We start from the raw sequence: 117,654 nt of genomic DNA on the forward strand, positions 1-117,654 counted from the left end.
GGTTCCCTGACTTCCTGACTTTGATATTTTAAAGCTTGACCATAAACAGCTATTGTTCTCAGGTATGACATCAAGTCGTAACAGAGGAGACAAGACAAAGTGAAGCAACAGAACAGGGATCTGGCAGATGATGACAAGGAGCTTCCTGATACTAAAACCTCATAGAGTTTAAAAGATAAGTTTTTCAGCCTCTGCTCAAATTTTGCAACTGAATTGTGCAGACTATTTTTCCAGAGCCAGTGAATATCCTGACTTTTAGAGTTTTCAGATAGAAGATGAGGCCAAACTTAGCACTGGGAAGCAAAGGTTGAATCTGAATTTTTTTCATTAATAGCCAATTTGATACAGCAGGACAGGGCAGGGGTGTGGGGTGGAGATAGGGGTAGGGGCAAAGCACGATACCCATCATACAGGACAAACTTTGCGGTCCTGTAGGCCTGGTTCAGATTCCAACTCTGCCATTAGGAGCTGTGTTACCTTGGACAAGCTGCCTATATCCCTAAACCTCAGATTCCTTATCAGGAAAGTCAGATAATAATATCAAGCTCACAGGGTTGAGGGAGATTTAAGAGCTGATGTGTAGAGGGCACTTAGTATACAGACTTTGCATGTATAAGTGACCCAAGCTAAAAGCTATTACTACTTTTAGTTGAGGCACAAATAATAATCCATGCTGCTCCAGACACCTAGGTGTTAGTTTGCAACCTTCTTGGGAGCTTCTGAAACTGGCCCCATAGGTGAAGGGCAGGGAGAGACTGAAGAAAGAGGCAAACCACTGCAGATTGGTAGGTGGCAGGTTTAAGAAGCAAGAGAACCTACTTACCAAGCTTGTCTTGGGTGGCTGCAAGATGAACAGATCTCCACACCCGCCTGCCAGAATCCTGAAGTTTATACAGAGGACTGAACTGGGCTCCATCACGTACAACGTCCAGATGGTCTCAGCACCACATGACTATCTCAAAGCTGTGTCCTTGGGCAGCTTCTAGCGTGAGGAAGACAAGCAGAGCACACATTCCAAGGATGGGGAGGTGGTGAGGGGCCTCCAGTTGCCGGGGTCCAGCTCGTGGGTCACATGCTCTCTATGACCTCCTCCAACACTAGGAGATCCTCAAAACCAGCACTTCCACTGACTACGATAATAAACAGGATTTGGTATAGTCCAATTGTCAAGACACATTTATGCATGTGTTTGAAGCTTTTCTCAAGTATAGAACTTTTATTTCAAGTATGGAACTTTCACTACATGATTAGATTAAAACACCAAATCCATTACACTGATAGGGAACACAGAAGCCCAGCCTGCCCCGCCCTGGTGTGAGTCGGTACATAGCAAGCCTGGGTCCTAGTCTGTACTATTTTCCTTCTGCAGCAACAGAGGAAATTCATCCTGTTTAGTGCCCACCATCTATTCCCCCTTTCCAGTTAACAGTAGTCAGAATTCCCACTCAGAACTGTACTCTTCACCCCCATCACCTATTTTCAGCTATGTGGCTTGGGATTTGATCCCATCCCCAACCCAGGTATAGACCCTGAATTGTTTAAGCCAAATAACATTTCCCATCCCACTGGCCACACGAATTGGTTCAGGGTTGGGTGCATGACACGCTGGTCTGATCAGAGGAACTAAGAAAAGTACCGATAAAGGTGCGTCTTGGCCCTTCTCTTCTCTACCAGGCTTGGTGGGATGAGGCTGCAGGGGTGAGAGGGACATCACTCCTTTGCTGGTATTAATAGTCTCTCCCACCTTTGTAAGTATTCCTCTGTGTTGTGGTGAAACATGTGTCCTCTGCACCTTCCTGGGGCTGACGAGCAGGTCTTACAGAAGTACTCCACTCTAACATTCCAATCTCATGTTCCCTGACTTTGTCTGTATAAATTGGGGAAATCATGCAGTGTTTTTGGTGACTAGCACACCTCTTCCTGCTTTACACTTCACCTTTAGGGACATGCTGGGACTTGAGTCTAATTGTAGGTCTAGAAGCAAAGGGAGGGGTGGGAGTGGGTCCTGAGGAGAAACAGCACTGTCTTGCAAAGCAGCTGCTTTGGGGAGGCCATTACAGTTTCCAATGCAGGGTTAATCCCCTCAGATGCCAGTGGAAAGTCTGCTTCTACTGCTCGAAAAGTCTCACCAGAATTGAGGGACTCAACATCCCCATCTCTCTCAGGGTCTTCCCACTTGTCCTCATTCCAACTTTCAGTATCCCATCTCTTCGCAATCAGTGCCCTCACTTTAACAGTAGATACCATTGAGACTGGGAATTCAATTTGCATTATAATTCAGCCACTCACAGAGTGAGATATGGGGTTTGTTTTTCGGCCAGCTTTTGGGTCATTTTATGAGGATTTTGAGCTGGGAATTTAAAGCCTTGAGCTTATCCTTCTCTTTTCCCAATTTGTCCAGCACAGTTAGGAACCACCAGCCAATCTCATTATACTATTTAGTTTGACTAAAATGTTCGAAGGTCACCCAGGAAATTTCCCTGGTGGTCCAGTGGTTAGGACTCAGCGCATTCACTGCTGAGGGCCTAGGTTCAATCCCTAGTCGGGGAACTAAGATCCCACAAATCTCGTGGCATTGCCAAAAAAAAAAAAAAGTTCAAAGGTCATCCAAACCCTTGCCTGGAGTATCCAATGGCAATATTTTTCATATCTCTAATATCATCACTCCATGGACTACCAGTACCCTCTTTACCACTTGAAATAGAGTCATTTGTGCCTTTAAATCTAATCAGACTACAGAAACAGTTCCAGCAAATCCAGGACCTATTCAGGAAACTTATCCTTAAGATTCTCTTCCTCTAGAACCACCTCCAGGACCAAAATCTGTCAGTCAGAGAAAGAGAATCAGTAGGAGACCTATATTAAGAAGATTTATTGCAAGGAATTGGCTTATGCATTTGTGGGGCTGGCTAGGTAAGTCCGAAATCTGCAGGGTAGGTCACTGGGAAGGGCAGGCTGCAACTTTTGGGCAGGAGCTGAAGCTGCAGTCCACAGTGGGAGTTTCTTCTTATTCAGGAAAGCCTTAGCTCTGCTCTGAAGGCCTTTCAACTGATTACAACAGGTCCATACAGATTATTATTAGAATAATCCCCCTTACCTAAAATCAAGTGATTATGGACTTTCATGCATCTATAAAATACCTTCACAGCAACACTTAGTGTTTGACTGAATAACTGGGAACTCTAGCCTACACAAACTGACACAAAAAACTGACCATCACACCCTAAATAATTCAGTGTTTGTAACTGTTTGAATTTTAGATCAATGGGATAATTCTTTATGTAACTCACTGATGATTTGCTTTTTCCCCCAATGTTCTGATAATGGTATTCACCATATTGTTCTCTGTAGCTGCAGTTTCTTTCATTGCTATACGGTATTCCCCTGGGTGAATATACTGAAGCTTATTTACTTACCCTTCTACTGTTGTTTATCAGCTAGGTTACCTCCAGGGGGTTACAAGATTTTTCTTTTTTATTCATAACAAAGAAAAATAAACTGCTATAGGAATAAAGACGCAGACCTCCTAGAGAACGGACTTGAGGTTATGGGGAGGGGGAAGGGTGAGCTGTGACAGGGCGAGAGAGAGTCATGGACATATACACACTAACAAACGTAGTAAGGTAGATAGCTAGTGGGAAGCAGCCGCATGGCACAGGGATATTGGCTTGGTGCTTTATGACAGCCTGGAGGGGTGGGATAGGGAGGGTGGGAGGGAGGGAGACGCAAGAGGGAAGAGATATGGGAACATATGTTTATGTATGACTGATTCACTTTGTTATAAAGCAGAAACTAACACACCATTGTAAAGCAATTATACCCCAATAAAGATGTTAAAAAAAATAAAATAAAATAAACTGCTATAAACATTAGTATTCAAGAGTTCTCTGAAGTACATACCTAGAAATGGAATTCCTGAGTCATAGGGTATGCATAGTTTTTTATTTTATTTTTTAAAAAATTTCTCAGTTTTAATTTCTAATATGGTAAATAGCTACAGCTCACATAAACAAAAGCTCTTTGGGGTCCTCAATAAATTTTTAATGGGATCTTGATACTAAAATGTTTAATATAAGCTGGGTGAGGGAATAAATGCCCATTCAAAAAGAGAAAGTCAAATCCCATTATCAAGAGAATAAGAAGGATGTATTTAAAATTAAAATGAAGAAATCAATGCTGTAGTTAAAGGAAGAAAGAATTCAGAAATAAACAAAGATATTTTCAGTAAGATTAAGAAAAAAGATGTTTTAGGCAAAAGATCCATATGGGTATGCACACTTTTACCTTCAGATAAGGCCAACTGTTTTCCAAAGGTTGCTACCAGCTAGCAGATAGTGTAGTGCCCCCGTTTCATATGCTCACTTATACTTGGTATTGTCTGACGTTTTGATTTTGTGACTCTCATAGGTATTAACATGCATTTCCTTGATTACTAATATGGTTAAACACCTTTCCTTTTTCTTTTTTGGCTGCGCCTCGAGGCATGCAGGATCTTAGTTCCCCGACCAGGGATCGAACCTGTGCCCCCTGCAGTGGAAGCCCAGAGTCCTAACCACTGGACTGCCTGGGAATTCCCGAACACCTTTTCAAAAATTTGTGAAATGTTTCTTCTGTGGAATTCCTTTTGAACCACTGGCTGTCTATCTTCTTCTTACTCCGTATAGGAATTCTTTATATAGTCTTTATATTTATTGCATGACAAATATCCTTTTCTAGTTTGTGGCTTGTATCCTTAACTCATTTCTATTCCTAATATTGGTTACTTGTGCCTTCTTTTTGTTTCTTGATCATTGTCACCAGAATTTTGTCAATTTTATGAATATTTTAAAAAAAATCAACTTCTGGCTTTGTTCATCTTCTTTTAAAAACTTTTTCTTATCTATAGTTTTTTTTCTTCCTTTTACTTTTTGGGGTGTTATTTTGATTGGACATTTAGGTCATTAATTTTGAGACTTTAACTTTTGAGCTTTTCTATGAGAAATATTTAAGGTTATATATCTCTCTAAATACTATATTAACTGCATCCCACAGGTTTTGTTATGTAATATTTTCATCAGCTCTTGTTTCTAAATATTTTCTAATTCCATTGTAATTTCTTCCTTGACTAATGCTTTATGGCTGAAGCAGTTGATTTTTTGATTAAGACTTTATTTTTTGGACTTCCCTGGTGGTGCAGTGGTTAAGAATCCACCTGCCAATGCAGGGGATATGGGTTCGATCCTTGGTCCGGGAAGATCCCACATGCCACGGAGCAACTAAGTCTGTGTTCCACAACTACTGAGCCCACGTGCTGCAACTACCAGAGCCCGTGCTCTGCAACAAGAGAAGCCATTGCAATGAGAAGCCCGTGCACCGCGATGAAGAGTAGCCCCGGCTCAACTAGAGAAAGCCTGCGCACAGCAACGAAGACTCTACACAGCCATAAATTAAAAAAAAAAAAAAAATTAATTAAAAAAAAAGACTTTATTTTTTTTACAGCAGTTTTAGGTTCACTGCAAAATTGAGAAGAAGGTATAGAAGTTTCCCACATACACTCAACCCCTACACATGCATAGCCTCTCCCATTATCAATATCCCCTGCCAGAGCGGTACAGTTGTTACAACTGATGAACCTACATCTACACATCACTGTCACCCAAAGTCTACCGTTTCCATTACTGTTTACTCTTGGTGTTGTACATTATATGGGTTTGGACAAATGTTTAATGACATGTATCCACCATTATAGTATTATACAGAGTATTTTCACTGCCCTAAAAAACTTCTGTGCTCTGCCTATTCATGCCCTCACCCCCAGCATTTAATTTTTAATGGTCCAGTTTTGTAGATATTCCACGGATGCTTGAAAATACCATATATTGGATAGCTATTGGATATGGAGTTCTATAGATGCTCATTAGATCATGCTTGTTAATTGTGTTCCTCAAATCTTTTATGTCCTTTATGATTATCTACTGCTTATTCACAGAAAATCACAGAAATGTGTGTTGAAATAGCTCATGAGATAGTGGTCTTGACTAATTTTCCATGTAATTTTGTCATTTCAGCTCATTTTTGAAGCTATATCATTATTTTTTTTAAATTGTTATACCGTATTAGAAAATTGAATATTTTATCATTATACAGTTATCTTTTTATCTCCAATAAGTTTTTTCCCTTAAAATATTTTGTCTCCTATAGCTATATGACCTTTCTTTTATTTAGTATTTACCTAGTACATCATTTTCCACCCTTTTACTTTCAAACTTTCTGTGCACTTATACTTTCATATGTCTCTTGTAAAGAACAAATAGCTGGATTTTGTTTACCCAGTCTGACAATGTTTGTCTTTAAAATGCAGTTTTATTTCAAAATATTTAAATTTAGTGCAATTATTGATATATTTATTTCTTCCATCTTATACTGTGTTTTCTTTTTTCATGCCTTCCTATCTTTTGTTTCTCTCTCCTTTCTTGCCTTCTTTTGGATTGGTTTTTATTTTCTTCATTCCTTTTTCTCGAACACTTTGGAAGTTATACTCGATTTCTATTATGTTATAAAATGCAGTACCTTATTTAATGTTTTAATATTTAGTATAGTATGTGCTATGGTTTTACTATGATGATTCTGAGTGTGCATTTTTCTTTAATCATAGTCGGAATTTCTTTGGCTCCTTGACTCTGTGGATTAGGGTCCTTTGTCATCTATAGAAAGCAAAATCCTCCATTATATTTTCAAATATTGCCTCTTCCCTCATCTTTACTCTCTCTCTAGAATTATGACTGAATGTATGATACATCTTCTTGGTCTATCTTCCATGTCTTTTAAACTTCTATTTTATATTTTCCATCTCTCTGCCTCTCCTCTGTTCTATCTTCCACGTCCCTAATCATCCTTTCAGCTGTATCTAATCAGCTGTTAAACTTATCTATTGAATTTTAAATTTCGATTTTTCATTTCTAGGAGTTGTTTGACTTTTTTCTACATCTGCTTCCTCTTTTGTCATACTTTCAAGGCTCCCTCTTTTTTTTTTTTTTTTTTGGCTGTACGTGGGCCTCTCACTGTTGTGGCCTCTCCCGTTGCGGAGCACAGGCTCCGGACACACAGGCTCAGCGGCCATGGCTCACGGGCCTAGCCGCTCTGTGGCATGTGGGATCTTCCCGGACCGGGGCACGAACCTGTGTCCCCTGCATCAGCAGGCGGACTCTCAACCACTGCGCCACCAGGGAAGCCCGAGGCTCTCTTTTATTTACTATATTATATTAAGGGTATTTATTTGATATGCTAGATCTGATAATTCCAACATCTAAAGTTTTTCTAGGGTCCAAATTCTCAGGGAAACTGCCTTTCTTGGATTCTGATGCTAATTGAATTGGGGTAGGGCAATCTCCCCTGAGAGTCTGTATCCATGAGCCTACCCTCATATAGGTTTTCAGCATGAATTCACATGATTAGGCACTACCTCCCCCAAAAGAAAAAAATCCCTGGAGCCAATAATGCGATTAAAAATGATCCCACACTTAACAATGCACATACAATTATATATATATATTAGGTTGGCACAAGAAATAGCCATGTTCTATACTACCCAAAGCAATCCACAGATTTAATGTGATCCCTAACAAAATACCCATGACATTTTTCACAGAACCAGAACAAATAATCCTAAAATTTATATGGAAGCACAAAAGACTCAGAATTGCCACAGCAATCCTGAGGAGAAAGAACAAAACTGGAGGCATAACCCTCCAAGACTTCAGAGAATACTACAAAGTTGCAATAGTGAACACAGCATGGTATCGGCACAAAAACAGACATATGGATCAATGGAACAGAATAGAGCCCAGAAGTAAACCCAACACCTGTGGTTAATTAACCATCAAAAAAGGAGGCAAGAATATACAATGGAGAAAAGACAGTCTCTTCAGCAAGTGGTGTTGGGAAAGTTGGGACAGCCTCATGTAAGTCAATGAAGTTAGAACAAACCCTCACACCATACACAAAAATAAACTCAAACTGGCTTAAAGACTTGGGACTTCCCTGGTGGTCCAGTGGTAAAGAATCCGCCTTCCAGTGCAGGGGAGCTGGGGCTATGGGCTGCCTCCTTTGAGGCACACAGACATCCAGAGGAGAGGGCTTACCCTAACAACATCAGGTTCTGTTAGCAAGGAGGAAGCGAGACAGAGCATCAGCTGTGTAGCTGCGTCATGTGTGTGGCTGCCATGATGCCAGGCTCTGATTGATGGCTTTCCTCCTTCTTCTCTAACCATTTCTTCTTAGGCACCTCTTCCTCTGTCCACTCCTGAAATGTCAGTGCTCCCTTCTCATCAACCACACTCTTTGGGTCATCTTATTTATTCTCATGGTTTCAATTTCCTTTTGACAACATCATAAATTGTTTCTTTTCTGAGCTTCAGATTTACTGATAATAATAATGAATATAAACAATAATAGAATTGCCATTTTTAGATACCTATTGCGTCCCAGGCACAGTACATTATCTCATTTTACTCTCATCGCAACCCTATAATTCTATTCTTATCCCTATCTTATAGATGAAAGAATAGGTTTAGAGAGATCAAGTTTTTTGCTCAAGGTAACTGAATGAGTAGGCTAATGAACGTAGGAGTTGGACCCCGTCTGTTTGACTCCAGAACCCTGATCTACTTCCTGTTGGGCTTCTGCACCTCCCTCTAGCACGGGGCAGCCGAAAAGAACGCATCATTTCCCCATGACCCAGCCCTACTCCCATGTTCTCTGCAGCAGTGAGGGAACTAGTTTATCCAGTTATTCAGTTCAGAGACCCAGGGGTCATCTGCCATCTTCACGCCTTTTTAAAAATTTTTTAAATTTATTTAATTAATTAATTTATTTTGCCTTCATTGGGTCTTCGTTGCTGCATGCGGGCTTTCTCTAGTTGCAGCGAGCGGGGGCTACTCTTCATTGCGGTGTGCAGGCTTCTCATTACAGTGGCTTCTCTTGTTGCGGAGCACAGGCTCTAGGCGTGCGGGCTTCAGTAGTTGTGGCGCACAGGCTTAGTTGCTCCGCAGCATGTGGGATCTTCCCGGACCAGGGCTCCAACCCGTGTCCCCTGTATTGGCAGGTGGATTCTTAACCACTGCGCCACCAGGGAAGCCCCATCTTCACACCTTTTATGTGACACTAACTTTGCTTCCTAATCATCCTTTGAGTCCAGCACTTGTTCATCCTTCACTGTCACTACCTAAGTCCAGGTCCACTGTGACCGGGGTACATGTTGCCTGAGATTCCTCAGCCATAGGGGTGGCTGTGCAGGGATTTTAGATGGCTGGAGCCCCTGGGTTGGTTGCTTCTAGCTGCAAGCAGCCCTCTCCTTTATTACCCCAGTGTGTCATACAAAAGGAATCATTTTCTGTGTGTGCATAATGAGAAAAACATCCAGAAGCAAGATCTAGAGTACATGGCAGTCACCTCTCTGCTTTCCCTCCCCCTGACCTGCACCCACCCTCCTAACCGCAGCCAGAGAGAGAGTGCATTTCTTTCCTGTATAAAACCTCGGGGTGGGGGGTCAGCCACTCACCACCCTCAGGACCAAGTCCACATTCCTGACTGTGACTTCCATGGCTCTCTCCAAGGCCCCCAGCATCCTCTCCAGCCTCCACTCTCACCCCTTTGTGTACAGAGCTTGGTGCTCCAGAAACATTATGTTTTCCTGTAGTCCCCTCCTCTATTCTTTGCTCACACTACTTCCTTTGTGGGATATGCTTATAATATGGAGGTTAAGACAAGCTTTGGCATCGAGTAGACCCGGTTTCAAATCCTTGCTCTGTCATGGTGAAAGAGCACTTAATCTCTCAACTCCAATGTATAATTTCTCTGTAAAATGAGTATAACCTACTTCAGGGCTGTTGTGAAGATGGATTAAACAAACTGCCTGGACCCCCAAGAAGCTCTCCCTGACCCCATTTTGGCAGCACCCTGTGCCAGGCCTTGCACTGGGCTGTGCACCGACCACGGGTACCGTCTGATTGCTTCTCTGTACTGTCTGAGGACCCCCAGTTCTGGGAGCCATTCGTATCCATCTCAGCGCCTTGAGCCCACCTGCATGGGACCACTGTGGGGCTAGGGTCAAGGACAGAGTCGGGGATCCCTGGAGGAGGTGGCAACGTAGCGGGGCATTGAGCTTAACAAGTGTGGGAGCTCTTCAGAAGGAGACCCCCGCTGCTCAACCAGCGTCTGGCTCCCCAGGCTAAGGCCACGCTGGAGGAGTGGTCCCGCTGGGTGTTCTAGGGGGGTGGAGCCAACAGCATGGGGCAGGGCAACTACTCACCTAAACCCAATCAGTATGCAAGCCTGCTCATTTATGCCTATAAGCTCACTGAGCTGCCCAGCGGGGATCCAAATCCTGCAGATCCCACATCCTCCGGTGTCTGCAAGGACGAGGGAACGAGAGGCTTTGGCGTAAAGGGATAGCGCCCAGGGCTGTGGAGATTCGACTGTGGAGCAGGGGAGGGGTTGACGATAACCACAGACAGGGGCATCCAGCGCGCGCGCGCACGCGCGCTCGTATGCGGGAGATGTCAGAGCTCAGGCAGCAGGGAGAGACCATCTCAGTGGCAGGGGTAGAGAGAAGCAGAAACCACTACGCCGGGCGCGGGTTGGGGTGGGTGGGAAGGAAGGTGGGGAAGAGATCACTGTCAGTGGAGCGACAGGACGGGAAGGTTGGGCAGAGACACTTGTCTTTCTCGCTGAGTCAGAGGGCCAGGGCTGGCTCTTGGTGCCCACATTTCTCTGCCGCCCACTGTGTGCGTAGCATCGTGTCCTGGAGACACAACTGTGAATGAGCATGGTCCAAGGAACGTCTTTACCTTCAAACTTAAACTTCTTCCTGACAAAACTGCAGGGTCGTTGCTTTATGGGAAAGGGCGGCGGGCCCAAGGTTCAGTCCCTTTTCTGGATCCAGTCAGTATTCGGTGCAGGTTTTAAAGACTGCATGGGAGGAAGTGCTGGAGAAGGGGGCCCCTGCGCAGCAGCCAAAGGCGTCTTCTCTGGCTCAAAACGCGCCAGGACCATGTCCCTCAAGGGCAAAGTCTTGTTCCAAACTCCGGGGTCCATCCCAGGGGCAGAGAGTGAGAGTGGCTTCCCTGAGTCCATTTTCCTGTTTGGTGTTGCATTTCATCCTCACCTCGACCCAGAGCGCGGCAGTAAACCCTGCAGGGCGCCCCATCGTGGAAGCATTGCTATGTGTGTCCCTGGTGCCTCCTTCTCTGGCTGCCCAAACGGGCCCATGTTTATCCTTTGATTAACAGAGAATGTAACACACGGCATTAAACATACATAAGGGAGAGTGGAAGAGGGTAAGGTATTTCCACTAACTAGCATACATCATTTAACCATCTGTGACCTCGAGGTTCCCACATGGAAAATGGGAACTCGGCTCTGTAGCAGGGAGTTTCCAGGTGTTAATGATTTCGACAGTGGTTCCCAGTTTCCCGAGGTGAAGGCGTCGGGGGAGAAGGTACGGTGGGGGATGTCCTCCTTAAGGAAAACTGTCCTCGTCATATCGTGCATCCCACGCAAAGGCTGGGACAGCCACCAACCAGAGCGCCACAGGGTCGCCTGGAGCAGCCTTGGTGACAGGGCTTTGGCTCTTGTCTGTGCCCCCATGTGACTCCTGGTCAGGGAGGCCATCCTCTCACCTTTCGAGAGGACAGGCCTGGCCCAAAGGGCACCCCATGAGACCGGAAGTGGCGATTCTTCTCCGGTACATGCGGACCTGTGCTCACAGGTTTCGGGCTCAGCACTTTGCAGCGTCTTTTGGCTTCATCTTCACAGGGACCCTGGGAGGTAGCATTATATTCCCATTTTATAGACGGGGAAAGTGAGGCTCAGTAAAGTTACGGAACCACCCAACAGCACGGTAGTAGGAGAGGATTCAAGTCTAGGTCTCTGTCTGGGTCCAAAGCTAGCGCTCGAAAGTGGAGGATACCCACAGCCTCCCTTCCCCTTCCCAAGAAAACTGCGAGCTTCCTGTCTCCCCTAGATTGGGGCCGGTCAGTGCTCAGAGCCGGCGGATCCCGGTTTGAGGAAAGTTGCCCCCGAAAATGTGGAGGCCAAAGGTCCCTTGCTTGCCTCCTGAGTCTAGCTTCTGCTGGTCTCTGGGCAGCTAGCAAAGGTAAGAATGGAAACAATCGCCTTCCTCCCTGACCTTCCCTCCTTCCCCCTTGACCCCCATCAACTCTTCCCGAGCTGCTTGGGCGACTCACCGAGCGCTGCTCCGAGCTGCACCTGACCCGCTGGCGGCTTCCGGCCCCGCTAGAGCGCGCACAGGGGGTAGGTCCAGAGCCGCCCGACCAAAGCGCTGGAGCCGGGTGGCTTGTCCTCAGCGCGGCCGCCTCTGTCCGGTCTAGGGAATTAGGCAAGCCACGCAGTGCGCCAGGAGGGGCGGAGGTGTGGAGGAGAGGGCTGGAGACCAGCGCACCGGCGGGCGGGGCCACCCAAGGCGTCCCTCGCGGTTCCAGCGAGGTGGGGGGAAGATGGAGGGTCCCCGGTGGCCCTTGGGCCGTGGCACGCCGGGCAGCGGCTGGTCTCTCCCCTCCCCCACTTCCAGCCCTTCCCCCTAGCAGCCCCCTCCTTGGCGAGCCACGCCTGGTGAGCCGACTTTTTAGCACGCGGGGCAATTAAGCAGAACATTTCTAGGCCATACTTCTTTGTCATTCAAAAGGAAAATTTCTGAGTTCTCTGTGGGTGGGGCTTGCTACGGCTTAGATGACCTGCTCTGTTGGTGGAGCAGGTCAGGGAGGACAGGCTCTGCGGGCCTGGTTTGGCAAGCCGCGCCGAAGACACAGGGTCGGTTTCACCCGGACGCAGCTCCTTCTCTGCAGCCGCCGCCGCCGCCGCAGCGCACTGCACCCTGGAAAGAGTGCAGCGGCGGGCGCCGCTTCCCCCCTCTGCATTCCACAAGTGGGGGACAGGTCACTAGCCCAGGGTTGCCCGACAGCCGGGACCGGAGGAGGTCACTGTGTGCCCGGGAGCCCAGGGTCCCTTCCCCGACGCGAGGCCCGCCGAGCCCGCCGCTCCTGGTCCCTCCGTGGAGTGACCGACCCCCCACTCGCGGGCTCCATGACGGAGCTCGGTGCGCCACTGGGGGGCTCGTAGCCTCCCGGGTCCCTCTGGGGTCCCTCTGGCTCCCCGGGGCTGTGGACGGATTGTGGTGGCCGGCGACTACTGCCCCCTAGCGCCGGAGTGTTTCACTAAGCCTGCCAGGGGAGGCTGACTTGGCCTAGAGGAGAGACTCCTGCCCTCTGTGCCCAAAAGTTTTTTGGAAGGTTTTAAGCAGAGTCCCTTCACCTGTATTCCCTTTCATGCTGCACAGCAGCCCTCACATTAAAAAACAACAAAACAGCCCCTACCTACTTTATTGAGATATTATGTACATACAGTAAATACCAGATGTTTGAAGTACTGAATAAAGTATAGACAAGGGCTCATTTCCCCCACTCTGGCCCAGCTGGAAGGTGCTGTCTGCCCCTCCCTTGGGTCCCCTGCCCCCTGGGGATCTTCATCTCTCTACTTGCCAGGGCCGGGCTTTGTCACCCTTCAGTTTCCTTGTGTCTAACTGAAGTCTTTCCTGCTTGAGCCTACGTTTTTAATCAAAGTGATACATGGGCGCAGCTAAAAGAGTTCAGACGGATATACAAAGCTTACATGAGAAGCAGCAGCCTGGTATGAGAGCCCTTCCTAAGCCTGAAGGTGTAACCACGTAACCCCGAGGCCTTCTTTTCTCTGGTCAGGGTCCCCTTCTTCAAGTCCTCCAGTCCCCCCTGCTCTTCCTTTGTCCCCCCTCCTCGTTCATCTTCCTCCTCCTTGTCAACATCTGAAATCAGGACTAGACTCTAGGTAACTGAAAGACGGCTGCAGAGCCTGTGCTGGAACTGTCTTCAGTTCCTCCAATCTCTGCCCTGGGCCCACATGGAGCGGGACAAAATTCTCAGATGGTGCAGGCTCCAGAACAGCTGAGGTCCTGGCTCAGGTCCTCCTGTGGTTTTTCTAGCTCACAAGTCATAGGTCAGTTGTAGCAACACTGTTTCCCGTCTCATCCGGGGTCTAGAAGGAGCTGGGATGGGGAGTCAGCACCTGGGTAATGACCTGGCTCTGCCACCAACTAGACAGATGTGTGACCCTGGGCAGGCTGATTCCTTTGTCTGTGCTCCAGCTTCTCCATCTGTAAAATGACACTGTCGTCTCTAGAAAACCGCAAAGCTCTTGGAGGTAAGTCACTTGAAATAGTCCTGGCCCTCTGCGGCCAGGATGGCTCTGACCAGTATCCCATGGCTTGGCCATTGTGATGCCCTCCCGATTCGCTGTGCCCAACCAGCTCAGGAGCCTTGGGGGGGGGGGGGCATCCTGCCTGCTTTACCGTTTCCTCAGCCTGCCTAACAAAGCAGCTTCTTCTCTTGGCCCCCAGGCAAAGGATGGGAGGAAGCAGCCATGGTATCATGGGAGGGAGTATTTGGCCATTTGATTTAAAAGACACTTTTTACCCCAAAGGAAGATTTGAATTAAAACACTTAATCCAAGTTACACAAATCCTGATTAATTTTTGGACAGAATTTTCCAGAGTGAACTTCACTAAGCTGACAATTACTTCATCAATTTTTTTTTTTTAGTGGTGATTTTTCTTTCTTTTTTTAAAAATTAATTTTATTGATTTATTTATTATTTTTGGCTGCATTGGGTCTTCGTTGCTGTGCACAGGCTTTCTCTAGTTGCGGTAAGCGGGGGCTACTCTTCGTTGCATGCACGGGCTTCTCATTGCGGTAGCTTCCCTTGTTGTGGAGCACAGGCTCTAGGTGCGTGGGCTTCAGTAGTTGTGGCATGCAGGCTCAGTAGCTGTGGCTCGCAGGCTTAGTAGTTGTGGCTCGTGGGCTCTAGAGCACAGGCTCAGTAGTTGTGGCTTACGGGCTTAGTTGCTCCGTGGCATGTGGGATCTTCCCAGAGCAGGGCTCGAACCCATGTCTCCTGCATTGGCAGGTGGATTCTTAACCACTGTGCCACCAGGGAAGTCCCAATTTAAAAAAAATTATACAGTTTCTAAAATTTTAATAAACTTTTTAATATCATTTTTAAAAACTATTGATTTAATGGCCTACCTTAACGGTTCTACTAACATCTTCTGCTCCTGTATGACACGAAGTGCTCAGACATCAGGTGTGTGCACCGGGATCAGCTTGGCCTGGGACCTCTGCGAGTTTCAATTTCCAGCGTGGAAGCCTCATCTTCTCCCTAAAACGGGAAGGGAAACCACAGAATGTGAAGAGTGTGACCTAGGTCTGCCTCCCTCAGCTGTGTGATCCTGCATCACTTGCTTAAATCCCCTGAGCCTCATTTTTCTCACCTATAAAACGGGGATAGTAATATCTACTGCCTACCTCAGAAGAGCTGTTTGTAGTATATAAAAATAAGTAATTATTACCCTAAACCACAATAGCATTAAATAATCACTTGTGTAAAGCTCTAACCCCCAGCACGTAGTGGGAACTCCCACCTGTTATTTCAGATAACAGAAATGTTATTCTGTTATCATCACCATCATGATTAATGAAACAAGCGCCATTTGCTTGCTCTGACCACTGGGTGGCACCACAGATTTGGTTCTGTGACTATTTTGGTCTCAAAGGCAGCATTTGTGTTTGAACAATGTAACAGAGCTGTTTTTTGAAGGTCAAAACTAGCTGATTGTTGACAGTTTCATATGGTTCCGCCTGTGCTGCCTGACTTGGGCTGTTTCCTTTTGGCTCTGTCTCAGCAAAGCAGGAACTCTCCAGTTGAAGCCTTTAGGAAGCCTGGGCTGTATCTATGACGTGGACGGTCTAGGCTGCTTGACTCGCCGCCAGAGACTCAGGGACAAGGGCCCATCCAAGCTGGGAAGAGAGCTAGGAGGACAGCATCAGAGTTAAGGACAGAGCCAGAGATACAGAGAAGCAGTAGGCTGGTGATCACAGGGATTTGCTCTGTAGAAGTGAAGGTCTCTCATTTTCCATGAGTTCAAATTTCCTTGCTGAGCCCAGAAAGCCATTTCCTGAGAAACTCAAAGGACACACCATGCCCAGATGACGCTGACCTTTGTTCCTTGCTTCCCGTTCCCTCACTCCCTCATGAGGGGTGCTGGCCTTCGGCCCCCAGCATAGTGAAAGAAGTTGAGAAACAGATCCCAAATCATTAATAGAATTGACTGGTGACCCTAAGAGGTGGGAGTGACTCACCTGAAGGCTAGATGGGGCTCCGGGCCTCATAGCTCCCTGGGCCCAGGGATGGTCCTCAGGCAAAGAGCCCCCCTTGTCTGACCTAAAGCTAAGCAAAGCTTCATATTTGTAGTGGCGGGGAGGGTTTTACTTTGGGCCATTTTCTGTGCCTCTCTAGCCATAGGGAACCGGGTTTTTCATATATAAATCAACTTGGGTCTTTTAAAGGAACAGGAGCACTTGATGAGTAGCTTCTTTGTATTTTGCACATTTAATTTTTTTTTCAGAGACAAGGGTTCAAATAAGAAAGTTTCTTTGTGTGTGAAGAATTCAAGTAATTAAAAAAATAGCTATCTTCCAGAAATATGAGAATCATTTAATATTAGGAAATCCATCAATATAATTTACCATATTAATAGATCAAAGGAGAATCATATGATTACCTCTATAAAGGCTGAAAAATTCAACAACTGAATCTTGGTAAACACTCTTAATAAAATAGGAGTAGGTGTATACTTCCTTAACATGATAAAATATATTTATCTCAATATTAAAGGCAGCACTGTGCTTAGTAGAGAGAAGCTCTCCCAACTCAAAGTCAGGAACAAGAGAGATTTGTCCACTTTTACAGCTGTCATTTTACAGCTACATCCATTGTTCTGTATGTAGTAGCCAATGTGATTTGACAAGAGTAGAACATAGAAGTATAGAACTCAGAAAGGAAGAGGAAAAATTACTGTTTCCAGATAGCATAATTTTATACCTGGAAAACCCAAATGATTTGACTCAAAATGTATTAAACACCAAATGCTGGTGAGGATGTGGCACAACAGGAACTCTCATTCGTTGCTCATGGGAAGGCAAAAGGGTACAGCTACTCTGGAAGACAGTTTGGTGGTTCCTTACAAAACTAAACATATTATTATCATACAATCCAGCATTGTGCTCCCTGGTATTTACATAAATGAGTTGAAAACCTATGTCCACGTGAAAAACTGCACACACGTTTATAGCAGCTTGATTCGTGATTGCCAAAACTCTGTAGCAACCAAGATGTCCTTCAGTAGATGAATGGATAAATAAACTGTGGTAGAGGCAGGCAATGGAATATTATTCAGTGCTAAAAAGAAGTGAGCCATCAAACCATGAAAAGACATGGAGGAAGCTTAAGTGCAAACTGCTAAGTGAAAGAAGCCAATCTAAACAGGCTACATACTGTAGCCAACTGTATACTGATCTCAACTGCATAATATTCTGGAAAAGGCAAAACTATAGAAGTAGTATAAACATCAGTGGTTGCCAGAGGTTCACGACAGGGGAAGAATGAATAGATGGAGTACAGAATTTTTAGGCCAGAGCAACTATTCTGTATGATACTATAATGATAGATACATGTCATTATGCACTTGTTAAAACCCATAGAATGTGCAACACAGAGAGTGAACTCTAATGTAAACTATGGATTTTGGTTGGTAATATGTCAATGTTGGTTCATCATTTGTAATAAATGTACCACTCTGATGTAGGATATTGATGGTGAGGGAGCTTGTGTATGTGGCAGGGGAAGGGCAGGAGCTGGGGGTATATGGGGACTCTTTATATTTTCCATTCAATTTTGCTGTGAACATAAAACTGCTTTTTTTTAAAAAAAAATTATTAAAAAGAAAATATTACAAATAGCAAAATAATGCAGTAAGATGTCTGGTTTAAAATTAATATTCAGAAACTATAGATTTCACATTTACAAACAACAGCTAGTTAGAAAAACTAATGGAAGAAAATAATCTATTTAAGAATCTGTAATAAAAAAAAAACTCCCTACAAACAAAAGTCCAGGACCAGATGGCTTCACAGGCGAATTCTACCAAACATAAGAAGAAGAACTTAAACTGATCCTTCTCAAACTCTTCCAAAAGATTGAAGAGGAGGGAACACTCCCAAAGACATTCTATGAAGCCACCATCACCCTGATACCAAAACCAGACAAAGACACGGCAAAAAAGAAAATTACAAGTCAATATCTTTGATGAATATAAATGCAAAAATTCTCAACAAACCATTAGCAAACCATAAACCAACACTTAAAAAGATCATACACCACGACCAACTTGGACCCAGCCCAGGGTTGCAAGGATGGTTCAACATATGCAAATCAATCAATGCGATACACCACATCAACAAAAGACAAGACAAAAATCAAATGATCATCTCAATAGATGTAGAAAAAGCATTTGATAAAATTCAACATCCATTTATGATAAAAACTATTACCAAAGTGGGCATAGAAGGAACATATTTCAACATAATAAAAGCTATCTATGACAAACCCACAGCCAATATAATGCTCAATGGTGAAAAGTTGAAAGCCTTCCTACTAAAATCTGGAACAAGACAAGGACGACCATTCTCACCACTTCTATTCAACATAGTATTGGAAGTCCTAGCCACAGCAATTAGACATGAAAAAGAGATAAAATGTATCCAAATTGGAAGGGAAGAGTTAAAATTGTCATTATATGCAGATGACATGATACTATATATAGAAAACCATAAACACTCCACACAAAAACTACTAGAACTGATAAACAAATTCAGCAAAGTAGCAGGATACAAGATTAACATACAGAAGTTGGTTGCATTTCTTTACACTAACAATGAAATATCAGAAAAGAACTGAAAACAAACAATCCCTTTTAAAATTGCAGCAAACAAATAAAATACTTAGGAATAAATCTCACCAAGGATGAGAAGACTTATATACTGAGAACTATAAAACATTAATAAAGGAAAGTGAAGGTGATTCAAAGAAATAGAAAGATAACCCATACTCTTGGATTGGAGGAATCAATATTGTCAAAATGGCCATACTACACAAAGCAATCTACAGATTTAATGTGATCCCTATCAGATTACTCATGGCATTTTTCATAGAACTAAAACAAATACTCCTAAAATTTATATGGAACCAAAAAAGACCCAGAATTGCCAAAGCAATCGTAAGAAAAAAGAACAAAGCAGGAGGCATAACCCTCCCAGACTTCAGACAATACTACAAACCTACAGTAATCAAAACAGCATGGTATTGGCACAAAACCAGAAATATGGATCAATGGAACAGAATAGAGAGCCCAGAAATAAACCCACACACCTATGAATAATTACTCTTCAACAAAGGAGACAAGAACATACACTGGGGAAAAGACAGTCTCTTCAGTGAGCGGTGTTGGCAAAGTTGGACAGCCACATGTAAATCAATGAAGTTAGAACACCAGACACAAAAATAAACTCAAAATGGCTTAAAGACTTAAATATAAGACCTGACACCATAAAACTCCTAGAAGGGAATATAGGTGAAACATTCTCTGCATAAATCATACCAATGTTTTCTTAGGTCAGTCTCCCAAGGCAATAGAAATAAAACAAAGATAAACAAATGGGACCTAATCAAACCTACAAGCTTCCATACAGCAAAGGAAACCATAAACAAAATGAAAAGACAACCCTCAGAATGGGAGAAAATATTTGCAAATGATGTGACTGACAAGGGCTTAATTTCCAAAATATACAAACAGCTCATACAACTCAACAACAACAACAAAAAAACTCAATCGAAAAATGGGCAGAAGACCTAAATAGACATTTCTCCAAAGAAGACATACGGATGGCCAACAGGTATGTGAAAAGATGTTCAACATTGCTAATTATTAGGGAAATGCGAATCAAAACTACAATAAGGTACCACCTCACACCGGTCAGAATGGCCATCATTAAAAGGTCTACACATAATAAATGCTGGAGAGGTTGTGGAGAAAAGGGAACCCTCCTACACTGTTGGTGGGAATGTAAATTGATACAGCCACTATGGAGAACAGTAAGGAGGTTCCTCAAAACACTAAAAATAGAATTGCCATATGATCAAGCAATCCCACTCCTGGAAAAATATTTGAACAAGTCTATAATTTGAAAAGACACATGCACCCCTCTGTTCACAGCAGCACTATTCACAATAGCCAGGACATGGAGGCAACCTGAATGTCCATCGACAGAAGAATGGATAAAGAAGATGTGGTACATATATACAATGGAATAATACTCAGCCATAAAAAGAATGAAGTAATGCCATTTGCAGCAACATGGATGAACCTAGAAATTGTACTAAGTAGAGTAAGTCAGAAAGAGAAAAACAAATACAATGTGCTATTACTTATATGTAGAATCTAAAACATGACACAAATGAACATATCTAGACTTACAGACATAAAGAAGAGACTTGTGGGGCTTCCTCGTGGCACAGTGGTTAAGAATCTGCCTGCCAATGCAGGGGACATGGGTTCGATCCTTGGTCCGGGAAGATCCCACATGCCACAGAGCAACTAAGCCCATGCACCACAGCTACTGAGCCTGTGCTCTAGAGCCCGTTAGCCACAACTACTAAAGCCTGCGCACCTAGAACCCATGCTCTGCAAAAAGAGAAGCCACTGCAATGAGAGGCCTGCACACTGCAACGAAGAGTAGCCCCGCTTGCTGCAACTAGAGAAAGCCTGCATGCAGCAACGAAGACCCAGTGCAGCCAAAATAAATAAAATAAATACATTAAAAAAAAAAAAAAAAGACTTGTGGTTGCCAAGGGTGAGGGGTTGGGGGGGGAATGGGTTGGGAGTTTGGGGTTAGCAAATGCAAACTATTGTATATAGAATGGATAAACAGCAAGGTCCTACTGTATAGCACAGGGAACTATATTCAATATCCTGTGATAAACCGCAATGGAAAAGAATATAAAAAAGAATATATATATGTGTGTGTATGTATGTATAACTGAATCACTTTGCTGTACAGCAGAAATTAACACATTGTAAATCAACTATACTTCAATAAAAAAATTTAATAAAAGAAAATCTATTTACAATTACAAAACAACACAAAATGAAAAAATTAGGAATAAACTTAATGAGATTTATGGAATATATTTATTAATAAAACTTAAAAATTCTACTAAGGGATACTAAAAATGATTTGAACAAACAGAAAAAAATTCCACATTTTTAGAAAGTCCATTACTCTAGGTTGTATAAATTTAACAAGAGTCCAGTAAAAATACCAACAGGTTAAATATTATAAATCAATGTTACCTCAATTAAAAAAAATACCAGCAGGATATATTTTTTTAAGGAAACAAGTAGAAATATCCAGGACAAATGAGAGGGAACCAGACTTATCAGCAATTAAAATGTCTTATCTTATCATGCCTATTATAATTAAACTAGTGTAGTACAGGCACAGGGCGAGATGGATCAATGGAACAGAATAGAAAGTACAGGAAAAGACTGAAATACAAGGGAATTTAGGGTATGATAAAGTCACAATTCCAAATCAGCAGAGGAAAACTATTCAATATAAAACTGCTAGGCAAACAGGGTAGTCATCTGAAAAAAAAATAAGTGTTTTATCAATACCATATACTTCACAGCAAGATAATTCTGAGATGGACCAAATATGTAAACATTAAAAAACTGAAACCACAAAATGAAGAAGCAATGGAAGAGTTAAAAAATAATTTTGCAGATGAGAAAGCACTTCGAAGTATGGCACAATACCCAGGAGACTTAAAAGAAAAGGAGAGGGCTTCTCTGGTGGTACAGTGGATAAGAATCCACCTGCCAATGCAGGGGACACGGGTTTGAGCCCTGGTCCAGGAAGATCCCACATGCTGCGGAGCAACTAAGCCCGTGTGCCACAACTACTGAGATCACGTACCAAACTATTGAAGCCCACACGCCTAGAGCCCGTGCTTCGCAACAACCCCGTGCTTCGCAACAAGCCACCGCAATGAGAAGCCTCTGCACCGCGAAGAACTGTAGCCCCCGCTCGCCGCAATTAGAGAAAGCCTGCACACAGTGACGAAGACCCAATGCAGCCAAAAAAAAAACCCCCCCAAAACAGTAATTCTTTTAAAAAAAAGAGAGAGAAAATGGTACTACATAAATTAAACAAATTCTCTGTGGCAAAAGACACTATAATCACAGGCAAAGGCAAAAAATTAGGAAAGAATAACTATACCATGTCAACAGATTCATGGTAAAAGAAATGTAAATTAAAACTCACTGAGATAACATTTTTACCTATTTGTTTAGTAAAAATCATAAAGTCTGGTAATAGGTTATCAGAGAGTTGGAGAAATGGGTATTTTCTTATGTTGCTGGTGGCTATGTAAACTGGCACAACCTCTGAGGTTGATAAAATCTATAAAAATTACCATTATTATTTTTAAAGACAATGGTTGTTTGGTTTATATAATATTATTTCCATTTACTTACTCAGCACACCCTCTTTCATCTTAAATCTTAGACTGCTCTTGTGAAGTCATTTTTTCCCCTATAGTGCAGGTTTCTTGATGGTAAACTCTCAATTTTTATCACCCTCAATCTTGGAAGATAGTTTTATGGGTTCATAACTCTAGGTTGATAGTTATTTTCTATCAACATTTGCAAGATTATATTCACTATCTTCTGACTTCTGTGTTGCTGCTGAGGAGTCCACTGTCTTTCTAATTGTGGGTTCTTCGTGGGCCACCTCTCCTTTCTCTCTAGCTGTCTTTAAGATCTTACCTTTGTCTTTTGTGTCTTCAGTTTTACTGAGCTGTGTCTAGGTATGGATTTATTTTTATTTATCCTGCTAAGTATGCATTTTTGTTCCTAAACCTCTAATATGTTTTTCACTAGTTCTAAAAATTTCACAGCCATTATCCCTTTAAATATTTTCTTTCCTTCATTCTCTCTATTCTCCATTTTTGAGGATCTGATTATATTCATTTGCTTATAATAGAGCTTTTTAGTCTAACCTTCCTATCTCTTAATTAGTGCTTCCTTTATGTTTTCTCTCTACTTATCTCTCAGTGTTGCACCTTTGGAGTTTATTAACTCCCACTTCTCTTTATCTGTGCCTAACATATTTTAAGAATTGTATTTTTCCTTTCAAAAATATTAATCTGTTCATTCCTGGTATTCTCTTGTTGCTTTATTATTTCTCATCTCTGTGATTGCTTTATTATTTCTTTAAGCTTTTCATATATAGCTGTATTTTTTAAACTTCTATTTAAGAATAATTTTAGATTGCAGAAGAATTGTAAAGATCATGTAGCATGGCTTCCCTTCATGTTAACATTTTATATAACCATGGCATATCACCAAAACTAAGAAATTAACATTCCACTAATGCCTTTTCTGTTCCAGGATCCATTAGGTTACTGTGATGCACTTCCGTCATCATTACTCCCTAGATAAGGGATAAGCTACAATTGTATCTGTCTTTCCTTGTTTTTCATGACCTTAACTTTTGAAGAATGCTGGTCAGTAATTTCATAGAATATCTCTCAATTTGGGTTTGTCTGATATCGTCTCATGATTAGTCTGGGGTTATGGATCTTGGGGGGAGAATCCCAGAGAGATGAAGTGCTCTCCTCATCAAATCATACAGGATTGATAACAACGTGATTTATTATTGGTAACATTAGTCTTGTTCATGTGGTCAAGGTGGTGTCTGTCAGACTTCTCCACTGTAAAGTTACTATTTTTCCCTTTCCAGATTCTATTCATGAGAAGCCAGTCACTAAGTCCAGCCCATCTCAAGGGGAGAGGAGTTAAACTCCTTTTCCCTGAGGGAAGAGTATCAAAGAAAACTGTTAAAACTAGTGTAGCAATTAACAATATTTTGGAGGAAATACTTTGAGTCTATGCAAATATCCTGCTTCCTCTGAGGGTTTTGCTCCCTGATTTTTGCATTTACTTGCGGGTCTTACCTGCAGGAATCACTGTGCAGTATTCTAATGTTGATTTTCTATTTCACTCATTCCTTCTCCATTTATCATTTGAAATTCTTCTGTAAGGGAGATTTGTCCCTCTCCTCCAATTTGTTTATTCAATCATTCACAGGTGTGTATTTTACATGGTTATAAAAAAAACACTTTCAAGCCAGAAGAAAATTGGACTATTTAATTGAAGGCAGGAAAGTAAAAAGTAACAATAAGATGTATAGTAAATAGAATATATAAAATAAGGTAGAAATAAGTCCTAATATAATAGTATTAATAATAATTATAAATAAAGTATCACTAATTATAATTATATAAAGGCTGTATATATCTAGACAGAGCTCTTAGTGTTGATACCTTGACTGTAAGGAATACACTTAAAACAAAATGATAGAGAAAGATTGAAAAGAAACAGAGAAAAAGGTGTATCAGGTGAATATGCACCAAAGAATGCCAGAGGAGCAACATTAATAACTAACAAAATATAATTCAAGACTAAAAAGCATCATATCGTCAAAGAGTGATATAACATATGGTAAAGTGGCCACAAACATGTGCGTCAAACAATAGTCTTAAAATACATAAAGCAGCCACTGACAGAACTGCAGGAAAAAACAGCTCACCAATTGTGGTTGAAGATTTTAATGAAGCCATTTCCTCAGGAAGAGATAGTTTAGGGAAAAAAACAAAAAAAAAAAAAACAAAAAAAGCAAAGATACAGATGATTTGTTTGACTCAGTTAAAAATCTTAAGAGTGAAGGTGTATCAGGAGATGGCGGCACCTGGTTGACCATCTCCCAAAGGTGACAGCCAGGATGAAATCCTCTGTGAATTAGAAATACATCATGGGATCTGGACTGGTTTGTAAAACATCACATTAAGTGAAAGATAAAGTGAGAAGGAGAATGAGATTTATTAGCACAGGACCACGTATATTAGTTCAAGACACATACCCATGAAAACACACATGCTTTACACAAATGCAAGGAAGCACATCAAACACAGTGGAATGGATGCCCCTGGTAGCGTCAAGGAGGAATGGGGGCAAGAACTGGGCCCAGGGATAAAAGGGGATAATAAATAAATACAACAGGAGATGGGCCTTGTGGGTTGGTAATAATGATAAACTCTGAACTGAGGCAGATGATAAACTCACCACCTTCTGGATACAAACCTGATTGTAATCTTTCCTATCAGCAGAAAGGTCTCAGCATGTGCTAAGTGACCCTAGTGGTCATGGGGCCTGTGGATAGCAAATTTTCCCCAGAAAATCTCAAGGAGCCCAAAGGCAGCTTTGGAGGTGGGCACTGCCCATTCCCAGCACCAGGCACTGGGTCAGCTGCCCTCCCAGCCCAGGTAAAACCCCCTCAAAACTGGCATCTCTTGGGGGAGGCATGCATTCTGAGCTGAGCCATCCGGAAACTGACTCCAGCTCAACTCAAGCTTCTGGATTTCTCAAGGTCTGAACTCCTGAGAGCAAAGTCCTCCAGGCCAGGTTCCAAGCTGGCCGAGACTTCTCTTCATGGCTCCCTCACCTCCTGTTCCCACAGGAATGTCTGGGTGGCAGCAGATCTAGCCCCAGGATGGGCTGCAAGAAATCTCAGATAGAAATGGTCCCAATAACAACCTTCAGAGCATTAAGAATAGGAGTTTTAAAAAAATCTTACGTTGTCTAAGGACTTGAATAGACATTTCTCCAAAGAAGGTATACTAATGGCCAATAAGCACAGAAAAGATGCTCGACATCACTAATCATTAGGGAAATGCAAACCAAAACCACAATGGGAAACCTCTGCACACCCAGTTAGGATGGATAGTACAAAAAAGAAAAATAAAATAACAAGTGCTGAAGAGGATATGGAGAAATTGGAACCTTTGTTCATTGTTGGTGGGAATGTAAAATGGTGCAGCCTCTGTGGAAAACAGCATGGCAGTTCCTTAAAAAATTAAAGACCAAGTTACCATATGATCCAGCAATTCCATTTCTGGGTATATACACAAAACAGTCGAAAGCAGGAACTTGAAAAGTTACTTGTACACTCATGTACATAGCAGCATTAAAAAGGAGGAAGCAACAGTGTCCATCGACAGATGAATATATAAACAAAATGTGATAGAGACATACAATGGAATATTATTTAGCCTTAAGAAGGAATGAAATTCTGACACACATGACATGGTTGAAGATATCATGCTATGGGAAATATGAAATAAGCCAGGCACAAAAGGATAAATGATTCCTCTTGTATGAGGTCCCTAGAGTAGTCAAACTCATAGGGACAGAAAGTAGGATGGCTGTTGCCAGGGGCTGGGGAGGAATGGGAGGTTAGCATTTAATGTATACAGAGTTTCAGCTGGGGAAGAGGAAAAAGTTCTGGAGATGCATGGTGGTGATGGTTACAGAGCAGTGTACATGTACTTATTGCCACAGAACTGTACACTTAAAAATTATTAAGGGGCTTCCCTGGTGGCGCAGTGGTTGAGAGTCCGCCTACCGATGCAGGGGACATGGGTTCGTGCCCCGGTCCGGGAAGATCACACATGCCGCGGAGCGGCTGGGCCCGTGAGCCATGGCCGCTGAGCCTGCGCATCCGGAGCCTGTGCTCCGCAACGGGAGAGGCCACAACAGTGAGAGGCCTGCGTACCGCAAAAAAAAAAAAAAAAAAAAAAAAAAAATATATATATATATATATATATATATATAAATGCTAAGTTTTTTTGTCACGTATATTTTACCACAATAAAAAAAATATAAAGCTGCCTAAGATGAGATTCTGCAAAGCAGATGCATTTCTATTAAAGCAACCTCCACCTCACCACTTGTAGGTCTCAGAGGAAACCTAAGGTTGGGAGAGGAAGGAAGCCTGACTTTTAAAAAGTTCTTTAGCCTCTGATGGAAATGGAAATGGGAAGAAGAGTAAGGGCTTTAAAAACTTGGAGTCCTAAGACACCTCTGGGGGAGGGCATTTCCTGTCATCCTCTCTTGAGCAGGAGCCAGCAACCCTGTCCTTTTTGCAGGAGGAAAGGTCTAGAAATGGGTGTACATGCTTACGCGTGTGTACACACATCCATCATGTACATGTGGGTACATGCACATACACTGACACAGGCTGGTGTCTCTTACTGAAAGAAATAAGTTAATCAAACCACCCTCGAGCTTAGTAGCTGGGGCAGGTGGCCCTTGTCAGCCTGCATGTCCCTCCTCCCTAGTCATACCCATTCTTTGCTGTAGGTCTCTGGTCCAGGAGGGCTGATGGCACAGACCTGCAGGCAGAAACTGCTCTCAGCTCTTGGTAGCCCCTCAAAAGGAGGGACTTCATGCCCTGACGCTCAGCTGAGCAGCCAATGGCTAACAAACTTTGATGCAAAATTCTGTCCTTTCAGAGATAAACTTAGTCCCCAACCCATCTCTAACCTGGGCGGGGCCTGCACTTCTGTTATCAGTGAGGAGCCCACACTCCCACAAACGCTTACCCAGGCTTCCTGGCTTGGGTCAGGGGCCCCCCTGACCAGGGCCCTGAGATGATTGGGTAGATCTGAGCACAGGAGATAAGGGCAATTGCACCTGGACTTTGGCTGGGGTGTCCTGGAGGCTGCAGGCAGGCAGTCCTGCCCTCGCTGTGGCAGGTGTGCCGACGCTGACTTGCCACCACTGTGCTCTGCTGGCTGTGCCTGGGTTCAAATCCCAGGAAGTCCCATGATTCTCATAGCCTCACTTGCCTGTCCTGTAAAATGGCAGTGGCAGGAGGGAGAGATGAGGTAACGATGAACGTTGGTAATTGATGGTACAAAATGCAACATCCTTGGAAAATGCCACACTGCCCATTTGCTTCCTTTCCAGCCCATGATGGGTGAAGCCAGTTTTGATACCCTAGGGCAGCTGGAGCTGAGAGGGAAAAAAGAAAGTGGAGGAGAGAAAGGAAGGAGGGTGGGGGAACTGGGGCTGGGGCATGAGCACACTCCAGAGCAACTGGCACTGGGAGAGCCAGCTGCTTCTCTCTCCCAGATGTGTCAAAGCTGTGGAGAGAACTCTGAGCCAGGCTCTGTCTATCTGCACGTCAGACCTGTCTGAACCTGCTCCTTTGCCTCTTTGCTGAGGGAAGGTAAGTGGAGGGTCAGAGCACATCTTGGGGCTGGGGGATCCCACCCAGACATCATTCATCTCGATAGCTCAGCATTGGTAGGGGTAGGACAGAGACACTGTGAGGCATTCTCTGCCCGACCCTGACCAACAGAATATGAGCAAACTGTCATGGGTTGAACAGTGTCCTCCCAAATTCCCATGTTGAAGTCCTAACCCCCAGTACCTCAGAATGTGACCTTATTTGAACATAGGGTTGCTGTAGATGGAATTAGTTAAGATGAGGTCATTAAGATGGGCCTGAATCCATTATGACTGATATCCTTATGAAAAGGGGAGATTTGGATATAGAGACACAGGCACACAGGGAGAATGGCATGTGAAGATACAGGCAGAGATTGGGGTGATCTACAAGCCAAGGAACCAACCTACTGACATCTTGATCTTGGACTTCTAGCCTCCAAAACTGAGACAATACATTTCTGTTGTTTAAGCCACCCAGCAAACTATATACACATCCTGGGAAAGAGGTCAGCCTCAGGACCAGGAAGAGACACTGGCCAGCCCTGATGTAAACAGTAACCCTTTCTTTAGCAGCTCCATAGTCCGGGAGTTGCCGGGGAGAACGAGGTCGCTAAGTGCTCTGGGAACTCCCACTGGAGCAGTCCACTTCCAGAATGCGAAACTACCATCTTCTCTCTCTCTCCCATTCTTTCTTTCTCTCTCCCATTCTCTCTCTTCCTTCCTTTCTTTCTCTCTCTCTCCCTTTCTTTCTCCCTTTCTCTCTCTCTCCCTTTCATTCCTTCCCCTCTTCCTTCTTTCCTTCCTTCCCCTCTTCCTTCTTTCCTTCCTTCCTCTTCCTTTCTTTCTTTCCTTCCTTCTCTCTTTCTCTCTCCCTTTCTCTCTTCCTTTTTCTCTCTTTCTCTCTCTCCCTTTCTCTTCCTTCCTCCCTCCTTTCTTTCTCTTTCTCTCTCTCTTTCTTTCTCTTTCCTTCCTTCCTTCCTTCCTTTCCTTCCTTCCTTCCTTCTTTCCTTTAATCTCTCTCTCTCTCTCTTTCAGCAAACACCTTATTAGGTCCTAGCTATGTTCCATATGGAGCTTGGCCCTGGGAATGCAGTGGACAGAGGGCGGGATCAGTCTCTGCCCTTGAAGAACTGGGGCGGGGGGAGGAGGACCTTTCCCAAACACAAATTGTTAATTGAGGAGGGGAGAGAAGAGCCTGGGGAGAGCACGGCAAGAGGACCTCTGGTCTGTTCCTCCCTGTCAGCCTTCCCTGTATAGCTGCCAGGCTTCGGGGCACACGGATCTGGGTTCCCAGGACAGCCCGTCAGCTCCACCCCACCCCCAAGGAGGCTCCACCCCACCCCCAAGGAGGAAACACACTATTTCCAAGGAATGTGGGGTTGCTGGCTGTCAAAGATCAACTTCTATTGGGGCTGATGATGCTGCAGAACACAACTAGCACTCGTGGTCTGCAACGTGGTTTGTATTATAATTGTTTCTCGCCAGCAGCCCTCTCAAAGGGACCTCTGGAGCAAGGCAAGGATGATAATGGGGATGACCCCCATTTACAGCTCTGTAAATTGAGCTTCCTGGAGTCCGAGGACCAGGGCTCTGCAGCAATTGTGGGGCCAAACCTTGCGTCACCTGGTTGGCACCGGTACCAGCGGCCCTGCGCAGACTTGAGCTGTGAGCAGGAGGGAGGTGTGGACTCCTCCAGCCAGACTTAGAGCAGGGAGCCTGCAGGTCAACGCAGACCCTGGGTGGGCTCAGCCTCCTCAGCCACCTGTCAGTCTGCAGACCAGTGGGCAACTCACAGAGGTCAAGTTCACCATGCTCTCCTCTTACTCCAAAAAACATTCAAAAAATGCACGTAATCCACAAGCTACTGAACAAGGGTCCAATTTGTCAGTAAAGTATGGCCTTATTATGTAGTGGCTCTGGGCTCAAATCCTAGCTAATAATTGAGTGACCTTGGGGAAGTTACTTATTATCACCAAGCCTCAGGCTCTTCAACTGTAAAATGTGGCTGTAATACTATATACCTGCTTTTGAGGGTTGCTTTGAGAGGTAAGCCATATAATTTACAGATAGTGTCTGGTACAATGCCCAGCACAGTAAGCACACCCTTTAAGGATTAGACATTCATGTGAGTATTGAGATTAAGATGTGGGCTTTGCGTGCTCTTGGGTTGGAAGAATTAATATTGTAAAAATGGCCATACTACCCAAAGCAATCTACAGATTTAATGCGATCCCTATCAAATTACACATGACAATTTTCACAGAACTAGAACAAATAATCCTAAAATTTATAAGGAATCATAAAAGACCCAGAACTGCCAAAGCAACCCTGAGGAAAAAGAACAAAGCAGGAGGCACAACCCTCCCAGACTTCAGATTATACTAAAAAGCTACACTAATCAAAACAGCTTGGTACTGGTACAAAAGCAGACATATGGATCAATGGAACACAATAGAGAGCCCAGAAATAAACCCACACACCTATGGATAATTACTCTTCAACAAAGGAGGCAAGAATATACAATGGGGAAAAGACAGTCTCTTCAGCAAGTAGTGTTGGGAAAGTTGGACAGCCACATGTAAATCAGTGAAGTTAGAACACACAAAAATAAGCTCAAAGTGGTTTAAAGACTTAAATTTAAACTTAAGTTTAAAGACACGACACCATAAAACTTTTAGAAGAGAACGTAGGCAAAACATTCTCTGACATAAGTCATACCAATGTTTTTCTTAGGTCAGTCTTCCAAGGCAATAGAAATAAAAGCAAAAATAAACAAATGGCACCTAATCAAACTTATAAGCTTCTGTACAGCAAAGGAAACCATAAACTAAATGAAAAGAGAACCTATGGACTGGGAGAAAATATTTGCAAATGATGCAGCCAACAAGGATTAATCTCTAAAATATACAAACAGCTCATACAACTCAGCAAGAAAAAAACAAACAACCCAATAGAAAAATGGGCAGACATTTCTCCAAAGACGACATACAGATGGTCAATAGGCATATGAAAAGATGCTCATAATCACTGATTATCAGAGAAATGCAAATCAAGACTACAGTGTGGTACCACCTCACACCAATCAGAATGGCCATCATTAAAAAGTCTACAAACAATAAATGCTGGAGAGAATGTGGAGAAAAGGGAACACTCCTACACTGTTGGTGGGAATGTAAATTGGTGCAGCCATTATGGAGAACAGTATGGAGGATATTTAAAAAACTAAAAGTAGAGTTTCCATATGATCCAGCAATCCTACTCCTGGGCATATACCCAGACAAAACTATAATTTGAAAGGATACATGCACCCCTATGTTCATAGCAGCACTATTCACAATAGCCAAGACATGGAAACAACCTAAATATCCACCAACAGATGAATGGATAAAGAAGATGTGGTGTATAAATACAATGGAATATTACTCAGCCATCAAAAAGACTGAAATAATGCCATTTGCAGCAACATGGTTGGACCTAGAGATTATCATACTAAGTGAAGTAAGTCAGAAAGAGAAAGACAAATACCATATGCTATCACTTATATGTGGAATCTAAAATACAACACAAATCAGCATATCTACAAAACAGAAACAGACTCACAGACATAGAGAACAGACTTGTGGTTGCCAAGGGGGAGAGGAGGATTGGGAGCTTCGGATTAGCAGATAAAAACTAGTATGTATAGGATGGATAAACAACAAGGTCCTACTGTATAGCACAGGGAACTATATCCAATATCCTGTGATAAACCATAATGGAAAAGAATATATATATATATATAAAACTAAGTCACTTTGCTGTACAGCAGAAATTAATGCAACATTGTAAATCAACTACACTTCAATAAAATAAAATAAAAAAAGATGTGGCTTTCGCCATCTGGATTTGAATTCAACTGCATCATTTACTGGCTGTGTGATCTCAGGCAAGTTTCTTCCCCCCCGCTGTAGTGGAGGCTGTGGTCTGCTGCCCAGAGCCCCTTCAGGACTGAGGCTCTCATTCCCCTGCTGCTGGGTTTCCCTCTGGGACTTGCCCTCAGCTGAAGAGAGCCACACTGCTTAAGGTCATGTGTACCTTCCCGCTCAAACCTGCATCGCTGGAGGGTTGAGTTAGGAGTATGAAGGCCAGACCCTCCTGCTGTAAGGTGGGATAACCTGAAGGACATCAGAGCTCCTTGTAGGATCAACCAGGTTCTGCCTTACTACAGCACTGCATTTCAACTACTCTCTGCCCATTTCATGAATCCTGACTCCCTCGTAGGTATTGTTCCTGAATGCTCTCCTCAGTAAACCTGCACACATCTGTCTCAGAGCACGTTTTCTGGGGAACCAACCTACGACAGTGAATAGTGGTGCCAGGACCGCTGCTAGGAATAGACATCAAAATGGGATTTTGTTGCTGGATCTCCTATGTTCCACTGGCCAATGAGGACCTCCGGAACATAGTTGTGGCATGATTGTTAAAGCTTTCCCAGGTGGTGAACTGGGTTGGGATACTAGTGGAAGGGAATGCACTGGTGTGTGCTGGTCACTGTGCATTGTGTTCTGTTACCCCAGACCTGGGGACTAGACTCTGAGTTTCAACCAGAAGCTATGTTCCCATCGGTAGAAAGTCCTGCCCTTGTTTTCCTGAAAGATGAGGGCTTGGGTCGCACTGATTGGACAAGCTGATTTACTGAGGGCCCTTCCAGCTCTAGCATCCTCCATAAGCTGTGAACTAGTAAAGGAAGAGGGTGGGGGGCTGGGGGCTGGGATTGGAGTGCCCTGGAGCCAAGAGTGTGAATGAGCGAGGGGGTGGAGGGGACTGGAGGTGATTTTCTGTCCCCACCTTGCCTGAAGCAGCCTGTCTGATCCTGGGCTCAGGCCCCCAGACCTCCCCAAGGCTGGTGGGTTCTAATTCTGAGGCACTTGTAGCTGACCCCACTGAGCTTGGATTTTTGTCTGCTTCCCTCAGGATGATTCTGGCCTCATAGATTTCTCTTTCTTCCTCCCATGTCTGCCCACAGTCTGGCAGGATGGTGTGGGCTCAGGATCACACAGTTGCAGAAGCGGGAGAGGTCAGACTTGCAGGCATGGGCGTCTGGTCCATGAGGCCTTGAGTTTGAGCTCCTGGACTGGCCTGGGCAGGCAGGACCTCACTCCATCCCCTCCAGAAGACCATATGGGCACTTGACCCACTCTTATCGCCTTCCACTATCCCATAAGGCAGACACTCAGGGAAGAAATGGAGGCTCTGAAGGGTTCACTGGCTTCTTGAAGGTCCCACAGCTCGTGGTAGAGCCACATCCACATCTAGCATGGAGTAGCTCCAAGCCTGGTCCTCCAGCAGCTCTGCTCCTCGTTGGGGCCGATTCAGAAGTGCTTGGCAAGAGATGAGAGGACGTGAGACATTAGGACTGTGATTGGGACAGCGGAAGGTGTTATTTTTTGTTTGCTTGTTTATTTATTCATTCCCAAGTGAAAATGATTAGTTATTTAGAATGCTTTAACATTCAAAATCTAGAATTTAAAGAACAAAGTAAAAATTGCCCTTAAATTCCACCAACTGGAGATACTTACTGTTAACAGTTTGGTGAACAGATTTCCAGACAGCTCCGTGTGTGTGTGTGATATTTTATGATAATGGGATCATATACGGTTTCATAACCGACTCTTTTTACTCAACAATATGTCATGGAAATCTTTCCACATGGGTAAATATAGCTCTGTCCTTCATTTGTTGGCTGCAGACCATCCATTGTATTCCACTGCAAGTGAAAATATGCAGCATCTTTCATTTATCCAACTTAAAATGCTGGGCATTTAGGTAGTTTCCAGGATTTTGCTGTCACAGAGACTCTTGGATGAACATTATCACACCTCTACCTTGGCCATTTGTCCACCTGCTGTGTCCAGGCACATTCTGATCTTAGAGAAAAATTCCCACAGCAACGGCGGTTACTCGGCTGCCTCATTCCAGTCACAGATTCTTGTTTTCCAGGGGCTCCTCCCTGAGGGGAGAGTGGCCTCCATTCCAGGTTCTCTCCCAGCAGCTCAGCAGAGGCACAGTTAGGAATATAGCTTTTTCCTTGGGCAGCTGTGAGTGAAGGGCAGGGATGAGCCCTTGCCCCCGACCTGTGAAATTTCCAAGTCCAAATCCAAAGACACAACCAGTCCACATGAATCAGTCCTGTCGAGTTTGCTGGGGCTTGAGGGTGGCCTGCAACTCAGCAAGGTGCTTGGCTTTGCCCTCTAAGAGGCCAATGGGCCAGGTGGGACCTAAAGAAACTTGGGCCAAAGGCTGCCAGTGGGCCAAGATGGGAGCCTGGGCTTGGTGACCCACTGATTCATTTATCGATCTGTGCTTTTATCCAGCAAGGCAGGTCTGTGGTAGGGCTGGTTACGCAGAACTGAGGAAAGGAAGGCTCACAGCTGGTAGGGGAGAGCCCACAGACAGGTAGGGTGACTGACAATCCTCATGCATTTGAGGGGAGAAAGGTGGGGGATTGGAGGGTTTTGGGGGTGGTCACTTCATTACCAGCCTGTAGGCTATACCTCAGCCAGGCAAGGCCTATTTTAAAAAGAAACAAAGTGAGAGTAACTTTGATCATTATGATTTCACTCCCCCAACACTCACACATCGCTTTTTGCCCAGGGGGTGAACCTCTTTTACCATTTTCAAAGGCAAGGTTTCCTCTGCAGCCTGCAGTGTGTCCCAAAGTCACAGGTTGGTTTACTGGGGTACAATGATTCCATCAAGGGCTAGGCTTGGGGTCTGGAGGGGGCCTTCTAAAGGGGGTGAGAAGGGAGTGGGGGAGAGGACAGGAGAGTCCCAGAGTCTTGGCGTTGGGATCCTATTTATGAGGCCCTCAGGTTGTTGCCATGGAGGTGAGCATACGTGAGCTGACTCCCACCAGCCTGATCATGAACTTGGCTGTCATGGTTGCCAGTTAGTGCCTCCACCCAGGAGACGGCCTTTAAAAGTGCTTTTGGGAAAATACTCTACCCAGCAAGGCTCTTGTTCAGATTCAATGGAGAAATCAAAAGCTTTACAGGCAAGCAAAAGCTAAGAGAATTCAGCACCACCAGACCAGCTTTGCAACAAATGCTAAAGGAATTTCCCTAGATGGAAAAGCCCACAACTAGAAACAAGAAAATTACAAATGGGAAAGCTCACTGGTAAAGGCAAAATACAGGAAAGATAGGCAATCATCCACAGAAAATTATGACATCAAAGCCAGCAATTGTGAGGAGAGTACAAATGCAGGATATTGGAAATGCATTTGAAATTAAGAGACCAGCAACTTAAAACAACCTTGTACATATATAGACTGCTATATCAAAACCTCATGGTAACCGCAAACCAAAAATCTACAATACACAGACAAAAGAGAAAAAGTAATCCAAACACAACACCAAAGACAGTCATCAAATTGGGACTTCCCTGGTGGTCCAGTGGCTAAGACTCCATGCTCCTAATGCAGGGGGGCCAGGTTTGATCCCAGGTCAGGGAAATAGATCCCACATGCCGCAACTAAGAGTTTGCATGCTGCAACTAAAAGATCCCAAGTGGGGCAACTAAAGATCCTGCATGCCACAATGAAGATCCCGTGTGCTGCAACAAAGACTCGACGTGGCCAAATAAATAAATAAATATTAAAAAAAATGTTTAAAACGAAAGGATAATCATCAAATCACAAGAGAAGAGACCAAAAGAAGAAGGGAAGAAAAAAGACCTACAAAAACAAATACAAGACAATTAACAAAATGGCAATAAGAACATACATACTTATAATTACCTTAAATGTAAATGAATTAAATGCTCTAACTGAAAGACATAGACTGGCTAAATGGATACAAAAACAAGACCCATAGATATGCTGACACACTTAAGATCTAGGGACACATACAGACTGAGAGTGAGGGGGCAGAAAAAGTTATTCCATGCAAATGGAAATCAAAAGAAACCTGGAGTAGCAATACTCATATTAGACAAAATAGACTTTAAAATAAAGACTGTTACAAGAGACAAAGAAGGACGCTACCTAATGATCAAGGGATTAATCCAAGAAGAAGATATAACAATTGTAAATATATATGCACCCAACATAGGAGCACCTCAATATATAAGGCAAATAAGGCTAACAGTCATAAAAGGAGAAATCGACAGTAACACAATAATAATGGGGGACTTTAACACCCCACTTACTTCAATGGACAGATTCCAGACAGAAAATCAATAAGTAAATACAGGACTTAAATGACATCTTAGACATGATGGACTTAATTGATATTTATAGAACATTCCATCCCAAAGCAGCATAATACACATTCTTCTCAAGTGCACAAGGAACATTCTCCAGGATAGATCACATGCTGGGCCACAAAGCAAGCCTCGGTAAATTTAAGAAAACTGAAATCATATCAAGCATCTTCTCCTACCACTAAAGTTATGAGATTAGAAACCAACTACAAGAAAAAAACTGTAAAAAACACAAACACGTGGAGGCTAAACAACATGTTACTGGGACTTCCCTGGTGGTTCAGTGGTTAAGACTCCATACTTCCACTGCAGGGGGTACAGGTTCAATCCCTGGTTGGGGAATTAAGATCCCGCATGCCGCACACTGTGGCCAAAACAAAACAAAACTACCAATATGTTATTAAACAATCAATGCATCACTGAAGAAATCAAACAGGAAATAAAAAATACCTAGAGACAAATGAAAACAAAAACATGACCATCCAAAATCTATGGGATGTTGCAAAATCAGTTCTAAGAGGGATGTTGCAAAAGCAGTTCTAAGAGGGAAGTCCACAGCAATACAATCTAACCTCAGGAAACAAGAAAAATCTCCAACAACTTAACCTTACACCTAAAGCAACTGGACAAAGAAGAACAAAGCCCAAATTTAGTAGCAGGAAAGAAATCATAAAGATCAGAGCAGAAATAAATGAAATAGAGATGAAGAAAACAATAGAAAAGATCAATAAAACTAAACTCTGGTTCTTTGAGAAGATAAACAAAATTGATAAACCTTTAGCCAGACTCATCAAGAAAAGAAAAGGGAGAGGGCTCAAACCAATGAAATTAGAAATAAAAAGGAGAAGTCACAACACCACAGAAATATAAAGGATCATAAATGACTACTACAAGCAGCTCTAAGCCAATAAAATGGACAACCTAGAAGAAAGGGACAAATTCTCAGAAAGGCACAATTTTCCAAGACTGAAACAGGAAGAAATAGAAAATATAAACAGACCAATCACAAGTACTGAAATTGAAACTGTGATTTAAAAACTTCCAACAAACAAAAGTCCAGGACCAGATGGCTTCACAGGTGAATTCTATCAAACCTTTAGAGAAGAGCTAACATCTATCCTTCTCAAACTGTTCCAAAAACTGCAGAGGGAGGACCACTCCCAAAGTCATTGCATGAGGGCACCATCACCCTGATACCAAAACCAGACAAAGATACCACAAAAAAGAAAATTACAGGACAATATCACTGATAAACATAGACGCAAAAATCCTCAACAAAATACTAGCAAACCAAATCCAACAGCACATTAAAAGGATCATACACCATGATCAAGTGGGATTTATCTCAGGGATGCAAGTATTTTTCAATATCTGCAAATCAATCAGTGTGATACACATTAACAATTTGAAGAATATTAACAAATTGAAGAATAAAAAGAATAAAAAAATAAGAAAGAATAAAAGAAAGAATAGGGCTTCGCTGGTGGCGCAGTGGTTGAGAGTCCGCCTGCCGATGCAGGGGATGCGGGTTCGTGCCCCGGTCCGGGAAGATCCCACATGCCGCGGAGCGGCTGGGCCCGTGAGCCATGGACGCTGGGCCTGCGCGTCCGGAGCCTGTGCTCCGCAACGGGAGAGGCCAAAACAGTGAGAGGCCCGCGTACCAAAAAAAAAAAAAAAAAAAAAGAAAGAATAAATAAAAATAAATAAAGAATAAAAGAATAAATAAAAACCATAAGATCATCTCAATAGATGCAGAAAAAGCTTTTGACAAAATTCAACACCAATTTATGATAAAAACTCCCCAGAAAGTAGGCCTAGGGGAACCTACCTCAACATAATAAAGGCCATATATGACAAACCCACAACTAACATCAAACTCAACAGTGAAACGTTGAAACCATTTCCTCTAAGATCAGGAACAAGACAAGGCTGTCCACTCTTGCCACTTTTTTTTTTTTTTTTTTTGGCGGTATGAGGGCCTCTCACTGTTGTGGCCTTTCCTGTTGTGGAGCACAGGCTCCGGACGTGCAGGCTCAGCGGCCATGGCTCACAGGCCCAGCTGCTCCGCGGCATGTGGGATCTTCCCAGACCAGGGCATGAACCTGTGTCCCCTGCATCAGCAGGCAGACTCTCAACCACTGTGCCACCAGGGAAGCCCACTCTTGCCACTTTTATTCAACATAGTCTTGGAAGCCCTAGCTATGGCAATCAGAGAAGAAAAAGAAATAAAAGGAATCCAAATTGGAAAAGAAGAAGTAAAACGGTCACTCTTTGCAGATGACATGACACTATACATAGAAAATCCTAATGATGCTGCCAGAAAACTACTAGAGCTCATCAATGAATTCAGTAAAGTTGCAGGATACAAAATTAATACACAGAAATATGTTGCATTTCTATACACTAACAACAAAAGATCAGAAAGAGAAATTAAGGAAATAATCCCATTGCATCAAAAAGAATAAAACACCTAGGAATAAACCTACCTAAGGAGGCAAAAGACTTGTACTCTGAAAACTATAAGATGCTGATGAAAGAAACTGAAGATGACAGAAACAGATGGAAGATATACCATGTTATTGGATTGGAAGAATCAATATTGTCAAAATGACTTGGACTAATGACCAAGGCAACCTACAGATTCAATGCAATCCCTATTAAATTACCAGTGGCAATTTCCACAGAACTAGAACAAAAAATGTTTAAATTTATATGGAAACACAAAAGACCATGAATAGTCTAAGTAATTATGAGAAAGAAAAATGGAGGTTGAGGAATCAGGCTCCCCAACTTCAAACTATACTACAAGGTACAGCAATCAAAACAGTATGGTACTGGCACAAAAACAGAAATATAGATCAATAGAACAGGATAGAAAGTCCAGAAATAAACCCACACACCTATGGTCAATTAATTTACGACAAAGGAGGCAAGAATATACCGTGGAGAAAAGACAGTCTCTTCAATAAGTGATGCTGGGAAAACTGGACAGCTACATGTAAAAGAATGAAACTAGAACATTCTCTAACACCATACACAAAAATAAACTCAAAATGGATTAAAGACCTAAATGTAAGACCGGATATGCTAAAACTCTTAGAGAAAAACACAGGCAGAACACTCTCTGACATAAATTGCAGCAATATCTTTTTCGAGCCACCTCTTAGAGTAACGAAAATAAAAACAAAAATAAACAAATGGTACCTAATTAAACTTAAAAGCTTTTGCACAGCAAAGGAAACCATAAACAAAATGAAAAGACTACTCACAGCATGGGAGAAAATATTTGCAAATGATGCAACCAACAAGGGATTAATTTCCAAAAAAAATATACAAACAGCTCATGTAGCTCAATAGCAAAAAAAAAAAGAAGCACATGAAAAGATGCTCAACATAGCTAATTATTAGAGAATTGCAAATCAAAACTACAATGAGGTATCACACTGGTCAGATGGCCATCATTAAAAAGTCTACAAACAATAAATATTGGAGGGACTTCCATAGTGGCACAGTGGTTAAGACTCTGTGCTCCCAATGCAAGGGGTCTGGGTTCAATCCCTGGTCAGGGAACTAAATCTCACATGCATGCTGCAACTCAGAGTCCACATGCTTCAACGAAGATCCTGCAATCGGCAACAAAGGTCCCACATGCCGCAACTAAGACCGGGCACAGCCAAATAAATTAATTAATTAAAAAAACCCAAAACCAATAAATGCTGGAGAGGATGTGGAGAAAAGGGAACACTCCTATGCTGTTGGTGGGAATGTAAATTGGTAGAGCTATTATTGAGAACGGTATAGAGGTTCCTTAAAAATCTAAAAACAGAACTACCATACGATCCAGCAATCCTACTACTGGGCATATATCTGGAGAAAACCATAATTTGAAAAGATACATGCACCCCAGTGTTCACTGCAGCACTATTTACAGTAGCCAAGACATGGAAGCAACCTAAATGTCCATCGACAGACGAATGGATAAAGAAGATATGGTGCATATATACAATGGAATTTTACTCAGCCATAGAAAAGAATGAAATAATGCCATTTGCAGCAACATGGATGGACCTAGAGATTATCATACTAAGTGAAGTAAGTCAGACAAAGACAAACATCATAGGATATTACTTATATGTGGAATCTAAAAAAATGATACATGTGAACTTATTTACAAAACAGAATCAGACTTCGAAAACAAACTTATGGTTAAGAAGGGGAAACGTGGAGGGAGGGATAAATCAGGAGTTTGGGATTAGACACACACATGACTATATATAAAATAATCAACAAGGACCTACTGTACAGCACAGGGAACACTACTCAGTAGTCTGTAATAACCTATATGGGAAAAGAATCTGAAAGAGTGGACATATGTATATGCATATCTGAATCACTTTGCTGTACACCTAAAACTAACACCACATTGTAAATCAACTCTAATAAAAATTAAATTAAAAATTTTTAAAAGTGCTTCTGATGTATTCTTGCTCTTGCTGAGACAGTAGGGCCCCACCCTCGCGTACTCAGGGAGCTCTCAGAATTGGCCGGTGCTGCTAGGAATCCGTTTCAGGACAGGGCCGTGGCTGAGCCAGGGTGGAGGATGATACGGCTCCTCGCAGCCTCTGTCCATTTCTCAGGCTTTAATCACAGTACTCTGATTTCCTCCTTCCTTCCCCAATCTTAGGCCTTGTACTTCTAGGGGGATGGCTCTGCACCCCCAGAACTGGGGCTCTAACATATGACGCGGGCCTAAGCCAATCCATACATCACAGAGGACAACTCGTGACCTGGCTAACACCAATCAGAATTGTCTCAGGCTTCTCTCCTGCCTTGGCACCAGGCTCTGTCCTTCCCAGGAGCAGCTAGAGCTCCAGCTGGCCATCCACCTGACTACACGGACTGTGGGGCAGGGCACAGGTCTGCACAGCTACCCCGGGGCTCGTTTCAGGGACAAATGTGAACCACTCTGGGGACTCAGAGACTTACGACAACGGACTGAATTACTGCTGACACCTCTAATTCTGTGCTTCAGCTGAGCACTGATGAGACGCAATCCTCACTGTGTCACCTATTCATAAGGTCACCTCCTGCCTTATCACTGAAATCCCCCCTTAAGCCCAGCCCTGGGACTCTCAGGTGGGACCAGCTCTGGTTCTTGACTTTGAGCCACGAAAGGGCACAGAGATACCCTGGAGAACAATTCATCCCCACAGATGAAGAAACAGGGGCCCAGAGAGGGGCCATGACTTTCCCTGAGACACACAGCCTTTTACAAAGCCAGGACAGGTCCCCAAAACCCATCTCGTGCCCTTCCCACTGTTAGTGCTATATCCCTTACCCATACATTCAGCTGAAACAACGGATTGGAAAATCAAATTAGAACAGTCCTGGCCTGGGTGCTGTTCCTCGCTCGACCCCAGCGTTTCCCTCTCTTTGCTTTGCTCTGCTCCGCTCCGCCGTGTCCTCTTCCGAGTGCCTGTTGCCTCGCACAGCAAGACAGCTGCTCCATTTTCCAGCTCTCATGTCTGCTTTCTGGGTATGAGAAGAGAGAGCGCGCAGGGGCGCAGGGCTACGCTAGCCCAGGTGGTTCCTGTTAAACGCCTTCCTGAAATCCATACCCTGTAACTTCCACTTATCTCAGCAGCCAGGACTGGTTGCCCGGCCATACAGAGTGAATATTTTTAGCTGAGCACATTGCCATTCTGAAGCAAATTGAGGTGTGCTAGGAAGGAAGAAGGGGAAGGGGATATTGGATGCCACAGGCTGAGTCTGCCGGGAATCTGCCCGGATGGGGATTTTGGCTGAGAATGCCCTGCCCAGCATGTCGCCAGGCCCTTCTCTTCATCCCCCAATGTCCCAAAGGCTGGCCACAGTAGAGAATATGACGTGGAGCTGGAGGTTTCTGGGGATGTCAGAAGCTAGGAAGGTGGAAGGGGGTTACTCTGACTACACGTCCTTCTCATGCTAGTCTTCGAGGGCTTTCCCCTTCCTGAAAGCCGCACTCAGAAATGTGCGGTGGGGAGCACGGGGGCATAGGACCAGGGGAGCCGAGAGCCACGTGCTGGGCAGGAAACTGAAGTCAGGACGCTGCTCCCACCCTCCCTTGCTGGGACCCCTGGGTTCCCTGCTTCGGCATCATCCTGCACCTCCCACCCCTCCCCCATGGAGGGCACGGAGCGTGGTCACAGGCCCAGCCCTCCTTCCAGGCTGGGCCCAGCTCCAAAAGGGCCTCCTAACCACTTGCCCTTCCCACCGGGCCTCCCGCCCCGCCCCACCGGGGTAGCACCTGTCACACTCTCGGGAAGTGTGTGCTCACCTTCTTTAACAGTGAGACGGCCTGACGAGCAGCATCAGAAACGCAAATTCTTGGGCTCCACCGCGGCCTCGTGGAATCAGACTCTGGGGGTGGAGCCAGCACTGCTTTTACAAGCCCTCCAGGTGGTTCTGATACACGGTCCAGTTTGAGAATCACTAACACGTAATTACTTGCAGGCTGTGAAACAGCTTCTGGGCTGTTAGTGCCCACCCAAAGGCAGCTGGGAAAGGCAAAAATAAAAAGAGCTCACCTGGCGCCTCTGCACTTCGGCACCCACCAAGGCAATAATCCTGGGAAGACTGAGATTTTTGAGTCTAAGAATAATTGTTAGAGCTAGGAACTACAGAGGCACCATCCAAATCTCCATTTTATAGACTTGGGAACTGAGATTGGGACGGGAGAAAGCATTTGTCTGAGGTGAACACCAAAAGTGGAACTAGAATTCAAATTTCTTGAATCCTACGTTGTTTTCCCCAAATTGAAATATCTTTTGAAAAACTGTAGCATGTACACCTATTGTGTGAATCTTTTATAGGTACGTGGTCCTAAGGAATCCATCCTCAACGCAAACGTGTAAAGAAAGCCCTGGGGAGGAGTCTGAAGGTGGGGTGATGCCTCATCCGCAATGTGCTGTGGAGCCAGGAGTCCCTGCCCCTCTTGTTGGGGGTCACGCACCTTCTCACTGTCCCTTCTTCCAAATATGAGCCCAGTGGCCTCACCAAATGAGCCCAAGGGCAGGGCCAGGAGGCTTTAACTGAACGTGTGTCTTCCAGAGCCCTGACAAGAGGGTTGTCAGAGCTGGACAGCTGTGCACACAGCAGGCTGGCACAACGCTACCATCTGCGGGGCCCATGACAAGGGCACCAGTGGAGGCCCATCTACCACGTGGCTACAAATTTAAAACTTACAAATCAAGCTAACAAACTTAAATGTGTCCCGTCCTCCTACTTTGACAAATAAACCTTTATATAGACTCAGTCGAATGGAATATAAGGTTCAGAGGGAACAGGCTCCATCCCATAGCTCTTCTTACCCAGGCTCCATCCTGTACAAGAGGACACTGTGGCCTGTTCACCAAGCTCCAGCTCTGCAAAGGGCCACCTTTTGACCACCCTTTGGAGGCAGGATCTGGAGAAGAGGCCTGTCCAGACCCTGGAAGCTGGCTCAGGACTGCTTGGGATAAGAATTCCAGGAGCATGGCTAAAAGATGAGGTCTGGGTTTTGGGTGAACACTCTCCATTTCCCCATGACTCCAGCTGTGGGGGAGGGACGTGGTCAGAGGAGGGCTCCAGGAGAGACCTCTGAGGGCTCGCCTTTCAAAATGTGGTCCCTGGACTGGCAGCATGGGCGCCACCTGGGCGCTGGTTAGAGCTGCAGCCTCGCTGCAGACCTACTGAATCAGAACTGGCATTCTAACAAGATCCCCAGGGGATTCATGTGCACACTGAGGTTTGAAAAGCGCTGTTCTAAACCACAAAACCCAGGCCCAGAATCCCTCTTGTCCAGGTCTACGGGTACTAACAGTGGGTATTAATAAACATTTGCTCAGCGAATGCCAAACGTCCCCTAAAGCAGCTGGGGTGACTGGCTGCTGGCTCACAGTGCTTTAATCTCCTCTTTCTCCAGGGCCTCAGTGGCCAAGTTTCAGCTCTAGGCCCTGCTGTCGGCCTGAGCTGATTGGTCCAGCAGGAGTCACCTGACCCACATTGGGTCCATCAGATGATCTGTCCCAGGAATCTGCAACTTAAGCTCCCAGAGCAGCAGCAATGGTAATAGCCAACGTCTTTCCTGCATCGGTTATGTGCCAAGCACAGCACTGAGTGTTTTACATATAGTATAAATATCCCATCTTCACAACCACTTCACCAGGTAGGTATTATTATTCTGCTGTTGTTTAGATGGGGAGCTGTGGCTCAGATGTTAAGTAACTCTCCCAAAGGTTTAAGGGGGCAGGGACAGCACCAGGAGAGCTGAGCGACTGGCCAAACCCAAGCCATGTGGTGCACAATGTCATCAACATCATTCACATATTTTTTTATGTGAATATGTTTTTAGTTTACTTAAATGGATTTATTTATTTTTGTATGTTAAGTATGATCTTATTTATAAAAAGAGTGTGTATACAAACATGTAAGTACAAATACATAAAGTACTGGAAGGTTTTGGATCCAAGTGCCTGCTGCTGTTTCATGTGATTGGTGGAAATAGGGGCAGGACAGGAATAAAGACGCAGACGTACAGAATGGACTTGAGGACACGGGGAGGGGGAAGGGGAAGCTGGGACGAAGTGAGAGAGTGGCACAGACATATATATACTACCAAATGTAAAATAGCTAGCTAGTGGGAAGCAGCCGCATAGCACAGGGAGATCAGCTTGGTGCCTTGTGACCACCTAGAGGGCTGGGATAGGGAGGGTGGGAGGGAGGCTCAAGAGGGAGGGACATGAGGATATATATATGCATATGCCTGATTCACTTTGTTATACAGCAGAAACGAACACACCATTGTAAAGCAATTACACTCCAATAAAGATGTTAAAAAAAAATTCGTCATCAACTTCTGCTGCCAGGGCCCGGCTTCCGGGCTTCATGGTGATTGGGCAAGCAGGAGGCCCAGCTCTGTGAAGCGGCTGCAGGGAGGGAGGGAGGACTTCAGGCAGAATGAAGGGCAGGAGCTGTGGGAGACAGGAGCCCAGAGAACCTCCACTCTCCAAGCGAGCACAGGGCACCGGCCAAGAGCAGCCCACTCACCACACTTCAGTACAGGCCAGAGAGCCCGCCGTGAGGACTGACCCCTCCTTTCCTCCAGTGAGCTAGCAGCCAGAGGAAAGGTGTGGGTGATTTATTTTGGAGACATAGGGCAGGGGCGGTGGAGAAGTCTGCATCCTGCTCTGTACCTGGTCCTCAGAGGAACGGACACCTAAGAGGCCGAGAGGGTGGAGGCAGCCGGGATGTGCTGGGACGACTAAGGCCAGAGAACCAGTCCATACTGGAGAAGGGAGTTGGAGGCCTCCCTGGCTGGAGGCCCTGGCTGGTTCCTGACTCTGGCTCTGAGTGGAATCTGCCATTCAGGGTGGCAGGGGGATGGCCTGGGGCACGTAGGCCTCTGACCACCTAAGAGGAAAAAACTAATCGTCAGCAGCAGGTTTCTATTAGAATCCAAGCCTCAGCAGGTGCAGGGCTGTTTGGCTTTATTTAAAAAACAAACCAACATCTTTCATTAGCATTAACCCAGCGGTGGCCCCCTGCCGTCACCTGAAAATCAGACGCCCACAGGTCACACCCTCGGCAGGCTCACAGTACAGGGTTACACCCTGGGCACCACCCCGGCCCAGGGCGGCCACACAGAAATACACTTCTCACTGCACAGATCTCCCTTAAAAAAAAAAAAGAAAAATCAAACAATCATCAGGTCAGAGAAGAATCACTTGCTCCTCCAGTGAAGAGGGTACACACTGGGTAGCCAAAGCCGGGTCCTCCTGGCTTCTCACAGTGGGGCGGGGGCCAGGACTCCTCAGGACCGTGTGACTATGGCCGGGACACTGCCGGTGGCCTCGCTCCCTGCTGAGGGCGGAAGGGATCCATCCCAGCGCCCACGGGTGGCGGCGAAGTGCTGGGAGCCCAACCTGTCATCAGCATCCCCAGAGCCCCCGCAGACTGAGATGCAAATAGCTCCAGGCCCACGCGGCTCCCCGTCTGCTGACGAGGGTGGCTCACTCCTGTTTCTTCTCTTCTTACTTTTTTCAGGGAGCAGAGTTCAGAGTAAGAGCTGGCAGTTCTGGAAACTTTTCTTGCTCTTCAGACAACTGTGACAATCATGGAGACCCGCTCCAGACACTTTCCACTGACTCGAAGGGGATGGGAAGGAGGGACCCTTCCTCTGGAGTGAGTGGCCCTCGGGCCCAGTCTGTGCACGGCTGGGCGAGGAGACCCTGGGCTCACAGCTGAGGAGACGGAGCTCCTCTCAGCACCTCATCTGGCCTGTAGCTCCTCTGACAAAGAGAATGGCATCTTCCCCTTCCTGGCCCTTCAGAGGGCCTCCTGCTGCCTTAGCGACCTGGGCCGCCTGCTGCTCCAGGGCCTGGAGATTACTGGGCCACCCTAGAGGCTGAACCCTTCAGTCTGGAGGAAACTACCGCTGCTAGAGATACAGGAGTAGCTCCAGAGCAGTGGACATCACGCTGGGGTAGGAGGGGATAATCTGAAATGCCGCCTAAGGGGAGCAAACACAGGAGAGGGGATTCCTGCTGACTGGGCTTAGCCCCAGGACAGAGCTGGGTGCAGCTGAATCACCAAAGGACAGGGCACACAGAGCGCGTCCGGTTCTGAGGCCTGCTGTCCTTACCACAGACAGGTATTTAGGCGAGATTTTAGACCCCCAACCCTGCATCAAGCCCCCACCTAGTAAAAGTTCTGAGAAGCACTTCGTCCTAGGACCCCTTGAGGATTTCACCCCTAGGGCCCAGCCCTGGCCTCCCTGCCCTCCCCAGCCCAGCACAGTCACGGGTCTGGTGGTCTGGGCCACGCCGCCGAGCCGCAGAAGACAAGGACAAAGGGCTGCGTGTGCGCAGCAGCTCCGCCTCCTCGGGGGGTCTGGCTCCAGCCTCATCTGGTGATGCCTTGGTGAACAGACACAGCATCCTTGGGGGCGGGGTGGGGGGGAGGCTGGCATGGGGAGTCCAGAGGACAGACGGAGTGGGGGCTGATGGGAGGTGCTGGCTGTGGTGTCCCTTCTCCAGAGGGGGAGGTGGGAACTGTCAGGGAGGGGCCGGCCTGTCATCTCAGCAGGCCCCCTGGGCGGCTCAGCAGGGCAAGCTCCAGCAGAGAGGGCCGTGTGGGAAGTTCGGGTTCAGCCTGTTTCCCTGGCAACCGGTCTCTTCCAAAGTCAAGGCTGGCGAGGATCCGTGTGGTGGGAGCCTGCAGATCTGCAGGGCAGCGGCTGTACCAGCCTGTGGGTGGGACGTGACTGGGAGGCAGGCCAGCGCACCGCCTCAGGTAGCGGAGGGACAGGCGGCGCCGGGGAGGCAGCGGCTGGGTTCCAGCAGGAGGGGGAGACCTGTTCAGTCCAGCTGGGGGACTTTGCTGTAACGCCCCTCTTTATCCCACTCTGGAGCGATCACAGAAGCTTCAGTGTTGGAATCGCAGCCCTGGGGAGCTCTGTGGTTTCTCACTCTTCCTCTCCCTGCACACGTTTCCCCCTGAGCTGTGTTAACTGGATTTACTGAGGAGAACAGCCTTACTTAGGGAGATTTCTGAATAGGCTTCCATTCCAAGGGAGGGCGAGGCTTGCCCAGAGCGGCTTCAGAGGCAGGGCTGGAGGAGGCTGGCCGTGAGGGCCGGTGGGAGCAGCAGCAGGAGTGGGGAGACCCTGGAGGCCACGAGCGCTGAGGGATTAAACACAGGCGGTTAAGGCCTCCGAGTGCCGAGAGCCCTGTTTGTGGCCCGCTGGCACTCATGTGCAGGACTAGATGCAGAATACTTTTCAGCACTAAAGTCACCTCGGGCTCCCTCTGGCTACCCTGTTACAATTTTTCTTTCCCCTGGTTTCTTTACATATTCATTTCTTTCACAATTATACTACATGTATATTTATGCAGTTGCCTGAATCCTGTCTGGGTGACTATTTTTAGCATTTATAATCATTATCCAGGTCTGTCTGGGTTCCACAGCCAGTGTTTCAGACCCTCCCAGGACACTTCACCTTGATCGTCTGCAAAGACCCAGAGGGCCCTTCAGTTCACTCAAGGTTTTGGGTGAAAGGCTTAGAAAGCTGCCCGGGGAGTATGCCCACTCTTCCTCTGTGGGGTGCGAACCCACCTGTCCCGCCCTACCTGTGTCTGAGCACTGCTGAGACAGCATCCCTTCCAGAGCTGCCACGTAGTCGGGGCCTAGCCAGTCATGGTAAGTAGTTTTCTCTCCCACAGGTACTGCCCGGAGGGTGGCATCCTTGAAAAGCAGGTCTTGGCCATGATAGTTGGAGGAGTCGAACATTTTGAACCCATTCTTATTGTGGTCATCTCCAAACAGGTCCTGGAAGCACACAGCAGACCTGCTTTGCATCTGGGCTCACAAAGGGTCACCCGGGTATCACTTGCCACTAACTGCTTTATACACCAAGCAGCAGGAAAAGTCAGATGCCAAGACTCTGCTTTGAAATCATAAGCTTGACAACTCATTGACCTCTGTTACCAAAGCAGATTTGGAGGAAGAGATGACCACAGCCACCACAGTAAGACAGCCATTCAGAAACATTACACCAAACCAGCTCTTGGATACAGAACTGAAGCCTGAGCCTCACAGGCAGAAGGACCCAGAAATGAGAGATGATGTAGTTGAGGTTACTGAGGGGGTTGCTAAACCTGCTCAGCACTCCTCAACCTCTTCTACCAGGCTTTCTCACTCTTATCTTATCTTTTCCCCAAACCCAAATGATTTCATAAGAGAGCCTTTTGCTCTGTCACTAGCTCTAAGAAGGTACTAGGTGAGTTGAATACCCTTTACTAACCCACCCTCCTAGCACCCAAGAGATTCTTGCAGCAGCTGTTGTCTTCCCTTGCTGAGCGTCCTCGGGGTGAATGTGCTATGGCTCCCGCCCTGAGAGAGTCACTAAAGAGGCCAGAAGGGATGTGAGACATTATGAATCCATGCAGGACATCAGGAGAACATGGACGAATGCTTATGTCAGCTTTTAAATACCAATCAAGGGGGAAAGAAAGAGTAAGGCGGTTATTGATCTTTCTGGGGGGACTCGAGGATCCTCTTGAGGATCTGATGAAAGTTCTCAGTCTTCTCCCCAGAAAAGGGCACATCTACACAGGGCTCTTCCACATCACTTCAGAGGGTTTGGGGACCCGTGGGGAAGCCCAGGGACCCAGAGACAAGAACTCCTGGGACAGAGGGACTCTGTGGGGAAGATGAGAGCAAACATCATTTCAAAGGTTACGAACTGGCCTGGAGAGCCAGCTGGCTCTGCGAGTCTGTGGCGCTTATGGGGGAAGGGAAAGGAGGTCAGTTTCGGTCTATGTCAGGTCGGGGGTGCGTAGAGGGGGAGGTTGGGAACCAAGGGCCCTGCTGTCAGACAGCCTGGGTTCAAATTTTAGGTGTGTTTTAGGTGTTTGTTTTTAGGCCAATAGGATTTGCTGATGCACGGGAAGTAGAGTGTGAGAGGAAGACAGGAGTCTGAGCTGACCCCTGAGGAGATGGAAAGGCTGAAGTTGCTATTCACTGAAGTGGGGAAGATGGAGGGAAAAAGGGGAGTCCAACTTTGATTTGTTCAGCTCAAGATGCCTGTTAGAAATTGAAATGTCAAGTAGGTAGTTGTTAAAGATGCAAGTTTGAGATTAAAGGGTGGGACTGAAGCAGGGCTGAGGATGTACACTTAGGAGTCATCAGTATATAGACTGTAGTTAATGACCTGTGGCTGGACGAGATCAATATGGGTGCAGGTGCCGACAGAGAAGAGGGCTTAGGATTGAACCCTAGGGCACTCCGGTGGTTACCAGCCAGGGAAACGAGGAAGAACCAGCAAAGGAGACGGGAAGGAGAGGCCAGAGAGGTAGGAGGAGAGCCAGGCAAGCGTGGGGCCCTGGGAACCAAGTGGCGGAACTGCGTCCAGGAAGAAGGTGAACTTCAGGAAGAGGGAGCTGCAGCCAATGCTGCTGAGAGGTCAGGGAGAGGCAGACTGAGAAACAGCCGTTCTATTCAGCAACATGGGTCATGGCGACCTTGACCAAGGCAGTTTCAGGGCCCTGGTGGGGCCTCTCCAGCGTAGTCTCCATCCTTAAGAGAGACCAGGAGAGGAGGAACAGATGACTCCAGAGTAGAGAAGGCTCTTTGAAGGAGTTTTGCCGTAGAAGGGAGTGGGATTACGGCTACAAGGGGATGTGAGGCCAAAAGAGGGTTCATTTGTTTTTACGAGATGGTAGAAATAACAGCAAGTTTGTATGTTGGCGAGAATGGTCCAGCTGAGAAGGGAAAATTAATGATGTAGGTGACAGAGGGCACAGTGGTTGGAGGGAGGGCTTCGGCTAAGTGAAAATCACAGAATTCCCCTCAGGCTTCCTCAGTTTTTCCTGAAGCCTGCTCCAGGTAGACTGAGGTGACCCGGGGTCTTGGCTCCCCTCTGTCACCCTCCTCCCAGTGAGGCAGCCCCTGCCCTGGCTCACCTGGGCCTTGTCCAGCAGTCCATACACAGTGAAGATGTTGGTGTCCGGCCGGACCATGACGGCATGGGACGGTATCTGTGCCAGGTTGCAGGCTGCGAACTGGGTCACCTCGGCCCGGGCGCCATTGGGACACAGCAGCTCGTAGTCCTCTGACATGAGCTCAGCAGCCCAGGGCTCAGAATTGTGGCCTGAGGGGATGGAGCAGAGGCAGGGAGAGGAATAGAGAGAGGCTGCTCTCCTCGGGGATCCCCAAATCCTTGGCTAGGGAGGGGCGGTGATACCTGGCCAGCTCCCCAGCCCTCTCCATTCTTCAGTTGCTATGCTCTATGAGAGAACCCAGCTGGGCTAATAAGGTTATTCGTAGGGAATAGAAAGTATGCACTATGTAACTCTGCACTGTATGATCACTCCCATTTTACAGGTGGAGAAACTGAGGCTCTTAATCACTCCCCGGCAAAGAACTCCATCTGTGTGTTACAGGTCTCAGGGCGGGATGTGCTCCTCCCCTAAGAGCTGAAGTTCTCAAGCCAGAAGAGGTATAACATCAAGTATGGATCTGTAAGATGCAGTTTCAAAGGCCCCTCCTTGCAAAGAATGTCATCAGGTAGGTCTAGAATGGGTACCAGGAATCTGCATTTTAAACTAGCAACCCAGTAATTCTGATGCAGGTGGTTGGTCCGAAGGCTTCCTGACAAACACTACTCTTAGGAATTACATTATTTTTATGTCTTCCTGTATTTCCAGGAGGAACTCCAGGTGGGCTCACAAGCAGAGATAAAAGAATTTGAGTGGCCCTGGGAGGCGGTCGCCTCACTGCAGGTGAACCTCGCAAGGGCCCCGCCTCCTCCCCGGCCCTCAGCCCAGGACCACAGAGGGCACAGGCTGGGACCAGGCAGCGCTCACAGCTCCTGCAGGAGCACGCAGTTCCCTCCTTCTCGGGGATGATCCCCAGTGTTCTTGGTGGGAGGTTGGCAGGAGAGGGAGGGTATGGCAACAGGGCCTGGAACGCTTCCAGCTCTGTTGGGGCAACTGGTCTACAGCTTAGTGACTTTCATAGGCAGGGTGGGATCTGAGTTTTGAAATACTGACTGATGTTTTTTCCCTGCGTGTCTTGCTTTCCCTTTGCCAATGTCCTCCTCCCCTTCGGGCCTTCTGCCTTTCTGCCCTGAGTTCCCGGGAAGAGATGTGTCAGGACAGAGTGGAGAAGACTTAACCTCCAGTGTTTGGGGTTTCAAAGCCTGGGGTGTAGGCAGGGTATATAGAAAATGCAAACAATAAAGTGTTGAAGGGAAACAGCTTTCAGTCTTCAAAATGGATAGATTCCCTGAGGAGGGAGAACAGGATGGGGCAGGGGGGTGATGCACGGTCAAGGGCCTGCACCCCGATAGGACCTCAGGTGGGGGCTTAGGGGTCCTGGAGGAGTTCCTGAGCTCTTCTTCCCGGGTGGAGCCCAGGAAGGTGACTCCAGAGAAAAAAACCACCTGTATGATGTGAATGGGGGTGTGCCCTGCCTCACACGGCTCGGGGGCTGCAGAGTGATTTCCCTGCGCGTGGCATTGACCTGCTCAGGACCAAACACCAGATGCTGATGTGAACCGATAACCCTGGGGAGAGAGGCCCCTGCCACCTCTACCCACACACCTGGGTGCCACATAGACACCCAAGAATGGGTTCTCTCCAAATTGATTGGGTTTCTACCATTTCAGTGGAATGGGGATTTAGATGCCAGACAAATAAAGGCTGTCATGTGATCTGTGCATCTGGATACGTGGCCTGAGGTCTGTTCTTACCACTCGGCCTTTGGGGCTCCTGGGATCCCCAAGGGGCAGAGCCTTCTAGACTCAGTCTTTCCTGGCTGCCACTTGGCCCCCAGTCCCAGCACCATCTAGTGTCTGGATTCTGCTGGAGATGGGGAACAGCCCCGCCAGAGTCTGGCCCTGCCGTGTCCCAGCGCCATCACATACCATTCGTGTTGTCGAAGACAGTCGTGTGCTTAACGAAGGCAACGTCCCCTGCATTCTCAACCAGGCATCTGCCACGCAAGAAGCCAAGACAGGTGTCGGCAGAAGGTCCCACCCCTGTGCCTGGCCCCAGGACCACCTCCCCACACCCCTCCCGGCCCGCCAGGTACCTGAAGGCGCCACTGTAGCCGTAGTACCTCTCCTGGCTGTTTCCCACACACTTGTTGTGGCCTTGTTCGTCTCCCACGCAGAGTGCGCACAGCGAGGACGGGTAGTTCTTGGGGTTGTTCACGGGCACACAGCTGGCACTGAAGAACTCACTCACCGCTGGGGCAGAGGGGAAGGGCTGTGCTGAGGGGCCAGCAGCAGAAAGGGCGGCCAGCGGGGAGATGGGTGGGCTGCTCCCCGCACAGATCTGCCCACTGGCCCGCCCCATGGCTCAAGGCCACCCGTCTGCTCCAGTGCCCACCCAGCTCAGAGTGGCGTGTCTCCTCCTGTGAGGATCACAGGGACGGGGGCATTGCAGAGGTTGTCTAGATACAGGCACCCCCAGTGACAACCCCTGGTAAGTGGCCACACAGCCTTCCCTTGAACTCCCTCAGGGACGGGGAACTCGCTACCTCATAAACTTTTCTGTTCCAGTCAGAGCAACCGCCCAGCTGTCTAGGAGTGGGAACAGCCAGTTCTAACACCTTACATGTGCTTGTGTGGGTGGTTAGAAAAAAAATGTGTTTTTTTCCCCCGAGGTGCCAGCCAGGACAGAGGTGTGTGTGCAGCCAGCTTCCTCCTGCCTTTCCCTCACCAGGAATGTACATGATTTAACACCCAGGGAGGGCCCTGCGTATGGCATATGGTGGGTGCCTGGTGAACGTGTCTTCTTCAGCACTTATACAGATGGCTGGCCACTTTCCAACAAGGTCCCCCAGATGCCCAGGGGGACAGCCCATGACTGGACGGTGGTACAGCCAGGCCCAGGGCCAATGCACTCACCCTGCTCCCCATGCCCATTGGAACTATTCCACTCTTGAGTGAGTAAGTGGGTAGGGGCACTGGCACCTTCAACAGAACCAGACACCACTGACTGTCTCAAGTGTAGCCAAGAATATTCCCCAACCTTCCCAAGAGCAAGGGGCATGTCAAGGAGGAAGAGGACATCTCTCTGGGGCTGCCTTCTGTGGGGTCCTGCTGGGAGAGGACCCCAGCCCTCAGAGCTGGCCCTGACGCCAGCCAACCCCAAAGAAGAGCTTGCACACCTCTGTGTCTCTAGAGGATGGTACCTGTGAGGACGTCACAGTCCCTGGGCCGGATGAAGCCCCTCTGCACAAGGGCGCCCACGGGGATGTCCCAGCCTGCAGGGCTGCCGAAGCCTGGGTGGCAGGAGCGCTTGCCCCGCAGCTCGTCCAGGGTGAAGGCATAGGAGCTGTTCCGCTTCACCACGGCCACCACGAAGTACGAGTTGCTCCTGTCCTCCGCTGGGGGAGGGGACACCAGTGAGGCCCCTCATCTAATGCTTAGTGGCCTCAGCTGAGCAAGAGTCAGGGCCGGATCCTGACGGGGCGCTTCTTCCCTCAAACCCGTTCCCTCTTGCTGCTCCTGACCTCAGAGCAGTGGTCCTGGCCCCATACGCCTCTACCCGCTGGTACTAGGCCCTGCTGCCTGGGCTCAGGAGTGCCCAGGCCAAGGGCCGGGTGGGTGTTCAGGGAGCACATCCAGCAGCGGGACCCCTGCGTGTCCCCTCACTGCTGAGAAGCAGCCCGTGGGCTCCACTTTTCAGCATTCTGCGCACCCTCCAACAGTCCTCACCCAGAGGAATTTGTTTCTTTCCTTACACTCAGGTGGTATTTTCTCACCTCCTGGGAGAAAGGTGGGGGCATAGCTGAGGCTGCAGAAGCGCTTTCGCTAAGATGAGAGAGTTTTCATGTCCAAGTGGAGGACACCTGAGGTCACTAGACCTCAGCACAGAGCACCTGGGCCCTGGCCCAGGCCACTGAGAAGGTGTTCATAAGCCGACAGGAAGGAGGGTCCCAGGGCCACCTTCCGTGAGCCACGCGGTCTGGATGGAAGAGGCCAAGGAGGCTTTCTAGTTCAGGGCTTGGCAAATCACTCAGCCTGTTTTTGTACAGCCTGAGTTGCAAGTTAAAAATAATTTTTATATTTTTAAAGGGTTGTTAAAAAGAAAAAAGAAGGAGAAGAGGAACATGCAGCAGAGTCTGTATGGGGCCTGCAGAGCCTGAAGTGTTTACTCTCTGACCCTTTACAGAAAGTTCTCCAAAGCCTGCCAGACTTCCAAACTTCCAGTGCCCGGGGCCAGAGTGGCTTGCCTGTGATAGACAGCAACTGGCCTGGGGAGAAAGGCTCTGATGGGTCGTTTTTATAAATATAAAAATATCCACCAGCTCCCAGCCGAGGCCAGGCGGCTGGCACCTGCACTCACGGGCATAGTGCTCCCCAGCTGCTGGAACCAGGCCATATATCTTCCCCGCTGTGTAAATGTCCTGGCCCTTCAGGGTCACAGCGTCGATCTGCCCAGCCTGCAGGGGGACAGAAAGAGTGGCCAGGCTAGAGTGGGCCCCAGGACAGCTCTGGGTGTCGGGATCTGACAGAGGTGCCAAGGCTGGGTCTCTCGGGGACTTTGGCCCCAGGCTCCCTTCCCCCGGGAATCCTATCTTGCCCTATCTGCCCCTTCCTCTCCTTGTGAAGATGGGCAGGCAAGAGAGGTGCCTGGAGGACCAGAGGCCTGAAACAAACCACCACCAGCATTCCCATTCATGGGTGTCTTTCAGTCTTTCAGCAAGTGTTTTCTGAGGGTCTCCCGTTGCCAGGCCCTGTTCTGAGCAGAACCTAGCACAGTGCCTGCTCTCATGCTCGGTGCGGGTCTCCCCACGGCTTGCCAGCCTCAGACACCTGCGGCACTGTACTGCAGCCCCAGCACCTGGCCAAGGGCTGGCACACAGCACGAATGCGATACGTATTTCTCAAATGCGTATGTGAACGGATGAATGAGCCGGGTCTGAAAAGACGGAGTCTCAGGGTCTGTGGGAGGAGGCTCCAGGGTTGAGGGATCCAGCCCTGCCTCAGAAGCCAGCAGGAGGGGCCCAGGACCCTCCTCCCTCGGAAACCTCTAGAGCCCTCCAGGTCGTCTGCACCCCACCCCGCCTGTCCGTTCTGAAGTCTCCGGACAGGCGGCTCCTCAGACCCTGCAAGAAGTTAACTGATAACCAAGCCACAGCCCCAGGGACGAAGCTGGGGCCCGGGGACAGAGGGGACACCTGCACCCCGGGAAGGTGCCCGACGCTGTTCAGGGCCGGAGGCGTGAGGTTATGACGATGGAATAACGGGCAGTGGCATTGACGTTTTGAGCCTGGAGGGTGCCTCTCTGGGGAACCCCTTTTGCTCCCACCCAGACCTTCTCCACAGTGGTGTGGTGCCGGGGAGGAATCCAGACCTTAACCCACAGCCCAGGGGCTGGGCCAGCTGACCCTTCCTTGCCGGCATCACTGCGGTCAGGCAGGAAATGGGTGTTAGGGCTACACTGGACATCACCTCTGAGAACCTTAGAAATTAGAACTGAGGATCTCTGAGCCTTTGGCTGGGGTTCTCAGGGACTCTCCAAATCTACTCCTCTCTCCACAGGCCCCTGCGCAGCCCCTTGGCCCTCTGTGAGCTCAGGTGGAGAGAAGGATTGTGCCTGGAGACAGTTGCATCTCCCTGCATCTCTCCCTGCTCTGGTGCCCCCGGAACAGCCGCTCCTCTACAGGACAGCCTGCCCGGGATTAGAAAAAGAGTCCCCGCCGCTAAGTCCCCCTTCCTTGATTCCCGCTGGGCTCCCCTCCCTCAGTGCCACATCCAGCTCTCATAAACCCCTGGGGATAGGGGCTCCCCCGCCCTTCAGCTGGGTGATCTGAGGCAAGTTACTCCCTCAGCCTCTCCCAGCCCCAGTCTCCACGTACGATAGTAATCGTATCCACCCCACAGTGTCGTCGTGAGGATTAATTGAGGAAACCCGCATGAAGGCTTAGCACGGTGCGAGGTGCATAGGAAGTGCGTGCTCATGAGACTGTTAGTGTCACGATCCCGGGCCCCTGTCCTTCCTGCCCACTCGCTTCTTCTCAAGCCATGTGCTGCCTGGCTGGGGCAGGGTGGACGCACCTGAGGGGCTGTGACTTGGCCTGCACTCGGGGACCACCTTGAAAAGGGCTCCTCACCGTCAGACCCCACCTAGTAGCTCTTGAAAAGCAGGAGGAAGTGAGTCCAGGAACCCGGGGTGGAGGAGAGCCCTGTAGGACTTCATCCCTGACGGCAGGGCCTCGGGCGCGTCTCCCACTCCTGGTCTCAGTCTCCAGTCAGAGAAGCGAAGCAGGACAGAGCTGAATGGGCTTTCAGAGACAGGCCTGTGCTTTTAACTACAGGCGGCAGGCACGTTAACGAAGGCTTAGTCAGTTTAATGGGGACTAGGATAGGCTAGCCCAGAGACTATCAGCGCACATTGTACTTAGTAAAGGTAAGTACTGTTTGGCTTCATATCTCTCTATAGGGGATACATAGTTTTACGTGTTTACATCTGAAAGAACAGTTTTTGTGTACTAGACTGTGATTGATGGAAAATGTATCTCTGGGTTGCAGTTTAATAAATGAAGAGCCAAGGCCACCCCGTATTGTGCACAAGGGGAAACTGAGACTCAGAAAGGGGAAGGGGCTTGCCCAAGGCCACAGGGTCATGAGTGCCAAGCTGAGCCGGTCTCACGGTCCTTCTGCCCCTGCCCACTTGCTCACTGGGGGGGGAGCCCCCCTCTGCCCCGCCCCCCAGGTGGGGTGGCTGTTTCCTGCGGCCACTTCCTCTTCCCCCTTCTCTGTGGCGTTGTCACAGGAGACTTTCTTCTCCTCCCCAGGCTGCCCTGTGTCCTCCAGACCAGGTGGGACAGAGGGAGGGCCGGGAAGGACCACCCATCCCACCCTCCCCGAGTGTTACAGCCCCCCGGCAGCAGGGCTCGCCGAATCCCGGGGCCGAGGGAGCCAGACCCGTCACCGGGCTCTCCCCCCTCCTTGCGCCCAGCCCCGCGGGGGGCTCTCCCGCGAGGGGGCGTTACCCGCGGGGGCGCGCTGGTGTCCGCCAGGGGGGCCGGCCCGCCTCTCCCACGGCGCGACCGCTCTCCACTGCCCACCCACCTGGCCCGCTCTGCCCCTCTCGACACGGCTCCCACCTGGATCCGTTCCATGCAGTGCTGGGGGGACTCGGCGGACACACACTGGATCTCCGGCTTGAGCCTCTGCCGGCTGAAGGCCACAGCCATGTCTCCACACTTCTGGATCTCGGGCGTGGACAGCACACACCAGCGCAGGTAGTGGGGCAGCCCTGTGTGGGTGTGGGCGTGTGGTCACGCTGGCCTGCCTCGGGGCTGGCCCCCAGCAGGAGGAGCCTAGAGTCAGACCCAAGGGAAATTCTGGCTCTTCCCCTGGTTAGCTACAAGGGGTAAGTTATTTCACCATCTAATCCTGTTTCCTTACCCAGAAAGGGGACCACCGAACCTCTTTCAAGGGGCTGTGAGGATGCTTGAGGCAGATCATGGCTGTCGTATATACAGCTCAGGCCTGGCATACCATCTCCCTGGCTGTAGGTGGTGGATACGTGGGGGCGGGGGATAGATGCAAAAGCCATTTGTAGACTACTTTAAGGGTCTAGGAGAGAGACAGTGCCAGAACCAGGGCCGTGGCCACGTGGTGAGGGGGAGTGAGGCACGTGGAGGGAGAATGACAGGACTTGACACATTCTGTATGGAGGGGCAAGGAGACCCTTCGGGTCTGGACCCCACCCCCTGGAGCAGGTGGGGTTTCCAGGGTACAGCAGGCCATGCGACTCCAGAGTCTTCTTCCCCTACCGCCAGAGGCAGGAAGGTGGAAGCAACAGGTTCCCATCGAGGCCAAGAGACACACACACCTTCTGGGGTGAGTGTCCTCCTTTGGCCACCTCTCCAGAAGGCCTGGCCACGCCTGCGGTCAGGCGAGGGCCGGCGGGAGAAGAGACAGCTGGACTTACGGTTGGGGTCACAGAGGAGACCCTTCATGGCATGCAGGTACTCGCGGCCCAGCCACGCCTCATAGGTCTGTGTGGCGATGGGCACCAGCTCGGAGGTAGAGTCTTTGAACAGCAGGTTCTTCTGGCCGTAGGCCTCAGAGCTGAACATCTGGAAGCTGCTGCCCTCGTGGCTGAACAGGCGCTGTGTGTCAAGGGGTCGGGGTGTGGGCTGGTGAGCAGCTGCAGGGGTGAACCCTTTCCTCCCAGTTCAGCCACCACTTCCTTCTTCCTGGGCTCTCAGGCCAGGCGCCCACTCTGAGGACCAGGGGGCGCACCACCTCCCTCCTTGCCCTGTGCTCCCCCGGTGCATTCTGCCTTCTCCTACTCAGCCGGTTGAACGCGTGGCTCGTGGCCCAGGTGTGCGACGATACTCGGCACAAGCAGTGGGGCTGAGCATCGGCGATATGGATGAACAAGACTAACTAGGGCTGGTGTGGCCCACGGGCAGAAACTTGCTGCTCCCGTAAGCAGCGGTTTCAGCAAAACATTATTCACCACACTTAATGAATGGTATACTTTGACATTTATTGGTTTTGTCATTTTGTTTATTTGCTCATATGTTCTGATTTTGGTTTTAAGAGCCACAAATACCAGGAACTTTCTCTGAGGGGTGCCTGAGCCCCCTGGTCTCCCCACTCTGGCCAGCCCTCCTCGCTGCCAGCTGGCCCAGTTGGTCCCTTCTTCACTCTGAGTTGGCCTGAGGTCGAACGCCCCAGAGGTCTGGCTCCCCAGCTGGGGTCTGTCCCAGGGCAGGGCCTCGGGGTCCTGGCCCTCCGAGTCTGGCTGGCCCAGCCCCAGGATGGCTCTGAGCTCCAACCCCGGTGAGAGACGAGAAGGTCCAGCATCACCCTAAGAAACTGTGTGGGGTGCCCTGAACTCACCTGGCCTTCGTTGAGCAGCCGGAAGATGAGACCCCCATCTGTGTCGGCCCGGACCATCACGGCATGAGCAGGCACCCGAGCCAGGTGGCATCGCCTCCATTCAGTGACATCAGCCCGGCTGCCATCCCGGCACAGCAGCTCGAAGTTCTGTGACAGCAGCGGCTGGCCCCAGGAGGGCAGGGTTTTCCCTGGGAAGATGGGAAGCCTGTGGTGAGCCAACTCCTGTCCTGGGTGGGGCTTGGTGGGGACATCAGGGAGGGCCCTTGAGAGGGAGTCTGGGGAGAGCTTAAGGGCTTCATGGCCACAGACCCACAGTGAAAAGAAACCCTTACGGGAGGTGAGAACCAGAGCCACACCAAGAAGTGAGAACCCAGAACCGCACCAGGAGGTGAGACCAGAACTTAGAATGAAGAGGAGCTTGGTGGCTGCACCGCACAAAACCAGGTGTCTCTGTGGACTGTGTCTATTCACTTACCTTTTTTATGTGTCACCAATTTCTAGTAATAAAATGGATTTGAGATCTCTGACGATAACACAATATATATAAACAGAACTGCTCATTAAAGGTAAAAAGAGTAAGAAAGTAAGAGAAGCTTAGGATGAGAGAGAGAAATGTGTCAGGAGTTCACCACTGCCGTCTGGCACTAAACTTAGCCCTGAGCAGAGGGCAGGGGACGGGGGCGCCATGGTGGAAACAAACCCCGACAGAATTCACCAGAACCGTGGCCCAGACAGAAGAGGGTAAATTCCCAAAGCTTCAGCCACAACTCCAGCTATTAATACTTTGGTATTTTTCCTCCATGTCCTTTTTTCTATTCTATTTTCTAACTATTTTAAATATGGTTAAGGACATACATGATAGGCAGTTTTGCATCCGACTTATTTAAAAATATTTTTCCACATTACTGGAAGCTTTCCATAAAACTCATTTATAAGAGTGACTATCAACACCAAATAGGAATATTAAGAAGACGAATTTCAAGGATTGTAAGTCATGCAATAACACATACCACAGATGGCCCTACACAACAATATTTTAATGACTTTTAAATTTTAAAATGAGTAGGAAAAACCTCTGCTAGAAAATAGGAGGGAAAAAGATAAATTTGTGGGGTCATGAACACTCTATTCACTATTTAAAAATAAACCAGAAAACCAAGAAAGTAATAGTTTGGAAAAGTCCATAAAGGTCATTTTTAATGACTGCATGGTAATTTATAGCACTCTCAACAATTACTCAGTGTCATTCTCTCCCCACTCCCCAACTTTCCTCTATTTATAAACTGCTGCAAAACCTTTGCAATAGAGCTCCAAGGGATCATTTGGCCTTCCCTCCAGACAAATGCATCATTTAGGTATTTTGATCTGCCACTCCTGTTTTTCTTCACTAGGGACAATTAAAACCATATTACTTTTTGTTGTGAAGCTGAAACTAACATACATTGTAAAGCAATTATACTCCAATAAAGATGTTAAAAAAAAAAAAACCATATTACTTCACTACTTTGAACATTTATGTCAATTCCAGTCTTTTCCTCTTACCAACCTTTTTGCCTGAAGACAACTCTTTAAAAAATTACTTCCTTAGGTTTCCTTAGACTATCCTCAACATTTTAAAAGAGATGGGTTTAACCCAATACACCCCTAATTCTTTCTCCATCTTCCAAATTCTCGTTTGCTTGACTCATCATAGGATCGTCCTGCTCTGAAGACAATCTGGTCTCCTTTTTCAGATCAGTTTTTTCTCAAATCTGGTTCATGTTGTTTGCCTTCATGAATGTCAGACTACATGATGGACCTTCTGATTTAAAAGGAAAGATTAACAACAAAAAAAGAGATAATGATTCTTTAAAAAAGACAATGACCAGAGCTTCCCTGCTGGCGCAGTGGTTGAGAGTCCGCCTGCCGATACAGGGGACACGGGTTCGTGCCCAGTCCGGGAAGATCCCACGTGCCGCGGAGCGGCTGGGCCCGTGAGCCATGGCCGCTGGGCCTGCGCGTCCGGAGCCTGTGCTCCGCAACGGGAGAGGCCGCAGCAGTAGAAGGCCCGCGTACCGCAAAAAGAAAAAAAGGCAATGATCAGACATTATGGAACAGGCAAAACTGTAGAGACAAAAGTCTGACTGGTGGGCATCAGGGAGGAGGTTGGAAGGGATTGACCAGAAAGGGGTATGAAGGAACTTTTGGGGTGAAAGGTCTGCCACAGTCACTATCTTGATTGTGGTGGTGGTTATACAACAGTATGTTTTTGGCAAAACTCATAGAACAGTACTTCAAAAAGGGTGCATTTTGCTTATGTAAATTATACCTCAATTAAAAAAAAAAACTAGAAGATTCTTAGGCAAATCCAAATTAGGCTACATTCTATGAAATAACCGGCCTGACTCTTCAAAAATGTCCATGTCACTAAAAACAAAGATTGAGAAACTGTTCGAAGTTAAAGGAAACTAAAGCAACTTAAAAGCTAAATACCATGTGTGATGAAAGATCAGGCCCTGGCCTGAAAAAATTGCTACGAAGGACAGAATTGGGACAGTTGGTGAATCTGGAACATGGACTGTAGCTTAAATATTGTGTCTGTGTTACATTTCCTGAATTTGGTAACCGCAGTGTGGTGAGGTCCACATCACCTTGCTCTTAGGAGACGTACTAAAGTATTAAAGGGTGTGATGTGGGCAAACATATTCTCAGGTGGTTCGGAGAGACACACACGTACAGAAAGAATGATCAGTTCCACGTGGCAAATGCTCAAAGCTGGAATCTGGATAAAGAATAAATGCGGCTTCTTTGAATTATTCTTGCAACTTTTCTAAAGCTCAATTATTTCAAAATCTAAAAATTTTAAAATGACAATGGTATAATGGATCGACACCTAACACCAACCCATCTTTTAACAAGTCCTCGTCCAGGGATAAGGGATGGCTTCTTCAGGAAAAGGAACAAAGGCTGGAAGGGACAGTAGATGACAGCTAGTGCAGAGGTTTGCAAACTTTTTTTCTTCAAAAGCAGAATCTTCACACGGAAACGGAACCCAAGGCCAGAAACGTATCAGAGCGGGGCAGAGCAGCTCAGCCGGTTCCCTTGCCCGCAGAGCAGCTGAGCTCCATGGGTGAGCCCCACCTCTTTCTTTCTGTCAGGGAGGGTTATGGGCCCTGAGATCCGCGGCTGGGGGCAGCCTCTCCACTCACCGTCTGTGTTCTCCAGCACCGTGCTGTGCTTCACAAAGGCCACGTCCCCCGCCCCTTCTGCCAGGCACCTGCGCAGGTGGAACCAATGAGCTGCCATCCTCCACCTCGGGAGGTCTGGCCTGGGCGTGGGGTTGGGGTCATGGCGGGCACGGGTTTCACAGTCATGCTGTCCTGGGTCCCAGTTCCCCAGTTTGTTGGCTGTGTGGTTCTGGCAAGTTGTGGAGCCCTCCTAGCCTCTATCGCCTGTAAAGTGGGGATGAGAAAGTGGCTCCCGTAGGGAGAGACCCTTTAGAATCCGTATAGATCCTGTACAGCTGAGCTTGGGGCCTGAAAGGAGCAGGTGATCATAAGGCAGCTGCTTGGTCAGCAGCCTGAACACTCAGGATGTGTTGAAGATGACTCCCGAGGTCATACCAAAAACCCTGAGTGGAAGGGACAAGGATTTTGTGGATCCCCTATCTGTCACTGCCCAGGGACGGAGGCAGGTCAGGGCCTACTAGGCAAAGGGGCTGCCTGGGTCCCTACAGCCAGCAAACAAGCAGGGACTGGACTCGGGGGATGACACCAGGAGAGATGGGGTGGTGAGAGTTCTCTGGCTTGGAGGACCAAGAACTGTTTTTCTCTCTGTGCCCCAAACTGCATTTCCCTTATTACACCCTGGGGCATGGGGCCCCAGCAGGCTCTCGGGTTCCAGGTGGAAACACTGTGGCCAGGGCCATCAGAGGGACCTGGGAGACTCCCATGCCAGCCCCCATCGAGTGTTTCCTCCTTTGTGGACAGATGGAAGTGCACCACAAGCAGTTAGAGACTCTCTTGTCTCCATGGAGGGCTGCTCTAAAGTGCCAACCTGAACAGGGGCAGAGAGAGGCCAGCCCTGAGCATGAAGCCTCGCGGGTCCCCCCATGCACCCCCACTCCAGCATCCTCCCTCCAGGTCTCAGACACCAGAACGGGGACCTGGGAGCAGCCAAAGGCTGTTTGGGCCATTTTCTTCTCTCTGAGCCCTTACTTCTCTAAATATACCAAACATGTTGATTTTATGAGCAAATCCCACCTGGCATATACCAGTTTGAGGTTTTTAAACTAACCAGCCACATGGACTATATAAAGGGTGCTTTGATGAGAGGCAGCTGACATCGCCACTCCCCCAGGGGCCCTCCCTGGGCCGAGGTGTTTTTCCCCTGCGCTTGTGGCCCCGTCCCAGCCCCTCTCACCGGAAGGCCCCGCTGTAGTCGTAGTATCTCTCCACGGGGCTCTTGTCACACACCCCTTCCCCAGCGGTGTTGCCCCGGCAGAGTCGACAGAGGGACTCTGAGTAACTGGTCTCTCCTGCCCCGGGGACGCAGCTGCCCCCAAAGTAGTCGCTGACAGCTGTGGGAAAGAGACAGAAGGGGTCAGTCACACAGCATCAGACCCTGCCCCACCCTCCGGGGAGTGCTCAGGCCACTCGGGTTGGAGTCAGGAGGGCTGGGCTCCCCAACTCCCCAGGCTTCAGTCTGAGCAAAACCGCAGCGCTGGATCTGCTCAGTGGTTCCCAGACGGGGGCCACAAAAGTGTGGGCGTCGGAGAGTGACTACTGCTATTTAAAAATGGCTCGGGGGGATCAAACGTTTACCCCCAAATGGCCACACAGGACAACTATCAACCAGATAGTGTTCTCATCGAGGGTTTCATTTCAGAAGGAGTTATGTGTAATCAGTGAAAGTAGGGAAATAAATGACTACTTAAAGAGTATAATTAATTTTATAGACTACACTTCTCAAAACACAGGGAGGGGAGGGAAACAGCAGAGAAGGAGGCCTGGCTGGGGACAAATTCAGGATCTGCAGGATTCTGGGGCCCTTGCCAGCACCCAGGCCCCGAGTCCACCCTCCTGGCAAATATTTATCCTGTGCCCAAGGACCCCCTAGTGCCACGTAGGGTGAGCCAGTTGCATTGTGCTCGGCTAAACCAAGCTCTTCCGGGGCAGGTTCCTTCCTTGGTCTTTCTGCATCCTCTCAGGGGAGTGGACATTTAATAAATGTGCCAAATGACTGGTAAACCTCCCACAGCTGGGCGCCGTCTGAGAGGACATGGCTTCCAGGCCCTTGTGCGCGGTGCTGTACGGGGGGAGAGCATCCACGTGTATGTGTGTGTGCAGGTGGGGGCAGCATGCATGTGTGTAGTGTGTGGGTCTGTGCCTGCACGGATGGGTGTGCCCACGTACGCGTGCACGTATGCACACGTGTATGTGCGTGTGTGGGTTTGTGTGTGTGTGTATGCATCACGTGAGTGTGCACCACAGTGACCGGGAGGGAGGGAAGCTGAGCTCATGATAACAGCAGGTCCCTGCAGTGAGCACAGCCCCTGTGCCGTGCATTCTGCAAAGATGTTGTGGAGATTACCCCAGTCCTCCCAACGCCACAGCATTGGAGTAAGTGTTAATTTCCCCATTTTACAGGTGAGGACACTGAAGTTCAGTGTGTAGAGTAATCTTTCTGAGGGCAGGTCATGCTGAGCCAGGGTGTCAACTCACATGTACCCACAGCAAAGTCTGGGCTCTGAAAGACCGGGTGCTTGCCTATGTGCGGAGCAAACCAGGAAGCAGCACACTCAGGAACGAGGGGTTTGGGGACGCCTGAAACTCTCCTCAAGGGGTGGTGTGGTCCCAAGAGGGCAGTTTGAGAAGGTGGTCATGTGTCAGGGGCCACCTCAGACTGACACAGCTGGGTGGCCAGCGGGTGGCCAGGAAAAGAGGCCCAAAGCATGGGCCTCTGTCCAGGTCACCAGAACCAGGGCCCTGGGCTCCCAGCCAGGTCCCCTCAGCACCTCCTGCCCTCACTCAACTTTCACGGGGCACATGCTGTTCGCAGGACGGCCCTCTTCTCACCACCTGCGAGTCAATGGTGGGTCTCTGATTAGCCACTTGTGAGTTTCTGGGCGCAGGTCCGCAGCTTGCTTGGGTCCTGAAAAAATACGGCTTCTGACCCTGTAAAGCTAAGGACACATTCGTGGCCATGGCAACCATGTCTATACCAGGTGAGAGGTGCTCCTGGGCGATTCGCCGCCTCCCGTGGGGTGGGCCTGCAGGGCCTGTGCTTGGCTGTGCTGGGGGCCCCGGGAGGAGTGAGCGAGTGTTGAGTGCCTGGAGGAGCCAGCCAGGCAGAAATGTAAGTGGGGGCAGCAGCAGGCCGGCCAGCGGACAGGAGGGAGTGATGCCGTCGACGAGGGGTCCGGGGAGGCCCAGGGGAGGTGGCTGTGCTGCCCCTTAAAGGAGGCGCAGTGAAGTTGAGCCCGGAGGGAGGCTGTCCCACGAGGGGAAATGCAGAGCCCCTGCGGGAGAAGCCGCTGGCGGTCAAGCCCTCACCTTTGAGCACGTCGCAGCCCATCACCGAGAGGCGGCCACTCTCCACCAGGTAGCCCACGGGCACGTTCCAGCCCACCGTCCGGTTGATGCCCGTGTGGCAGGACGTCACGCCTTTCAGGGTGTTGATGGTCACGGGGGAGCCTCTCTTCACCACAGCCACGGCATAATAGGAGGTACCGACCTCTAGGAGGAGGGGAGAGGAGAGGAGTGAGGGTGGGAAGGAGGCTGGGACCCTGCCCGGGAAGGCTGTGGGAGAAGGGTGCGAGGGTGTGCACGGATGCATGTGTGCATGCATGCACATATGTGGATGTGCACGTGCGTGTGTGCATGGCATTCCAGTACCAAGAGAGCAAGTGGGTGCAATCCACGTGTTGTATCACAAGACCCCGCCCCCTCCAGCCTCTGCGTTAGCTATTATCTTGAGATGTTAATTCATTCATTAATTTCCCCCTTGTCCTTCCCAGCCAGCTGGCACTCAGCTGGGTCTACGTTTGCACACATCAAGGGAGCTCTGTAGCCAGACCAAAAGCAGAAGTAGCCTGCAAGTCTTTCGTCTTCCAGAAGTCTAGCCCCTTAGGAGAACTTAGAGGGTGTGAGGGGATGGTATCACATTATGGGAAGAAGAGTGGTTGGGAGCAGGGCAGGGACTTCCCTCAGATTAGAAAAAGTGATTTCTCAGCGCTGGGCCAGGGACGCAGGGGTAGAGATAGAGAGAGACAGACACTCAGACACTCACACACACACAGAGACACACAGACACACAGACACTCACACACACACAGAGAAGGAGAGAGACATGAACGATTTGGTCCCAAATCTCTCAAGACCCGAATGGGGTGCATGTCGGTGGGCCAGGGTCTACAGCCTTGCAAAAGATTCCCCTGGGCCAGAGGTTGCCTGGAAGAGGCCATTCAGACAAGACAGGGATGACTCCGCTATGGGACTGATGACCAGAGGGCATCCATCACACACAGGCATGTACACGACTGCCCGGGGGTGGTCCGATGCCCATGATCATAACGAAGCTGAGTTCTAGAAAACCAAGCCAGTGTTATTTCTTGCACCCCTGAGCCTGGCCCCTGTCAACCTAAGCAGCCTGTCTGGTCCCACCCTCTGACTCCCCACTCTCTTTCTAGTTTCTTGAACTCACCAAGCTCTTTTCTACTTGGGACACTTTTCAGGGTGCAACTTTTTTTTTTTTTTTTTTTTTTTTGCAGTATGCGGGCCTCTCACTGTTGTGGCCTCTCCCCTTGCGGAGCACAGGCTCCGGACGTGCAGGCTCAGCGGCCATGGCTCACGGGCCCAGCCACTCCACGGCATGGGGGATCTTCCCGGACTGGGGCACGAACCCGTGTCCCCTACAACGGCAGGCGGACTCTCAACCACTGCGCCACCAGGGAAGCCCCAGAGTGCAACTTTAATGTCACTTCTCCAGACAAGCCCTCCCATCTGCTCTGTCTTAGCCGGTCTTCCACGGCCCTTATCTTCCCCCTCACGGCCCTTCCTTCCTTCACAGCACCCAGCACATTTGTAACTACAGTTTTTGGTGCTTATTTACTATGTGACTCTTGCTCTTGGAGGGCAGGAATGGGTTCTCTTGCTAACTGCTCTGTGCTCATGCCTGGCATGTAGTAGCTGCTCAATGAATGTGCTGAATTAATTAAAAAGGAAGAGCTGTGTTTGGGGCCCACGAGGCAGGGCTGTTTCTGGTCATTGAGTGGAAAGCCTGGCTGGTTTGCAGGGTTGGACTGTGTCCTGTGTCATCTGACAGTCATCAATTCAACAGGTGACCAAGTGAGGCCCTGTGCTGGGTACCAGGCACCAGGGGTATACAAGGACGAAGACCAGGCTTGCCTCAGGGGACTCGCTGTGGTGAGGACAAAAAAAACAGACAGAGGGGAAAGGACCTTGTGGAGTGAGTCAGTGCTCTGGAAAGCAGGAAAGAGAGGCCCTCTGCAGGGGTGGGAGGGCTCAGGGGAGCTCTTTGGAGGTGACAGCTGAGCTGGGCTGTGGCAGATGCTATGCACTGGACAGGTAGAGGCGAGGGGTGGGTCTCCAAAGGGCAGGCTGTGCCAGAGGCATGTCTGGTGTGAGTGCAGGGCTGGGGCAAAGAAATGCATATTTCTGAGCACACACCATGTGTCAGGTACACACAGACTGGCTCATTTAATCCATGTGACACAGCAGGGACCACTATCCTGATTTTATGGTCAAGGAAGTGGAAGTTGTTCAAGGTCACACAAAATGACAGGAAGGGGCAGAACTGGGATTCCTTCTTGGTCTATGGGGCTCTGCAGCTCCTAGTCACCACTTCCTGTCTGGCCCCATCCCCACTCCACGCTGCATCTGACAGAGGGTACTGGAGAGTGCGGGGAGCTGGGCATCACTGATGCCTCGTTCACCTGGCAATCATGCCCCGCACTACTCCAGGCATGGGGTAGCCCCTCAGTAAGAGCTTGTGGGTGACGGTTAGGGGGCTGCTGGGCTCCCCACGAGGAAGAACAAACTCAGGTCAGCCCTTCGTGTCTCTGGCACCCCCGGCTCTGGGGACAGGACTACTGACCAGCTAGGGGGCTGCAGGGTCGGGCCGGGCCCAGCAAGGACATACTGCTGAGTGAGCTCCTCTCTCCTTCCGGCCCCCTCCCACCTGGCCCTCTGACCTTGATCATACACCTCGCCCACCACGGGCTTCAGGCCGTGCTCCTTCCCCGCCTCGTAAATGGCTCCTCCGTCCAGAGTGATGGCGTCAGCTTCCCGGGCCTGCTGGGAACAGGTGGGTCAGTGCAGCCTGGCCCCAGGGGCACTCAGCCAGGAGCTCAGGGACACCTGCTCAGGGCCCTTGAAAAGCCCTGGAGGTCCACGTGGTCCTCCTCATCTGGCCTGGGAGCACTGTCTCGACTCAGCCTCTCAGGCCCCTCCCTGCCAGGGCCTAGGTGTCTCCGCCGACCAGGACCAAGGGCTCACCTTGTTTTTATAATTACGTTATTTAAAAAATATTAACGCTATAGGACTACACATAGTTAAAAATCAGATAGCACAAAATGAAAAGTAGTGAAAAGTGAGCCTCCCTCACTTTCTTGTTTCTCAACCCCCTGCCTCTGCTACTCTCCTGTTTCTTGGGTTTTCTCTCTAAGATGCAGATCGAATCCTACACATATCCTCTTCAATGGTTTCCTTTTTGTTTTAAAACACAAATGGGGTCCACGGGTAAAATGATACTTCAACATAATTGGTTTCCACCCTCACGGTGGAGCCTGGCCCAAGCCCTTGGCCACATGGACTGTGACTGGATTAGCTCTGGGGGCGCACCAGGGGCTAAACTGGAATGAAAACCCAGGTCCCCTTGTGTTTGCCCCTGATGCTTCTCTCCACACCTTGTCCTGTACTGAAGTCCTGCCTCTTGAGTCCGTGCCAGTTAGCAGATCTCCTGCCCCTCAGAACAGCTCTCCCACCCACCATGCACCCACCCAGGACTGCTGGCCCTGTCCCTCCTGCCCCAGAAAACACACAAGCCCAGTTCTGGAAAACTCCAAGGAGGAGTGAGTAACTGCCATGGGCCACGGAGGGGTCTGCTGTCTGGGCTCCCCTGGGTGGGGCGGGTCATGTCCCCCATGTAGAGGGGCTCTGTGCAGGGAAACTCTGCCTCTCAGACACCTTTCACCACCGGTGCCCTGAGCAGGGCCCTCCCTGGGCCTCCCAGAGCCTGGGCAGGAAACAAGCTGGCCCTTGTTGCGGGGGAAACTCAGGAGATCCTATCGACCGGGCCCTGGCGGTGGGGAGGACTCCGGAGCCTTTCCCGGTGAATGAGGCTATTGTGCGCTCCCTCCTGAGTCAGAGCCCTCTCGTCTGTGCAGAGCGGAAGGGAGAGGACTCACCGTGATGAGCTGGATGCAGTGGTCAGCCGAGGTGCCCTGGACACACAGGAGGGAGGGCTGGATGCTGGCTTGCTGGAAGGCCTTGCTCATGTCACTGCACTTCTGCTGCTCCGGGTCTGAGATGGTGCACCATCGCACCTCCATCCCTCCGAGTGCTGGGGACGGGGTGGGGGGGATGGGGGCAAGAACAGTGAGGCCCGGCTCCTGCAGCCCCAGCCCATGTGTCCCATCAGCATGTATAGCCAGTCCTGTGCCTCAACCCTGCCCTCTCACTGTGGGGTACTGGGGCACAAAGAGGCGTCACAGGCTGGGAGGGGGCCGGGCTCACTGGCAAAGCTGTGCGTGGGCCATGCACTCCCTGCACTTGCCCAGCGCGGCTCAGAGCCGGGCCCTTTGCATAGGCCAGGGAGGGTTTCCCTAGGTAGCAGCTGGGCTTCCCCCACCCGCCCCTCCCTGGCCTGGAGCACAGCCTGGTGGGTGGAAGGAACACTGGCTGTTTCCTGCCCCTCTTGGGTCTGTGTGTCTCCAGCAAGAGGGTGCTGGACTGGGTTTTCTCACTCAGTGGTGTCCCTGGGCCCTCATGAACTGGGACTTGAGACTGGGAAGTGGTTGTGGCTGCCCTCGAGGAGCCTTGCACCCTTTGGAGCATCTGTGATTATGCCCCCTGCAGACCTACCCTCTGTGGGCACAGTGCCAGGCCCCTGACAAGGGGAGGGTGAGGAGTCAGCAGGCTGGGTTCAAGTTCCTGCTCCTCCAGCTGGTGACTTCAGGTAACCTATTTGACCTCTCTGAGCCTGTTTTGTCATCTGAGAAAGCAGATGAGGAAACCACCTTCTGCGTTGTAAGTAAACCTCTGTAGAGCCAGGACACAAGGTCCTCAGTGGACTGCCTCTTAGGCCCCTCCTCCTGATGGGGACCCTCTTGGGTCCGGTGATCTGGGGATCCTGGGGGCCCAGCAGACGTGGTGCCCAGCTCCCTGAGGTTGCTGCCTTTGCAGACCCGAGCTCCTCCACCACTCACCCTCCCAGCCAGCCCTGCCAGGGATGCCTGTGCTCCTGGGAAGCCTGAGGCTTTGGGTCCATTTCTACCCTCCAGGGACCCTCTCAAGGCAGACTGTGTTTTCCATCCCCACCCCAAGGGTCAAGACTGCCGGTTCTTCCACAGCCTCCCCTTGGCCCCCTCCGCCTCCCCTGGCTCCGGGGGGCCCCCTGGAATGTGGGGGTGCCCTCGCCCTCTCCAGTGCTCCAAGGCTGCACCCTGGTAGGCCTAGCAACTGCCGGGCCCGGACCGGGGTGGCAGGTCCATTTTTTGTACTGGCGAGGTCAGAGCGGTGGCTTGAAGCCATCCTTTCAGCAGCCTCCTCCCGCGATCCCCGCGGGCCTCTCCCGGAGGTCCGGCTTCACGTCTCAGCGTCCGGGACCGTGACTGCCTTGGGAGCGGCCCGTGCTGACGCGAGGAGTCCCGGTCTGCGCCTCCCACCCCCCACCCATGCAGGGCGCCCTGGAGCCCTCTCCTGGGCAGTATCTCTCTCCTCCTCCCCTCCGAATATTCTCCCGCCTCCCTCCTCACGGGGCTCAGGAGAAGTAGAGCCGTTCTGGCTCCCAAACCCTCCTTGGGCTTCCTCGCCCATCAAGAGCATTCACCCTCCGTACCTCCCCCCCAACCCGACACTCCAGGCCTCTCCCCTCCACGCCTCTGCCCGCGCCTCTCCTTCCTCCAAGAAGCCCTCCAGACATCCTGGTCTGCCCGGGTCAGTGCTCGTTCCCTCCCTCGTCCTTCTGCGCGCCTCGCGCCTTTCTAGCCTTCCCCCTTTCCTGGGAGACAAAGGTTCAGGACACTTTTTCCAGCCCGCGGGACCCTCCTGGGTGGGTGGGTGGGTGTGTGTGTGTCTGGAGAACTCCAGGACCCCCGGCCCAGCTCCTACTCCCAGGGCCGGGCGGCGGGGTCTCACCAGTGCGCAGAGCCAGGATGAGCCACAGAGCCACGCTGGGGCCCCGCATGGCGCAGTCTAGAGCTAGCTGGGGCTGGGTTTGGCGCGGGTTTTGTCTAGGTGTGGGTCCAAGTGGGTCAACAGCAGCCGGAGCTTTCTTCCTCCTTCTTCCCTGGCACGGGCCTTCAGCTCCTTAAGTGCGGCCGGGGTGTGCCTTGGCGGTGTCCACGCCCCTAACGTGCACCCGCCCACCCCCGACTGGACACCTGGGCGCTGACCGGACTGGCCTTACGCTTCTCTTTGGCGCCCCCTGCTGGAGTCTGTGCCGGTGCGGGGGCTGAGTCTAACCGCAGGCCTCTCTTGATCCCCATGCTCCTAGGCCTGGACACACACGCTCAGCTGTTTCTGAGAGTAAGGTATCCGCTGTCTGGGGCCTGATTCCCCCAGCTCACGGGTGTTCCAGGGCTCTCTCACCTCAACAATCTGCCCTGAATTCCAGAACATCCTCCCCTCCTCTTGTCCTAGAAAGATCCCAAATATCTGGTCCAACTGGAGAGGGAAAAGTTCAGATTTGGAAAGAAGAGGTCAGAATCCTAGGGCCTGAGCTGGAAGGAAGCTCGAAGGCAATCAAATCCATTCACCAGCATCTCTTCAAGCACAGATTGTACAAAGGATCTGGGGCTACAGAGGTGAACCCAGGTTGATGTGGTTCTGACTGGGGAGGAGCTGCCAGTGGGGGTAACTCACTGCCTCTCTTTGGGCTTAGAGACAGGAAATGACTTGCCCTGGGTCACATATTTAGTCAGTGACAGTGCTGGAACTGGAACCCAGGTCTCCCGCAGAGCCTCGCTCATTCCATCATGCTTTGGAGGATGGGAAGAAGACCAAAGATGGACTAGGCTGGTGGTTCTCAAAGTGTGGTCCCCAAACCAGCAGCATCAGCATCACCTGGGAACTTGTTAGATATGCAGCTTCTTAGGCCCACATGTGACCCACTGAATCAAAAAATTTAGGGGAAGACAATCAACAATCTGTGTTTTAGATTCTAGTGCACAGCAGGGTTTAAGAAGCACTGTTCTATGTAGACCAGAAGTGCAGTTCTCCATGTGTACTGGGGACGAGGGGACTGGACTGCAGAAACGGTCACTCAGTGATCCATTTATGTCCTCATCTTTTGTCATTGCAACCCCTCCCCCACCCCCATGAGTACCCAGGAATGAGCTCCTCCCTGTCTTGGGTAGAGGACATGTGTAAAAAGAACACTGAGTGAGAGCGAAGGGAACTTGGGTCTGGGTTTGTCAGTCCTTGAGCCTGCTCTGCTCTCTGGGGAAGGGAGCCCTGGGTCCTCCGATTGGGCCATGAAACTGTTGCTTATCACACCCTGAGATGATCTGTGGACATTACATGGGCTGGGCTTTAGGAGAGCTGAGCTGTACTCTTGTTATTACTGACTCACTGTGTGACCTTGGGCAAGTTCGTTCTCCTCTCTGGGCTTGTTTCCCCTGTAAAAGGCAGGTCATGATGGCGCTGATGTGCCATTCTTCTTCCCCCAATAGCTGTCTGCTCTGGAGAATCTGAGGGGGGCATGTTTGGTGGAAGCTGTGTTTTCATCCCCAGCTGGATCCATCTGAAGCAGGGGCACCTCTTTCTAATTTGCATGAATAGATAGTAGGTGGCCCTGGCAGAAGGGCTATGGCTTGTCCTAAGGGGATGGAATAAATAGGTGTCCTTAGCAAGCCTCACCCCATGAGGATGAAGAGGCTCAGTTTGTCACACTCAGGAACAACCAGAAGTTACTGGCAGGATTTGTGTTCATTAAGTCGTTCCTTTAGTAAAATTCCTGGTGACATCGATAAGGAGTCAAACAGCTACAAGCTAAGAGCTTGGGTGAGCTCTTTCACAACGGGTCCTTTCCCTATCTCTCAGGAGTCATTCCTCAACTGTGGCTCATCAGGGAACTTGCTGCTGCTGGGCTCCAGGGGCTTCTACATCAGGCCCATTTGCCTGGCCTTAGCATGGACATAGCTTTGTATTGATACCTGTGTGTAATGGGGAACTCTGCCTCAGCTTGAGCCTGGATCCTATTTCTGGGGTGCAGACATACCTGGGTGAATCAGAGGAGTGGGTGGGATGCAGCGAGAGTAGTTTAACCCAGGAATAGCCTTATAGAGGGCAGAAGCACTGAGGATAGTTTGGTCCCCATTCTGGACTCATACTGAGGTTAGAGGGAGAGTATAAAAAATATAAGAACTGGTTTCACTAACACTTCCGTAAGATGTTGGGGCCTAAGCAACAATGCTTTGGGACCTCCTGACCCTATTCCATAATACGAAATACAGAGAGCTCTTCTCTACCAAAGACACAGCTCTGGTTCTCCAAGGATTTGGGAGCTTGCTTGTCATGGAACTCAGGAACAGTAGCAGATGCTGTTGGGTGGAACACACTAAAGATAGCCTCTGGGGACTCAGAAAGAAGAGGGGGCCTTTGACAGGGAGCAGAGAACCTGTATTGGCAGATATGGGGGCTAACGAGACAGCAAAATGCGAACAATTCTTTTACCCAGAATCTTAGGAAAATTCATATTTTTTCATTTCAACAAACCATAATTTGTATTTTTCTATTTCTATGGGTTTTCAGGCCTATGACTAAGAAAAAGTCCAGACAATTTTTATTCGGGGGGACACTTGGAAGGGCTGGTATGCACAGAGAAATCAGGAATGGTGAACATTTGAAGCAGTAAATGTGTTATAAAAGGATATTACTGATGTCACTCCCCAAGTATTTGCTGTTTAATACATCTGAATTTGTATATTGAGATCAATGGTAGGCATATTAAGCAAGTTTTGTGAATAAAAGCTTTTGCCTCTCTAAAAGTATTTTCCCTATGAAACTGGACTTAGGGGAAGCCCTGTGTATTTGGGCTACATGATATTCTATGTGTAAGCTTTTCAAAGGCAGATTCTCTGTACTCATCACAGGGCCTTGAACAGGGAGGATGATTTCTAAGTGTGAGCTATTAGGTTTGAGGACGTTACTACTCATTGTTAAGGTGTCTCGTACTGATGGAGGGGGATGCTGAGAAGAGCCACAGAATTTGGGGACTAGGTCCCCAGAAGCTTTGTCTGAGCTGTTTCAGTGGCATGGCAAGGGCTGAGCCTTGGACAGGAGGCTGAACTCCACAAGAGCCTGGGTGGTGTCTTGTCTGCCATCATTCCCAATGTCTAGCATCATGTCTGGGATAAGTAGACACTCAATAAATATTATTTAAGTGAAAAGTGGACAGTGTGTCTCTTTCAAGATATTTGGCTAGGAAAGGAAGAGAAGAGGGGTTGTTTTCAGGAGATTTGGGGTCAAGGGAAAGTTTTTATAGTATAGGAGAAATTTGATCATATAGTCAGAGCACAAGTAGCCCATGGAGGAAGGAGAATAACAGTACAGGAAAAGAGGGTAACGGAAGAAGATATGAGGAATAAGACCAGGAGGACAAGCATAGGGTGATCTTCAAAGGAAAAGAGAAAATGCTTCTTCCTCAGAGATGGGTAAAATGAAGGGTGGAAAACGCTCCACCAGGTGTCAGACCTGCATTCAAGGGTAGGTCTCTCATCCTGGAGCTCAGTTTATTATTTTAATTATCAAACCACAGAAGTTTTTTTTTTCCCCCTGAAAATTCTCCTTGCAGTCCAGACTTTAAAATTCAGAAGAAGATTAGAAGGCTCCAAGATTAACTCTGGAGATACAGGTTTAAAGCCATTAAGAAATCTCCATCTATTTAGTTGAATATAAGATTTAATCTGAGTGGAAACCAGTATAAAGGGAGGCTAAAGAATAAAATCAAGAAGACTATATTTGGCTCCAATAAGACTTTCAGAGAAATTATTCATACCCAGCTACTTCCGAGGAGGTTTCAGATGACTTATAATGAAAACATATGCACAAGAAAGATAAAATTTATACAAAAAATGTCACAAAGCATGTTCAGGGAGAGAGATGGTTATTCCAGGAACCAGAAAGGAAAGGACTATAATTAAACAAAAACTTTTAGCTAATTTAGAGATTTATAGTCAGACCTTTTTATCCATTCTCATCCCCTACTCCATGCCCCCAACTCTACCAATTTGCAAATGAAGTCATTGCCAACACTTATACAAGTCTGTTTTCAGCCCATTAAAAACCACAGCAGTGAAGATGACCATGCTGTACAGAGGCTGGCAGGCTCTGGACAAGTAGAGGAGCTGTGTGCCCTGATCACCTGCCCCGGGCACTTCACTGGGGCAGAGGAATACAAGGTGAAGGCCACCTAATCTGTAAAGGCAGCACAAAGAGTGCACGCTCAGTATTAAGTGGACACCCAATAAGTACTGCAGGAATTCAGGCATCAAGGGCTATAACTGGGAAGGCTTCTGTAGGAGGGATTTAGGGTGGGTCTTGAAGAGAGGTAGAGTCTTGATGAGGGGACTTGGGTGGGGAGGACACAACAATCAGCACAGTAAGAATCTGCATGACCACCAGCCACAAGACAAGCACTGCAGGGGGTGTGTGACTAAAGATGACTGGGGAGGTAGGTGATTTATTGACCACATATTACGTTCCAGGAACTATATATGCAGGTCAATTGATTCGTTTGGATTTAGTACCCATGAAGGTCATGCAGGAGAGGAGATGCACAATGCAAGCTGCATCTTAGGAAAAGTCATCTGGTGGCTGACAGACTGGATTAGCAAGGAAGCGATTAGAGGTTGGGAGATGATTTAAGAGGCCACTGCAATAATTCAGGCCTGGGGGTGAGGGTGGGTTAAGGACCTGGATTACAGTGATGACAATGGAAATGACAGCAAGAAAAAATATGATGTTAAGGAAGAATCAGTAGTATCTAGTGACTGGATATTTGAGGAAGAGAATGTCAAGCAGCACTAAAATTAAAAACCTGGGTGATGGAAAGAATATTCTATTAAATACAACTATTATTAGCCACAGGTAGAAAAATAGTTAAAAGGTTAGTAAAGCTTTTTCCTAGTAAGGAAGTAGTGAGGAATGTCAGATAAACTAGATCTGAACCAAGTACTGAACTTTCAGAGAAAGAAATGGACCTATCATCAAGAGATATCCTTTCTAGTCTTAAATACCACTAGGGAAGTAGATATTTTTGTTCAAATGCCTCTCACAAGACTTAGAAAACCTTTCTGTAGAGATTTATAGTGTGGAACATATGGGACCTTTCTCTTGTTTTTAGCCCTCCCATCTGTGAGGTAAATGAACCTAATTTTATACATCCTAAAGAAAGATTACATCACTTGTTCTAATCTTTCCTTCCACCAGCAAATTCACTATATCTTGTTTCACATGCTAATTGCTTTGCACACTGACTTCTGTATAGTTTAAAAAAAAATCATTCTACTGTGGTTAAAAACTGTCCAAATGAAATTTGTCATTAACAGCTAAATAGCAGAAGTAGGGATGATTATATGCTCGAGTACTTTATTCCTACTTTGGGTAAACACCAAGTAGTTCCTAAGGTTTAGTCTAGAACCGGTTTAAAGGCATGACCTAATTTTGTTTTGAAAACACACACGAGAAATAAGTCATATTACAATAAGAATGGAAAAGACCAACAAGGCTGAGTGTGCCATCCACATGCAAAAATGTTGAGGGTCAAACCAATCAGTCGGGGCCCAGCTCTGGTTCAGATTCTTTGAGTACACTGCACTAGAATTAGATTTCTGTTAATCACATATTAGTAATAATTAAGATGCAGAGAGAAACTCACAGCCAACATCATCCTCAATGGTGAAAAACTGAAAGCATTTCCTCTAAGATCAGGAACAAGACAAGGATGTCCACTCTCACCATTATTATTCAACATAGTTTTGGAAGTTTTAGCCATGGCAATCAGAGAAGAAAAAGAAATAAAAGGAATCCAAATTGGAAAAGAAGTAGTAAAATGGTCACTGTTTGCGGATGACATGATACTATACATAGAGAATCCTAAAGATGCCACCAGAAAACTACTAGAGCTAATCAGTGAATTTGGTAAAGTAGCAGGATACAAAATTAGTGCACAGAAATCTCTTGCATTCCTATACACTAACAACAAAAAATCAGAAAGGGAAATTAAGGAAACACTCTCATTTACCACTGCAACAGAAAGAATAAAATACCTAGGAATAGACCTACCTAAGAGGGCAAAAGACCTGTATGCAGAAAACTATAAGACACTGATGAAAGAAATCAAAGACAATACAAACAGATGGGGAGATATACCACGTTCTTGGATTGGAAGAATTAACATTATGAAAATGACTATACTGCCCAAAGCAATCTACAAATTCAATGCAATCACTATCAAATTACCAGTGGCATTTTTTCACAGAACTAGAACAAAAAATTTTACAATTTTGTATGGAAACACAAAAGACCCCGAACAGTGAAAGCAATCTTGAGAAAGAAAAATGGAGCTGGACGAATCAGGCTCCCTGACTCCAAACTATACTACAAATCTATAGTAATCAAGACAATGTGGTACTGGCATAAAAACAGGAACATAGGTCAATGGAACAGGATAGAAAGCCCAGAAATAAACCCACACACAAATGGTCACCTTATTTTTGACAAAGGAGGCAAGAATATACAATGGAGAAAAGACAGCCTCTTTCCCAGTGCTGGGAAAACTGGACAGCTACATGTAAAAGAATGAAATTAGAACACACCCTAACACCATACACAAAAATAAACTCAAAGTGGATTAAAGACCTAAATCTAAGGCCAGACACTATCAAACTCTTAGAGGAAAATATAGGCAGAACACTCTATGACATAAATCACAGCAAGATACTTTTTGACCCACCTCCTAGAGTAATGGAAATAAAAACAAAAATAAACAAATGGGACCTAATGAAACAAAAGCTTTTGCACAGCAAAGGAAACCATAAACAAGATGAAAAGACAACCCTCAGAATGGGAGAAAATATTTGCAAACAAAGCAACTGACAAAGGACTAATCTCCAAAATATACAAGCAGCTCATGCAGGTCAATATCGAAAAAACAAAGAACCCAATCCAAAAATGGGCAAAAGACCTAAACAGACAGTTCTCCAAAGTAGACATACAGATTGCCAATAAACACATGAAAAGACGCTCAAAATCACTAATCATTAGAGAAATGCAAATCAAAACCACAATGAGGTATCACCTCACAGTGGTCAGAATGGCTATCATCAAAAAAATCTAGAAACATAAATGCTGGAGAGGGTGTGGAGAGAAAAAGGAACCCTCCTGCACTGTTGGTGGGAATGTAAATTGATACAGCCACTATGGAGAACAGTATGGAGGGTCCTTAAAAAACTAAAAATAGAACCACCATATGACACAGCAATCCCACTACTGGGCATATACCCTGAGAAAACCATAATTCAAAAAGAGACATATACCACAGTGTTCATTGCAGCACTCTTTACAATAGCCAGGACATGGAAGCAACCTAAATGTCCATAGACAGATGAATGGATAAAAAAGATGTGGCACATATATACAATGGAATATTACTCAGCCATAAAAAGGAACGAAATTGAGTTATTTGTAATGAGGTGGTTGGACCTAGAGTCTGTCATACAGAGTGAAGTAAGTCAGAAAGAGAAAAACAAATAGTGTATGCTAACACACATATATGGAATCTAAAAAAACGGTACTGATGAACCTAGTGGCAGGGTGGGAATAAAGACGCAGACGTAGAGAATGGACTTGAGGACACGGGGTGGGGGAGGGGAAGCTGGGATGAAGTGAGAGAGTAGCATTGACATATATACACTACCAAATGTAAAATGGATGGCTAGTGGGAAGCTGCTGCATAGCACATGGAGATCAGCTTCATGCTTTGTGACTACCTAGAGGGGTGGGATAGGGAGGGTGGGAAGGAGGCTCCAGAGGGAGGAGATATGGGGATATATGTATACATATAGCTGATTCACTTTGTTGTACAGCAGAAACTAACACAACATTGTAAAGCAATTATACTCCAATAAAGTTATTTAAAAAGAAAAAAGATGCAGAGAGGTTACCACCTAAAGAAAATTGGTATTTTATTTTATTTATTTTTTGCGGTACGCAGGCCTCTCACTGTTGTGGCCTCTTCCGTTGCAGAGCAACACGCTCCGCAAGCGCAGGCTCAGCGGCTATGGCTCACGGGCGCAGCCGCTGTGCGGCATGTGGGATCTTCCCGGACCAGGGCACGAACCCGTGTCCCCTGCATCGGCAGGCGGACTCTCAACCACTGCGCCACCAGGGAAGCCCGAAAATTGGTAGTTTAATAATTTAAAAAACTACAGTCCTTAGGGTGTTCAACAAACTAGATTTTCTTAAGAGATTAGGGCTGTCTCCACGGACTGTTTTCTGAATTATAAGTCTATTAGACAATTTCATGTTTGACAAATAGCTCTTCTCATTTGTTGCTCAGACTACCTTCTTCTCACTACCGTCCTAAACAAACTACATTTCCCTTAGGACACTGAGAATCTGGCACCAGTAGCTGGCACATCCAGCTACTGAATCATCTGTTATTCCCGGGAATTTGAAATTCTACAAATCCTGAATTGCTTATTCTAGCAGTCTCCTACTTTAGGCACAAGTTTGTTCTGTAAACAGGCTCTTGGGATCTATTAGTCTGCATTTAAAGTTTGTTTTAGGACGATAGGCTCCTGTGCAACTGCCAAAATGCATGGCTGCTCACGGCAGATAAAGGTGTGCGTGGGGAGGTCCTGCTGTGGCTGTCAGATACAAGGCCTATTTCTGGCTTTGCTCCTTGTTCCTGCAGGCCTATGGTTGTAACGAAGTACCAAAGCATAGTGGGGAAAACTGGAGACAATCCCAAAGTCCTTCAGTCAGTGAATGGATAAATGAATTGCAGCACATTCACAAATGGACTACTACTCAGAAGTGAAAATTAACCAACTATTGCAGCAAAAGGGATGAATCTCGGATGCATTTTGCTTAAGTGAACGAAGCCACACTCCACATGCTACATACGATACAATTCCATTTATATGACATTCTGGGAAAGGCAAAACTAGTAGAGGCACTAAGGAAAGATCAGTGCTTGCCAGAAGCTGGGGTTTGGAGGGGGTATTGGCTACGCAGAGGCAAGAATAAGAAATTTTGGGGATAATGGAACTCTTGTATTCTTGACTGCGGGGGTGGTTACAGAACTCCATGCATGTCTCAAAACCCATAGAATTGTACACCATTTTACTGTACATAACTAAGAAGTATATACAGTAAGAAAATGAGGATAGTGGTTTCCCTTGCAGCAGGAAGTAGTGACTGGGAGTGAGCTGAGGAGTAGGGGTGCCTGCGGTGCTGGTTCCGTTCTGTTTTTTGAGCTTCACACTGGTTATTACACACACGACACTGATTTGTAAAAATTCACTGAGGTATATGTACACTTATAATAATGCATTTTATATATGTATGTTATACTTCAAGAAAAAGTAAACAAGAGAGAGGGTGAGAGAGAATTCCAGCCTTCACTGTCCTTCGGTCTCATCCCCCTAATTCTTCACATATCTGTTTACTACTACTATAGGTGACAGAAACGGCTAGAAAAATCCTAGTGTGAAACTCTCCCTGGTAAGGTTTCGTACCTGTTCCTAAATGTCTCAAACAATAATACCAGGTTACCTGACCACCAATTCTGTTCACAATGCTGTTTAGCGGACCAGGATTTGTTTTGCCAGTTCTCAGGTAACCATATTTGGGGGTGGAATGGAGAAGTAGGAAACGAATGAGAAACCAGTCAGTGAGTAAGTAGTGACTATTTTATTCTTAAATTGGAAGACAATGTATTTTATCTGGGCAATTTAAGTAATTTTTTCCAGACCTGTTTCTAGACTCTCAATAATTAATGTTCTGGAGAATCGCTAGGGACAGTAGGGTCTAACACTGTACAGAGATGTGAGAATGGCTTATGAAATCTTGATGTCTTCCAGTTCCATGTTTAAGGCTGAGTTACGGTAGGTCACAATCACAGCATCTTTGACAAAGAGTAGGAATCCTTAGAAGAAGAGATGCGTTAACAAGATTATAGAGACTGAAATGTAAATAATTTCTTAACTAAAAGTCTGTCAAAATTTCTCTATAGGGATAAAGAATGGTGCACCATATTCTTCTTTCTCACTCTTCTGCAACCATAAACACACTCCAGAGCAAGAGGAAGAACAGATGTTGAGAGTCAAGTATCAGATGCTGTGATTGGTGTTTTGTACACACTGCTCTATTTAATCCTTATTAATAGTCCTGCAAGGTAGTCAATCAAATCTCATTTAAAATATGGCAAGGGACTTCCCTGGTGGTGCAGTGGTTAAGAATCCTCCTGCCAATGCAGGGGACACAGGTTCAAGCCCTGGTCCGGGAAGATCCCACATGCTGCGGAGCAACTAAGGCCGTGTGCCACAACTACTGAGCCTTCGCTCTAGAGCCCGCAAGCCACAACTTCTGAGCCTGCATGCCACAACTACTGAAGCCTGCGCACCGCAACGAAGAGTAGCCCCCACTTGCTGCAACTAGAGAAAGCCCGCACAGAGCAACGAAGACCCAACGCAGCCAAAAATAAATAAATAATATAATAAAATACGGCAAAATGAAGTCTCAAGTTAATCTATACAAGGGAAGTTGGAACAATTCCAGGCTTCTGATTCCAAGGAAAAGGGAATTAACTTTTAGGGTGCCCCCTTTATTTGTAATCTTACTGATTCTCAAAATATCTCCGTTTTACAGAGAAACAGAAAAAGGGATGACATGACTTGCCCAACTAACGTTACATAACCAGTAAGTGGTAAAGCTGGCATTCAAATCAAGTCATTCCATAGCCCACATTCTTCACATTATAGTACTCTGCTGCCAAAACCAACGAGAGCTATGTTGTGCAATTCTGGAGGGAGATCAATGGAATCTTCAACATTGGACTGAACCAGATAATCTAAATTTGGGTCAGAAAAGTGACATTTGTGTTTTTCCCTGATATCTTTCAAATCTGACCACCTCAATAAAATCTCTTAATTTCACTAATATTTACTTTCTTTCAGTCAATAATTCACATCCCGAGGGACTGAAGAGCCCACTAAATTCAGCTCACAGCAAGGGAGGAAAAGTAACTGGAATGGGAGAAAAACTACTGTTCCAGGAGCCAGGAGTTAAAGGCTCTAATCCTGGCTCTGTTCCTGGTTGCAGTGCAACTTTGATCAGGACACAGGGATCTCTGGGCTTCTGTTTCACCACCTGTAAATTAAGAGTATTCAAGGCAGAATCTTAGAAGGTAGCTGTTTAGTACTTTAGAAAACAAATTTTCCTCATTAGTAAAGTCCCCAAATTGCCAAGTTTGGAGTTTAAATACTGTGTGGTGGTTCAGCAGGTATTTGCTGACCAGAGTGTATTCTGCTAGAATGAGCCCCCTTTCAAGCTCGCTCCCATCATTTTTTGAAGAGCCCTGAGCAGATATGGAATAGGAAAGCAACCAAAGACGTGTAGTCACATTTAAGAGGCATTTTTATTTTTGCCGAATTAAGGGTATTAAGAAGCATATTAAAAATATGGAATATTTCATAAAACATTCAAAATAGTATTATTCCCTGTGTATTAGAACAGTGGACTTTTCCCCCTAATGAATAGTGTTCCATTTTTGGTTCTAAAGAGTTTCTTTCCTTGTATGTCACTATGACAGTGCTGGGCTGACTTGTTTCCCGAAACAGTCCTTCCAGCTGCGATGGGAATGACTTGTTCTGTGGGTCTGTCCTTACTTACTATGAGACTCTGGGTAAGGACCTTCATCTAAGTCTATCTTTATCTGTAAAGGGGCAGTAACATAACATAATTTAAGTCATAGTGCCTTCCACAGTAGGGGCTGAAAAATGAGGCAGCATAGTATATTAGAAAGAACTTGGGACAGAGAAACTTCGATACCAATACCCAGCACTGTCATTTACTAGCTAAGTAATCTTGGCCAAGAGATTCTGCTTAAGCCTTATAGTGCGGCCAGTAATTCTTATCTTCTTTTGAAAAATTAAATGATACTAAAGTGTCTGTTGCATAGTAGTACTAAACAATTAGTACTTTTATTAATAATTCTATACAATCTAGAAAGGTGCACAAAAGTATCTTCTTACAAAAAATCACTTAACAAGGACATTCAGAAAGCAATGTAATATACATTTTAACACATAAATGGTGTCATTTTATAACCTCTTGATATTTTACAACATTCGACCAGTAAATACTTCAAAATGGTTTATGCTGGGGTCCTGCTATAAGATGATTTCTGAGGCTCTTGAGATCATTTTACAATAGTTTTCTCCTAATCTATTTATGTTTGGAAACAACTTATTATATTAGCATGTAACAGCTGTGGTATATATTTCAATGTGTTAACATATTCAATTCCAAAACCTACAGAAGAAATATGATTAGGTTGCCTAATGATTCTTGAATTCAGTTTACAAATCATGTGATGCCCCAAACTGTTCCAAGAAAATGCTAGCTTGTAAAATAATTTTTTCTTTCAGAATACAAGACACATTTAACATACAGATTTTACAATAAAGTTTATTAGCTGTTCTCCTCTTTCTCATAAATGGAATGGATAATGCTGATAATTCTTTACAAACCAGTGCTCATTTGTTTAAGAAACTGTAATGAGGAGGTTGTCAAAAACACATATTTAATAAACTCCAAAAAAGCAATGGGAAGCCAAACAGTATTATTAATATAAAAGACCAGAGAAATTGATTTCTGAAATTGTTACCTACTTTTCACTAAAATTTCTTAATTGCTCACCATGAAGATCTGTGCAACTCTACTGCAGAGCAGCTACAAGAGATGAAAGGTGTACAGTCTGAGGGGAAAACACTCATACACATGAGGTTTTTGCCTGTTTGCCTATTAATGAAAGGAGAACTGGAAAGAGGTGGAGACCAAATCCAAACCCAATGACAAGAACAACGGGAACAACACCCAACACCCCCCGGAAAAAAAAAAAAACCCACAAAAAACCAACCAGGAACCATTTGAAAACTTTTATAGAAAAGAGGAGAACATGCCCATGTTTTTATGTATAACCTAATTTCCCTAAGGGCTTCTTTCCACAACCACCATCCTCCTGTTTTCACTTCACACGATTAAGGAAGATAAAGTCCAATCAATTAATATTTAACTTAAAACCAAACCAAGAGAGTAGGTGGCAAAAGAAAAAAAATATATTTTAAATATACATATATATGTTTGTGTGTGTGCAACTATGTAAAGAAAATAATTCCCATAGTTACAGAGTTTAAAGAAAGTTATATATATATTTATATATATATATTTTATTATAACAAAATAGTCAGTTATTGTGGGTAAAATATTCATTAAAATCTAACCCCTAAGAATGCATTTAAAATTTTAGACTATGAATTGGACTCCTTTCCCACTGCCATAATGATTACATCATCACTGTAACGTCTGTTTTGTATTTATCTCTATGAAATTTTCTCAACCTTATGTGTAAAAGGTAAACTCCCCTAGCACCTAAACATGGCCTCAATTCAGAAAATGTGATGATCATTATGTATGAACTTTTGTAAGACACTATAAATAGTGTTGCACAAGTAGATTAAAAACATTTAGACATTGTTATTCCTAGCAAGTCTACTGGGAGGAAAAAAAAAAACTTCAAACAATAAAAGACTTTAAGAAGATATGAATATCCCTTGTGAAATTATTAAAGTTAACTCAGATATTAATTTTGAAATTAAAAAACATATTTTCCTTATTTGTCTGTAATGAAATATTTGCTTTGATAACAGAAGTCAATTGAGAAAAGGACTTGAGAGCTAATATGTTGGCCAAACCATGCTATTAAAGTTAAGCGTGCATTGTTGCTCAAAGTTTACTAAATCATTGATTAAAACCACTTTTCTTTCATTTATATTGAAATTTGGAAAGAATGTATATAAAGCTTCTCTGAAAATCTCTTAAAGTTACTTTCCCTTAAACATTAAGGAATTTTACCACAATTTCCCCGTCTCCCCAAATCCTATTAATAGCTGGTCAGGCCATTCCATCTTCATTTGTGAAAAATGGCCACAAACCAATAGTGAGATAAAATAATACAGATGTTACAACTTGAAGGAGACACTAAGATGTCAAAAATAAGTGCAACTGCAGACCATGATGAGTGGGATATGATTCAACATGGAAGAAGTATTGAAGACAGACTCCAGAAGGAAAGGGCAAAGAAGTGTCAGAGAAAATGAGACTGGAAAAGAGAAACAGAGAAAACATCAGTCCTCATAACTTTTCTTTTGCTGGAACCCAGATGTAAGGACCAGACTGTTCTTCTATGATCTGCTTCACTTGGTTGTAAATGTCTTCCAGCGTATCTCCCTGTATAATAGCTGTAATGATAGAAACAAAATCAGAAACCTCCATTAAAATTGTCTATCTTCACCATTACAATTGTTGGTAAGACAGCAGAAGCTATATCTTAGAAATACTCATTCAGGAAGAGATACCATCTATGTATTGTTTGCTTAGAAAGGGCTCATTTCATGAATTTTCTTATTTTTAAAATAGAAAAAAATTTATTTTAAAAATTTATCAGAAAGCAAGATTTGGTGATTTTTTACTTTGTTTTGTGTATTTGGGAAATAGACACTGAAGTATTTAGAGGCAAAAGAGCATTTGTCTGCAACTTACTCTTAAATGTTTCAGCAAAATTATAAATGTGGTAAAATGTTAACATTTGTGGAATACAGGTATATGAGAATTGCTGGTACTATTCTTGTGATTTTTCTGTAAGTCTGAAATTATTAAAAATCCTTAAAAACACACACACACACACACACACGGGTTACAACACCATGACACTTAATGGTACTTAATATGAACACCAAATATAAGCTAATCATTATTTCAAACAAACAATAAACAACAACAAAAACCTATCCAAAGATACCTAAGGAATAATTTAAAGAATAAAATGAATTTGGGAATTGCTACCTATTCTTCTCTTTTTAAACAAATAGTATCTTAAAATAGATCAAAATTTATAAAGAATAAGAGAAAAGTCAGTTTCACTGAAGAAGTCAAGTCTGAATGTTTTCCTCTGTACACGCTATCCTCATCGACAACCTAAGAAACACTAAATTTCAAGATTCCTCATCACTGCAACCTAGATTAGATGAATTATTCTGGAACTTAAGCACTTATTATTACTACTGGTAAATGTGGGCATAGTTCAAAATCCATTTCAATGGGTGAGTTCATATGGCTCCAAAGCAAAATTCTACCATAAAGGGCACTGCTACACATCATGCCAACCTGTGAAATGTTCAGTAAATTCTTGTTCCAGTTTCATGGCTCTCTCAAACGTCTTTCTGGCTTGTTCTTCCGTCAGACGCTTATTCATTTCCCTATACAAATAAATTTAGAAATTAGTAATTACTACATTATAATACTTTTGAAAAAGGATGACAAAGGAGAGAAGATATATAAAATCATGAAAAGTTGAGCTCTGTTGAGAATCTTAATGTCATTAAAAACTACATCCAGTCACTGACTATGTAGCTTTTTACTTGGAATGACAGAAGGGTTTCAACACATTTTTGCATTAGTTCAAGACAGCCAAAAAAACTAAGCATTAATTTGACAGTTTTGACTTCGATGAAAATTTCATATTAAAATATGACTTACAGATCTACTTACCAATTTATAGATAGTAAAGGGGATACATGAACACATTAAATAATACCATGAGAAGGCAATCAGCAAAATATAGTCTGGGGAAAATTGCAGAATAAATGAGTTGGTTTCTTCAACAAATAAACAGAAAAAAGAGAAAGATATGAAGGGAGAATCTGTAGATCAAAAGACTTAACAACCAACTGTCACAAACAGACCTTGTTTGGAACTTGATTCAAACAAATTGAAAAAATTAAACAAAACTTATGAATCAAGAAAACATGAACTGATGATATCAAGGAATTACTGTTTTAGTGTGACATAGTGATTTTTTTTCTTCTTTATGCTTGTTCATATTGCTTGGACCTTCTACAATGTGTACGTATTTTTTTTATACAGCAGGTTCTTATTAGTTATCCATTTTATACATATCAATGTATATATGTTTTAGTGTGACATCACAGTGATGTTTTTTAATAAAGAATTTTATCTTTCAAATATATACAAAGATGTACGGATGAGATCATATAATGTCTGCGGTTTGTTTCAAAATAATCTGGAGTGGAGAGGTAAGGAGGTGGGGGGATAGATGAAACGAGATTGGTCACAGTTGATAATTAATGTTACAGCTGGATGATGGATAAATGGAAGTTTGCTCCCAACTTAAGAGGGAAAGCTTTCAATGTTTCATCATCAAATATGATGTTTGCTTTGGTATTTTGTAGACGACCTTCATCAGATTAAGGAAATTCCCTTCTATTCATAGTTTACAAGATATTTTTGTCATGAATAGATGTGAATTTTATCAAATGCTTTTTCTGCATTTATTAAAATGATCATTTTTTTTAGTACTAAAAGCTGGTTTTTTTTTTTGGCTGTGCCGTGCGGCTTGCGGAATCTTAGCTCCTCAACCAGGGACTGAACTTGGGCCATCACAGTGAAAGTCCCGAGTCCTAACCACTGGACCGCCAGGGAATTCCCCGTAAAATCTGTTAATGCGGTACACTACACTGATTTTTTAAAAAATTGAAGTATAGTTGATTTACCATGTTGTTAGTTTCAGGTGTACAGCAAAGTGTTTCTGTTATATACATATCTATTCTTTTCATATATATATATATATATTCTTTTTCAGATTCTCTTCCATTATAAGTTATACAAGATACTGAATATAGTTCCCTGTGCTATATAGTAGGTCCTTGGTGTTTATCCATTTTATGTATAGTAGTGTATATCTGTTAATCCCAAACTCCTACTTCATCCCTCCCCGTCCCCTTTGGTAATCACGTTTGTTTTCTATGTCTGCGAGTCTTACACTACACTGATCTTTAAAAATTACTTTAAAAATTGTGGTAAAATATACACAATATAAAAGTTACCATTTTAGCCATTTTAAAGTATACACTTCAGTGGCATTAGTACCTATGCAAGCATCACCACCATCCATCCCTATAATTCATTTCATCTGGTAAAACCAAAACTCTATACCTATTAAAAATAACTCTGCACTCTTGCCTCCCCCTGGCCCCTGGCAACCATCATTCTTTCTGTCTCTATAATTCTGACTACTCTAGGTGCCTCATATAAGTGGAATCATACAGTATTTGTCTTTTTGTGACTGGCTTACTTCACTTAGCATAATGTCTGCAAGGTTCATCCATGTTGTAACACATTGCAGAATTTCCTTCCTTTGTGTGCATATACTATATTTTGCTTAACCATTCATCTGTCCATGGACATTGAGTTTCTTCCATGTTTCAGCTATTGTGAGTAATGATAACATGAACATGGGTGTACAAATATCTCTTTAAGACCTTGTTTTCAATACTTTTGGGGATATACTCAGAGGTGGAATTGCAGGATCATATAGTAATTATGATTTTTAGTATTTTGAGGAAGTGCCATAACTATTTTCCACAGCCACTGTACCATTTTATATTCCCACCAACAGTGCACAAGAATTCCAGTTTTTCCACATCCTTGACAGCAATTATTTTCTGTTTTTTTGACAGTAGTCATCCTAATGGGTGTGAGGTGGTATGTCATTGTAGTTTTGATTTGCATTTCCCTAGTGATTAGTGATGATAGGTATCTATTCACGTGCTTACTGGCCATTTGTTTATCTTTTTTGGAGAAATGTCTGTTCAAGTCTTGTGTCCATTTTTGAATCAAGTTTTTTGTTGTTGTTGAGTTTTAGTTTTCTATATATTCTGGATATTAATCTGTTATCAGACATATGACTTACAGATACTTTCTCCCATTCTGTGGGTTGCCTTTTTATTCTGTGGATAGTGTCGTTTGATATAAAAAGTTTTAAAATATTCACAAAGTCTAACCTTCCTTTTTTTCTTTTGTTACCTGTGTCTTTGGTGCCATATCTATGAAATCATTGCCAAATCCAGTGTTACGAAGCTTTCGTCCTGTTTCCTTCTAAGAGTTTTATTTTCTTACATTTAGGTCCTTGATCCATTTTTAGTTGACTTTTGTATGTGGTGTTAGGTAAGGATCCAACTTCATTCTTCTGTATGTGGACATGCAGTTTTCCTAGCACCATTTGTTGAACAGACTGTCCTTTCCTCATTGAATGGTCTTGCATCCTTGTCAAAAATCAACTGACCATTTCTTCCCCCTGGTCTTTTATCTCTGTTTTTATGCCAGTACCACAGCATTTTGATTTCTGTAGTTTGCAATAAAATTTGAAATCAGGAAGTATAAGTCTTCCATTTTTTTGTTCGTTTTTAAAGATTGTTTTCGCTATTTGGGGGTTCCTCAAGATCCTATATGAATTTTAGTATGGATTTTTCTATTTTTGCAAAAATGTCACTGGGATTTTGATAGGCATTGCATTGAATGTGTAGGTCACTTTGGGTGGTACTGACATTTTAACAATATTAAGTGTTCCAATCCATGAACACGGAATGTGTTTCTACTTATTTATATCTTAATTTCTTTCAGCAATGTTCTATAGTTTTTTTTTTTTTTTGTGGTACGTGGGCCTCTCACTGTTGTGGCCTCTCCCGTTGTGGAGCACAGGCTCCGGACGCGTAGGCTCAGTGGCCATGGCTCACGGGCCCAGCTGCTCCGCGTCATGTGGGATACTCCCAGACCGAACCCGTGTCCCCTGCATCGGCAGGCGGACTCTCAACCACTGCGCCACCAGGGAAGCCCTGTTCTACAGTTTTCATTGTACAAGTCTTTCACCTACTTGGTTAATTCCTAAGTATTTTATTCTTTTTGATGCTATTGTAAATAAAATTGTTTTTGTAACTTCCTTTTGAGACTGTTCATCGTTTATGTATGGAAATGTAACTGATTTTTGTATGTTGACTTTGCATACTTCTACTTTGCTGAATTTATTAGTTCTAATGGCTTTTGTGTGGAGTCTTTATGGTTTTCTACAGATAAGATCATATCATCTGCAAACAGAGATAATTTTGCTTCTTCCTTACCAATTTGGATGGCTTTTATTTTCTTGCTTAATTCCTCTGGATACAACTTCTAGTTCTACATTAAATAGAAGTGGTGAAAGCAGGCATCCTTGCCTTATTCCTGATCTTAGAAGAAAAGCCTTCAGTCTTTCACCATTGAGAATGATGTTTGCTGTCAGTTTTTCATAAATGGCTTTTATTATGTTGAGATAGTTTCCTTCTATTCTTATTTTGTTGAATGTTTTTATCATGAAAGGGTGCTGAATACTGTCAAATGCTTTTTCTACATCAGTTGATGATCATGTGATTTCCCCCTTCATTTTGTGGATGTGGTTTATTACAATGATCCATTTTCATATGTTGAAACATCCTTGCATTCCAGGAATAAATCCCACTTGCTCATGGTGTATAATTCTCTTAATATGTTGGTGAATTGTTTGCTAATATTTTGTTGAGGATTTTTACATCAATGTTAATAAGGGATATTGGTCTACAGTTTTCTTGTGGTTTTTTTTTAAAGAAGATGTTGGGGGTAGGAGTTTATTAATTAATTAATTTATTTTTGCCGTGTTGGGTCTTTGTTTCTGTGCCAGGGTTTTCTCTAGTTGTGGCAAGCGGGGCCACTCTTCATCGCAGTGCGTGGGCCTCTCACTATCGCAGCCTCTCTTGTTGCGGAGCACAGGCTCCAGACGCGCAGGCTCAGTAGTTGTGGCTCATGGGCCTAGTTGCTCTGCGGCATGTGGGATCCTCCCAGACCAGGGCTCAAACCTGTGTCCCCTGCATTAGCAGGCAGATCCTCAACCACTGCGCCACCAGGGAAGCCCTTCTTGTAGTTTCTTTGTATGGCTTTTGTATCAGGGTAATGCTGGTCACACAGAATGAGTTAGGAGGGATTGGCGTTAGTTCTTCTTTTAAATGTTTGTTATAATTCACCAGGGAAGCCATCAGATCCAGAGCATTTCTTTGTTGGGAGTTTCTGACTACTGATTCAATTTTCTTAATATAGGGTGTATAAGTTATATGTATACAAAACTTACTATAGTTACAGGTATATTCAGATTTTCTATTTCTTTGTGATTTAGTCTTGGTAGGTTTTATGTTTCTAGCAATTTGTCCACCTAGGTTACCCATATTTTTGGTGCCCAATTGTTCATAATACTCTCAGAATCCTTTTTATTTCTGTAAAATCAGTAGTAATGTCCCTACGTTCATTTCAGAGTTTAGTTTCAGTCTTATTTTGCCTTTGTCTGTCTGCCTAAAGGTTTGTCATTTTTCTTGATCTTTTTGAAGAATCAACTTTTGTGGCCTAACATATGGTCTCCCCTGGCAAATGTCCCATGTGCACTTAAGAACGTGTATTCTGTTATTACTGGCTAGAGTGTTCTGCATATGTCTGTTACGTCTATCTGGTTTATTGTGTTGTTTAAGCCCTCTATTTCCTTATGTATCTTCTGTCTGGTTGTTCTATCCATTATTTTGAGTGGTGTACTGAAGTCTCCAACTATTATTGTAGAGCTGTTTCTCCCTTCAATTGTGTCAGTTTTTCCTTCATATATTTTGATGATCTGTTATTAGGTACATAACTGTTTATGATTGTTATATCTTCTTGCCATACTGAAACTTTAATTAATATACAATGTCCTTCTTGTCATATATAACCTTTTTCAATTTAAAGTCTACTTTGTCTGATATTGGTATAGCTACTCCTGATCTCTTTTGGTTACTATTTGACTAGAATATCTCTTTTACTTTCTCAACTTGTTTGTGTCTTTGGATTGCATGTGTTTTATCCAGTCTGCCCATCTTTGTCTTTTGATTGGACAGTTTAGTCCACTTACATAAATTACTGGAAATAAGGACTTCCGTATGTGGTAATTCACTTCTCTCTTGCTGCTTTCAAAATTCTGTCTCTGTCTCTTGATAGTTTGATTAAAATGTGTTTCAATGTGGGTCTCTTTGACTTCATTTTATTTAAAGATTGTTGAGCTTTTTGGATGTTTATATTCATGTCTCTCATCAAGTTTGGGATGATTTCAGCCATTATTTTTTCAAATATTCTGCCTTTTCTCTCTTTCTTCTAATACTGGGACTCCCAGATGCATATGTTCTTCCGATTGATGGTATCTCACAGGTTCCTTAGGATCTGTTCACTTTTCTTCAGTCTTTTCTCTTTCTGTTCATAGCCTTGATAATTTCCATTCTTCAAGTTTGACGAATCTTTGTTCCTGCCTGCTCAAATCTGTGTTTGAATCCCTGTTTGAATGAAATTTTCATTCAAAAATTTGAATGAAAATTTTCATTTCAGTTTTTGTACTTTTCAGCTCCAGAATTTCCTTTTGGTTTCTTACCTCTTTATTGATGTTTCCATTTGGTTCACACATTGTTTCCTTGACTTTTTCCCACATCTTCTTTGAGTTTGCTGAGAAACTTTAAGACAGCTGTCTTAAAGTCTTTGTCTAGTATATCTGCCATTAGGTCTTTTTCAGGGACAGTTTCTATTGATTTATTTTTTTCCCTTTGAATAGGTCATACTTTCTTGTTTCTTTGTATGCCTTATAAATTTCTGTTGAATACTGGACATTGGAATCTTATAATGTGATAATGCTAGAGGTAAAATTCTCTTTCCTTTAGGGTTTTTTGTTTGTTTTAAATTGTTATAGGATGTCTCCATGCCAGGGATTAGCCTGAGGTATACACGTAAGGTCTTCTCAGATCTTTTCTGAGCCTGTGCCTTTCCCTGGGCATGTGTGTTGACTTTCTGAATACTCCTGTATATGTGAACGTCCTAGTCTGACTCCCAAATGGGAAAAAGAAAACGTGAAAGAGGGGGAAAAAAGGCACCAGCCCCTTAACTCTCTAGAAATCACTTCAGCCTGAGAGGTGGGGCCCTGCAACAGTGGCAGTGGGGTTTGCAACAATGGCTTCCTGCTTCTGTGTCTGCACCTCCACAATTAGAAGCAGGAATCAGCTATCTGAGCACAGATTCCCCAGTGTTTGGAGGACAAGGTCCTTATTCCCCACCTTGGCTCCACAAACTTTATGTAAGCTGCTCAAGGAATGAGTGCATGGCTACCTGCTACGGGGCTGAAGGTGGGGAAATGGGTAGTTGCTACCACGGTAAGAGGTGAAATAAATCAAATTTGACAGTTCAAACCATCCCCTAGAAGCTGCAAGCCTTCAATGAATTCCTGAGTTCCAAAATACAGTTGACCCTCGAACAATGTCAGGGTTAGGGGTGCCAACCAACCCTCCATGCAGTTGAAAATCCATGTATAACTCAGCAGTCGGCCCTCCATATGCTTGGTTCCTCTGTATCCATGGTTCTGCATCCACAATCAACCGCAGATTGAGTAGTACTGAAATATTTACTACTGAAAAAAATCCATGTTTAAGTAGACCCATGCAGTTCAAACCTGTGATGTTCAAGGGTCAACATCAGACAGATTCTGCAAGTCCAACTGTTGTCTAGGTGGGGAGATAGATTCCTGGTGCTTCCTACTCCATCTTCTCTCTAGCTCTATCACTGATTAATCTTAAATGTTAACCTAGCCTTGCATTCCTTAAATAAACCCAACTTGGCTGTTGTATTTTATCTTATTAAAAAAATTGTTGGATTCAAATTGCTCATATTTTGGTAAGGATTTCTGTATCTATATTCATGGTAAGACTGGTTTGTCACTTTCATTTCCTGTGAAATCTTTCACAGGTTTTGGTATTAAATTAATGCCCATAAAATTAGTTGAAGAATCTTTATAAGACTGGTATTATTTCTTAGCTTTTGATAGAATTCAGTAAGTCCTTTTGGCTCTTTTATTTGTGGGAAGGCTTTTCATAACAAAGTCAAGTTCTTTAGGAGTACAGGTCTAGATTTTCTATTTCTTTTTTTCCTTTTCTATTTCTTCAGATTTTTTTAAAGCATAACTTTCAAACATAGAACAGAAATATCATAAATATATATCTTGATGAGTTTGCAGCAACTTACGCTTACCTGTATATCTGGTACCTAGACTGAGATAGAGAACATTACATCAGCACCTAAGTATCTGGGTGTCTTCACTCCAGTCACCAACCTACTCTCAAAGAGTAACCTCTATTTGATTTCTATAAGCAATGATTAAATTTGGGATCATGGAGTATATATACTTTTAGGTCTGAATTTTTTTTACTCAAATTATGTTTGTGAGATTCTTCTATCTATACTTTTGTGTGTAGTTGGAGATTGCTCATTTTCATTACTGTAAAATATTTCATTTTGTGTGAATATGTCATATTTATGTAGGCTTTGATGGGTATTTGGATAGTTTCAAGTTCTTAGTTATTTAGTATAGTATTTCCAACTAATCTAGTACATTTCTTTGGTAAACATACGTAAAATTTCTGTTGAGAATATATCTAGGAATGAGACTTTTGGGTCCTAAGTTATGTGTATGTTCAGCTTTAGGAGATACTGTAAACAAGTTTACCAATGTGGATGTACCAATTTACACTCCTATCAGTGTTATGAGCTTCAGTTTTTCCACATCCTTGCCAACATTTGGTATTTTTTCATTTTAGCTATTTTAGTATAACATATGACCTTGTGGTTTTAACTTGCATTTCCATGATTAAGCATTATCTAAAATGTTTATTAACTATTTGGATCCTCTTGTGAAGTGTCTAAGTCCTTTGCTCATTTTTCTACTGGGTTGCCTGTGTTAACATTTTTAATGTCCACTGGATGTTTAGTGATATTCCCATTTTCATTCTTGATGTTATTTATGCCTTTAAAATTTTCTTTCCTTGATATTTCTTATTAATAGTTTTTTCAAAGAAAACATTTTTGATTTGTTAATCCTCTCTACCATATGTTTGTTTTCTAGGCTACTACATCCTCCAAATTTATTTACTTGACAATTTTGTTACCATTGAGTTCAAAACATTTATTAACTTATGGAGTGACTTATTCTTTGATCCACAGAATTTCCAAATATTTGGGGATTTTCCAGTGATCTTTTAATTATTCATTTCTACTCTAATTTCATCATGCTCAGAGATATTTGTTTTTAATCATTTGAAATCTGTGGCTTAGCATATAATTAGTTTTGGTAATTATTTTAAGTGCACTTGAAATCAAGCTGTAACTTTTGCAGATGTTGAGTGCAGTGGTCTATGTATGTCAGTTAGGTAAAGTTTCTAATTTGTGTTGTTGTATATCCTTATTTATTTTTTTGTCTGTTTTCTTATTCTATTACTTTGTGATTCTTTTGTTACGTTTGCCCACTATGACTGTAGAATTATTATTTTTCCTATATAGCTGTTAATTTGTGCTTTAGATATTTTGAGACTGTGCTACTAAAAGTGCAAAACAAATGTATAAATATATCTTCGTAATGGAGTGAACCTTTAACTTCTATGAATGTTCCTCTTTATCTCTAGTAATACTTCTTACCTTAGAGTATACTTTGAAAGTAGTATAAACCAGCTGAATTTATTTACTGTTTGTATGGTATATCCCTTTTTTCTATTCTCTTTCAGCCCTTCCATAGACTAATAATTAAGGTATGTCTTATGAAAGCAACATATAATTGATGGGTTTTATAGCACACTATCCCAAAATATGGTACCTTGGCTTGAAGGAACTTGAAAAATGACAGGTACAGGAAGGACTCTCTGACCTTCCCCTGAAGCAGGTCAGTAAGACCCTCCTGTGAGAGGTGACCTCCCTATACCTGAAGAAAAGGACCATCCTTATCTCTGATGATGGAGGGAAGCTGAGAAGAATTTGAATGAACAAGCCTTACTAAGTTTCCATTAGTTTACTACCCTTAAGTCATATCGTCTGGTCCTATCACATTTTCCCATCACTCTCCCCTCATCTAACCTAGTATAAAAATGTTCAGGTTTAACCATTTCTTTGGGTTTTCATTTTCTTATGAAGGGTCCTATGTCATGTAAAACTTAAATAAATTTGCGTGCTTTTCTCTTGTTCATCTGTCTTTTGTTACAGAGGCCCAGCTGAGAACCTGGAGGAATAGAAGGTAAAGATTCTTTTCCTTTTCTACAAAAGCAACATATAGTTATTTATTTCTCATTCCTCTATTCTGCCAATTTTTGTATTTTAATTGGACCATTTAGTCTAGAATTTAATTAATGAAACATTTGGGTAATTTATACTATCTTACTATCTGTATCCTTTTGCCCCACCTATACTATGTTTCTATTTGCTCATTCCTCTCTTCTTTTAATATTTATTTAAATTCTATTTTTTGTCCTCTATTAGGTAAATATTTATGCATTATTTTATTCTCTTAATGGTTACCCAGAGCTGCACTGCCCAATTAAGTAGGTACTGGACACATGTGACTATTTAAACTTAAAAATTCTAACATATGTTACTTTATACTTTAGTATATTAACGTTGATGATTATGATAGTTAATATCGAGTGTTTATTTAATCCTCACAACAACGCTCTGAGTGGATATACTATTATTACCTGCATTTTACAGATAAAGGAATTGAGATGCAAGAAGGGTAAGTAAATTACCCAATCTAATAAGTAACAGAGACTGGATTTGTACTTAGAGGCTGTGCCTTAGGCATTTACACTTACATGATATTTTCCATGGATTTGGGTTTAATAAAAATGGAGATTGGGTAAAGTTGTGCAATCTGTAATCTCTTTATGGCATTTCCAGACACATCGAGGATACAGTGTTTGCCCTAAAACAGAGGGAATAGGGAAGAAAAACAAGTGAACCAAGTATTTTCAACTATATCAAAGGTACATTTCCTACAAGTACAAAATTGAATTATGATGTTTGGATCCTGTTCACTTTAAGCAAACTTGTCATTTCTGTTATGAAGACAATGAATAATGACTATGGATAACTGGTTTTCCATTCTCAAATATTACATTTAAAAAGGAATGAAAATACAGTTCCCTTACTCCTAGCTTTCACAGATCAGTAATCTCTCAAAACGGCAACCAATATGGGGTTCCTATCTTTTACTTCGCTGAGAAAGGGCACTAAAAAATACCCTAAGCTACCATCTTACCACAACCATCATTTCATAAAAGAATATATGATCAGGGCTTCCCTGGTGGCGCAGTGGTTGAGAGTCTGCCTGCCGATGCAGGGGACAAGGGTTCGTGCCCTGGTCTGGGAAGATCCCACATGCTGCGGAGTGGCTGGGCCTGTGAGCCATGGCCGCTGAGCCTGTGCGTCCGGAGCCTGTGCTCCGCAACGGGAGAGGCCACAACAGTGAGAGGCCCGTGTACCGCAAAAACACACAAAAAAAACAAACAAAAAAACAAACAAAAAAAAATATATGATCAAACAAGAATGTAAAAGTGTAGGATAAAGGCGAATCTTTAAAACTGAATAAATTTAAATTTATAAAACCTCACTACCACTCTCTGTTCTATTTTTCATCTTACTGGTGACCAGTAAAAACTTTATCACAAACTGAAGCATTTGGAAACCCCAATTCTGAATTTAAGACGCTTTCCTGACATGCTTAAATTCACTGCCAAAGGCCATTAAGATTTTTAGTAAAGATGAGCATTTCCATGTTAAATAGGGTAGTACTTCTAATTTATCAAACAGATTTTATTATAACTTTTAAAGTCAGGTCTACCCCATAATGCGTCTTGTAATCTAAGGGCTTGAATCCACCCGAATGAATGATAATTTCAACTCAGTAGGACTATTTAAAATAAAAAAATTAATATTTTATGAATATTTCAAACATATAGAAGGTAAATAACATATATACATGTACCCACCACCTCCTTTTAGTAGATATTACTATTTTACCTGATTGCTTAGAAATTTTAAAAAACTTTACATTGAAACATTAACATTCTATCTTGTTTGCTTTATTTTACCTCCCTGTATATATATGTACACAATAGTTTAACAGTAAATTGCAAACATAAAACTTCTTTACCCCTTATTTCCTAAACACAATGACATCTCTTAAATAACCACAGTATAATTTCAGTTGGTCATCTAGTATCCTTTACTGCAAAAGGAAAAAAAGTATTCTTGCTCTAGGGTCCAATCCAGGACCACACATTGCATTTAGTTGTACTGTCTCTTTAGCCTCTGTCAATCTGGCACAGTTCTTTAGTCTTTGTCTTTCATGATCTTGATATTTTTCAAGAGTACAGAACATTTTTTTTCATAGAATATGCCTCAACCTGGGTTTGCCTGAAGTTTCCCATCAGATGGCAGGATACACATTTTTGGTAGGAATACCACAGAAGTGATGTTGCATCCTTCTCAGTCCATCATATCAGGAAGCATAAGATGTCTACTAGTGATGTTAATTTTGATCACTTTTTAAAGGTTTTTGTCTGCCAGGTTTAGATTACTATTTTCCTTTTGTAGCTGATAAGTATTTGGGGCAAGGATATGTTGAAACTATGTAAATATCCTGTTTCTCATCAGGTATTGATTCACTCATTAATTTTAGCATACACTGATGATTCTTGCCTGAAACAATTATTATCATGGTGGTTGTCAAGAGAGCCCTCCTAATTCCATCATTCCTTCTAACCTTATAAGTAGACATTCTAATAATGTAAGGTAAATCTTTCCCTTCTATCTACTTATTTATTCATTCATATATTTATTTATACCATTATACCATTATGGACTCTTGGATTCTTGTTCTCTGTTATAATCAGTTATTATCATTTATTTTAATATTCCAATTATGCCAGACTTGGCCACTGTGGGGCCTTACAGGTTGGTTTCAGTGTCTTTTTGACATATTTGTATCATTCTTTAAGCACTTCCTTAGTTTTCTGACAGAGCAAAATGTTCTAGGCTCATCTTGTACTTTCCCAGTGGAATCAGCCGTTATTCTAATGAGTTCTGGACCTTTTTAATGGAGAATAGTATTTAGAAGCCAAGATCTAGACACTAGATATTCTCATTGTTTATTGACGAGTCATCATTTTTAGGCCTCCTTTGTGGACAGAGCAAGAAAACATATATACACATTTATATTTCTATATCTGTATTAAGATGCATGGGTTTATATTCATATCTCTAATTCCAATCCAATTACCACAGAGTTTATTCTACCCTCTCCCCTTTCCATATTTCTAAAATCCCTTCTTTGACAGTGAGAAATCTAGCTCCCATCAATTGTCAATATATTAATTTATTTGCTCAACTCTAAAATATACCTTAAAGTAGTTTCAGATCTATTAACCCATACCACTCTAATTAGAGTTCAATATTTGTTCATAGGCTTTCTGTCTTTAGCCTGTCTTCAAGGATTATTGGGATTAAGACTTCTCCCCTCCCTTCCTCTCTTCAATGAAGTTATTTGAAAATTAATTTAAAAATAACTATTTGAAACAGTTAGACTAGGTTTAGTCTGCTTATATATCATTCTGCTTTCCCCTCATCTTCTCTTTTTGTTTTTTTAATATACAAAATGTTAACACAGTTCTAAAGTCAAAATTATACAAAAAGGTATACTTGGAGAAATGCTGCACCTCCATCCCTTCTACCTCAATCCCAATCTCCCATCCTTTCCACTCCTCCCTCGTAGGTAACTGATCTCAGGTTTGATTTATCATTTTTATATCTTATTTTTGTGTGAATTGTGTATTTATTTCTTTTGTCCATTTCCTAATAGATTCTGGTCTCTATTCGCTCAATTTTTAAGAGTTTTTAATATTCGGGAATATCAGCCCTTTTCTTGAAGATTTTTTGTCAGTTGTTTTTTGACATTGGTAATGGTGTTTTCTCTTAGTTTTAGGAAAAGTTTTTTTGTCAAGCAAAAGTCTTTTTGTTTTCATGTGTTCAGAAGTTGTCAGTCTTTTACTGCATCTGAATTTTGATTCATGGTTAAAAAAACTTCCCTATGCCCAGGTTATATTTTCTTCTGTCAATTGTGTATGGTGTGAATTTTTGTGTATGGTGTGAAGTATGGTTCTTTTATTTATTTATTTGGTTGCACTGGGTCTTAGTTGCAGCACCTGGGCTCCTTAGTTGTGGCATGCGAACTCTTAGTTGCGGCATGCATGTGGGATCTAGTTCCCTGACCAGGGATTGAACCCAGATCTCCTGCATTGGGAGCATGGAGTCTTACCCACTGTGCCATCAGGGAAGTCCCCCAGAAGTATGGTTCTAATTTACCTTTTCTCCAGTTGTTCCAGCACTATTTACTTAAAAGCCCATTATTAAAAGCCCCTGTGATATGAGATTGCACCTTTGTCATATACTATATTTTCATATGAATTTGGGTCTTCCTGGATTCTCTTTTCTATTCTACTCGTCTTTTTGTCCTATTCATGGGTCATTAACACACTGTTTTAATTAAGAAGTCTTAATAGTATTCTTTAATATCTGGTAGGGCTGGAATCTCTTGCAGCTTTTCTTTTTGTGTGGTCCTGGCTTCTCTTATGAACTTCAATTCGTCTAACCCCATAAAAAAGCTGGTAGTTATTTTTACCGGGATTGTGCTCATATATAAATCAGCTTAGACAGAACTGGCAGCTTTACAATGTTGAATTGTCATAGCTAAGAACAAGGGATGTCTTTACATTTGATCAAGTCTAATATTCTGTCTTTCAGGAGTGTTTTACAGATTTCTTCATGTAAGTCTGCATATTTCTCATTAAGTCTACTAAGTATTTTACATGCTATTTCTTACATTATAAATGGGGTTTTCTCTATAATAATCTTCTGATTACTGTTCATGTAAAAGAAAGATATTAATTTCTGCATATTAATTTTATATGCTACCTTACTCTAGCTTTTTGTCTTTGATTTTATAAGTCTTTAATTTTATAATAAATTTATATTTTACAAAATAAATTTTGTATGGTTTCTAGGTTACTATATTATCTGAAAACAGAGATAGTTTTATTTCTTTTCCAATTCTTATGCCTCTGATTGATTTGTATTGTATAATAGCATTGACTAGTACCTTGAGTAGTAGTAGAGATAATGGACATCCTTGCCTTGCTCCTATCATAATGGCACTGCCTCAATGTTTCTCCCATTAAGGATTTCGATCTGTCCCTCTCAATCTTTTTCTTTTTTCTCTTTAAAAAAATAACAACAATCTCTGTATTTTTGAGATTTCCCCCTCCCAGTAGAGGTACTGGATTTTACCAAATGCTTTTCAGGCATCTGTGAATATATGATTTTTCTCTTTAGATCTGTTAACGTGGTAGATTACATTAATGGATTTCCTAATATTGAGCTGACTTTAAATACCTTTAATCCCATTTGGTCATGGTATATCATTTTTGCAATGTGGTACTGGATTCTGTTTATTAAAATATTTAACACTTTTGTATTAATATTTATCAGTGATACTGATCTATAATTTTCACTGTCTTCATCAGGTTTAGATATCAATATTAGACTTGCTTCATAAAAAGAATGCTCTTGAACAGTACTTATGGAGCTTTAGGATGATCTAACCTTTCAAGATTTATTAGAATTCCCCCATGAAGTCATCTGGGCCTGATGTTTTTTGTGGCGTAGTTTCTTGATAACTTGCTCTATTTCTTCTAAAGATTTCTTCTTCTATAGAAATCTTTCCATCTCTAATAGGTCAATTTTGGTAATCTGTATTTTTCTAGGAAATTATCCATCTCAACCAAGTTTAAAATTTTATTTATATAAAGATATGCAATACAGTCTTTTATGATTTCATAATATTTCAATGGTTATGCCCTCTTGTCATTTCCTGTGTCTAGTGTTTGTGATTTTCCCCTTAAAAAAAAATCAGGTTAGCTAGTAGTTTGTCTATTGTGTTATTTCTTTCTAGATCTTCTGCTTTTCTATTCTCCACCTTAATTTCTTACAAAAATCCATTTTATTATTTTTATTATAAAGAATATGTATGCAAGTGACAAAAATCTTAAGTAGTTCAGAAAGCATATAATGTTAAAGATACAAGTTCTGTTTTCCCCCAAAGCACTAGGAGGAATGTCAGTTAAAAGAAAAAAAGGCTTAGTTAAGGCATAACTGATATACAATAAACTGCAGATATTGAAAGTATACAATTTGGTTAAGTTTTGACAATGTGTATATACCTTGAAATCATCACCATAATCAAAATAATAAATGTATCAGTCACTCCCCAGTTTCATGCCTCTTTGTAACCTCTCCTTCCTGTCCTTCTCCAAGCAACCACTAGTCTGCTTTTTGTTACTATAGATTTGTATGAAATTTCTAAAACTTTATATAAGTACAGTTATTCAGTATGTAGTTTACTGTCTGGCTCCTTTCACTTAGCATAACTACTTTGGGATTCATCCATGTTGTTGTGTAACATCAACAATTTATTACTTTTTATTGCTGAGTAGTAGTCCATTACACGAATATACCACACTTTGTTTATCCATTCACCAGATGAGGGACATCTGGGTTATTTCCAGTTTTTGCCCATTATAAATAAAGCTGTTACAAATATTCATGTTACGTCTCTGTATGGACATATGATTTCTTTCCTCCTATCTCTGTCAAAACTTGGTAATGGTCAGTTTAAAAAAACTTAGCCATTCCAATGGGTATGTAGTGGCTCTTCATTAAGGTTTCAATCTGCATTTACCTAATGAATGACTGTGTTGAGTATCTTTTCACGTGTTTATTGGCCATTTTTATATCTTCCTTCGAGAAATGTCTTTTCAAATCCTTTGTTCATTTAAAAATAGGGTTGTCTTTATTATTGTGATGAAAGAGTTCTCTACATATTCTAGATACAAATCTTTTATGAAATATATGATGTGAAAATATTTTCTCCTAGTATATGGCTTGTCTTTTTATTCACCTAACAGTGCTTTTTTCTTTTTCCCCCAAGAGCAGAAGTTTTAATCTTGATGAAGTCCAATTTATCATTTTTTTTCTTTTATAGATCGTGCTTTTGGTATATTATCTTAGGAATCACTGCCAAACCCAAAGTCATGAAGATTTTTCCTATGTTTATAGTTCTAGGATTCAGATTTAGGATCTAGTTTGAGTTAATTTCTGTGTATGGTATGAGGCGTGGCTAGTCAACGTGGCTTGTTCCATCACCATTTGTTGAAAGAATATACCTTTCTCCACTGAATTGCCTTTGCACCTTTGACCACAGCTGTCCATATATATGTGGGTCCATTTAAGGATTCTCTAGTATGTTACACTGATCTACCTTTTTTTTTTTTTTTTTTTTTTTTTGCGGTACGTGGGCCTCTCACCATTGTGGCCTCTCCCGCTGCGGAGCAGAGGCTCCGGACGCGCAGGCTCAGCGGCCATGGCTTATGAGCCCAGCCACTCCGCGGCATGTGGGATCCTCCCGGACCAGGGCACGAACCCTGTGAACCGCAACGAAGTAGTAGTGTCCCCTGCATCGGCAGGTAGACTCTCAACCACTGTGCCACCAGGGAAGCCCTGATCTACCTATCTTCATGCCAATATCTTTATGCATACCATCTTGATTAACTGTATTTTTATAAATTTCAAAATGAAGTAGTGTGAGTCCTTCAGCTTCGTTCTTTTTCAAAGTTGTTTTGGCTATTTTAGATCTTTTGCATTTCCATATGAACTTTAGTATTATTATCATGTCAATTTCCACAAAAAGAGCTCCTGGGATTTTTGATTGGGGTTGTACTGAGCCTAAAGTGCAAGTGAACAAAACTGATATCTAAACAACACTGAGCCTTTCAATCCATGAGCGTCGTGCATCTCTCCATTTATTTAGGTCTTCTTTAATTCTCTCAGCCATGCTTTGTAGTTTTTAGTGTACTGATCTGCAAATTTTTTTGGTCAGATTTATCTCTAAGTATTTAATATTTTTTTAATGCTACTACAAATAATGTTTTTTAAAATTTCAATTTGGTCTAGTATATAGAAATACAATTGATTTTTGTATATTGATCAATACTGTATCCTTTGATCTTGCTAAACTTATTTACTAGTTCTAGTAGCATTTTTTTTTCTTTTTGTAGATTCTATCAGATTTTTTACATAGACAATCATGTTGTCTGCAAATAAGGACAATTCTACTTCTTCCTTTCCAATCTGGATGACTTTGATTTCTCTCTCTTGTCTTACTGCACTGGCTAGGACCTCTAGTACAATGATGAAAACAAGTGGTGAGAGTGGGTATCCTTGACATGTTTCTGATTTTAGGGGGAAAACACTAAGCTTCTTTTATCATTAAGTATGATGATAGGTGTAGGATTTTTAGAATATTATTTATCAGTTTGAGAAAGTTCTTTTCTATTCCCAGTTTGCGGAGAGTTTAATCAAGAATGGATGTTGGGGGACTTCTCTGGTGGTGCAGTGGTTAAGAATCTGCCTGCCAATGCAGGGGACACAGGTTTGATCCATGGTCCAGAAGATCCCATATGCTGTGAAGCAACTAAGCCTGTGCATCACAACTACTCAGCCTGTGCTCTAGAGCCTGTGAGCCACAACTACTGAAGCCCGTGTGCCACAACTACTGAAGCCTGCGTGCTCCAGGGCCCATGTCCTGCAACTACTGAGCCTGCGTGCTGAAACTACTGAAGCCTGCGCGCCTAGAGCCCGCTCTCCGCAACAAGAAAAGCCACCGCAGTGAGAAGTCTTGCACTGCAACGAAGAGTAGCTCCCACTTGCCGCAACTAGAGAAAGCCCGCGCACAGCAACGAACACATAATGCAGCCAAAAAAAAAAAAAAGGATGTTGGATTCTGTCAAAGCTTCTCCTAAACTATGGATATAATCATATGGTTTTCCTTTTTTAGTTTAATATGGTGAGGTAAACTGACTGCTTTCTCATGTTAAAATTTACCTGGAATTCACTGGATAAACCCTAACTTGGTGGTTATATTATCTCTTTTATATTGTTAGATCAAATTTGTAAAAATTTTGTTTAGAAATTCTGCATCTATGTTCACAGAAATTGGTCTGTAGTTTTTTTGGTAATGTGTAGTCAGGTTTTGAAATCTAGGTAATGCTGGACTCAGAATAAATTGGGAAGCACTCCCTCTTTTTAGATTTTATGGTAGAAAATGGGTATTATTTCTTCCTTAAGTGTTTGGTAAAATTTATTAGTGAAGCCATCTGGGCCTGGAGTTTTCTTTGTGGAAAGAAAGTTTTCTTTGTGGAAATTTTTAAATACAAATCAATTTCTTTAACAGATGTAGGGCTATTCAAATTATCTATTTCTTCTTGAGCTTAAGTAGTTTATTCCTTTCAAGGAATTTATCCTTTTCATCTAAATTGTTGAACTCAGTGGTATAAAGTTGTTACTAATTTCTGACTTTTCTTTAAATATTTGTAGATTTTATTTCTCTCATTCCTGATTTTGGTAATTTGTGTCTTTTCTCCTTTTTTCTGACCAGTCTGGTTAAAGGTTTATCAATAACTTTGATCTTCTCAAAGGACAAGTTTTGGTTTCATCGATTTTATCTATTGCTTTTGTTTTCTTATTAGTTTCCTCTCTGATCTTCATTTTCTTCCTTCTGCTTACCACATAATTTCTGCTTTTATTTATATCATGTTCTTCCTTTATCTTTTTCTAGTACTTTACACTAGGGATTTGGTTTATTTATTCTCATTCATAAAAAAAAATTATTTATTTAATTTTATTTTTGGCTGCGTTGGGTCTTCGTTGTTGCATGTGGGCTTTCTCTAGTTGTGGTGAGTGGGGGCTACTCTTCGTTGCGGCACGCGGGCTTCTCATTGTGGTGGCTTCTCTTGTTGCAGAGCACGGGCTCTAGGCACGTGGGCTTCAGTGGTTGCAGTGCGCAGGCTCGGCAGTTGTGGTGCATGGGCTTAGTTGTTCTGCAGCATGTGGGATCTTCCCCAACCAGAGCTCAAACCTGTATCCTCTGCATTGGCAGGCGGATTCTTAACACTGTGCCACCAGGGAAATCCCTATTCGCATTCATTTTTCTTTGGAAAAGTTCTTAAGGCTATGAATTTTCCTTTGATCAGTGTTTTAAATGTATCCCATGGATTCTGATATGTACTACTTTCATTTTTAAGAAATTCTGTAATTTCATTTTGTATTTTCTCCTTCACTTAAGAGTTAAGCGGTGGCTTTAAATTTTCTAACTGGGAGAGAGACTGGCCAAGATGGCAGAGTAGAAAGACCCTGAGCTCACCTCCTCTCATGAGCACACCAAAATCACAACTACCTGCAGAACGACCATGTATGAAAAAGATCAGAACTTACCAGGAAAGATCTACAACTAAACACATAGAGAAGGAATGACAACAAGACAGGTAGGAGGGGTGTACTTGTGATATAATCAAGTTGCATACCCCTGGATGGGTGACCCATTAACTGGAGAATAATTATATTACAGAGGTTCTTCCACAGGAATGAGAGTTCTGAGCCCCTGGGGACCCTGCACCAGGAAGACAAGTCTCCACAGCATTTGGTTCTGAAGGCCAGTGGAGATCAATTTTGTGAGTCCCAAAGGACTGGGGGAAATAGAGACTTCACTATTAAAGGGTGCACACAGAATCTCACATGCACCAGCACCCAGGGCAAAAGCAGTAATCTGATGGGAGCGTGGGCTGACCTACCTGCTGGTCTTGGAGAATCTCCTGGAGAGGTGGGGTGGCTGCCACTCACCCTGGGGACACAGACACTGGTGGCAGCCACACGTGGGAGTTTTCTACCACGTGGACACTGGTGTGAGTGGTCGTCATAGTGGGATCCTCCTTATGGCTCATTAGTGCCAAGAACTGGCCCCACCTAACAGCCTGTAGGTGCCAGTGCTGTGATGCCTCAGGCCAAACAACTAACTGGGTGGGAATACATCTCCACCTATCAGCAGACAGGTTGCCTAAAGACTTCCTGAACCCACAGTCACCTCTAGACATGCCCCTGCCCAAGAGAGGGCCATGACCCAGCTACATCTACCAGTGGAAAGGCACCAGCTCTGCCTTCCAGGAAGCCTGAACTAGCCTCTAGACCAGCTTCACCCACCAGGAGGCAGACATCAGGTGCAAGAAAACCATAATCCTGCAGCCTGCGGACCCAGCCTGCCCACAGAAGGCCAACAGAAGCTTTGGGACTCCCCGGACACTGTGACCAACTGTATGAGGAACCGCTCTGCCACCAGTGATCTGACACCAGCTCTGGGATCCCATGGCCCTGCAGCCAGACTCCAGGACCTGGCTTTGCCTGCTAGTAGTCTGGCACTAACCCCACAGGACCTGGCTTCACCCAACAGTGGGTGGACAACAACCCCACAGTCTTTTGGGCCCTAACTCTGCCCATCAGTGAGCTCGCATAAGCCCTGAGGCATCCTGGGGTTCTGCAGTCACCCACTGTGTGACCAGGCCATGCTAACCAACAGCCAGCGGCCAGCAGTACAAGGCAGGGCCTGGCAACTAACCGGGCTAGGGGCCAATCAAGCCTACCACACTGCCCACATAGTCAGCGTCTCACAACAGAATGACCCCCCTTCATAGGGGGATCACCTGAAACATGTATCTTGGGTGACGAGATGGGAGTGTGCTGCTGGGACACATAGGGCATCTCTTACAGAAGGCCACTTGTCCAAGGCTGGGAAATGTAACCAACCTACCAGACACATAAAAATACAAATAGCAACTTATATAAAATGAGGTGGCAGAGAAACATGTTCCAGACAAAGGAACAAGATAAAACCCCAGAAGAAGAACTAAGTGAAGTGGAGATAGGCAATCAACCCAAGAAAGAATTCAAGGTAATGATTGTAAAGATGATTAAAGAACTTGGGAGAAGAATGGATGCACAGAGTGAGCGGGTAGAAGTGTTTTTTTTTTTTTTTTTTTTGGCTGCTCTGTGCAGCTTGTGGGATCTTAGTTCCCCAAGCAGGGATTGAACCTGTGCCCTCTGCAGTGGTGTGGAGTGCTAACTGCTGGACCATCTGGGAATTTCCAAATTAGAAGTTTTAAACAAAGAGTTAGAAAATATAAAGAACAACCAAACAGAGATGAAGAATACAATAACTAAAATGAAAAGTACACTAGAAGGAATCAATAATAAATTAAGTGATACAGAAGAATGGATTAGTGAACTGGAAGACAGAGTAGTGGAAATTATTGCCACTGAAGAGAAAAAAGAAAAAAGAATGAAAACCAATGAGGACAGTTAAACAGACCTCTGGGACAACATCAAGCACATCAATATTTGCATTACATGGGTCCCAGAAGAAGAGAGAGAGAAAGGGGCTGAGAACATAAATGAAGACACAACAGCTAAAAACTTCCCTAACCTGGGAAAGGGAACAGTCACCCAAGTCCAGGTAGTGCAGAGTCCCAAACAGAATTAATCCAAAGAGGAACATACCAAGACACATTGTAATTAAAATGACAAAAATTAAAGATAAATAGAAAATGTTAAAAGCAGCAAGGGAAAAGCAACAAATAACATGCAAGGGAACACCCGTAAATTTTTGATTTTTCATCAGAAATTCTGCAGCCCAGAACGAAGTGGCATGATATATTTAAAGTGATGAAAGGGAAAAACCTACAACCAAGAATACTCTACCCAGTAAGGCTCTAATTTAGATTTGATGGAGATCAAAAGCTTTACAGACAAGCAAAAGCTAAGAGTTCAGCACCACCAAATCAGTTCTACAGCTAATGTTAAAGGAACTTCTCTAGGTGGAAAAGAAAAGGCCACAACAAGAAACAAGAACATTACAAAATGAAAATACTCAATGGTAAAGGCAAATACACAGTAAAGGCAGTAGGAAGGTTAAAAGAGAAAAGTAGTAAAATCACCTACATCCACAATAAGCAGTTAAGGGTTATATAAAACAATCAGATAAACAGTAATCGTGAAGGGAAGAGAGTACAAATGGCAGGTCTTTAAAATGCATTTGAAATGAAGAGATCAGCAACTTAAAACAATCACGTATACATACAGACTGCTATATAAAAGCCTCATGGTAATCACAAACCAAAAATCTGTAATAGATATACACACAAAAAAGAAAAAAGAATCCAAACATAACACTAAAGGCAGTCATTAAATCACAAGAGAACAAAAGAAGGGAAAAAAAGACATGCAAAAACAACTGCAAAGCAATTAACAAAATGGCAGGAAGAACATACATACTGATAATTATCTTAAATGTAAATGGACTAAACGCTGGAATCAAGGATACAAAAATAAGACTGGTGTATATGCTGTTTACAAGAGACTCACTTCAGATCTAAAGACACACACAGACTGAAAGTGAGGGGATGGAAAAAGGTATTCCATGCAAATGGAAATAAAAAAAAGCCAGAGTAGCAATACTTATATCAGATAAAATAGACTTTAAAATAAAGACTGTGACAAAAGACAAAAAAGGACACTACATAATGATCAAGGGATAAATCCAAGAAGACATAACAAATGTAAATATATATGCACCCAACATAGGAACACTTAAATATATAAGGCAAATTTTAAAAACATAAAAGGAGGAATTGACAGAACACAGTTGTAGTAGGGGAGTTTAACATCCCACTTACAACAATGCGCAGATTGTCCAGATGGAAAATCAATAAGGAAATACTAGCCTTAAATGACACAATAGACCAGATGGACTTAATTGATAAAGAGCATTACATCTGAAAGCAGAATACATATTCTTTTCAAGTGCACATGGAACATTCTCCAGGACAGATCACATGCTAGGCCACAAAACAAGCCTTGGTAAATTTATGAAAACTGAAATCATATTAAGCATCTTTTCTGACCACAATGCTATGAGACTAGAAATCAACTACAGGAAAAAAAACTGCAAAAACCACAAATATGTGAAGGCTAAATAATAAGCTACTAAACCACCAATGGATCACTGAAGCAATCAACAAGCAAATAAAAAATACCTAGAGACAAATGAAAACAAAAACATGATGATCTAATAACTATGGAACACAGCAAAAAGCAGTTCTAAGAGGGAAGTTTATAGAGATGCAGCTTACCTCAGGAAAAAAGAAAAATCTCAAATAAACAACCTAACCTTACATCTAAAAGAACTAGAAAAAGAAAAAAAACCCCTCCAAGTTAGTAGAAGGAAAGAAATCATAAAGATCAGAGCAGAAATAAATGAAATAGAGATGAAGAAAACAATAGAAAAGATCAATGAAACTAAAAGCTGGTTCTTTGAAAAGATAAATAAAATTGATAAACCTATAGCCAGACTCATCAAAAAAAAAAAGAGAGGGGGTCCAAATCAATAAAATCAGAAATGAAAAAGAAGTTACAACTGACACCACAGAAATACAAAGGATCATGAGAGACTACTAGAAACAACTATATGCCAATAAAATGGACAACCTAGAAGAAATAAACAGATTCTTAGAAAGGTACACTCTCCCAAGAGTGAAACAGCAAGAAATTGAAAATATGAGTAGACCCATTACCAGTAATGAAAACTGTATCAGTAATTAAAAACCGCCCAACAAACAAAAGCCCAGGACCACATGGTTTCACAAGTGAATTCTATCAAACATTTAGAGAAGAGTTAACACCTACCCTTCTCAAACTATTCCAAAAGACTGCAGAGGAAGGAATGCTTCTGAACTCATTCTATGAGGCTGGCATTACCCTGATACCAAAACCAGACAAAGATATCACAAGAAAAGAAAAAACTAGAGGCGAATTATCAATGATGAACATACATGCAAAAATCCTAAACAGAAATTTAGCAAACCATATCCAACAGTACATTAAAAGGATCATACACCACGATCAAGTGGGATTTATCCCAGATGCAAGGATTTTTCAGTATACACAAATCACTCAATATGATACACCACATTAACAAAATGAAGAATAAAAACCATACTATCATCTCAATAGATGCAGAAACAGCTTTTGACAAAATTCAGCACCCATTATGATAAAGCTCTCCAGAAATTGGGCACAGAAGGAACATACCTCAAGATAATAAAGTCCATTTACAACAAACCCACAGCTAACATGATACTCAAAGGTGAAAAGCTGAAGCATTTCCTCTAAGATCAGGAACAAGACAAGGATATCCACTCTTGCCACTTTTATTTAGTAGTAGAAGTCCTAGCTACAGCAACCAGACAAGAAAAAGAAATAAAATGAATCCAAATTGGAACTGAAGAAGTAAAACTGTCAGTGTCTGCAGATGACATGATACTGTATACACAGACTCCTAAACACATCACCAGAAAACTACTAGGGCTCATCAATAAATTTGGTATAAAGTTGCAGGATACAAAATTAACATACGGAAGTGTGTTGCATTTCTATACACTAACAACAAACTATCAGAAAGAGAAATTAATGAAACAATCCCATTTACCACTGCATCAAAAAGAATAAAATATGTAGGAATAAACCTACCTGAGGAGGTAGAAGACCTGTACTCAGAAAACTATAAGACACTGATGAAAGAAATTGAAGATGACGCAAATACATGGAAAGATATATCATGTTCTTGGATTGGAAGAATTCATATTGCTAAAATGAGCATACTACCCAAGGTAATCTACAGAGTCAATGCAATCCCTATCAAAATACCAATGGCATTTTTCACAGAACGAGAACAAATAAATTTAAAATTTTTATGGAAACACGAAAGACCCCAAATAGCCACAACAATCTTGAAAAAGAAGGATGTATGTATAGGAATCATGCTCCCTGACTTCAGACTATACTACAAAGGTAGAGTAATCAAAACAGTATGGTACTGGCACAAAAACTGACATCACTGGAACAGGATAGAAAGCCCAGAAATAAACCCATGCACTAATGGTCAACTAATCTATGACAAGGAGGCAAGAATAAACAATGGAGAAAAGACTTCACTCTTCAGTAAGTGCTGCTGGGAACACTGGACAGCTACATGTAAAACAATTAAATTAGAACATTCTCTAACACTACATACAAAAGTAAACTCAAAATGGATTAAAGACCCAAATGTAAGACCGGATAGTATAAAACTCCTAGAGTAAAACATAGGCAGAACACTTTTTGAAATAAATCACGGCAATATTTTTTTGGCTCTGTCTCCTAACACAAATGAAATAAAAGCAAAAATAAACAAACAGGACCTAATTAAACATAAAAGCTTTTGCACAGCAAAGGAAATCATTGACAAAATGAAAAGAAAACCTACTGAATGAGAGCAGATATTTGCAAATAGTAGAACTGATAAGGGATTAATATACAACATATATACAGCTCATACAACTCAGCATCAAATAAACAAATAACCTGTTTAAAAAGTGGGCAGAAGTGAATAGACATTTTTCCAAACAGGCGATGCAGATGGCCAGCAGGCACATGAAAAGGTGCTCAACATCATTAATCATCAGGGAAATGAAAATCAAACCACAGTGAGATACCACCTCACATCTGTCAGAATAGCTATCATCAAACAGAGCACAAATAACAAATGTTGGCAAGGATGTGGAGAAAAAGGAACCCTTGTACACTGCTGGTGGGAATGTAAATTGGTGCAGTCACTGTGGAAAACAGTATGGAGGTTTCTTAAAAAACTAAAAATAGAACTACCATATGACCCAACAATTTCACTCCTGGGATATACCTGAAAAAACAAAAACACTAATTCAAAAAGATACACGCACCCCAATGTTCACACCAGCATCATTTACAATTGCCAAGATATGGAAGCAACCTAAGTGTCCATCAACAGATGAATGGATAAAGAAGATGTGGTATATATACATAATGGACTACTACTCAGACATAAGAAGAATGAAATTTTGCCATGTGCAGCAACATGGACGGATTTGGAGGGTATTATGCTAAGTGAAATAAGTCAGACAGAGAAAGACAAATACTGTATGACATCACTTATATGTGGAATCTAAAAACACAACGAACTAGTGAATATAAGAAAAAAGAAGCAGACTCACAAATACAAACTAGTGGTTACCAGTGGGGAGAGGAAAGGGGGAGTGGCAATATAGGGGTAGGGGACTTAGAGTACAAACTATTATGTATAAAATAAGCTATAAGGATATTCTGTACAAAATGGGGAATATAGCCAACATTTTATAATAACTATAAATGGAGTACAACCTTTAAAAACTGTGAATCACTATATTGGACACCTCTAACATATATAATATTGTACATCAACTATACTTTAATATGAATAAATAATAAAAATTTTCCAGTTGGCCTGGCTTTCAGTTTTTGATTTTCTAATAATTTATAGCTTTACTGCATTGTGATCACAGTGTTATTTGTAATATTTCTACTTTGTGGGACCTCCTGATATTTTCTTCTCCACAAGGTTTGCAGAAGAAATAGTTTGCTATGATATGGTGTTACTTTTCTATTTATCAATAATCTGAAGTTTGGATATTATTTGGCAGGCTGAGGTGTGTTTTTTAAATTTTTAAAAAATTTAAAAGAAATACAATATTACAAGTAAAGCTAAAGCTACAGTTTCCTTCCTTTTCTCTCAAAGGAAAACCACCGAATAGCAGCTACATATACACCTGAAGTAGATGTGTATCATTCCCATGCATTTTTTTTCCCAGTAAATATTTTTATTTAAATTGAGGTACAGTTGATGTACAATATTATGTAAGTTTCTGGTATACAACATAGTGATCACACTTTTTAAAGGTTATATTCTATTTATAATTATTCCCTGGGCTGTACTATATATCCTCATAGCTTATTTGATACCCATGCATGTTTTTATGTTTATGAAAACACGAAATATGTATTAATGAACTACCTTATGTTAATTAAAGTTTATATGAATAGTGTCATCCTGTATATATCCTTTGCAACTTCATTCATTCACCATATAATTTTGAGATTTATTAATGTGGATACACCTAATTAGTGGATATTTTAGTTTATTCACTCTAGCTTCTGTATCCTACTGCATGAATAAATAACAGTTAATTATCCATTCCCCTTTCCTGAGTCCAATTCTTCACTACTATAAAGTGCTACTATGCACATCATTATACATAATCCTTATGTGTGAATCTCTACTTAGATACCAAGAAATAGAATTTCTGAGTCACAGGTTATGTACATTTATTTGGTATTGCCAAATCGTTCTCAAATAAAGTGCTATTAATTTTACCCCCATTAGCAACATCTAATAAGATTTTCTATTTTCCCAAATTCTTGCCATCACTGAACATGTCCATTTTTTCGATTTTTAAAACTAATCACAATTAACCAAACCTCTTATTAAAGAAAGGAGCACTTACAGATGGAAAACTGAGATGTTGAATTACTGCTTTATATTTTGTAGGTATTTCATGACTAAGTCTTAAACTACTATAGTTTTGAAAGTATAAAATAATTTGTTGATGTTTATTTTCTAGGCCCAAAGATTGATTTAAGTATAGCAGCACATCTGGAGTACACTGTTTTGGCTTTACCATAAAACTGCCTTAACCCAATGTCAATATATCATCAGACTGCTTTCAAAAAATCTGTTGCTGTTACAATGTTACTGAGTATTTTTCCACACTGTCTTTTATTAAACGACCATTCAGGAGAAATTTTTGCCTAGTCTCAGTACCAGGAGCCACTTACACTTATCTTGAACATCTGGTTCATTTTTATTGATGATCTTAGCTTCTTAATTATGGTACTTGTTGGAAAGCTAGGGCTAAACACAAGTTCTATCTCTAGCAAATGTACAGGACCCCAAAATAATAACCTCCCCTCCTGCAGAGATTCATGTCATCATTTCTATTCTTATTTTCTTTGTTGCTCTTCTTTTTTTTTTTTTTCAGTACGCGTGCCTCTCACCGCTGCGGCCTCTCCCGTTGCGGAGCACAGGCTCCAGACGCGCAGGCTCAGCGGTCATGGCTCACGGGCCCAGCTGCTCCGCAGCATGTGGGATCCTCCCGGACCGGGGCACAAACCCGCGTCCCCTGCATCAGCAGGCGGACTCCCAACCACTGTGCCACCAGGGAAGCCCGTTGCTCTTCTTATTCTACTTTATCTTATATATATTTTTCTAAGTCACCTAAAAGTAAATATTTAGTTGAATAAATTCATAACATTGCTTAGATTAATCAATGCTGCAACATGTATCTATATTTTTTCAAAAACATGAATTAAAAGTTTCTATCCATCATTCTTTCATACTGTCAAAGGCATATCTGAAAAAAAAAAAGCGTATCTGATTAGAAACTTTATTCTGGGATCACTCTGATGCTTACCTTTTCTGCTACTTCTCGCACAGACTGAACACTTGTTCCATACAGATGGTTGTTATACTGCCCAGCTTCAATGAATTTATGTTCCTGGATATCTTTTTCCATTTGCTCTCTTGAAGTCACAAAATGATAATCTCTTCCATCTACCTCATAATCTCGTTTTGGTCTAGTTGTATCTTTAATAGAAAAGAACTTGAGGAAGTGTTTAATATTAAAAGGCACAACAAAGCCATTTTCTACTTAAAGAATCGTTTTGTAAAGTTCACTACAACAGAGATTGATTTAAATTTGAAAAGTGACAATAATATGGAGGATGAATAACTGATAAAATAAGTATAAACCATTAAAAAATGGTACTGTTTACTTTGACCACACACAGTGACAAAATGTTAAGAACAAAAATTAAGAATTTTTATGTGGGTTACTCACGAGGAACACATGATCCAAATTTGTCAGGAAATTCTGAGATCAAGTCATCATTTATCCTGTCTTTCATAGGTCCCAATATGATCACTGGTCGAGTATAATTAACTATAAAAATATACTGCATGTTAAAAGAAATAAACACTTAACAAACATCTATGTATTTTACTTCACTAGAAAACAAAAGTATCCTTAACTGTTATGAAGAATTTATTTTTTATTCTTTCTCCACCAATGATGCCTAACTTGATAGTTTACAAACCTTTATTAAAATCTTACACTTCAGTCAATCTCCTGTTGGAAGTCATACACTTAGATAATTCAACCAAGTTATATTCAGCATTTTAGCAGATAATGTTTCTATACATTGCTATCATCATCTCATTACAAATGAGAAAACACAGTACAGTGTTTTACTGATCCCTTTTCAAGTAGAAACTGTAGGGAAGCAGATCAAAGAAGGGCAAAAAAGAAACTGGGTATAATCAGAGTAGTCATCGAGAAAGATGATCTAATAAAAGTGTATACGCTGGACTGTAAGGGACCATGTTGGAAGCAGGGAGATTGGTAGTGAAAATGAGACTTAACATTGTGGTAGGAGGGATGAAAGGAGGTTATAAATAAGAAAGGTATGATAAGAATAAATAGGGCCTAGAAACTGACTAGACAAGGGAGATGAAGAATAGAAAGATCAAAGATGATTCCAAGATTTTGAACAAGGATAGTGATACTATTATGAACACTGGAAAGAAGTTGCTTAGGAAATAAAACACCAATATAAAATGATAAGATTTTAATAATCTATGGGCTAAACCATGTTTCATAAAATACATATAGTAAATTTATATATATATATATATATATATATATATATATATATATATATAT

General features: G+C 44.1%; 2 protein-coding genes and 3 long non-coding RNA genes across 13 annotated transcripts in view; 2 read left to right on the forward strand and 3 right to left on the reverse strand.

The window, feature by feature from the left end:
• Positions 1–15,116: 15,116 nt before the first annotated feature.
• On the reverse strand, positions 15,117–42,689 carry LOC113621279 (uncharacterized). Its single transcript, XR_003433116.1, has 3 exons — positions 42,672–42,689; positions 41,694–41,887; positions 15,117–15,243 (listed from the first exon to the last, which is right to left on the reverse strand). It is a non-coding gene; the product is annotated as an uncharacterized LOC113621279 (long non-coding RNA).
• On the forward strand, positions 41,792–57,940 carry LOC113621264 (uncharacterized). Its single transcript, XR_003433114.1, has 3 exons — positions 41,792–41,827; positions 52,821–52,822; positions 57,760–57,940. It is a non-coding gene; the product is annotated as an uncharacterized LOC113621264 (long non-coding RNA).
• On the reverse strand, positions 46,577–72,297 carry MELTF (melanotransferrin). The gene is made up of 16 exons (XM_027108209.1): positions 72,110–72,297; positions 70,159–70,313; positions 68,944–69,043; positions 66,284–66,466; positions 64,152–64,308; positions 62,939–63,006; positions 59,751–59,938; positions 58,831–59,011; positions 57,998–58,149; positions 55,231–55,327; positions 54,074–54,268; positions 52,967–53,123; positions 52,800–52,867; positions 50,836–51,023; positions 48,502–48,700; positions 46,577–48,054 (listed from the first exon to the last, which is right to left on the reverse strand). The coding sequence occupies exons 1-16, from the start codon at positions 72,156–72,158 to the stop codon at positions 47,972–47,974; spliced, it is 2,220 nt and encodes a 739-aa protein (XP_026964010.1). The 5' UTR covers positions 72,159–72,297; the 3' UTR covers positions 46,577–47,971.
• On the forward strand, positions 59,837–60,277 carry LOC113621271 (uncharacterized). The gene is made up of 2 exons (XR_003433115.1): positions 59,837–59,960; positions 60,058–60,277. It is a non-coding gene; the product is annotated as an uncharacterized LOC113621271 (long non-coding RNA).
• Positions 72,298–83,599: 11,302 nt separating the features above from the next.
• DLG1 (discs large MAGUK scaffold protein 1) overlaps positions 83,600–117,654 on the reverse strand; it is a 286,699-nt gene continuing 252,644 nt past the window's right edge. For all 9 annotated transcript variants that reach the window (XM_027108229.1, XM_027108241.1, XM_027108235.1 and 6 more), the window contains 5 exons: positions 116,773–116,874; positions 116,347–116,519; positions 97,807–97,916; positions 87,428–87,519; positions 83,600–86,502 (listed from right to left, as the gene is read on the reverse strand). In XM_027108229.1, coding sequence (XP_026964030.1) covers positions 86,396–86,502; positions 87,428–87,519; positions 97,807–97,916; positions 116,347–116,519; positions 116,773–116,874 — 584 coding nt within the window. In that variant the 3' untranslated portion in view covers positions 83,600–86,395. The remainder of the gene's footprint in view (positions 86,503–87,427; positions 87,520–97,806; positions 97,917–116,346; positions 116,520–116,772; positions 116,875–117,654) is intronic.

Source organism: Aethalodelphis obliquidens, unplaced genomic scaffold, assembly GCF_003676395.1.
Source record: "Aethalodelphis obliquidens isolate GAN/ISIS:26980383/991018 unplaced genomic scaffold, ASM367639v1 scaffold1, whole genome shotgun sequence".
Classification (NCBI taxonomy): domain Eukaryota; kingdom Metazoa; phylum Chordata; class Mammalia; order Artiodactyla; family Delphinidae; genus Aethalodelphis; species Aethalodelphis obliquidens.

Bases quoted from the DNA above. Each gene is read 5' to 3' on its own strand.
- MELTF (XM_027108209.1), bottom strand. From the start codon at position 72,158: ATGCGGGGCCCCAGCGTGGCTCTGTGGCTCATCCTGGCTCTGCGCACT. The intron at 64,309-66,283 runs GTGAGGGCTTGA...TCTTTCCCACAG, and splicing joins GGGCTGCGACGTGCTCAAAG to CTGTCAGCGACTACTTTGGG. The intron at 59,939-62,938 runs GTGAGTGGAGAG...CCATCTTCCCAG, and splicing joins GGTGCTGGAGAACACAGACG to GGAAAACCCTGCCCTCCTGG.